This window comes from Somniosus microcephalus, chromosome 12 (genome assembly GCF_052327205.1).
Source record: "Somniosus microcephalus isolate GS21.2 chromosome 12, FLI_Smic_1.0, whole genome shotgun sequence".
NCBI lineage: Eukaryota > Metazoa > Chordata > Chondrichthyes > Squaliformes > Somniosidae > Somniosus > Somniosus microcephalus.
The window spans coordinates 167,790,612-167,915,402 of NC_140998.1; the positions used below are offsets into that span (position 1 = coordinate 167,790,612).

Here is a 124,791-nt window from a genome sequence, read left to right on the forward strand (position 1 = left end):
CCTCCCGGCCCCCCTCCCCTCCCCTCCGGCCCCCCCTCCCCCTCCCCCTCCCGGCCCCCCTCCCCCTCCCCTCGGCCCCCCTCCCTCCTCTGGCCCCCCTCCCCCTCTGGCCCCCCTCCCCTCTGGCCCCTCCCTCCCCTCTGGCCCCCTCCCCTCCCTCTGGCCCCCCTCCTCCCCTCTGGCCCCTCCCTCCCCTCTGGCCCCCCTCCCCTCCCCCTCTGGCCCCCTCCCCTCCCCCTCTGGCCCCCCTCCCTCCCCCTCTGGCCCCCCTCCCCCTCCCCCTCTGGCCCCCCTCCCTCCCCTCTGGCCCCCCTCCCTCCCCTCTGGCCCCCCTCCCCCCTCTGGCCCCCTCCCCCCTCTGGCCCCCCTCCCCCCTCTGGCCCCCTCCCCCTCTGGCCCCCTCCCCCCTCGGCCCCCTCCCCCTCCCCCCCGCCCCCCTCCTCCCCTCCCCCTCCCTCCCTCCGGCCCCTCCCCCTCCCCTCCCGGCCCCCTCCCCTCCCGGCCCCCCTCCCCCTCCCGGCCCCCCTCCCCCTCCCGGCCCCCCCTCCCCCCTCCGGCCCCCCTCCCCCTCCCGGCCCCCCTCCCCCCTCCCCCTCTGGCCCCTCCCCTCGCCCCCTCCCCCTCCCCCTCCGGCCCCCTCCCCCCTCCCCTCGGCCCCCCTCCCCCTCCGGCCCCCTCCCCCCTCCGGCCCCCCTCCCCCTCCGGCCCCCCTCCCCCTCCCGGCCCCCCTCCCCCTCCCCCTCCGGCCTCCCCCTCCCGGCCCCCTCCCCCTCCCGGCCCCCCTCCCCCTCCCGGCCCCCCTCCCCCTCCCCCTCCCCCTCTGGCCCCCTCCCCTCTGGCCCCCCGCCCCCCCTCCCCCCTCCCCCTCTGGCCCCCCTCCCCCTCCCCCTCTGGCCCCCCTCCCCCTCTGGCCCCCCCGCCTCCGCCTCCTCCTCCGCCTCCCTCCCTCCGCCTCCCTCCCTCCGCCTCCCTCCCTCCCCCTCCCCCCGCCTCCCCCCTCCCCCCGCCTCCCCCTCCCCCCGCCTCCCCCTCCCCCGCCTCCCCCTCCCCCCGCCTCCCCCTCCCGCTCCGCCTCCCCCTCCCCCCGCCTCCCCTCCCCCCGCCTCCCCCTCCCCCCGCCTCCCCCTCCCCCCGCCTCCCCTCCCCCCGCCTCCCCCTCCCCCCGCCTCCCCCTCCCCCCGCCTCCCCCTCCCCCGCCTCCCCCTCCCCCGCTCCCCCTCCCCCGCCTCCCCCTCCCCCCGCCTCCCCCTGCCCCCGCCTCCCCTGCCCCGCCTCCCCCTGCCCCCCGCCTCCCCCTGCCCCCGCCTCCCCCTGCCCCGCCTCCCCTGCCCCCGCCTCCCCCTGCCCCCGCCTCCCCCTGCCCCGCCTCCCCCGCCCCGCCTCCCCCCGCCCCGCCTCCCCCGCCCCCGCCTCCCCCCGCCCCCGCCTCCCCCCGCCCCCGCCTCCCCCCGCCCCCGCCTCCCCCGCTCCCCCTCCCCCCGCCTCCCCCTCCCCCCGCCTCCCCCCTCCCCCCGCCTCCCCCTCCCCCCGCCTCCCCCTCCCCCCGCCTCCCCCTCCCCCCGCCTCCCCCTCCCCCCGCCTCCCCCCTCCCCCCCGCCTCCCCCTCCCCCCGCCTCCCCCTCCCCCCGCCTCCCCCTCCCCCGCCTCCCCCTCCCCCCGCCTCCCCCTCCCCCCGCCTCCCCCTCCCCCCGCCTCCCCCTCCCCCCGCCTCCCCCTCCCCCCGCCTCCCCCTCCCCCCGCCTCCCCCTCCCCCCGCCTCCCCCTCCCCCCGCCTCCCCTCCCCGCCTCCCCCCCTCCCCCGCCTCCCCCCCCCTCCCCCCGCCTCCCCCCGCCTCCCCCCCCCTCCCCCCGCCTCCCCCTCCCCCCGCCTCCCCCTCCCCCCGCCTCCCCCTCCCCCCGCCGCCTCCGCCTCCCCCGCCCCCCCCCTCCCCCCGCCTCCGCCTCCGCCGCCCCCTCCCTCCGCCTCCCCCTCCCCCTCCCTCCGCCCCCCCTCCATTAAGACGCTGCTTATATTGCTCGGTGTCAAATTTTGTTTGATAACGCTCCTGTGAAGCGTCTTGGGACGTTTTACTACGTTAAAGGTGCTATAGAAATGCAAGTTGTTTTTGTTGTTGTGTTGTTTATACATTAAGTAGATCTGATTTATCTTTGTACTTCAATTGATGATTTAAAACTGGTATTTAGAATCAAGCTAGAGGGGATGACCTGTTCCTGTGCTGTGAAGTATACAGTGCAGAGATTCGCCAAAAGGAATGTGGGTAGCATTTAGGTCTGTGAAGCTTAAGAACATAAAGAAGCAATGAAGAAAGGCTGCCTCAATCACCGTGTAGAGCCTCTTGTCTCCTCTTTCCCTTTGCCCCAATGTTGGCACCCACACTTTCAACCAGTCCCACTCTCTGGAATTCTCTCACTTAACCCCTCCACCTCCCTCTCCTCCTTCAAGACCTTCCTTAAAAGCAATCTTTTTGTCCAGGCTTTTTAGTCATCCTCTTAAACCTCTGCTCCCTTGGGTCATCTTTTTTTCCTTACACCTCTGTAATGCCTTGGAATGTTTATCTATATTATAGATGCTATGTAACTATTTGCTGTCGTCCTCCATTCTGAAATTCACCGTGACTATTATCATCTCTCTTGCTGTCAGGTTTGTGTGCCTCATTCTGTTATTGACTCGGTTACTGGATCATTTATTTTATGCCTCTGGAGGAATGCACGAATCCTGGTGTGATTTTTGCTTCTCCTTCATCCTACCACACAGCTGATGATGCCAGTTATGCCCCTATTGCCATGTTGGTTGAGGTCAGCTAACTTGCCCAGACTGGGAATTGATCCTGGGATTTCACTGGTCTGCATGGCTCAGTCCCATTCCTGAAGGTACAATCATGCTTATTTAAAAAATAAATAAAAACAGCCTTTCCTATACTCTTCAAAAAGATCCCATGTAAAACTATTACAATTTTTATGACATTATAAAACACTTTCAGTAACCTACAATTAAAAACTTTTTTGTTAACGTTCTGTCCAATGGACTAGAAAAGCACAAGTGTCGAGAAAATGCATAATTTAGTTGCAAATCCTTTAGAGAACAATTCAGGACAAAATCAATGTTAGCCAGTAAAAACTCTTAAGAATTCTCATCTGATTTAGCAGCAGTGCAGGGCGATGGTTTTGTGAGCTCGCTGCGAATGAGATCTTTGGATCAAGAGGGGTTGACAATAGTTAGCAGCACTGTCATATTATATCTTCACAGTATGCTAATCTTCTGTAATATGCAGTTAACTGAAACCAGCCACCACTAAAGCTAAAATCATGTGGTACAATAGTGCCTCAGTTCACATTGTATGGCTTGATGAAGCGTCTTCTGTTTGTCACAAAAACGCCCTCCTCCTCCCATGGACTTGACCCAAGAGCAACACAGTGGAGTTTGCTTTTAAGGACATTGCTTGTCTTGAGGTTCGGGTGACATTCGATGAGCTGTTCAAGCTATTGCTGTCTTTCAAAAGAGGACTTTGAATTATCAGGAGTAGATTATATTGTGATCTGCAAGCTAAATAGAACTGGTGACAACACCAAATGCGTATTCATCATTGGGTTTGCATGAGTTAGCAAATTGTTTTCCTTCCACAACAATGCGTGCAAACATTGTCTTTGAATGATAGTGCATTTCCAAAATCAGCAGATTAATCACATGCAGCTGGAGAAGAGGAAGCTGATGGTGACATATGTCAGTGGTTGGGTCATTGTTTACCTCATCAGAAAATACAGTGTGAAACGGGCTAGTTGGTCTGTCGAGTGCTTTCCTTCCAAAATCCACATACTTTATGATCCAGCAAGGACTCTGCCCAGCCATTCAATCTTTCAAAAGACACACCTACAGATAAGCAAGACGGTAGAATTATGTGGGTTTTTTTCTTTCCCTCCAACTTTGAACTGGCTACAGTAGTGTAGTGTAGTGTAGTCCAAAGATGTGCGGGTTAGGTTGATTAGCTATGATAAATTGACCCTTAGTGTTAGGGGGATTAAATACGTGGGGTTACGGGGATAGGGTGGGATATGTATTGGTGTAGGGGTTACGGGGATCGGGTGGGATATGTGTCGGTGCAGGCTCGATGGGCCGAAATGGCCTCTATCTGCACTGTGGGGTTTCTGTGATTCTGTGATTCTGTGACTGTTACTGGCGTAGTAATCCAGAAGCCTGGACTAATAATTCAGCTGTTCCCCTTTCAGACCCCACACCACAGCCATGAAGGCGTCATAATTGTCGTTGTGACAAAATCACAGATAAATCAGCATTTATCATTCAAACTACAGTCACTTGGAAAGAGGCAGCCTCAGATACCATTTGGAATTATTAAAAAAAAAACCATACTGCTAGATCTTCCGTGCTCCATCTCCATGTGTTGGATTTTTAACATATTGGCCTGGAATGTGCGGTTAGCAGCGAAGCGAAGTGAAGTTGTTTGCTGACTGGCCCCGAAGTATGCTCCGCACAAGGAGCTCGCAGTCCCTGTGTCGAGAACTTTGGGTTTTCCGACCTACAATTCAATTCAACAGAACTTGATGGGTTCAAGCTGCTGTGACATCAACAGGCTGTCTAAGCAGCCAATCAAAAGGCAGAACTCTCACAGCGAACAAGGCAGTGAGTGAGCCCTTAAAATTCGAACTTTTTAAAATAGTTAGAGTGAGCAAAAGAAAGATTGGGGCTCTCACATGGGGGGAAAAGGCAAACCTGAAATAAAGATGGACAAACTTAAAAAAAAAATTACGAACAATTTTTTTGAAAAGTTTCTTAAAATTTTTATTTTTATTAAAATAGACAAATTTCACACTGCACAAAATTAAAATTAGTTTTCCAGACCCTTAACCTTTGTTTAGCAGTAATAATGCTGTCAAAACCCCAGTTACACCTAATCCCTTTGGGTCTAAGTTTTAGTGGGGAATATAACAGCGGTATTACTGCAGAATCAATCACAGAAACCCCACAGTGCAGATAGAGGCCATTTCGGCCCATCGAGCCTGCACTAACACACATCCCACCTGATCCCCGTAACCCCTACACCAACACATATCCCACCCTATCCCCGTAACCCCGTGTATTTAATCCCCCTAACACTAAGGGACAATTTTTATCATGGCCAATCAACCTAACCCGCACATCTTTGGACTGTGGGAGGAAACCGGAGCACCCGGAGGAAACCCACGCAAACACGGGGAGAATGTGCAAACTCCACACAGACAGTCGCCCGAGGCCGGATTCGAACCCGGGTCCCTGGCGCTGTGAGGCAACAGTGCTAACCACTATGCCACCGAGCTAAAGTTTTCGGCAGTTTCAATGATTCACGAGATTTCACTGTTTGCCGGCTCTCTGGGGGTGTGGCACAGCGCAGCTAGTTTCGGAGCTGTATTGACAGACCGTATTTGCGGGATTTCCAGTGTATGTGTCAAATCCCGAAGTCGCGGTCAGTTTCGAAGGCAGAATGGCGCAAATGCTGCCAGTTTGCTGTCATCGCAACCGCAAATTCCAGGCCATTAGTAGATATCGGAAGCAACTGTGGAGTTTTTGTCTTGGTGGCTTTGGGTACCTAGTGTCATTCTATTGGCCTATTTCAAAAGAGGAACATGCCAACTGAAGTACACTGAAAATAAAAACGCATGGATGAACTGGGTTAGGCTGTCGACGTTCAACTGAACTTACAATTATACAGCACAACAGGAGGCCATTCGGCCCGTTGGGTCCTGTGCCGGCTCTTTGAAAGAGCTGTCCAGTTAGTCTCACTCCGCTGCTCTTTCCCCATTGCCCTCCAGATTGTTCCCCTTCTAAGTATTTATCCAGTTCCCTTTTGCAAGTTACTATTGAAGCTGCTTCCACCACCCTTTCAGCTAGTGCGTTCCAGATCATTATAACTCGCTGTGTACAAAAAATTAGAAGGAGGCTATTTGCCCCATTGTGCTTGTGCCAGCTCCTTTGATGGAACCTTTGGGGCTGGTGTGATTAAAAATTGCCTGCAGTACCAGCCCAACAAATGTATTAACACTTTTGAAAAGTCTCCAAAAATGCTTCCTCAAAATTTGTGAATAGAGGTTTGCTGCTCAATGTTATGTTTATCAATCCCATAAAGTTTTTAGTGCAAAAAGCTTTTATTTTGTCCAGGGAATTGAATCAATTACGTGGCAACTTAAATTATGTTGCTTTATATCTTAACTCTTGTTAATGGCTGATTATGTGTACATTTAAAATATCCACTGATACCTCCATGGTTTTTGAGGGCACTTGCATTTATATGGTGCCATTCATGACCACAGGGCATCCTAAAGCAATTCACAGCCAACGGTACTTTTGAAGCGCAGTCACTGTTGTAATGTAGGGAAACGCGGCAGCCAATTTGCGCACAGCAAGCTCCCACAAGCGGCAATGAAATAATGAGTTTTAGTAATGCTGATTGAGGAATAAATATTGGTCAGAACACTGGGGCGAACTTCCCTGCTCCTCTTCGAATAGTGCCGTCGGATCTTTTACATCCACCTGAGTGGGCAGACAGAACCTCTATTTAATGCCTCATCTGAAAAGTGCAGCACTCAGTACTGCACTGGAGTGTCGGCCTGGATTGTGCGCTGAAGTCTCAGGAGTGAGGTTTGAACCCACGGCCTTCTGACTCCGAGGCGAGTGTGCTACCCACTGAACCACAGCTGACACTTACTTGTATCTAGAATCCACCTGATAATGAAATCACACATTTTATCTGCGTATTAAAGACTTCTTATTTCAATCTCTGTGCAGTAGAAGCAAATGCCTTACTTATGCAGTGGTTCGAGCCACTTATTGTCTCTACATCTTGGTTATTCCTATGTTAATTGCTAAATAATAGTTGTATTTAGGGTGAATTATGATTTTGTTTGTATTTTAGCCCAGCTGCCACCCAGTTATCGGCGATTTCTTCCTTGGGAATGAGATTTAGGTTATAGCAAAATTGCATGTGCTCATTAACAAACGCAAATGACTGGATAATTAAAATACATCTCCTCTGATACAGAAAGAAATGTTGTACTCTGTACCCCTTATTTTATACTCTTGCCCACCCCCTTGCATTCTTTAGTGAGAGAAGGGAATGTGGGAGCAAGTCCTGTCCTTTGCTGCTTCACCATACAGTTTATCTTTTGCATGGTGTACTGTGTACTACAGTTTTTTTTCCCTCCCAAAAGCTTTGAACTCCGTGTACAAAACAAACAGGATGTCTTAAAAATATCACTGCACAGTACGGTCTAATGGGACATTTTGGAGCGATTTCAGAAGGAACTCTATATGCTTGGTCGCAAATTCATTTTGACCCCTGATCCAAATCACCATACGGTGCAGTAATCTAATAATTGAAGAGTTCTTTATTGCAACTTTGGAAGCAGCCTGTTTAGGAATAGCAGAAATGGTTACAAAGAAATGTAATCTGTGACTGCTCGCCCCTACAGAATTTGTTTTCAACTGTTTAGTACTGCAGTGAGATTTTCACATGAATGTAAGAAATATGAGGGGTTGCGATATCTTGACTGAAAGCTTGAGATTTCCTTTAGCTGGAGCGTTCATCTCTGCAACTTGGGCTCAGATCCAGGCCAGACTGATGCGATGAAAATACTCTTCTTTCTGATTGCTGGAAGGATCAATTAGAGGCCAGACGTAGCGTGGAAATAAACCAAGGAAAGGATGTGAAGATGTATGCCAATTGCCTCAAAAAATGGGCCTTTGTGGGGGATTTAGTCTCAGCGGGTCAGAAGAAAGGGTTTCTTGGCTGTTTAAGTTAGCTGCCTGACCCTGGTTTGTTTTCCTAAAGCTTATATTTACATATAAAGGGAAGTGAACTATCGTGGTAATTGTTGAGTGGAAATTTTGAAAGATTCCCAGAAGAGAGTATGAAGTCCAGTGTCTTTGGTAACTGAACAACCTAAAGTAATAGTAGGGTAGTGTAGTGGTTATATTACTGGACGAGTAATCCAAGGACCTGGACTAACAATCTGGATAACATGAGTTCAAATCCCAACATGGCTATTTGAGAATTTGAATTCAGTTTCAGAAAATCTGGAAATAAAAAGCTGATATCAGTAAAAGTGACTGCTGTTGGATTGTCGTAAAAACCCAACTGGTTCACTGATGTTCTTTAGGGAAGGAAACCTGCCGTCCTTACCTGGTGTGGCTTGTATTGGACTTCAGTCCCACAGCAGCTGCCCTCTGAAGTGGCCTAGTAAGACACTCAGTTGTATCAAACGGCTACAACGGTTCAAGCAGAGGGCCACAAATGCTGACCTTGCCAGCGACTCCCACATCCTGAGAATGAATAAAGAAAAAAGTAGTAATGAATTTCCTGTTTATAACAACTTGTGCTCGCAGGTACAGTGCTTGCCAAAGCAGGGCATTAACATGCTTTAGAACTGGGGGAAGGAAAGTCCCAGTGTTGGTATTATAAAAAGGGAAAGCGGGTGGTGCCCATAACTAGAGAGCTATTCTGCAGTTTTTATTACAATGTGAATAGCTGAGCTTGTGGGTTTCAGTGAGGTACCTGCCATAGTGAATCTCCCATCACATTAGTTTTTTTAAAATTCGCTTGAGATGTGGGCGTCGCTGGGAAGGCCAACATTTATTGCTCATGAGAAGGTGGCAATTAGGGCACAAAATGTCCTCTGGGTGGGGGACTTCAATGTCCATCACCAAGAGTGGCTCGGTAGCACCACAACTGACCGAGCTGGCCGAGCCCTAAAGGACATAGCTGCCAGACTGGGTCTGCGACAGGTGGTGAGGGAACCACCTGCACACGGACTGCGTCAGTATCTGACGAGTCTCGAATGGTCCTCAACATGAAGACGGGACTTAGTCTCCACAAGGACTGTGCGGTGGTCACTTCCACCAATGCTGTCATGGACAGATGCATCTGCAACATTGCCCTTGAGAAGGTGGTGGTGAGTCGCCTTCTTGAACCGCTGCAGTCCGTGTGGTGAAGGTACTCCCACAGTGCTGTTAGGTAGGGAGTTCCAGGATTTTGACCCAACGACGATCAAGGAACGGCGATATACTTCTAAGTCAGAATGGTGTGTGACTTGGCGGTGGTGGTGTTCCCCATGCGCCTGCTGCCCTTGTCCTTCTAGGTGGCAGAGGTCGTGGATTTGGGAGGTGCTGCTGAAGAAGCCTTGGCGAGTTGCTGCAGTGCATCTTGTAGATGGTACACACTGCAGCCACGGTGCACCGGTGGTGGAGGGAGTGAATGTTTATCGTGGTGGATGGGGTGCCAATCAAGCGGGCTGCTTTATCCTGGATGGTGTCGAGCTTCTTGAGTGTTGTTGGAGCTGCACTCATCCAGGCAAGTGGAGAGTATTCCATCACACTCCTTACTTGTGCCTTGTAGATGGTGGACAGGCTTTGGGGAGTTAGGAAGTGAGACACTCACCACAGAATACCCAGCCTCTGACCTTCTAGTGTAAAACAAACCAAGTTCTCGTAGCTGTAACATGAAGCTTTATAACTGAGGTTGTTAAAACGTTTCTAGACTAAGTGCTCAAACGAGTGCTAGTTTTAACACTAAGCCATTTTAGTTTATTTCAAAACTTCTGCTAAGACATGGTCAACAATTCAGCATAGAACCAAGTTAGCGATCCCTGGTCAAACCCATTACATGAATGCTAGGAAGAAATAATACTTGCTTACAGTTGAAGTATATCCCCATGCTGGGCTCCACAGATTGTCATTGGAGACCCATTGTAGTCTCCGTTTCCACACCACTTCAGTTTTCTCTTTATCTCATCTCAAATAAGATATTCAAGTGTATGGCCGCGAGGTGTCACTAGTACAGAATTTTCCAAGTGGAGCATGCATTCCTACTAGTTAATTGTTCTGCATTCCAAGCATGGGATTTACCACACACCTTCCTGACACTTAAGTTCTTAACTTTTCAGGTCGATGACCTTTCATCAGATTCTCTGGCATAAGGTCATCGACCAGAAACGTTAACCCTACCTATCTCTCGCCACATGCTGCCTGCTGAGTGTTTTCAGCATTTTCTGTTTTTCTTTCAGATTTCCAGCATCGGTAGTATTTTGCTTTTTTTAACTGTTACATAGAATATACAGCACAGCAACAGGCCATTCGGTCCAACGAGTCTGTGCTGGTACCTCAGCTGGTATACCTCACCATAGAATTAACAATAACAAGAACAACTTGTATAGCGCCTTTAACAGTAAAATATCCCAAGGTGCTTCACAGGAGTGTTATCAAACAGAATTTGACACCGAGCCACATGAGATATTAGGACGGGTGACCAAAAGCTTGGTCAAAGAGGTAGTTTTTAAGGAGCGTCTTAAAGTGAGGAGAGAGAGGCGGAGAGGACTAGGGAGTGAATTCCAGAGCTTAGGGCCTAGGCAGCTGAAGGCATGGCTGCCAATGTTGGGATGATGAAAACCGGTGATTATCAAGAGGCCAGAATTGGAGGAGTGCAGGGATTGTGGAGGGTTATTGAGCTGGAGGAGGTTACAGAGATAGGGAGGGGCGAAGTCATGGAGGGATCTGAAAACAAGGATGAGAATTTTGAAATAGAGGCATTGTCGCACCAGGAGCCAGTGTATGTAAGTCAGCGAGCACAGGGCTGACGGGTGAACAGGACTTGGTGTGAGTTAGGATACGGGCAATAGACTTGGATGAGCTCAAGTTCTTAACATTGAAACTTTTTCCTGGAACACCTCCATATTTACTCATTATTCTGAAGCCTAAGTTTGGGGTGTTGCTAAAATGCACGGTTGCTTGCAATGCTCTTTGAAAGACTTGTAATGACTCTGCTTATGGGGTAGAGACACAGCCAAGGTACCTTGTTTGGCTTATTGAGTAAATGCATTGGTACAGATTTTGCTGTGACAATGTTGAGGCTAACAGCGCTCACTGTTATTTATGTGCAAATTGGACAGCAACTTCCGGCGAGCTTGCGTGCAGTATAAACACAAAAAAAAGTTGCTGTCCGAGATGCACTGCTCCTCTGTGAATTGCGCAAAATGGCATCTCACCGTCTGGCTTCCCATTCAAATGTATTGAACGGTGTGAAGTTCCTGTACTGACGTCGTAGATACAGACTAAATTTGGCGCACAAAGCTAAGTCAAGTCATTTCAGTCGAACCACCCTTTTAACGGCGTGTTAAGTCTTAATTACTGCCAAACAACCTCTCTGGCACTGAAAATTAACTAATATATGTAATCCTTCAGATTTTAATAATTGTTGGAGATTTAAAAAAAAGAAACACAATTTTGTTTTTACCTTTTTTCTTTGTCTCTTTTAGCTCTCATTTAATCCAATCTTTCCTTCCCTCTCTTTATTTTGCTTTCTGTAGCTGATTTGACATTGAATTTACTATTCTAACTTACATTTCCTGGTTCAGACTCTGCGCTGCTCATTAACAATTCTTCAATCTGATTGGTTACGGAGATGCACAGTTGCTTGCCCTAGTCACACAGATCCCAGAAGCGCTGTAGAGGGTACCTCACCATTTGGGATGTCCCACTGACAGCAACTTGCTATGCAAAACCCCGTGGAAAGTCTATGAGCAAGTCGAATGAACGGCTGTTTGTTTGCCACTCACAGCAACATCCGACAAAATGTCTGTTGTGGTTCCTGGTTTATACAGATCAGAAGGTTTGAGGTCTATGGTGAGTTAGCTGAACTCAGCTGTGGAAGCAATGGGACACTGCAGTTGGCCTTGTTGCCCCAGGTTAAAATCTGCCAGAGTTCCCATTCCTGATTACGATCTGACTGGAAAGTGCTCATATATGAATGCCATTTGAGTACTGGATTTAAAAAAACATCATTCTTGGACTCTGAGCATTGCTGGCAAGGCCAGCGTTTATTGCCCATCCCTCGTTGCCCTCGAGAAGGTGGTGGTGAGCCGCTACCTTGAACCGCTGCAGTCCGTGTGGTGATGGTACTCCCACAGTGCTGTTAGGTAGGGAGTTCCAGGATTTTAACCCAGTGACAATGAAGGAACGGCGATATATTTCCAAGACAGGATGGTGTGTGACTTGGAGGTGAAGGTGTTCTCATGCACCTGCTGCCCTTGTCCTTCTAGATAGTAGAGGTCATGGGCTTGGGAGGTGCAGTCGAAGATTGGGCTTAGCTCTAACACGCTAGGGCCACAAGTGAGGAATCCAAGTGCAAGTTGGTGTAATTGGGAGAGGAGAAGTAGGGAGAAATGAGGAAACTGAATTAAATGGATATGTGAATGTATGGTGTGTGGTGTATTGTAATTTTGCACACTTAAGACTGCTGTTAAGAGCAGGTTCTATGGATTAACCCTTCGGTTCATGTATTCAAAAGCATTTTCAGCAAACCGAGCTGAAGGTGGTCTGAAGTGATGAGTTCAGTCTGGGAATGCAAAACCGAGTAACTGAGTTATTTGGGTAAGAGTGGGAAGTTTTGGTTGCAACTGACGTTTGCTTTTCTTCACACAGAACTGGCAGGAAGGAGTTGATTTGTGTTCGGGGATATATCGGCACCTGACGGAGTATGTCCCTCCAGTGCATTGCTCGGGATCAGAAGCCAAGTCGCCTGAGGAGGAGCAGGCCTATCAAATATTACTCCAAACCTTGGAGTGGTTTCTGTTTGGAGAAGCCCCAGCAGATGGCTTTGCAAAGCTGGAACAAAGCAATAGTTCTTCACAGCTCTGTGGCCGAGTTTTCAAAGGGGGAGAGACTACGTATTCCTGCCGGTGAGACGTCGTGTAAATTGAGCACAGCATTCTGCTCCTGGTCACTTTTCTTGCTGCTTTTAAATGGCTTTAACCCTCTTGTGGCCGACTATATTCAGATTATTTTTGCTTGTTTCTACTGAATTCGAAGGCAGCTGAAATACTGTTACTTTCTGCAAAAGAGATAAAGGCAAGGAAAGAATTTGCTTTTATACAGCACCTTTCACTATCTCAAAGCACTTCACATCCAATGAAGTACTTTTGAAGTGGAGTCACTGTTGTAATGTAAGGGAAACACGGCAGCCAATTTGCGCACAGCAAATTCCCACAAATAGCAATGTGATCATGACCAGAGAATCTGTCTTTAATGTTGGTTGAAGGATAAATATTGGCCAGGGCACTGGGGAGAACTCTCCTACTCTTCAAATAGTGCCGTGTGATCTTTTACGTTCATCTGAGAGGGCAGACGGGGCCATAGATAGTTACGAACTTCTGTAAGTTTTGAAATGAATATCTGGTTTGGAATACTTACTCATTATCTGAAGCCCTGCTGTATTTTATAGTGTACTGCAGCAGGTTTCAGGAAGAACATGCCTCTTCTGAGTGATTGCGATCAGGGTCATAATTCCATAATTCAAGAAAAGCTGCTGTTTCTCAAATATAAACATGTTGTTGCCAACCAATCCCATCACAGCATACGAAGCATCCACACGTCTGATTTGCCACCTTATCAAAACTTGCTGTTGTTGATCTGTGTTGAAGTGGTGGCGCACTCCCTTTCGAGTCGGAAGGTCGTGGGTTCAATTCCCACTCCAGACACATGAACACATAATCCAGGCTGACACTTCAGTGCCATAAAAACGAACAAACTTGCATTAATGTAGTGCCTTTCACGACCTCGGGACGTCCCAAATCGCTTTGCAACCAATGAAGTACTTTAGAAGTGCAGTCACTGCTGTAATCTAGGAAATCTGGCAACCAATTTACACACAACAAAATCCCACAAACAGCAATGTGATAATGAGCAGATAATCTGTTTGTGATGTTGGTTGAGGGATAAATATTGGCCAGGGCACTGGGGAGAACTCGCCTGCTCTACTTTGAATAGTGCCATAGGATCTTTTACATCTGCCTGAGCGGGCAGATGGGGGCCTCGGTTTAGCGTTTAACTGCGGAGAGGTGGGGGATGGGGATGAGCAGGACACAGCAAGAGGCACCAACTAAATGATAAACATAAGTTGAAGTAACAGCTTCTCCTTTCTTTAAAACCCATACATCTTTTGTTCCCTCGCTTCTATCCCATTCCAGTGGAATGGTCAGCTGTGGTCACTGCCTTCCTCACAACATGTACACAAAACAAGGAGCACGACTCGCCTCCCATACATTTATTTACAGACTCCTAGTCCTGAGGGAGTGCTGCAATGTTGGTGGTGACCACACTTCAAAAGTACTTCCTTGGCTGTAAAGCACTTTAGGGCATCCTGAGGTCGTGAAAGACACTTTTTATAAATGCAGGTTCTGTCTTTCTAACACCTAGCCTCCACTCCGCACCTCTTCACAGCCAGGACTGGGACCTCAACCATACGAGTACCAAGCTGTGATGCAGCAAGCTGTGCCACCACACCACCCAACTGAAACAGCATCCTGTTACTCTGTAGTAGTGAGCATTAACAGTTTGTATGGTGCAAGTATCTAAGCTTGCTTTTTGTGGGTTGCGTGAGTGGTGAGCAAAGGAGTGCCAGGCACCCAGTCGAGGAAATGTACAATTGTGTTGTAACTTGCAGGTTGTAAACATTGTGGGGGAAAGAGGCATTGTTGTAACCTGTTCAATGGCTTTATTTTCCTGTCACATTCCAAAAAGGGGCCTCGCACTTGCTTGTTTCTGAATCTGTGGAAAATTAATTCAAGCGGAGCAATATTTGTTTTTCATGTCAATGAGCCAAAAACATAGGAACAAAAGAAATCAGAGCAGGAGTAGGCCATACGGCCCCTTGAGCCTGCTCCGCCATTCAATAAGATCACGGCTGATCATCGACCTCAACTCCACTTTCTCGCCCGATCTCCATATCCCTTGATTCCTTGATTCCCCTAGAGTCCAAAAATCTATCAATCTCGGCCTTGAATATACTCAAAAACTTAGCATTCACAGCCCTCTGGGGCAGAGAATTCCAAAGATTCATAATCCTCTGAGTGAAGAAATTCCTCCTCATCTCAGTCTTAAATGGCCGACCCCTTATCCTGAGACTACGCCCCCTAGTTCTAGACACTCCAGCCAGGGGAAACATCCTCTCAGCATCTACCCTGTCAATCCCCTTTAGAACTGGGCCATTCTGATTTTCCTGATTTATAGAGTCAGCAGCTTGATGTTTGGGTAGCAGTGGTCATGCTCCAAGCCACTAACTAGTCTGAGCAGGCACCAGAACTGAAGGCATTTCATAATGCATGCTAGTTATGGTACATGGAAGCCTACACCAGTGGTAAAATGATTGCAAATGAACTGAAGAATAAAGATGGTCAAATTGTATGCTTCAAATGATATAGTTGGCTAGAGGGCGCAGGGCAGGAAGTGAGAGAAATATTAAAGTTGTCGACCTTTGACAAGGTGCAAAGGAGATGTACTAGAATGGTACTTGGAATGAGGGACTTCAGTTATGCGGAGAGACTGAAGAAGCTGTGATCGTTTTCCTTAGAGCAGAGAAGGTTAAGGGGCGATTTAATAGAGGTGCTCAAAATTAGGAGGGGTTTTATTATGATAGAGTAACTGGGGCGAAACTATTTCCACTGGCAGGAGGGTCAGTAACCAGAGGACACAGATTTAAGATAATTGGTAAAACCTTCTCTTCTTCTTAGGCAGTCCCTCGGAACCGAGGATGACTTGCTTCCACATTAAAAATGAGTTCTCGGGTGACTGATGAGTCCAATGCGGGGCCTACAGTCTCTGTCACAGGTGGGGCAGACGGTGATTGAAGGGGCGGGTGGGTGGGTGGGGTGCTTGGGTTGACGTGCGCTCCTTGCGCTGCCTGTGCTTGGCTTCCGCTTGCTCCCGGCGAAGAGACTCGAGGTGTTTGGCGCCTTCCCGGATGCTTCTCCTCCACTTTGTGCGGTCTTGGGCCTGGGAGCCAGACAGGAGATGAGAATTATTTCACGCTGCGAGTTCTAATCTGGAATGCACTGTCTGAAAGGGTGCTGGAAGCAGATTTATCAGTAATTTTCAAAAGGGAATAGGATATATAATTGAAAAGGAAACATTTGCAGGGCTATGGGGAAGAGCAGGGGAGTGGGACTAATTGGATAGCTCTTTCAAAGAGCCACCACAGGCACGATGAGCAGAATAGCCTGTGTTGTAAGATTCTATGATTAGAATGTGTCACAAATACGATCAGATCTTAACACTAGGTTTGTACCATTTCTGTTACAGAGACTGTGCAATAGATCCCACTTGTGTACTATGCATGGACTGTTTCCAAAACAGTGTTCACCGAAATCATCGGTACAAGGTATTGTATATCCTGCCTGCTCTGTTTTATTGCTGCATTTAAATTTGATCAATGAGTTTGTGAAAACGTTTAGTAGTATCTTCGCTTGTCAGTAGAAATATTTTTTAACAATTCATTCTTGAGGTGCAGGCTTTTGAGGGTAAGGCTGACATTTATTGGCCATTCCCAGTTTCCCTTGAACCTCTGCAGCCCGTGTGGTGAAGGTACTTCCACAATGCTGTTACTCTGGGAGTTCCAGGATATAGACCCAGTGACGATGAAGGAACTATGCCCAAGTCAGGATGGTGGGGAACTTGGAGGTGATGGTGTTCCTGTGCACCTGGTCCCCTTGTCCTTCTAGGTGGTGGGGGTCATGGATTTGGGTGGCACAAAATTATAAGACTTGCAAGACTTTAATAAAATCTGTCTGAGTGGATATGTATGTATTTGGTTTTGTGCCTGCTACTCTCACCTGCTGAGAGAATTAGCCAGGGAACATAGTGACCAGCCTGGCTGAACCTCCACATACCAGTACTGAAGAAGCCTGTCTGGAGCTCTGACTCCTCCACTAACCATTCATATTTTTTGTGGGAAAGAGTAAAAACTGTACAAATGTATGCTACCATAGCACAGCTTTAGGGATTGGATATGATGCTATTATATAGCTGAGCAGTCTTTTGCTTTGAACAGGTGTCAAAAAAACACAGGGTTTTCTTTTTGCTGTTTTGAGGTAATGAGGTGAAATATTATGCACTGGTGTAAGTTAGTTCTAAATGGTTAAGAATTGGTGCAACCTTATCAGAATGGTAATGTGCTAATAGCACTCAATTCTCTGCTGCCAGACCTTCGGCAATAATTATTCACATCGCCAGGTGGAGATTAGAACGGATGCAGGAAGCGCATTAGTCACGGGACCAGAAAAATATGTTTAGGTGACATTTAAAGGGATGCAGACTGACATAAGAAAACTACTAAGCACTTGGTCCGAGTATAAAACAAGGCTTTAATCAACTGCTTCACAACCATGAGTTCTAGTTACATCACTAGTTCCTGGTTACAAAAACGTCCTGAGCAAGCTGGGCCCATGCCCGAGTATTTATACTTTCCTTGGACGGCGCCACCAGCTGGCCACCCAGTGTTATCTCATGAGTCATTTCTACATGAATGGTAAGATTCATGACATTCTTCCCGCCTGAAAGATTTGGAAGTCCGACAACTTCCTTCTAGCGAATATAACGGACCATGAAGAGCCGCAGTCGTTTTGATTTCTGTTTGTGGCTGGAAGGCACATCTCCTTGGACCGTGTCTTGGTCCCTGGGTTGCTTGGTTCGTACAGGTAGGTTGACGGGGCCTGTGTCGCCTTGATCGACCTGAGGTGGACTGGGGAGATCGTGACTCCGGGTGCAGGTCCCCACAGGCGCAGAGCTGGCTTCACCTTGGTAGCTGATGATTGTCCAGCGTCCTGGCTTCGGGTGGCCATCCCGTGGGGAGTGCTCTGCTCCCTGAGTTGATTCGGCGGAGTAGCCGGCAGATCCCTTGATGTCCCGGGTAGGGCGTCATCCTCAAAGGAGCGCAGAGTATCGCATCATTAATATGGATCCCTCCATCGGTGGGGTCAGTGAGACCGATTGGACAGGGAGCCAGATCTCGGAATGAAACGGTGGACTCCCGGCCATCAGGGTACCGCACGTGTGCGTATGTGGGATTAACGTCTGTTAGTTCCACCTCGTCGACGAGGGGATCATTCTTGGAAGATCGAACGAATCTTCGAAGCAGCATGGGGCCGGGAGCTGCCAATCACGATGGTAGGGATGTCCATTCCTTCCACATTGCCAAGATGCCGCTAGGGCAGGGTCATCATCAGTGAAGGCTTCTAGGGTAGGGTTGTCATCAGCTAGGTTAGAGTCATCATCAGTGAGGGCTTCTGCCCGAGGCCTATCGAAGGAGTCACTAAAAGTGATAGCAGCAGCCTGTGGATGGAAGGGTGGTGGCCCTGTTTCTCACTGCACAGCACCTTACCCATAAGCCAGCATGCCTGCAAGGCCATGGAAGCAGGCTGCAGCTGTCACTAGCTGTGCTGATCCTCTGGTTCACGTCAGCAGCAGATGCCACAGCTCCACTTCTGGCCCTCTGCTGACTTGGACTCTGTGAAGACGGGCAGCGTGGTTGTTGCCTGGTCGGTGCAACAATGCTTGGGGGCATTTTGGCAGGTGTGGCCAATCTGACTTTGCTGGCTGTTGATCACTCTGGCTTGCCTTTCATGCAGTACCACTGAAAACATGACCTACTGTGATTGGGGTGTTTACAAAGAAACATCCCACATAAGTGCAAGTCAGACGTTTACTCATTAAAGAAAGAACTTGTATTTCTACAGCACCTTTCACAACCTCTGGATGTCCCAAAGTGCTTAACAGCCAATTAAATACTTTTGAAGTGTAGTCACTGTTGTAATGTAGGAAACGCAGAAGCCAATTTGCAAACAGCAAGGTCCCACAAACAGCAATGAGATAAATGACCAGATAATCTTTGAGATGTTGCTTCAGGGATAATATTGGCCAGGACACTAGGAGAACTCCCCTGATCTTCAAAATAGTGTCAGGGGATCTTTTACATCCACCTGAGAGGGCAGATGGGGCCGTGGTCATCAAAGGCATGTTTTTTTTTTTTCAAACTTATGTTGTTTAATTCCAGTGTGTAAGTGAACCACACACATACCAGGTGGACCCCTGGTTCTGTGCCCAGTTTGTACTGACTTAACTGATCACGGGCAGAGCAGAAGTGATGAGTGCTAAAATTGGCCCAAGTATGCCATACCAAATTGTATGTGATGTAATTCCATGAAGAGCATTCATTTTCTGAACAGTTGCTATGGTATGGGCATGTTTTCCTTTGTGTGTGCGAGGGAGTCTTAACCTTGCACTTGGGCCATTCACGTACTGTAACCGGTTTTCAGGCCACTGCCTGTGGAGTGCTTGGACAGCTGCTAAGTGCACATGACAGTGGCTGGAGATGTCCCCATTCAATTTTTCTCCCCTGACTGCACAGCTAAGATCGAAAACTATGAGTGGTGTTTGGTATCTTACCATTTTGTGTTGCTTTATGTTGGAGTCTCAGTAAAGACCATGCCATTTTTCTAATAACTTTTTTAAACTGATGTTGCTGCAAATTTATCACATTGTTTGCTTTGTGCTTTGAAGATGAATTCTTCCTATGGAGGAGGGTTTTGTGACTGTGGAGATGTTGAAGCCTGGAAGACTGGGCCCGCTTGTAAAAAGCATGAACATGGTGCGTCAGAGGACACTGCGGTAAGATGTTTTTGCAGCAGCATTTGGTCTTTATTGATTGTAGCTTGTCTGGTGATGGTGACCAGACACAGATTAAGTTTAGGTTTATGCTCTCTCTATATCACCACCCCCCACCCCCCTGCTTCCCTTTAATGTTTTGTCCCCAGTTAATTACATTGGGGCTGTGTAAATCACATTTGTTACCATGGAAATTATATCTAGCCATGCATCAATGTAATCCTTCAAAAGTACATAGGGAATGATTAGTTTGCTAGTATTGCTTTTCAACTCTGGGTTTTCATTCAGATTTAGGTTACACTGCATATAATATTGCTGTAGTTTGAACTTGGATTTGGCATTTATTAATTTGTAAAACTTTTTCATTCAATATCCACATACAGATAGGATATAATATGCTTCTATCTTCACGGATGGCTAAATTTTAAATTTTGATCTGTGTGAATCTGAGTTTTCTGCAGTGAGGAACCTCTTATTACTGCAGGCGGGATACTGGGAGAGTAGCCTGAGAACTTACACTGCAGGGTAAAGGCAGGAAGGTAGTGCAGGAGTCGCCTGCGGTCATCTCCCTCCAAAGCAGGTTTACCGTTTTGGGTACTGTTGGGGGAGATGACTTATCAGGGGAAGGCACCAGCAGCCAGGTTCAGGGCACCATGACTGGCTCTGCTGCACAGAAGGGTGGAAAAAAGAGGGATAGGGCTATAGTGATAGGGGATTCAATTGTAAGGGGGATAGATAGGAGTTTCTGCGGCCGAGACCGAGACTCCAAGATGGTATGTTGCCTCCCTGGTGCAAGGGTCAAGGATGTCTCGGAGCGGGTGCAGAGCATTCTGAAGGGGGAGGGGGATCAGCCAGTTGTCGTGGTACATGTAGGTACCAACGATGTAGGTAAAAAGAGGGAGGAGGTCCTACAAGCTGAATTTAGGGAGTTAGGTGCTAAATTGAAAAGTAGGACCTCAAAGGTAGTAATCTCTGGATTGCTACCAGTGCCACGAGCTAATAAGTTTAGAGAGAGTAAGATAGATAAGCTAAATACGTGGCTTGAGCAGTGGTGCAAGGGAGAGGGATTTAAATTCCTGAGGCATTGGAACCAGTTCTTGGGGAGGAGTGACCTGTACCAAGGGGACGGTCTACACCTGAACTGTGAGGGAGCCGATGTCCTCGGGGTAATATTTTCTAGGGCGGTTCGGGAGGATTTAAACTAATTTGGCAGGGGGATGGGAACCTAGGTAGTGGAAAAGAGGGAAGTCATATGAAGTCAGAAATAGATGGTAGAAAGGTGAGAAGCAATAAGCAAAGGAGAGAAACACAAAGGGCCAAACTAATTCATAATGAGAGTGTGAAAAAAGCAAGCCTGAAGGCTTTGTATCTTAATGCTAGAAGCATTAGGAACAAGGTGGATGAATTAGTTGTGGAAATAGAGGTAAACAAGTATGATTTGATTGGGATTACAGAAACGTGGCTGCAGGGTGGGCAAGGCTGGGAACTTAACATCCAGGGATATACAATATTTAGGAAGGATCGGCAAAAAGGTAGGGGAGGTGGGGTAGCATTGCTGGTAAAGGAGGGGATTAATGCAATGGAAAGGAAGGATATTAACTCGGATGAAACGGAATCTGTATGGGTAGAAATGAGAAATAGCAAGGGGAGGAAAACGTTAGTGGGTGTGATATATAGGCCTCCAAATAGTAATATGGAGGTGAGGGAAGGCATAAAAAGGGAAATTAGAGAAGCGTGCGATAAGAGCACAGCTGTCATCATGGGTGACTTTAATTTACATATTGATTGGACTACCCAAATTAGTAAAAATTCTGAGGAGGAGGAATTCCTGGAATGTTTTCGGGACGGTTATCTGGACCAATATGTCGAGGAGCCGACTCGAGATCAGGCCATTTTAGACTGGGTATTGTGCAATGAGAAGGGACTTATCAGCAATCTTCTTGTACGAGGCCCCTTGGGTCAGAGCGATCATAATATGATCGAGCTCTCAGTCGAGATGGAGAGTGAGGAAATTGAATCAGAGACTAAGGTCCAGAACTTAAATAAAGGGAATTACGAGGGTATGAGACGGGAATTGGGTAAGATTGATTGGGTGGTGTTTCTGGGGGGATTGACAGTGGATAGACAATGGCAAGCATTCAAAGATAGAATGGAAGAATTCCAGAACATGTTTATACCGGTTTGGCATAAAAATAAACCTAAAAAGGTGACTCAACCGTGGATAACGAGGGAAATTAGGGACAGCATAAAATCAAAAAAAAGGGCATATCAACTGGCAAAAAAAAGCACCAGACCGGAAGATTGGGGACAGTACAGGATACAGCAAAAGAGGACAAAGGGATTAATCAGGAAGGGGAAAATAGAATACGAAAGTAAACTTGCAGCAAACATAAAGACAGACTGCAAAAGCTTTTATCGGTATATCAGGAGGAAAAGACTGGTAAAATCCCAAGTCGGTCCCTTGCAGTCCGATTCGGGAGAATATATAATGGAGAATAAGGAAATGACAGACCAATTAAACTCATACTTTGGTTCTGTATTCACAAAGGAGGACACAAATAACCTCCCAGGAATATCGGCAAACATAGGGACTAATGAGAGGGAGGAGCTGACAGAAATTAGTATCTCTAGGGATATGGTGTTGGGTAAGTTGAGGGGACTGAAGGCCGACAAATCCCCGGGGCCTGATAAACTACATCCTAGGGTACTTAAGGAGGTGGCCCTGGAGATAGCAGATGCTCTAAGGATCATCTTCCGGAACTCCATTGACTCGGGAACAGTACCCGTGGATTGGAGGGTAGCTAATGTTACCCCAATATTTAAAAAGGGGGGTAGAGAGAAAGCAGGGAATTATAGACCAGTAAGCCTTACATCGGTTGTGGGCAAAATGCTAGAGTCCATTATTAAGGATAAAATAGCGGAGCACTTGACAAATGGGGAAAGGATCGGACAGAGTCAACATGGATTTACAAAGGGTAAATCGTGTTTGACTAATCTGCTGGAATTTTTTGAGGAAGTAACTGGTAAAATAGATGGGGGAGAGCCAGTGGATGTGGTGTACCTTGACTTCCAGAAAGCCTTCGATAAGGTTCCACACAAAAGATTATCATGCAAAATTAAGGCTCATGGGATTGGGGGCAAAGTATTAACGTGGATAGAGAACTGGCTGGCGGATAGAAAACAGAGAGTTGGAATAAACGGCTCGTTTTCGGAGTGGCAGGCAGTGACCAGCGGGGTGCCGCAAGGATCTGTCCTGGGACCCCAGCTGTTCACAATATATATAAATGATCTGGATCAGGGAATTGGATGCAATATTTCCAAATTCGCTGACGACACTAAACTAGGAGGAGGGGTGGGCTCTGATGAGGATGTCAGGAGGCTACAGTGCGATTTGGACAGGTTGGGGGAATGGGCGGATACGTGGCAGATGCACTATAATGTGGATAAATGCGAGGTTATCCACTTTGGGGGTAAAAACAGGAGGGTAGATTATTATCTAAATGGCAATAGATTGGGAGATGGGGAAGTGCAGAGGGACCTGGGTGTTCTTGTGCACCAGTCACTGAAGGAGAGCATGCAGGTGCAACAGGCGATTAAGAAGGCAAATGGTATGTTGGCCTTCATATCAAGGGGGTTCGAGTATAGGAATAGGGATACCTTACTACAGCTGTACAAGGTGCTGGTGAGACCGCATCTGGAGTATTGTGTACAGTTTTGGTCGCCCCATCTGCGGAAGGATGTTCTTGCCATGGAAAGAGTGCAACGGCGATTCACCAGGCTGATACCTGGAATGGCGGGAATGACCTACGAAGAGAGATTAAATAGTTTGGGCTTGTACTCACTGGAGTTTAGAAGATTGAGAGGGGATCTCATCGAAACATATAAAATTATGGCAGGCCTGGACAGGCTGAATTCAGAGAGAATGTTTCCAATGGCCGGGGAGCACAGAACCAGGGGCCACAGTCTAAAAATAGCAGGCAAATCATTTAAAACAGAGATGAGGAAGAATTTCTTCACTCAAAGAGTGGTGAGCCTGTGGAATTCCCTGCCACAGAGGGCTGTGAAGGCTAATTCAATAAATATTTTCAAGAGAGAATTGGATATATTTCTGAAGGCTAAGGGGATTAAGGGTTACGGAGAAAAGGCGGGGACGGGGTACTGAACTGGTAAGATCAGCTATGATCTCAGACGAAGATCAGCCATGATCTCATTGAATGGCGGAGCAGGCTCGAAGGGCCGAATGGCCTACTCCTGTTCCTATCTCTATGTAACTATGTAACTTGCAAATTTACACTGCAGGTGACATCGCCAATCTTCCTGTGACCTGGTGGCAGTGTGCTCCAAGGGATGCTCACTGACTGCCAAATCGGCCATTGAACATTTGATACAAGTGCATCATGATGTCATCGTGACAGTCATGTGAATTGTGACATCAGCTGGGCGGGGACGTGCTTGGAATCCATAGAGATCGCATTGCTCATAGCGCAGTATTATTATTGGCCAAGTTAGACCAGCGCCAGGTGCTAAGAACAAGGGAATAACGTCTTGCCCACCGTTCTTAAAGGTAAATCTGGCAGATTTACCTTTTATATGACGGCTGGCTGTGTGAGACTTGGGCTGTAGGAGATGGCAGCTGAAGATCAATATAAAAGCAGCTTGAACTGTATTGATCCATTTTCCTGGACACATCTTCAATCTTCTAGCCTTCCTTAGTTGGTTTTGGGCTTGGGCTGATGTGTGGCGCGAATGTTACTTGCCACTTAAGTGCCAGGCAATGACTATCTCCAACAAGAGAGCGTCTAACCACTGCCCCTTGACATTCATAGAAGATAGGAGCAGGAGTAGGCCATTCAGCCCCTCGAGCCTGCTCCGCCATTCAATGCGATCATGGCTGATTCATCCAAATTCAGTACCTGGTCCCTGCTTTCTCCCCATACCCCTTGATCCCTTTAGCCTTAAGAAATATACCCAACTCCTTCTTGAATATATTTAATGTATTGGCATCTACTGCCTTCTGTGGTAGAGAATTCCACAGGTTCACCACTCTCTGGGTGAAGAAATTCCTCCTAATTTCTGTCCTAAATGCCCTACCCCTTATCCTTAGACTGTGACCCCTGGTTCTGGACTCCCCGACCATCGGGAACATCCTTCCTGCATCTAGTCTGTCCAGTCCTATCAGAATGTTATAAGTTTCAATGAGATCCTCCCTCATTCTTCTAAACTCCAGCGAGTACAAGCCCAAATCGACCCAATCTCTCCTCATACGTCATTCCTGCCATCCCAGGTATCAGCCTGGTGAATCTTCGCTGAACTCCTTCCATGGCAAGAACATCCTTCCTCAGATAAGGCGACCAAAACTGCACACAATACTCAAGATGTGGTCTCACCAAGGCCCTGTATAACTGCAGCAAGACATCCTTGTTCCTGTACTCAAACCCTCTCGCTACGAAGGCCAAAATGCCATTTGCCTTCTTAACCGCCTGCTGCACCTGCATGCTTACCTTCAGCGACTGGTGCACAAGGACACCCAGGTCTCGTTGCACTACCCCTTCTCCCAATCTATTGCCATTCAGATAATAATCTGCCTTCCTGTTTTTGCCACCAAAGTGGATAACCTCGCATTTATCCACGTTATATTGCATCTGCCATGCTTTTGCCCAATCACCCAACCTGTCCAAATCATCCTGGAGTTTCTTGACATCCTCCTCACAGCACACACGCCCACCCAGCTTTGTGTCATCTGGAAATTTGGAGATATTACATCTAGTTCCCTTGTCTAGATCATTAATATATATTGTGAATAGCTGGGGCCCAAGGACCGATCCCTGCAGTACCCCACTAGTCACTGCCTGCCACTCGGAAAAGACCCGTTTATTCCAACTCTTTGCTTTCTATCTGCCAACCAGTTCTCTATCCAAGTCAATACCTTGCCCCCAATCCCATGTGCCTTAACTTTACACGCTAATCTCTTGTGCGGGACCTTATCGAAAGCTTTCTGAAAGTCCAAATACACCACATCCACTGGTTCGCCCTTATCTATTTTACCAGTTACATCCTCAAAAAATTCCAGTAGATTAGTCGAGCACGATTTACCTTTTGTAAATCCATGTTGACTTTGTCCGATCCTGTCACTGTTTTCCAAGTGCTCTGCTATTGCATCTTTTATAATGGACTCTAGCATTTTCCCCACTACCGATGTCAGGCTTACCAGTCTGTAATTCCCCGTTTTCTCTCTACCACCTTTTTTGAATAGTGGGGTAACATTAGCTACCCTCCAATCCATGGGTACTGTTCCAGATTCCATCGAATGCTGGAAGATGATCATCAAAGCATCAACTATTTCTAGGGCCACTTCCTTAAGTACCCTAGGATGTAGATTATCAGGCCCTGGGGATTTATCGGCCTTCAATCCCATCAATTTCCCTAACACCATTTCCCTACAAATACTGATTTCTTTCAGTTACTCCCTTTCATCAGACCCTATGCTCCCCGACAGCTCTGGGAGGTTATTTGTGTCCTCCTTTCTGAAGACAGAACCAAAATATGTATTTAATTGGTCTGCCATTTCTTTGTTCCCCATTATAAATTCCCCTGATTCTGATTGCAAGGGACCTACGCTTGACTTCACCAATCTTCTTCTCTTCACATATCTATAAAAGCTTTTACAGTCAGTTTTTATGTTCCCTGAAAGCTTACTCTCATATTCTATTTTCCCTTTCTTAATTAATCCCTTTGTCCTCCTTTGTTGAATCCTAAACTGCTCCCAATCCTCAGGTTTACTGCTTTTTCTGACCAATTTATATGTCCTCTCCTTGGATCTTACGCTATCCCTAATTTCCCTTGTTAGCCACGGTTGAGTCACCTTTTTTTGTTTTATTTTTATGCCAAACTGGGATGAACAAATTCTGTAGTTCATCCATGCGGTCTTTGAATGTTTGCCATTGCCTATCCACCGACATTCAACAGTATTACCATCGCCGAATCCCCCACCATCAACATCCTGGGGGTAACCGTTGATCAGAAACTTAACTGGACCAGCCACACACATACTGTGGCTACAAGAGCACATCAGAGGTTGAGTATTCTGCGGCGAGCGTCTCACTTTCTGACTCCCCGACTCCCCAAAACCTTTCCACCATCTACAAGGCACAAGTCAGGAATACTCTCCACTTGCCTAGATGAGTGCAGCGGGAGAGGCCCGGAGTTCAAAACAGCGTGAGAGCGGGAGAATCCGGACTTCAGAAACAGCGGGAGAAGCCGGAGTTCAGAAACAGCGCGAGAGCGGGAGAAGCCGGAGTTCAGAAACAGCGCGAGAGCGGGAGAAGCCAGAGTTCAGAACAGCGCGAGAGCAGGAGAATCCGGAGTTCAACAACAGCACTGGCGGCGGCAGAGCGGACCCAGGAGGAGCGGCAGCGGCGGTACCAACTCGGCACCGGCAGAATTTTGAAGAGTGACGTCAGAAGTCAAAAAGTGACGTCGGCACAAGGGGAGGGAGCTGATTGGTGAGTGGCTGGTAAGTGTTTATACTTGGCTTTCTTAAAGTTTTAAGTTTATTCCAGCTAGGTTAGTAAATAGTCTGTTAATTAGAGGTATGGCAGGGCAGCTCACAGCCTTGGAATGCACATCCTGTGCCATGTGGAAAGTCCTGGACACCTCCCATGGTCTGGACATCCATATGTGCGGGAAGTGTCACCAGCTACGGCAGCTCGAGCATCGGGTTACGGAACTTGAGCGGCGGCTGCAGTCACTGCTGTGCATCCGCGAGGCTGAGAGCTACGTGGATAGCACGTTTCAGGAGGTGGTCACCCCGCAGCTTAAGAATGTGCAGGCGGAGAGGGAATGGGTGACCGCCAGACAGAAGAGGAGGACCAGGCAGGTAGTGCTGGAGTCCCCTGAGCCCATCTTGCTCACCAACCAGTATTCGGTGCTGAGTACTGGTGAGGGTGATGGTTTCTCTGGGAAGTGCAGCCAGAGCTAAGTCCATGGCACCATGGAAGGCTCGGCTGCACAGGGGTGGTGGGGTCGGGAGGGGAGAGGGAGAGCAATAGTGGTAGGGGATTCAATAGTTAGGGGAGCAGACAGATGTTTCTGCGGCCGCAGACGTGACTCCAGGATGGTGTGTTGCCTCCCTGGTTCCAGGGTCAAGGATGTCACTGAATGGCAGCAGGGCATTCTGAGGGGGGAGTGTTAACAGCCAGAGGTCGTGGTCCATATCGGTACCAATGACCTAGGTAGAAAGAGGGATGAGGTCCTGCAGGCAGAGTTTAGGGAGCTAGGAAAGAGGTTAAAAAGCAGGACCTCAAAGGTAGTAATCTCCGGAGTACTGCCAGTGCCGCGTGCTCGTGAGTACAGGAATAGGAAGATAGAACAGATGAATGCGTGGCTGGAGAGATGGTGCAGGAGGGAGGGCTTTAGATTCGTGAGGAATTTGAACGGTTTCTGGGGGAGGTGGGACCTCTAAAAGCAAGACGGGTTGCGCCTGAACGGGACCAGTATCCTCGCGGGGGGTTTTGAGTGTTGTTGGGGAGGGTTTAAACTAGCTTGGCAGGGGGATGGGAACCTGAGGGTAGAATCAGAAGGGAGAAAAGCTAAGCTGGAAATAGAAGATAGGGGTTCAGGTGAAGGGGTATTTAGGAAGGCAAAGAGAAAGGAGCAGGCAATAGTGCAGGACAACGGCAGGGGTAACGATAACCAGAATGTATCAGGAAGGGGCAGAGCGTACAAGCATAAGAGTGCACCAGAACATAGAGTCCGAGTAAGGAAAAATGTTAAGATAAAATTAAAGGCTCTTTATCTGAATGCATGCAGCATTTGTAACAAGATAGATGAGTTGACTGCACAAATAGAAATAAATGGGTATGATCTGATATCCATTACAGAGACGTGGTTGCAAGGTGACCAAGGCTGAGAACTGAATACTCGGGTATTTGACATTTTGGAAGGATAGGCAAAAAGGAAAAGGAGGTGGGGTAGCTCTGTTAATAAAGGATGAGATCACTGCAGTGATGAGGAATGATATTGGCTCAGAAGCTCAAGATGTAGAATCAGTTTGGGTGGAGGTAAGAAATAGTACGGGTAAGAAGTCACTGGTGGGAGTAGTATATAGGCCCCCTAACAGTAACTATACTGTAGGACAGAGTATAAATCGAGAAATAATGGGGGCTTGTAAGAAAGGTACTGCAATAATCATGGGTAATTTTAATCATCATATAGATTGGACAAATCAAATTGGCAAGGGTAGCCTTGAGGACGAGTTCATAGAGTGTATTCGGGATGGTTTCTTGGAGCAATACATTGAGGAACCAACCAGAGAGCAGTCTATTTTAGATCTGGTAATGTGTAATGAGACAGGATTAATTGATGATCTCATCATAAAGGAAAGAGTGATCATAGCATGGTAGAATTTCAAATTCAGTTTGAGGGTGAGAAACTTGGGTCTGAAACTAGTGTCCTAAACTTAAATAAAGGCAATTACAAGGGTATGAGGACAGAGTTGGCTAAAGTGGACTGGGAAAATAAATTAAAGAGTAAGACGGTAGATTAGCAGTGGCAGACATTTAAGGGGATATTTCATAACTCTCAACAAAGTTTTATTCCTGTGAGAAGGAATGACTCTATGAGAAGGATGAACCATCCGTGGCTAACTAAGGAAGTTAAGGATTGTATCAAATTGAAAGAAAAGGCATACAATGTTGCGAAGATTAGTGGTAGGCCAGAGGATTGGGAAATTTTTAGAAACCAGCAAAAGATGACTAAAAAATAATAAAGAGGGGGAAGATAGAGTATGAGAGTAAACTAGCAAATAATATAAAAACAGACAGTAAGAGCTTCTACAGGTGTATATAAAAAGGAAGAGAGTAGCTAAAGTAAATGTTAGTCCTTTAGTGGATGAGACTGGGGAATTAATCATGGAAAATAGAGAAATGGCAAAGACTCTAAACAATTATTTTGGATCGGTCATCACGGTAGAAGAAACTAAAAACATCCCAATAATAATAGATAATCAAGGGGCTACAGGGAAGGAGGAACTTAAAACAATCTCTATTACTAGAGAAAAAGTACTAGGCAAACTAATGGGGCTAAAGCCCGACAAGTCCCCTGGACCTGATGGCCTGCATCCTAGGGTCTTAAAAGAAGTGGCTGCAGAGATAGTGGATGTAATCTACCAAAATTCCCTGGATTCTGGAGAGATCCCAGCGGATTGGAAAACTGCAAATGTAATGCCACTGTTCAAGAAAGGAGGGAGACAGAAAGCAGGAAACTATAGGCCAGTTAGCCTAACATCTGTCATTGGGAAAATGCTGGAATCCATTATTAAGGAGGTAATAGCAGGACATTTAGAAAATCATAAGACAATCAAGCAGAGTCAACATGGTTTTATGAAAGGGAAATCGTGTTTGACAAATTTGCTAGAGTTCTTTGAGGATGTAATAAACAGGGTGGATAAAGGGGAACCAGTAGATGTACTGTATCTGGATTTCCAGAAGGCATTCGATAAGGTGCCACATAAAAGGTTACTGCACAAGATAAGAGCGCACAGGTTGGGGATAATATATTGGCATGGATAAGGGATTGGCTAACAAACAGAAAACAGAGAGTCAGGATAAATGGGTAATTTTCCGGTTGGTAATCAGTAACTAGTGGGGTGCCACAGGGATTAGTGCTGGGGCCTCAACTATTTGCAAATCTATATTAATGACTTGGATTAAGGGACCGAGTGTACTGTAGCCAAATTTGTTGTTGATACAAAGATAGGTGGGTTAGCAAGTTGTGAGGAGGACACAAAGGGGGAAAAATTCCATATCGCCCCGTTTGGGGCGCAGTTATCGCCTGGGTGCAAAGTTTAGCGCCTGGCGCTAAATATCGTCTCCGACTGCAAACTTGGCTTCTATCGCCCCTGGAGGTGATTGGAGCGCTGAATCAGGCACTACACACCTCTCAAGGCGCTAACGCAGAGGAGTGAGGCGCTACCTCAGCGCGCTGGCGAAGCTCATGTGATGTCAGTCAGCAATGGAACACAGACACACTGATGCTGGCCAGTTCTTAAAGGGGAGGGTAGATCTTGCTCTCCATCCACACCCTGCTCATTGCAGCCTTGAATCTCGACCTGGCGAGACCTGTACATCAATTCTGCTGGAAAGAACAATGGAGAGACCCAGGGAAAGAGTTCAAAGTGCAGCCCCCAAAGTCTCTTCTAAATCGATGCAAGGAAGGTCAAATCAAAATGAACCTGCAAAGTGCTGCTCAGTACCCAAAACTCCTTCACACAGCGTTGAATCTCTCCAGAAGTGTCTGTGTCTCTCTCAGAATGCGTGGTACAAAAATGTCGCCGACAAAAAAAGGCAGGAAGCGGTTGCCTTTAAATAGCGCTCCCCCAGTCCCTTCCCGACTGCAAAATGCTCCCCATAACCTATCATTGCTAGCAGTAAGGCAGGGGGCGCCACTCAATATCCGGTCCGGGGCGTTGCACGCTCAACTGACGTCACGCTCTGCGGACGCAGGAGATCGTGGTGGTAGTGTTTAGCACCGCTGCAAAATGTCCGGTCAATTTCGCGAGCTGTGCAAACATCGCCGCGCCCGGGCGCTAGTTGCTTTGCGCCCTAATGGGAGGTGCAAAGCAACCAAATTTTTCCCCCAAAGAGTCTGCAAAGGGATATAGATAGGTTAAGTGAGCGGGCAAAAATTTGGCAGATGGAGTATAATGTGGGAAAATGTAAGGTTATCCACTTTGGAAGGAAGAATGAAAAAGCAAATTATTATTATTTAAATGGAGTGAGACTACAAAATGCTGTGGTACAAAGGGATCTGGGGGTCCTAGTACATGTAACACAAAAAGTTAGCATGCGGGTGCAACAAATAATTAGGAAGGCTAATGGAATGTTGGCCTTTATTGCAAAGGGTATGGAGTACAAAAGTAGGGAAGTTTTAATGCAACTTTACAGGGCGCTGGTGAGACCGCACCTGGAGTACTGCGTACAGTTTTGGTCTCCATATCTAAGGAAGGATATACTTTTATTGGAGGCAGTGCAGAGAAGGTTCACTAGGTTGATTTCTGGGATGAAGGGGTTGACGTATGACGAAAGATTGAGCAGGTTGGGCCTATACTCAATGGAGTTTAGAAAAATGAGAGGTGATCTTATTGAAACATATAAGATTCTGAGGGGGATTGACAGGGTGGATGCTGAGAGGATGTTTCCCCTAGTGGGGGTATCTGGAACTAGGGGGCATAGTTTCAGAATAAGGGCTCGCCCTTTCAAGACAGAGATGAGGAGGAATTTCTTCTCCGAGGGTCGTGAATCTTTGGAATTCTCTACCCCAGAGAGCTGTGGAGGCGGAGTCATTAAATATATTCAAGGTGGAGATTGACAGACATTTGAACTACAGGGGAGTCAAGGGGTATGGGGAGAGAGCGGGAAAGTGGTGTTGAGGCCAAGATTGGATCAGCCATGATCTTATTGAATGGCGGAGCAGGCTCGAGGGGCCGATTGGCCGACTCCTGCTCCTGTTTCTTACGTAGCTCCAACAACACGCCAGAAACTCAACACCATCCAGGACAAAGCAGCCCACTTGATTGGCACCCCATCCACCACCTTAAACATTCACTCCCTCCAACACTGGTGCACCGTGGCTACAGTGTGTACCATCTACACGATGCACTGCAGCACCTCCCAAACCTGCAACCTCTACCACCTAGAAGGACAAGGGCAGCAGGTGCATGGGAACACCATCACCTCCAAGTTACCCTCCAAGTCACACACCATCCTGACTTGGAAATATTTTGACAATCCTTCGTCACTGGTTCAACATCCTGGAACTCCCACCCTAACAGCACTGTGGGTGTACCTTCACCACACGGACTGCAGTGGTTCAAGAAGGCTGCTCACCACCACCTTCTCAAGGGCAACTGGGGATGGGCAATAAATGCTGGCCTTCCAGCGACGCCACATCAACGAATAAAAAAAAATTGTGTATTGGTACATTGGAAAGCTTGACCTCTGTGAATTACAGATTCTTTATCTGTTTGATAGATTAATGTTATTAGAAAAGTTATGACTTTCTTTGCCCCCTAATGTTGGCATATTTTGTGGTTGATGTTTTAACAGCATTTTGATTTGCTTAATGTCCTTTCCAGTTTCTGACCCACTGTGTGATACTTTGGATCAATTTTTCTCATTTCATCTGGTCATTGGCAGCTGCTGTTTTTAAGATTTATGCTTAATGTCGTGGATTCTTTCCAGTGATTGACACTCATGACATCTGCTTGAGCTGTCTTCTAATGTTACAGTTTCCAGCGGTGTGAAGTTTATTTCGGGCTCAATAAGGAGGATTGAATTGACTTGACTCTGCCATTCACCGAAAAGCTGTCTGACTATAAGAATGTTGAAGTGTTCAAGCTTAGTTTCCTAGGCGTAAGCAGACACTGAATTCCGGATCTCCATTTTCTAATTACACGGCACTCGGGTCCAATTGGAGACATGGATTGCTTGCAAGATTGATCAGAATCATACAATGTAGGTGGAGGCCATTCGGCCCATCATGTCTGTGCCAGCTCTTTGAAAGAGCGATCCAATTAGTACCACTCCTTTGCTCTTTCCCCATAGCTCTGCAAATATTTCCTCTTCATGTATTTATCCAATTCCCCATTGAAAGTTACTATTTAATCTGCTTCCACCACCTTTTAAGGCAGTTCATTCCAGATCATCATCTCGCTGCGTAAAAAAAAAATTCTCCTCCTCTGGTTCTCTTGCCAATTATCTTAAATCTGTGTCATCTGATTACCGACACTCCTGCCAGTGGAAACAGCTTCTCCCTATCTACTCGCATCAAACCCCTTCTTGATTTTTGAACACCTCTATCAAATCTCCCCTTAACCTTCTCTGTACTAAGGAACCCAAGCCCAGCTTCTCGAGTCGCTCCACCTAACAGAAGTCAGTCATCCCTGGAATGATGTTCCAAAGATGTGCTACATTCACGTTCTGCACTGACTCTTGTGTCCGGGGAGAAGGCATCTGGCTGTCCCGGGACTTAAACTATTGCAACATTGATCAACAAATCAGATTCTAAATCTTAAGATGCTTTTATAGTGAACTGGTGCCACTGGGTTCCTGAAACACAAGTCTTGCACAGTTGGTTATTAGCCACATGTAAACCCACCAGGATTCGTTTAACTGGTATCCTGGAAGACCCACTAAAAATGGCTGTTCACGGCTGCTGATTTTAGTGAGCCCTGTCAGTCTTGCATTTGATTTGCAGCCAACCACACACTCGCTGCTTGTGCTGCAGGAACCCGGCTGCAGCAGCACAGGTCTCCAGCAATTGAAAATATATTCAAGAAGGAGTTGGATATATTTCTTACGGCTAAAGGGATCAAGGGGTATGGGGAGAAAGCAGGGACCGGGTACTGAATTTGGATGATCAGCCATGATCGCATTGAATGGCGGAGCAGGCTTGAGGGGCCGAATGGCCTACTCTTATGTTTCTATGAAAAGTGCTATCCAACCTCCTCATGCAAGTACGGTTGCCAACTCTGGTTGGATGTATTCCTGGAGGTTTCAATTGACCTCCTGCCACCAACAACCATGCACAGTCAAACTGCCTTTATCCCCCCCCCCCCCCCATTTCTGATATTTCTATAACTAATAAGCAAAAGTGTTCAAAGAAAATGAAAAAACAATTTTTTTTTAACACCTCTGAGTTTCCTCCTGCAAAAGCTCTCGGCACTGTCCAGGAGATTAATCTGCAATTCTGGAGGGTTGGCAACCCTACTTGCAAGTGTGCTGCTAACTAGGCATTTACATACACTGTGCAGCTTTAGGGACCTGCAGGTGGGATTATTGGTCTTCTACTTTTAGGGCCACAAGAACATCAAAGCTGCAACTGAGTACTGGAAAGCTACTTGCAGTGTGACTGGGGTGCAGGTGTGAGGCAGACTTGGTGGTTGGGTGGGTGCCGTATGGCTGTAATAGTGTGCTGCTGCAGACCCCATCAGTATTTACCCATGGCCTCCAGTTTTGTACAAAAATGGGCCTTGTTTATCTTCCTTAACTCCACTGGCTTGGCTTCTTCTAGGCATTATTACTAAGGTATGAGATTGGCCCAGCCCTCCAGCATCCCTGGATGTGGGCATGGCATTAAAAGTAGTGGCATCAATCAGGGAGCCAACTGAGTACATTCATTTAAAAAATAAACTTTTAAACAAATATAAAGTGAAAATCAAGTGTTTTTGTGAACAATATTCTGGAATAAAGCCATTCAATTATTAAGATTTCTGCTAAGTTATTTTCTCTCTCATGAAAGATGAGTGGGTGGCTCAGTTGTTTCCAGAAGTCTGGCATGTTGCTCAGGGTTACACATTCAGTACTTATAACATAGTAACCACGCCACTGAGGTGCCCCAAATAGAGGTAGTCTTGCCAGCAAATTTGAAAATAATTTTATAGATACAAGAGTTCAGCCACTAAGTTGCTTAAAATGGTCTGTTATCAATCCTAGAAGTAATTAAAAAGAAACGGTTTGCCTACTCCTGGCTTCTAAGGAGGACAGAACTGCCACAACCTCTGCTACCAGGAAATTATGTTTATTTGAAACTTCTAAGACATATTTGCTGAAAAAAAAAACCGTTTAAATTTAATTGAAATGACGCAGAGCTTTCACAGTAATTAGGGTAATTGTTGTTTATCATGGTTTTGAGTAATTGAGAGCAGTAATTTGACTTTAAAGGGCACATGTACTTTTACTTATCTTTATTTTTCATCTTAACCATGTTAGAGGCTGCGGGCTCTGAAATTTGAAGTGCAAGCTTGTTTCTGACCATTTTTTGCACAAGTATTGAAGGCTTATTTTTGTGCGATTCTTTGTATTATTGGGAACTGATGGTGTTGATTTTAAAATTCTCATCCTTGAGTTCAAATTCCATGGCTTCACCTCTCCCCATCTCTGTAATTTCCTCTAGCCATACAACCCTCCGAAATCTCTACGTTCCACCTACACTGGCCTCGTGTGCATCCCCCCACTTCCACCATTGGCGGCTGTGCCTTCAGCCACCTAGGCCTTAAGCTCTGGAATTCCCTCCCCAAATCTCCGCCTTGCTCTCCTTTTTTACGACGCTGCTTAAATCATAGAATAGAATCATAGAATGGTTACAGCACAGGAGGCCATTCAGCCTGTCGAGCCCGTGCCGGCTCTCTGCAAGAGCACTTCAGCTAGTCCCACTCCACCGCCCTTTCCCCATAGCCCTACAAATTTTTTTCCTTCAGGTACTTCTCCAATTCCCTTTTGAAAGCCATGATTGAGTCTGCCTCTTAGTTAGTCTTTATTCGCATGATTATTTATAGTTGTATTAATTCGTTTATCTAGTTGTTAGAGAGAATAAAACACTAATACTCTCGCGTCCCACTGCCTCCTTTTGCTCTGTATCAATTTTTGTTTGATAACGCTCCTGTGAAGTGCCTTGGAACTTTTACTGCGTTAAAGGCGCTATATAATTCCAAGTTGTTTGTTAAAAGAACGACTTAGTTGAGAGGCAGAATAGGAACTGTATTCGATTCATCATAAATATTTGATTCATTTCAGGGAAACATTTTCCTATAACTATTCATGTTTCTATTAAATTTTATTCATATTGCTCAAGCTCTAAGTATACAGTTAAATGACATCTGTCTTTGTTAAGCTATTTCTTAGAAATTACAAGTGTGTTAGCATCTCTTAACATGCTGTAAAATATCATAATCAGTCATATGATGCACTTTGATAACTACCTCATCCTTTAGTAGAGGAAATGCCCTCTAGCTGGTATGCGACGCAGATAAGATTAAGTTGGCGATTGGTGCAGTGAAGGGAGTGCTTCTGAAGTTCAACGCTGTTGGGACGAAGTTGAGGGAAATTTACTCTGCATCTGATGTGTGCTGTACCTGAACTCCTGAGTGCTCGATGAGGTAGCTCCCCAGATCTGTGCCCATCTCTCCTGTTTCAATTTTTCCGGAGTTCCCCAAGGATTTTTCCTTGGTCCCCTTCTCTTCCATATCGACATGCTGCCTCTTGGCGACATCATCTGCAGACATGGGATCAACTGACACCCAGCTCTACTTCACCACCACCTCGGCTGTCCCCTCCATTGCCTTTGCATTATCAGACAACTTACATCTATATAGTGCCTTTAACATCGAAAAATGTCCCATCTATATAGTGCCTTTAACATCGAAAAATGTCCCATCTATATAGTGCCTTTAACATAGAAAAATGTCCCATCTATATAGTGCCTTTAACATAGAAAAATGTCCCACGGTGTAATAAAAAAAAACAGATGCAGCGACAAAGGAGATAGTAGGAGGGGATCATGCTGGGTAGAGTGGTACCTGGCACAGTTTCATTTATTTTGATTAACAGCCAGTAGTCTGGCCTTGTGATTTGGATGGAAGCTTGTTCTGCAGAGTGATTGATAAGTACTACCAGTGAGTGTAGCCTAATGATGGGAGTGAATCATTGTTAGTAGGTTTAAGTTTTTAATTTTTCAGTGTTGGTGTGTGTATGTAGCACTAAATTCTCCTCCCCCCCCCCCCCCCCCCCCTTTTTGTGAGAAATTGACAGTGTTCCAGAGCAATGGCAGTTAAAGTGCAGCTCCGTAATAAACTGGAGACATCTGCTGTAAACAATTGAATCAGATTTTCCTGGAACATTGCCCAAAATAGAGATGTCACGTAAACATTTCCCAGCCCATGCAGATTACATGTTACAATGCACATGCTTTTCAGTCACAATCTTTTTACAAATATCTGACTTGATACAATTTGAATCAGATTTGTATATACCTTTGGATTTAACCAGTCAATGAAATAGTCATCATATTGCACTGAATATATTCCCATTCTTTGCAATTTCATCACGTTAAGCCAGATACATACCCAGAGGAAAATTAATTTAGGAAAATGATGCAACCTAATTTGACTTACAACCACTTCGAAAATATTTGCCACGTTGCTACTTCTTTCACCCTAGCTCTTCTGCTATAGCGCCCAGCCTCATTCAGATAAATTTTCCTCTGTTAGGCCACCTGTCCGTTTGTTCTGAGCATTTATCACTCTTAAACTGAGAAACTCTTCTTTACTCAACGGGTCCTCCAACAGTGCAGCACTCCCTTGGTACTGCACTGGGTGTGTCAGCCTGGATTATGTGCTGAAGTGTCTGGAGTGGGATTTGAACCCGTGACCACCTGGCATGAGTAGGAGAGTTGTGGTACTGGGGCTGGTGGCACCCAATGTTTTCTCTCCCCGATTGGTGAAGCCACCTGCAATATAAACAGCAGACATAACAAAAAGGAAGACTCTGCTGTAAATATTCAGAGCGATGTTCCTTTCTCAAAGCACTGGTGTGCAAGTGGCTGTGCCCTGAAATTAAACGTGCCACAGCATTGTAGATCAGTGAGCACAGGGGCAATGGTGAATGGGACTTGCCAGTCTGCAATTGGACCTACCGGATGAAGCACCTCCCAGGGGTTGGTGCCTTTGATGCCACTGCTGCTGTTCTTTTGTTTGCAGGTAACCTATTAAAGTAAATGGAGTATCAGATATTAATAATGTCCATTAGATTCTGTGCTTGGTTAGCTGCAATCTTCCTAGAATCATACAGCACAGAAGGAGGCCATTTGGCCCATCGTGCCTGTGCTGGCTCTTTGAAAGTGCTTTCCAGTTAGTCCCACTCGCCCTGCTCTTTCCCCATAGCCCTGCAAATTTTTACTTTTTTAAGTGTTTATCCAATTCCCCTTTTTTAAAGTTACTATTGAATCTGCTTCCACCACCCTTTCAGACAGTGCATTCCAGATCACAACAACTCGCTGCGTAAAAAAAATTCTCCTCATCTCCCCTCTGGTTGTTTTGTCAATTACCTTATATCTGTGTCCTCTGGTTACCGACCCACCTGCCAGTGGAAACAGTTTCTCCTTATTTACTCAATCAAACCTCTCCTAATTTTGAGCACCTCTATTAAATCTCCCCTTAACCTTTCTCTAGGGAGAATAATCCCAAACTTGTAGCGAAACTAAATCAAGTCCCCGTTGTGTATAGAGGTGTCTAGGAAGTGGGATATGTATTTTAGCGCACTTGATGAGAGTGCAGGCTGAGAAAGCATGACCGCTCGCCATGTACTGTATGTGAACCCCAGATTCTTAGGATGAACTCCTTACACGACCGTGATGTTTGCTCAATACCTGCAGCAGGGGGAAAAGTAAAGTTGCTGATTGCCTCTTGAAGCTGTAAATAATAGAATGCAGCTGCGACTATGGGTGGGAATCAGGAATCCCTGCCTGGAGTGTGCAGTGCCGATCAGTTGCTCGGAGCAGCAGCTGGATGTAGGAACTGGCAGCAATATCGAAGTGGAGGAACCGGGAGATACACTTAGGACAGGAGAGTGCCCGCTGAAGTTGGTGAGGCGGGCAACAGTGCCAGCGAGAAACTGGAGGGGGGGGGGGTGGTGGGGGCAGCAAAAGTGCTAATGAGAAATTGGAGGGAGGAGTAACAATGGCGGTGTGAAATGGGAGTCGTGGATTGGGGGGGGCAGGAGGAGGTGGAGAGCCACGTTGTCAACATAAACATGAGGGTGTGCAGGGAGAAGAATGCTAGCATGAAATTGGAAAAGGTTGGGATAAGAGATGAGCTCCAACATGATTTTGGAGGCATGGGGCAAAGAGTTCCAGCTTGAATTGAGGGAGAGAGCACAGTGCCAGGGTGTGGTGGTGTTGGGAGTAATGTGTAGTTTTTAAAATCCCACAAGGGCTCTATAATCAACTGAGTGGTCCACGAAGAGAAAATGTTTGGACACCTTTATCTCGGAAATCGATTTGTCATTGGTAGCCTGGTACAAAGTTATAGAAAGAGTGACGAAAGATCATTGACCTGAAACATTAACTCTGTTTCTTTTTCCACGGTTGCTGCCTGACCGGCTGAATATTTTCAGCATTTTCTTTTTTATTATAGAAAGAGTAGTGTGTGTTTGCAACTCCTACACCAATTCTCTTTTTGGAAAGGGGTATAAGAAGGAAAGAGAGAGAGAGTAAGTGACCAGGAATACTGACCTGCTCATATGTACATTCTAAATACTGTATTTGTCTTTCCACAGAATCCTGCAAACCAATTACCTGTGGGTGTGGCTGAACGAGCCCAGCAGCTGTTCACTGTTCTCTTCACGTATATCGTGGATATGTTGATCTGGACCGAGGACAAAGAGCTGCCTCTGGGACTACAACCAAGGTATACAAAGGGAAGTTTCCATTATGTCATCAATATGCTGCACTATGGCAATTGATTAGAAAGTAGATTGATTACGTAGGAGTTGTAAAGTCTCTGCTGCAGAAATTGAGCTTCCAGTTCGATACCGTTTACAATATTCCCAAACGGGACTGACTGCAAATAAAATCTACAATGCAAAAGCTGTTCATTTGGCTGAAACAAGGTATTAAATATGTTCAAAGTGCCGATTATTTACTGGTCTGTTTATTAAATTGCTTCGAGTTTATAATATCCTGAGCTATAGAGAGAAAACAGGAATGTAAATATAACCCAATAAATGCAGTGAAATGGAACTAACCAAGTATATTGTATCAGTACTGAAAATCAGTTTAATTTAAAAGCTGAAAAGTCTCAATGAATAATTAAATTTAATCAAAAACTTTACTACAATATCTGTTGAAAAAGGCTCAGTTTTTAAAAAAAGTTTTGAAGTAGATTTGATATTGGAGGAATTATTATAATTGTTCAATTTTTTTTTTAATGGAATTAATTGACTAACCCAACTGAGAATAAGTTTATTGGTGATTCGGGGAAAGCTGACAATTTTTATTTAGGAATGAATATTGACATTGTGAGTACTTCTAGTCAGTGTTGTCCAATAGAAATCGCTGGCTATGGCGGCACCATTTTACAGGAAACTTTTTTTTTAACCGGCACGGACGGGACCGACGTGGTGCCGGTTCATCAAAAGTTCCGAATAACCGAACGCTATAGTAAAAGATAGGGAGAGCTGACAGCACCGTATAAAGCAACAAACCCTGTTGCTTAGCAACAACTGTAGAACAATGAACACAAGTTTCAAGCGTCTCTGTAGCTTAGCAACAGCTGCAGCCACACCCTTGCACAGCACAGATGGAAGAAGGCAAATAAATATGAAGTAAAACCTACTCCTGAGATTTCCGGTTATTTAGGTGCCGGTAAATCGAAAGTTTCCTGCAGCAAGAAACGCTTTACCACCATTCAGTAACCAAGGAAGTAAAGCAGCCACAGCGATCAAAAACACTTGCACGCTCTGCTTTTTATCTTGCCATTTTACCAACAAACACGTGAAAAGGTTAGAGTTCACATGTATATGCTGTGCGAATGAGTATTGAGATCACATGACCAATGACGGTATTTATTACTCATTGCATTTCTGATTAGTTAATAAACAATGAGCCACATCTGGCTAGTGGCCAACGTATTGGACAACATGTTCCCCTCTCCTAGTTGGGAAGTCTCCACGGCAGCACAGGTGACATTGAGCATACAGTGGGAGTGGGTTCCACAATTGTGGATTGGAACACCAACAAACTGCATCGCAATGTGCCTGCTAATTGCTCTGTCTGGTGGGGAAAATTCAGTGAACTTCCGAAGAAAATGCACCAACGTTGAAGCTTATCCGTAAACTTTTTTTTCCACAAGGGAGAAGACGGACTCTTATTTCTGTGTGCTGTTTAATGATGAGCAGCATTCCTTTGACCATGTCATTTATTCACTCCAGAGGTCATTAGGCTGCTCACAAAGAGAAGCACAGAATTACACCACCTTGATAGATAAAGAGGTAAGTGCCATTAGGTGTTGCGGACTCTTGTAAGTACAACAACTTGCATTTATATAGCGCCTTTAATGTAGTAAAACATCCCGAGGCACTTCACGGGAACGTAGTTAGACAAAAAAAATTACCACCGAGCCAAAAATGGGGAAATTAGGATGGGTGAGCAAAAGCTTGATCAAAGAGGTAGGTTTTAAGGATGGTCTTACAGTAGGATGGAGAGGTTTAGGGAGGGAATGCCAGAGCTCAGGGCCTCGAAGGCTGATGGTTCGGCTGCCAAAGGTAGGGCGTAGGAAGTCGGGGATGCTCAGAGGCCAGAGTTGGAGGAACTCGGAGGGTTGTAGGGCTGGAGAAGATTACGGAGATAGGGAGGGGTAAGGCCATGCAGGGATTTGAACACGAGGATGAGAATTTCAAAGTCGTGGTGTTAATATTGCCACTTCTATATTGCAGCAATCCAAAAGTGACCTTAGCTCTGGATTCGAGTTCTGATCTGAGACCCCTTGTGAGAGGCCATCTCATACCATTTGGGCTTAGAATAGAACTCGTGTGATTTTTGAGCCAGGCCTTACAGAATGCTCAAGTGGTCCCTTATACATCTTGGACACTTTGGCCTAGAAATTCGGTGGGCTGCACCACCAGTTAGCGCCCAAAGAGGGCACTTAGTGGGTTTAGCGCCACTGGCCACGCCTCCCGTGAAATTTAGGGGGGGCGCTAATGGCGGCGTTAGCCGGTAACACTGCGCCACCACCGATGATGTCATCGGGGTGTGCAGCGCCCCGCTACCGCCCCGATCGCCAAATTTGGTAGCGCCCCCCGCTGTAACGCCGGTCGCAATTTCTGACCGGTTCAGGGGGGCCTACCTGCGGCGGTAGAGGCGTGGAGGTGCAGGGCGGCCATTTTTTTTGCTGGCAGCCTGCCAACACCTCTCCGCACCGCCGTCCCCGACCTCCTGAGCGCCCTCCCCGCGTTGTGCCGGCTGTCTCCCAAGAGCCCGGCACTTCTCCTCAATGCCGGGCTCTTTCGCTGGCACTCGTGATTGCCGATCGCGCTGCAGCAGGCCCCTCCCCTTTAAGAAGGGGAGGAAGGCCTGCAGTACCGCAGACACGCTGCGGCACGTTGCGCTGCGATTTTCAATTGCAGCGCCCCAAGAAGGATACGGGGCGCCTCGAGTAGCGCCGCACTTTCATCTGGGATGCTGAAACTGAATTTCCGGCTGGCGTTCGCGACTCCTTCTGGGGCAGTACTTTGGGCGCCCTGGCGAGTTTGGGGTGCCACTGAATTTCTAGGCCTTTGTTAACTTGGGTAGAGTTTTTGTAATGCTTTACAAAAGTGGCACTCTAACCATTATTCTCAAAACATTTAAAATTTACCGGTTGAGAGCAGAATTCTGCACACACGAATAAACGCGTTCAATGTAAACTGTCTGATCTCTAGATTAGTTCATGTGAACTTGCTAATTTTGTTTTAAGCACTTTGGTTAGCGTTTCATTGCAGCACTGACCTTTCTAATTTGCTTGCTTTTCTGTGTTTTTTCTAGGGCCGTAGAGCTGTAAAGCATGGAACATTGCACTCGTGTCAAGAAACAAAGCTAGAGGTCTTTGTAAGTAAGAACAAGTGCTTGCTATGTACATTTAAGAGCTGTAATTGAAGATACAGTTGTGCCACTAGAAATAGCATGACTCAGTGAGCCTGTTGTGGATTATTAAAGCATTATGCACCATTTCTAGGTGGTCAGCTTTTATTATGTGAAGAATATGCATAAGGAAATAATTTTGTTCTGGTCACCTATATTTACCACTAATTTTATCTCAGTTTTTCTGGAGATTTGAGTGAAAGCTGGATAATGTGGGTGGTACTGATATTTTCCTTTCATAATCATTAATAATCTGTCCCTGGTTAGAGTTTCACACTGTGTGGGTTATCTTTGTTGCTTTTTTCTCACACCAGTTCTGTACAGGCCTTATAGTGAGCCACACTTTTTTTATTTTCCCCCTCTCATTTGTTGCAATCTTGATGGCTGCACACAGAAAAAGAATTCTTCCAGTTGTTAAGTCGCTTGAATTATAAATGCTGTGCTTTTAAATAATGTAGTTATAGTTGCTTTTCCAGTCTCAGTACTTCTGCAGAACTTTTTACTTATTTTCAACAAAGTTCCAATGCTTTAAATTCGCAATGCCGCAATTCGGATTAAGGTGCATTTTATTTTTGGTATTGTTGGCTGGCTGCCTGGAGCAGATCTTCTGTCTTCAGCTCCAGTTGATGCTGATGCCCATTTAAAGATTTACATTGAATTTTATGGAGCCCTCTTAATAACCCACACCCATTGTTTACCGCTGTTTCTTCATTTCCAGAAGTGTGAAGAATACTCCAGGCTTAGCGAAGAACAACCCCACTGACCACAAAAATGGTCTTCAACCTTTCACAGAGATATTACATAGAACTTACAGCACAGAAACAGGCCATTCGGCCCAACTGATCTATGCTGCCGATTATGCCCCTCTTCATCTCGCCCTATCAGCGTAACCATCTATTAATTTCTCCCTCCTATGTTTATCCAGCTTCCTCTTAAATGCATCTATGCTATTCGCCTCAACTACTCCTTGTGGGTAGCAAGTTCCACATTCTCGCCACTCTCTGGGTAAAGAAGTTTCTCCTGAATTCCTCATTGAATTTATCAGTGACTGTCTTACATTTATGGCAATTCATTTTCTGTTGTTATTTTATATTTATGGCCCCTAGTTTTGGTTTCCCCCACAAGTGGAAATTCAAAAGGCAACTGGATATATATTTGGCAAAGAAAAAGACTGAGGAATCGGAGATATTCTGTTCAGATTCCTCTAAATCTCCTTTTTACATCACTGAGTAAGAAATTATGCTGTTTGTAGTTGTGCTGAATCTGCCAGGGTGGATTCAGCAACAGCAGAGAACTGCGAGCAAGGTTTTTCAGCGTGCTTAGCTTCTCTTGTCATGAATAATATTTCAAAAGGCCAGGCTGGCAGGAAGGTCCATACAGCTCAGTAATGCTGTAAATACATTGTTGGCCTGTCGAGACAGGCCTCAAAATGGCAGATCCTATCCATGTGCCACAGGCAAGTGCTCTATATAGTTGACACCTCCGCAGTTTTAGTTGGGGGCAATCCTGGTGTTGTGCTGCCTCAAGTGGCAAGAGTGTTGAGTTGTTTATAGTGAATGTTTTCAGCTGATGGTTTTCCCATTGGAGCGAACCCTATAGTGCAAAGGGCTGTAAGGAGGGTGCAAATCTGCCTCCATGGAGATGAAGAATAGAGTACAGTGTACTGTGTTCCTAGGAGACACAGTGGGGGCAGGAAGAGTGCCTGACAAATGCAGAGTTTTTTAATGCAATGTTTTCCTCCTTTATCCACCAATCTTGCGGCTGAATGCACTTCCTGTCGATTTTTACCATTATGAATTCCTATGTCCACATTTAGAATGGAAACTGCCTATGTAAAACCCCACGCTGTAATTACATCCTCCCCCCAGTGGAGGCACTGCAGCACCATTTCAATTTAAATGTAGAATTAATAATGGAAAGCTAAAATAAGAACAGAATGTATTACTTTAAATTAATGACTAAATTACATCCGTGCATCAATTATCTCTAACCTGCATCAGTTCACGACTGCACTTGGTTTTGACTCCCAGGGCTAGAAATTGCTCCCCTCAGTGCCATTCCTTGGTGCCATTAAATGGCGCTAAATGCCGGCCGCCACTTTCGCCAGCTGGTGGCGGTTCCTGCGGCAGCCAGCATTATGGTCCTCGCCTTTGTGCTGCCGGTAACTGGCAGTGCCATGCTGGAAAAAATGGCGACATGGTGACGTCAAATCAGTGTGTAACGCCAATCTAATGTCACCAATGCGAACTTCGACCCTTTCAGTGCTGGGTCCTAAGCCTGGTGTGCAAGCAGGCTGACAGTGGTGATGTCAGCACCTCTTACAGGGACACGCACATCTTTCAGGTAAGTTTGGATTTAAGCTTTTGGACTGGGTTTTTTGATTTTATTGAAGTAGTGGCTTGTTGCAATAGTTGATAACAGTTTTTTTAAGTGTGTAGGGAGTGCTGCTGGACGCTTGTAAGGCCTTGGATGATAAATGAAGGCCGTTGAGAAGACAAAAAAATACTGCAAATACTCAGCAGGTCAGGCAACATCCATGGAGAGAAAAACAGAGTTCATGTCTCAGGTCGAGATGCTGCCTGACCAGCTGAGTATTTCCAGCATTTTATGCTGCCATTTCAGATTTACAGCACCCGCTTGCAGAGGGAGAAGGAAGGCACAGAAGAGGAGGAAGCAGATGGAAGGATGCATCCTAGACAGCCCCTTTCTGGTTGGGATATCCGGGATGGAATCATCTGCCTGTGGTCCCAGTGACCACAACCCCAATTCCCCTTTCAACATGAGTCCCACACCTTACCTTCCATCTGTTACTGACCGTCACAATGTCTTCTTGGCCACGATGCTGAAATAAAAGCCACCGCAAAGCAAATTTTCCAATCCAACTTTATACATCTATCCATCCGAATGACACCAAGACATCAACTCATCAGCATCATATGCATTCTCTTAGTGACTGTCTTGTGTGTGCCTTTGCCTATCCTACTGATGTCACGCAGTGCTACCCCAGTGGCTGGTGGAAGGCTGCTGACTTTCAGTGGGGGACACTGCAAATGGCCTTGCTGGTTGACCTTGAGGAGCCTGGTGGCTGGGAGTGTCAAATCAATCATTATCTTGTTGTTCTTCACTCCCCTCTCCCTCTTCTTGGTCAACCACTGGCTGGGCAGGCTGCATTTCTTGGGTATGTGAAATGAAGAAGGCACAAGGGTGGCGTTGTAGTGATGGGAGGGCGGGATAGCATGAGGTGCATGCCAGAGGAGGATAACATGAGGATACCAGCATCTTTTATCCTTTCAGCCCCACCACTGGCCAAGGGCTCAGTCATGCTCTTGCCAAGAATGGCCTGCACACTCTCTTCCAAGGAAGTGAGGTGAGGCTAGGAATGGGGGATGTGCCTCGTGATTGTTGCAGATTGTTGGTAGGTGAGTGATGGGTGGCGTGGGCGGGGGGGGGTTCGAGCACTGAGCAGTGTATGAGGCTAATGGTGCAGTTGGTAGGAGATAGCTTTTGAAGATGTGGTCTGAGGTCATGAAATTTCTTTGAGCAATGGAGCCAGGTGGTGGGGGTGACGCTGGCAGTGACGGCCTCGGTGATGTGGTCCCACATCGTTCTTTCTGGAGGGCCTCCTGGCCCCTGTGGGTAGAGGATCTGTCTTGCAGTGTTGACCCCCTGCACAAAGCTGGAGTGCTGCAAGTGAGACTCTCGGTGCCCCTTCCCTGGCTTGCTGAGCCATTTGTGTTGGTGCTGAGGCAGTTTTCTCATTTTTTGAGGTTAGGAAGGGAATTCAGCTTTAAGAGCTTAATATTCACATTTGGGACATCTTTTTAATGTTACATTTTTTCTTGAAAGGCAAAAGGGGCTGAAAACTGCATTATTTCACTGCATTTTATTTTTTATTAGTTCTGAGTGTATGGCCCCTTTTCATTGCCCACAATTCCTCGCGAGCTCCACAGCCTCGCTTCCACGGGCTGTGCGAAGCTCGAACGCCGCACCTGGACAGGAACTTCAGGTCGGATGCCTCCACTAACGCCACCAGGACGGCGTTGCACGGAAGGTAAGCGCTGCACCACCAATCTCCAGCCCCCAGACCAATTTAGCCCCGTTAGCGTTGCGGCCATTTTCAGTGGATATTAACTCCTTTCCTGGCGAACACGAATTTTTCTCCCGCAGTGTTCAATGCCGTGAGCTCAACTGGTATCCATTAAAACTCTCTCCATATTTTTGTATCCTGTGTGAAGGGATGATTACTAGTCCTAGCTCTTTCGGGCTACCCCAGATCAGGCGTATTCCCCAGACGTTCACCTTCAACTTAAGTTAGAGATAGCTGAATTCCACAAGACGCTTAAATGGGTCTAAAGGTTCAGGCTATCTCTCCCTAAAGGAAAGGAACGACTGAAGACGGATGTTACCGTCCTCCAGATAGCATTTTTAATAAGTTTAACTAGACTGTAACCTTTCGGATATTATGAGGGTCCGGAATACCCCCCAGAATTCTGCAACTCCTTACAAAAGAGTGTACAAAAATTGGGTTCGTGAGCTTATACAGAATTACTCTGAGACAATTCTAAAAATACAGGCCTAGAAATTCAGTTGCGTTCGCCAGCCGTTAGCGCCATAAGAGGAGTAGATTTCGAGCGCTAGGCACTTAGCGCCCGGGCGCAGACCGATCTGCGCCTACGCCCAACTTCAGTTGACATTTAGCGCCGGCGCAAAGTGTTTGCGCGCGCTCAGCTGCGCGCGCAGCTTATGATGTCATTTCGTCGTGCAACGCCGTTTGTGCGCCCCAAACCGGAACTTCAGTGGCGCCCGCCCAATGTGGGCGTGGCGCTGTTAAGAACTGTGAAGTGGAACGCAGCAGAGGCCCTGCGGGCCTCGGGGAGCGCTAATTAAAGGGCACTTAGACTGAACTATAAAGGCCAGCCATTTTGCTGCAATGACTTTAGTGCTACGGATTTCTGGACAGAGACCAAGGAAGAGACCTTACTGATTTGGGCCAACATAGGAGAGGTATTTTTGGCTTCTGGCCAGAGCGTGGAAATTTGACTCATTGTGATTTCACTGTTTGCAAGTATATTATGGGGGCTGCATGGGGTTCCAACCCTCAGTTCCAGCATTATGTGCGAAGGGCTCGCAGACGCTGTGTGAGAGGGGCAGCCATGCCGAGACGCAGAGGGGCCATCAGGCGTCGGCAACGTAGGCCTTACCCACTCGGAATACCGCCAGCAGGTGTCCTATCTCACCATGACTGCCGCGCATTGTGTTAAGAGGCTGCGCTTCAGAAGGGAGGTGGTTGCAGAGATCTGCCAGCTGCTTCACAGAGATCTGCGTCCACAGCTGATGTGCAGGACGTCTCTGTCGGTGGAAGTGAAGGTCACGGTGGCTCTGAACTTTTATGCAAGCGGCTCCTTCCAAGCCGCTGCTGGGGACATAGTGAACATCTCCCAGTTCGCCGTGCATCGCTGCATCCGGCAGGTCACCGATGCCCTTTTCGCAAGGAGACACCAATTCATCTCCTTCCCCGTGACCCTAGAGAGGCAGGAGCAGCGTGCAGTCGGATTTGCGAGGATCGCCGACTTCCCCATGGTGCAGGGCGCCATTGACTGCACGCATGTGGCTATGCGGGCACCTATCGACAATGCCGAGGATTACCGCAACCGGAAGGGCTACCATTCCCTCAATGTACAGCTGGTGTGTGACCACAGGCAGCGCATCCTAGCTGTCAATGCCCGCTTTCCAGGCAGCAGCCACGATGCATTTATCCTGCGCCAGACTACTGTGGCTGACATGTTCCAGGCACAGCCTCCCCCAAGAGGATGGCTTATCGGGGACAAAGGCTATCCTTTGTGTACATGGCTCATGACCCCGCTCCGCGCGCCCAGGACCCCTGCTGAGGAGGCATACAACGAAAGCCATCAAGCCACAAGGAACATCATAGAGCAAACGATTGGCGTCCTCAAGCAACGGTTCCGCTGCCTGGATCGTTCCGGCGGATCTCTACAGTATTCGCCGGATAGAGTCTCCCAGTTTGTCGTCGTTTGCTGCATGCTGCACAACCGGGCTATCCGCAGGACTCAGGCACTGCCACCTCACGTTGGACCACCACCTCAGGAGGACGAGCAGGAGGACCATGAGGAGGAGGAGTACCAGCCCAGGAGGGAGCCACAAGGTCCAAGGGCCGTCCGTCGGCGGCTTATTGAACGACACTTCTAGGCCCCCTGTCAGGGAATGGCTTGTGGCAATGACGGCACATGAATGCAGCCGCTCCGCAAGCCCTCAGCCGGTTAACGCAGCAACCACTTGAAACATCACACATGGACAAGCTGAATAAATAAAAAGCTTTCTTGAACAAACTCAGGGCCCTTCCCACATGAAACCCAAAAACAGACAAGACCCCCAAAAAACAGTCAAAAACATATCTCACTCCCACAACCTGGGGAGGAATAACAAAACTTGTCCATCCAAATGGCCTTCATCCTCGGCCTTACCAAGACAAACCCCCCCATACAGAACACAAACACCCCCATATAAAAAAACATTTGCCTTCATCTTCGGCCTTACCAAAATAAACCCCCCCCCCCCCCCCCATACAGAACACAAACACCCCCATATAAAAAAACATTTGGCAACACACTCTACTTTGTGTGCTGAGAGGGCGAGTCCTTGTCCAGGCTTTTCCGGCCCCTGGCCGACCTGCTCCGCCTCAACCTGGGCCCTGTGGGTGTTGCAAGGCTGGGGGAAGGCTCCTGAGGGGCACAATGCGTGACGGCAGATGCCCTTGGGGGTCGGCCTAGACGAGCTCCGGCCCTGGAGGGGCCGGCTGCTAACTGCTGCAGCTGTGGCTGGGCAGCATCAGTCTCTCCAGCAGCTCGTCGCAGCTTTGCTGGGGGAGTGGCAGTGGCGGCTGCAGCAATGGGGGCAAGCTGGCTGATGCCAGGCGCTCGCTGGTCGCCAGAGACACTGGCAGTCGGCCGGGCTGGCACTGCAGCAAGCGCAGCAATCTGGTGAAGGCCAGACCGCTGTGCTGCAGCAGCGCGGCGGGTGCCCTGGCGATGCGTGCGTGACACAGCGAGTGTGGCAGCAGTGAGTGCCCATACTGCCCTGGTCTGTGCCCGCATCAGACCAGCCAGTGACTGCACGGCACCACTCGTCAACTCTCCACTCGCTGCCTGTGCTGCCCTGAATTCGGACCAACTCGCGTCCTGTGATGCCCTGAATTCTGCCCGACTCGCGTCCTGTGATGCCCCGAATTGTTCGAGACCCCTGGCCTGTGCTGCCGCGAGTTGGTCGAAACCCCTGGCCTGTGAGGCCCCGAAATCGGCCACACTATGAGCCAGGGACTCAATGGCCTCAGGCAACCGTGCCCCAACCCCCATGAACTCGGTGTGGCGACGATCCGAGTCCGCGGACATTTGATCAAGGAGGCGCACCTCCTGGGCGAGGACCGTCTCCGGACTGGAGGCTGGACTCTCCCTCTGGGGAGAAGGCCGCTGAGCTGGCCGACCCTTCCCGCGTGGCTGGACGCCACTGGGCCCAGCAACTGCACTCCCCTGCAACACTTCCCCCCCCCCTCTGGGGAGAAGGCCGCCAAGCTGCCCGACCCTTCCCGCGTGGCTGGACGCCACTGGGCACAGGAGCTACACCCCCCGCAACACTTCCCCCTGGCTCTCCTCCAGGCAAGACGTGTCCCCTCCATTGCCATCCCCTGGCGCGGATGAGGGTTCCCCCGATGTGCCGCCTTCCTCTTGCTCCTCGTCATCCTCCTCTTCCGAGGGACTGACACTCGCAGCTTCAGGGACCTCCTCCTCACCAGCTGAAAGCAGGAAGGCACAAGAGTAGCTTTAGAGTGAGGACAGGACGTCAGCGAGGGAGGCATGAGTGGTGGCATTATGCGCATTGGTCGGACAGTGGCAAAGGATGTAGATCTGAAGCGCAAGGGGAATGAGAGTGGTCCAAACGGTCATGTCCTTACCATTGGGGCCCAGCACAGGGTCGGCATCTCCAATTGCAACGGGGCCAATCACCCGGGCACCCATGAGTCGACCCACGCGCTCCTCCAGGTCACTGAGCTCCTGGAACTGGGCACGGCCTCCCCCGGTGACAGTCCGGCTCTTCAGATTCTCGGCCAGCTTGGCCTGCAAGAGAAAGGACGGCTTCTAAGTACAGTGTGGTGCCCTGTTGTTGTGTGCACTGCCTCCCATGGTCGAATAGCTTGGCCAGTGTGGTGCCCTGTTGTTGTGTGCACTGCCTCCCATGGTGGAATAGCTTGGCCAGTGTGTAAAGTGCAGAAAGTGCTATTGATGTTCATGCCAGTGCCATAGCTGCTGGAGGAGGGCTGGCCATTAGGCCTTTGAGGTCCCTTTGCCCATAATGTGAGGTGCACATGCAAGGATGAGGAGGACACTGGAAAGGGTACTCACCCTGACCAACCGAGTGAGGTCGTTAAACTTTTTCCGGCATTGGTCACCAGTCCTGGGGACATCGCTGTTGGCTGTGACCCTCTGGCCGATTTCCCTCCAGGCTCTCCTGTACAGCCTCTTGGGAGCCTTCTTGCCACTGTCCGGGAACAAGATATCTCTTCTCCTCTCCAAAGCCCTAACCAGCACCTTTAAATCATGGACAGAGAAGCGCTGCGCTCGCTCACGGGCCCTCTGCATCCTTGCTGGCGCTATTTCTCTCCAACAGCAGTGTTTAGGCCTAGCTGGAGGGCTGCAGTATCCAGGGCGTGGCAGCAGACCAAGTCGACCCTTCCCCCTTTAAGAGCTGGCCGGCGCCAGGGTGTCTGCTGTCAATCAAAACATGACCGCACCTGCGCTGCGCCCGGCCTCGGCGGTATCAGTCTGCACCGCCGGCTTAGCGCCTAAAGATAGGGGTGCAACGCCAGTTTTAGCGCTCGAGCAAACTCCTTGGCCAAAGCTACTGAATATCGGCGAAGTGGCCTCCACTTTCCGGCGGGCACAAACTTCAGCGCCCGCCCGACTTTACCGCCCCAAAAGTGGCTATACTGAATTTCTAGGCCGCATAGTTTTATTTAAGAGCAGACATTCAGTTAACAGCTGTTGAATCAGTCGCAACATTAACAATTCAAAATACTAATGGCTTACTTTTCTTATTTCTCAGAAATCCTTATTCTCAAATCTTTACTTCGTTACTTTTCTACATTTCTTACTTATTTCTAAATCCAGAACATCCACCAAAATCAATTACTTTGATTACCTGAGACTCAAAGTTTAAAAACTTAGAGCGTGCCTGTGAAGTTGAGAAACGCTTGGCCCGTTCAGCGAGTTCTGACTTTCTGTTTGAAAAGCTCTTATTTTTATACCCTTTTTGCAGTGATTTATTCTTTGAAGTTCTCTGCTGATGTCAGCTAATTGTCTTTATTCATTCTCTCTTTTGAATGCTTTCTATCTTACTGTCAATTCAACTATTACATGCATAATTATGCCTCTACCTTTAGGTGTTCCAAAAACCATCATAAAACAATATGACAGCTATGGTTTCTGTTTGATGCCATTCTTACAAAATCTTTCATTCAATTCTTAATATTGGCTTTACTGGTTTTTAGCAGACGTTGAGTCTCCTTACTGCTCCAAGTTCAATACAAACACAATGTAATTGCTTGGTATATATTAAAGACACTTTGACCAGAGTGTTTCATGCATTTCTAGCTATCTCAATTGGTTGCATATTTAATCGTGTTTCCTGTCTTCCAAGTTTAACATAAAAACTATTTGACCAGCAGGTGTTTCTTTTACTTGATGTCATCTTTTCAAAGGCACATGGTTCTTTTAATGTTTGTGTTTCTGTTCAGCGTGTTAGCTTATAACACCTTAAACTGGGTCTTCTCGTTGTGTTGGTTGCAAACTGTAGACCTTTCGGAAGCACCAATGGTTTGCTTCAATCTTTCATTGTTTTAGTATTTTTAACTAATTCCCATTTCAAAGCTTGAGGTTTTTTACAACTTTGTTTAACAACTGATCTTATCTCAGAAGCCTGTTTTCTGTTTACAGCCTGTGCCTCCGAGGCTTTAGATTTTTAAACTCAGTATCTCGTATTAATAATATCAGTACAGGAAACTTTGTGCTATCCGGCACCCACGGGACCGAGCTGCTGCCGTTGCCTAAAAAGTGCCGTACTCTCCAGAGTTAATGTTGAGAGTCTCCGTATTTGACAACAAACACTGTTGCTTAGCAACAGCTTCTAAACACTCGGGTGTGGCCCTAAAGCTCTGTAGCTGAAGCTGTTGCTATAGCTGCAGACCTTGCACAGCTTGACTGTTCAAACAAAGCAAAAAAAACAAACAAAAAGAATAAAAAACGGCGGCTGATTTTTGCCGGTGGCTCCAGATTGCCGGATAGCTCACCTCCGGATAGCACAAAGTTTCCTGTATTCTGCTCATACTATGGTGTATCTTTTTGAAATATGACGTATTCCCTCACATGTGCACATTGAAGTATTCTAATCTAAGTTTACTCTGAATATATCTCTAGTTAATACCGGTTCTCGGTCTCTGCTTCTTTTGGTTACTGTTTTACTTTTATGACTGTTCTTTCAAAGAGGCCACTTAATGTCTGCAGGCTATTTGGTTTGAGGACTGCATCGCAGATGAGTCCAACCTGTCCTCACTGTCTGCACATGCTGACTTTCAGCAGGGCCTCCTAGATGGCAATGGGGATTGGAAAAGAGTGGCTGATTTTCCTTTCCCTTCCCCAAACTCAGGACACTAAACCCAACCGTAGTGTCTACACTGTTAAGCTGGTTGACGACCTCTCATTTAGCACAGATGATGAATTGACACTGGAACCTTCCTAGTCAAAGCTGCTTCTTCTCATTTTTGATTGGATGATCTAGAATTTCTTTATGTAAATTCAGCTGATCTTTGACTCCTATTCATTGAGGACTTTTCATCTTTTTGTCTTTAAAAATATAGAGTTGTTCAAAATTAAATGGGGTTTTGATGGAGTAAATCAGGAGAAACTGTTTCCAGTGGCAGGAGGGTTGGAACCAGAGGACACAGATTTAAGATCATTGGCAAAAGAACCAGAGGGGAGATGAGGAGAATGTGTTTTTTACACAGCAAGTTGTTGTGATCTGGAATGCACTGCCTGAAAGGGTGGTGGAAGAAGAGTCAATAGCAACTTTCAAACGGGAATTGGATCAGTACTTGAAAAGGAACAAAAATTGCAGGGCTATGGGGAAAGAGCAAGGAGTGGAATAGATTGGTTAGCTCCTTCAAAGGCACGAAGGGCTGAATGGTCTCCTGTGCTTTATGATTCTCTGAAAAAACAAAGTGTGCTGTCTGTGCATTCTGACTCTAACTCAAATGTACTTTATTTCTAAAACTCCATGCAGCTCTGTCTTTAGGAATTGTCTGTTAAGCGCTTTGCAAAGCGATGTTGTGTATTTGTCTATTAACAAGGGAACCATAAACAATGAATGATATTGTTGAGCTAAAGCAGAAAATGCTGGAAATACTCAGTAGGTCGGGCAGCATCTGTGGAGAGAGAAACAGAGTTAACGTTTCAGTTCGATTACCTTTTGTAAGTATATGTTGAGGGTGCCTTAGTGAGTAGCCACTGTTCTTCCAACAAACATTAGCACAGATACAAATAATGGATTGTTTAAAACGGCATTTAACCAAACCAAAGGGACTACTGTAATGTGCATCACTAATTTTTCTTCTAGAACATTACAAACAGTGTATTCCAGTCACCCCTTCGTGTTGAGATCCTTCACTCGACTGTTGTATCCCATCAGACGTTTGCTTTACGTCTTCTCTCCTGGCTCAACCAAGTTATCAGTTATTCAGGCAAGTGCAAAGCTTAGTTTTAATATTTTGATTATATAGATATTTTAATTGTACGCACTGCAAAATGGATTAAGTAGAAGTTATTGGCATAACTGAGCTGTTAACATTGTTTCCTCAATCATACAAGCAAACCTCAAATATGCTCTTCAATCACGTGTTTGTGTCAAAGCTGCTCATGATAACTAAGAGTGCCTCAATATCCCCCGCCACATGTAGGGACCAAGACTGGGCAGAGTATTCCAAGTGCGGCTGCACCAAGGCCTTAAAGTACAGTATCCTTAGTTTTATATTGCACTGTCCTAGCGACGCAACCTAAAACCTTATTTGCCTTCCCACTAGCCTCGTCACACTGATTTATGAATTTAGCAGATTTTAGAAAACCCCATCATAGCTTTAAAAAATAGAGGTCCTGTCTCTTTAACCTGATTGAGTTATTTGAGGAAGAGACCACATTTGTAGATGATAGTAATCCAGTAGCTGTTATATACCTTGATAAACTAACAGGTCTAATTCGTGGGGTCTGATGTCTTTGGCTTCTTAAGTATTGGGACCATATGAGTATAACTCCAATCCATTGGAACCACAGTCATTAACTGTATGAGCCAGTGGCTCACATAATGCACTGCCAATTTCCTTCAGCACTCTAGGGTAAATGGCATCAGGTTCAGAAGCCTGATCAGCCTAGAGTGCCATAATCCTTAGGACAAATGTGTATTAAAGGTAAATTTGAGTTTTGAATGGACATGAGCTGTTTTTCTTCTTTTGTGCAGCTGGCTTACGTCAGATTTTCTGTGAGGTGGTACTTAACCAAGAAACAGGCTCTGATCAACCTTGCCTGATCAGCAAATTAATGCTGTCTGATGCCAAACTCTGGAAAGGTGAGTAAATTAATACTCTTGCCTATACCAATTGAGTCAGCAACTCGTCCAATTCCAATTGACTAGGTGCAGGAGACCCACAATTGTTTTTTTTTTCCTGAAGTTTCCCGACATTTCTAAGGATTTTTTGTTTCTCATTTAAAAAAACTGAATGTAAACTTTTTTGTTTTTCCGAGGCACAATAATCAGAACGTGATTAGTATATATTTTTTAACGCAGGATTATATCCAATAATGGGTCCCAGTCCCATCCTTTCTCCATTTAATGAGTAGCTCTGAAACATAATTGTCATTTAAAGGCCCTACACTACTATTGAGTGGGAGATGGCTCCTGCTGCACGCTTGTCTATTAATCCATCAATGTTAACTTGTCATCTCTCAAATGCTCTTTGAAAATAGTTTTTTTAAATATTTAATTTCTAGTATCCTGTCATCAGGCACCTCATTTGGAGAGAGAAATCATCGAGGTCCTATTTCCACATCACAATTATTATAACCTAAAGAGGTCCCCCCACCCCCCCTGCATCCCACTGAAATTTGTATTTTAAATTTAAGAACTCATAAAATAACTTGAGATTCAGCAGTAACTTTCAAAAGGGAATTGGATATATATATACTTGAAAATGAAAAATTTGCAGGGCTATGAGGAAAGAGCAGGGGAGTGGGACTAATTGGCCATCTCTTTCAAAGAGCCGGCACAGGCACGATGGGCTGAATGGCCTCCTTCTGTGCTGTAAGATTCTTTGATTCTAACCTTTACAGTTTGTGCTACAGGAATATGAAGTGTCTCCCAGAGCTTGGCTGCAATTTGGTTGGCAGCTTCTGATTGTTGAAGTGAGGAGTTGGAGCAGCATTTGTTGAAAATGATCAATTTGAAGGTTGCGTTTATCTTCAAATTTTGACAGCATTTTGTGGAAGCATTTAACCTTTTCTCGGGATTTTTAACAGCATTGTTCATAAATCCACTTACAATTGCCGGTTTGTTGAATGCTACTTCGCTTTTGACAGTGCTACAACAGTTCTTCGGTGAGTGCAAAGCTTAGGTTTGCATGAACTAAAAACCTGTGGAATTTGCAGCCACAGCTATGTCCTTCCCTTTTTAAAAAAAAATACTAATGTAACCCTTCCTCGTGGAAGTTTTATGAGCAGCATTCTCTTCATAGCTCCTGAGCCCCACTCCCGAGGGAGATACTAGGAGAGGTGACCAAAAGCTTAGTTAAAGAGGTGGGTTCTAAGGAGAGGGAAGTGGAGAGGTGGAAAGGTGTAAGGAGGGAATTCCAGAGTGTAGGACTTAGTCAGCTGAAGGCACAATCAGCAATAGAGGGGGGATGCATAAGATGCGAAAGGGTTGGGAAGTACAAACTTAAATCGCTTTTTAAAATATATTTTGCTTTTTAACTGACCTGTGCATAATCTGGATTTGAATGGAAGGGCTTCTTCACATTGTCTTGGCCTCCATGAATTCTGCTCTATAAAGGCTACTAAGTGTGAGATGTGCTTTCCATTTTCTCCATGACTTGTTACAGGGAAGAGTCTGATCTTAAAAGCGCTGCCGAGGTCAGAATCCTGTGTGGGGACTTGGGACAACCCTGTGTCCTGCCGTTCTGATGCCCACCACTCACTCGTGAGTTGATTTGCCACATAAAAATGTAAGATGCAGTTGTAAATCATATAGTGGCCATTCTGCCCATGACTACAGGTGGGGATTTGTATTCAGTAGCTGCAAAATGTCAGTGATATTACTACAGGTTGTGCAAAAAATAAAAATATGAAGTGTCTAAATGCTACAGAATTAACCAAGGAACAGTCAGAATAAATATGCAATTTTTTTTAATGCAGGAGCACGAAAAATCTTCCATGAACTCATAGTGTGCAGTTTGCTGATGGAAACCGAATACAAGCGGCTCTTTGCTATTGAATTTGTCACCGTAAGTGCTCGCATTGTCCTGGTTACAACTCAGCAGTGACTTGAGATTTGGAAGCAGGCCTCCCCTACTGTCTGCTCTCAGTTAGAAAGTGATTTTCTAGGGTATAGATTAGAGACCAAAAAAAAAAGTTAAATGGAGAGGAGTAAAATATAAAATTTGGCCGCTGAGCGAAATCAACAGCAAAAGAAACGCACGTTGCTTTGGAAAAATTAATTGGGGGCAATCTTTGGCGCACGGCGCCAATTTTGAAATGATTGTCTTTAAAATTATGAAGGGATTTGATGGGGTAGATGTAGAGATGATGATTCTACTGGGGGAGATGTTGGGCGGGAAGGGAGTCCAAAGCTAAGGGCCATAAATATAAGAATCACTAATAAATCCAATTGGGAATTCAGGAAAAACTACTCTACTCGGCTAGTGGTTAGAATGTGGAACTTGCTACCACATGGAGTAGTTGAGGCGGATAACATGGATGCATTTAAGGAGAAGCTTGATAAGTACATGAGGGAGAAAGGAATAGAAGGATATGCTGATAGGTGGGGGAGTCCAGAACAAGGGGGCATAACCTTAAAATTAGAGCAAAGCCATCCAGGGGTTAGGTCAGGAAGGACGTCTGATTGAATGGCGGAACAGGCTCAAGGAGCTGAATTACCTACTTCTGTTTCCTATGTTCCTACAAGGTTAGATGAAGTAAATAGCAAGAGGAAGCTTGTGTGGAGCATAAACACCGGCATAGATCTGTTGGGCCGAATGGCCTGTTTCTATTTTGTAAATTCTATGTAATGTAATTACAAATTGTCAAACTTATTTCATCAGCCACTGACGTTTTCTACTGTAGTTTGTGGTTGAAAGGGAATGATCGTCTGTTTGTTCCCAATAGCACTACAAGCAACTGCAGCTCGAGTTTGTGGAGGACGATCATGATCGAAACGTTTCTGTGACTGCACAGTCTGTTCAAATATTCACCGTTCCAACACTGGTAAGTGGACCAAGTACAGCGCAGACCTTCTGAAGAATGGGTAGAAAGTGCTATGGGTTAGAGATTCTTAAAGACCGCATTCCCCAAAGAGTACCACCAGTGTAATGCAAGGTTGATATAAGTCACATTCCATAAATTATCTTTGTAATGAAGGGCAGTGTGACATCTGAGCTGCTGATTGAGCAGTCTGGTAATCGGTGATATCACGCCACCATCACAGGGTGGAAATCCTTTTGTTTCTCACTAACCATATACTAGTCAGCCTAGATGAAAAATGTAGCAATGTAAAGGTTCTGGTTTAATTTCTCTTTCGTCGCCACTTCTTGAATGAATGTTACATAAGATTTTTAATTTTTGTTAGGCTCGTCATCTGATTGAAGAACATGATGCGCTAAAAATCATTATCGAAACTATAATCGAGCTGTTGTCTGAGCACATGGATAACGGCAAGCTTCATTTTCAGAGTTACTCCCAGGATAAATTGTTCAGGAAACAAATGGTCTTGTATGACCTTAAGTAAGTGTATCTTCAGACCCCAGATTGGTCACCTTTCTTTTGTGATGGATAGGGTGCCAGTATAATACTTTCAAATCATTTGATTTATTTCATGAAATGTTGCAAGGCAGATTGTTATTACAGGTAGACTATCCTTTATCCGAAAACCTCGGGACCAGCCGTGTTTCGGTTTTCCGAAAATTTCGGATTTCGGAAGGTGGGGCGGGGGTCGGGGTCGGCGGGGGGGTCGGCGTCGGCGGGGGTCCGCAGTCGTGGCTTGTCCGTCGCTGCTAGCCTGGAATGCAATGAAGTTCCGCATTTCCACTAACAGGTCGTCGTGCTCGGTCGGAACAGGGGCCGGCACCGCCGCGGGCTCAGAGCTCTCGTTGCTTTCGAGCCTTTGGAAGAGAGTCAGGTGGTTCGGCGGGGGGTCGTGCGCACGACTTACGCTGACCCTCTGCTCAGCGTAAGTCGGTGGGGGTCGGGGTCGGCGGGGGGGGGGTCCGCGGGGGGTCGTGCGCACGACTTACGCTGACCCTCTGCTCAGCGTAAGTTGTGCGCCACTCTGGTCATGTCGTGCGCACGACTTACGCTGACCGAAAAAACCTTCGGTTTTTAGAGGGTTTCGGTTTTCGGAAGTTCGGATAAAGGGTAGTCTACCTGTACAAGGTAGCTGGTTTACTGGTGCTAAGTTAATATTTAGGACCGTTGTATCTATGTAACAAAATTTCAGTGATGCAGCAAAGTGCCAGCTTCTCATTTCCAATCTGTGCTTTGTACAGGACAAGTTTTTTTGTTAACTCCTTGCTGCACAGGAGAATTCATTGTAGACTATTCTCTCCACGTGTGCAAATATAATCTTTTTATTCACTTAAGTGCTGTATTTTAACTCGTTTGAGCACTCGGTACAACTTTCTAGAAGTGCATTGGTGGTTGTGCTCGACTCTCCAGCTATTTCCGATCATGCAGCTGCTCTCTCAAGTTCTGGTGCGGTGAAGCAATCGCTGAATTGTGCTTCTCCCTCTAACTGAGTTTTATTTGCTGCATTTTGTGAAGGATCTGGATTTAATGAGGTTGAGAAATCAATGCTTAAACAAATCATGAAATATCTGTTTAAACATAAATTAATGCTTTCTGGAACAAAAGCAAGATAGTGCGGATGCTGGAAATCTGAAATAGAAACAGAAAATGCTGGAAACACTCGGCAGGTCAGGCCGCATCTGTGGAGAGAGAAACAGAGTTAACGTTTCAGGTCAATGACCTGATGGTTCTGATGACAGGTTGTCGACCTGAAATGTTGGGGGAAATTTTAGCCCCCAAAAATGAGTGCGTTTGGGTTGGGTGGGAAGTTAAAATGTTTAAAATTTCAAACGGGAACCCAACCTGCCTCGAACCCGCCCACTTCTGGCTTTAACGGAGGTGGGATGAGGGGTGGATGACCAAATCTACTCTCGGGAGGCGGGTTGGTCATTGAAACCTTTTTAAGGAGGCTGCGTGCCTTCATTTTAATGAGGTTTGTATTTTTTTTACTGCTGTCGTCCGGGTTTCCCTGACCTCCGGAAACCCGACAGGTGAAAGGAGGCGAGAAGGGCTGAATCCATAAGGTAAGTGCCTTTGCACCACTGCTTGTGGGTCAGGAACAGCAGGAGTGTTTCCCCCAGGCTCAACAAGCTTACCCTACAAACTCCTATCTTTCTCTTCCCCCCCCCCCCCCCCCCACTCCCACTAAACTTACCTGCTCCTGGGCTACGGCCTCCTCCAGAGCGTTCCTCGCCCAACAGGCAGCCAAGCCTGTCAATCAGGCTGGCTTACAGGCAGGGTACCTCGAAAAAAATATCTTGCACGCCTTTAATTGAAAACTTTTCGGGTTTCCCGACCATTACGCCTCCCCCGCTCCAAAACCACACCCCAGTAAATATCGGGGCCGTTAACTCCGTTTCTCTCTCCACAGATGTTGCCTGACCCACTGAGTATTTCCAGCATTTTCTGTTTTTATTTTATTGTCTGGAGTTCACTTTGAACCCAGACACGGGTTTATATTGGTGTAAGTCCCAATGTAAGCAGACCAGCCTGTGGACATCAGGCTTAGTCTGACCACCCCACCACATTTTAAAAACTGCAAAAATCCTAATGGGTTTTTTAATTCATCCTCCAATTCTCCCCTCATTTTCACATCTTACCCCCTCATTGAGCAAAGGATAGTTCTTGTCTGATCTACTGCATCGTCGGAGATTCAGATCTGTTAAACCGAGGCCCTGTCTGCCCCCTCGGGTGGATGTTAAAGGTCTATTTATAGGTAAAAGCATTATTTTGAAGAGGAGGAGGAGCTCTTCTAGTGTCCTGGCCAATATTTATCCGTCAACCAACATAACAAAAAATAGATGAACCGGCCATTTGTTTTGTTGCTATTTGTGATGCCTTGACATCTGCAAAAGGGTCTGCTTTCACCTTCATAGTAAAAGTGCATGCCTAAACAGTTAATTGCACGTGAATTGCTTTGCAAGATGGGATAGGGCACTATAGAAGCAAGTTCTTCCATTGACCAACCTCAAACTCTGAGGAAGTGACTTATTATCTCAAAGCACTTCATAGAGGCGGTTATTAAATCAAAAGCATGTAAGGTCCATGAATAGGATAGAATCCCAGTGACATCCAAGTCCTAATAGCAGTGCAAAGGAGAGCACGGAGACTAATTCCTCATGTCAGGTGGAGAACTTGAGGAATGATTTGATAAAGTAGGACTTTTCAGGCTTAAAAAAAAGGATCTTTTGGAGGGCACCTTTTAGAATGAAATGATAATGAGATAGAGAAAGTAAAATCGGAAAAATACTTTCAGATGCGTCAGTAAGACTAAAGTGCACAGGTTCAGGATTTTAAAGAGTAAACTTAGTACAGATGTCAGCAAGCATTACCTTTAATTATAGGATGACCAACAACTGAATTAGGTTGCCGGTAATTGTAGTTGAGATCAAGATACTGGACTCCATTAAGAAACGGTTGGATGAAAGTTGTTCTGTCAGTGCTACCACTCTCGCCTTGGAGTCAGAAGGTTGTGGGTTCAAGTCCTACTCCAGAGACTTGAACACAAAATCCAGACTGACACTCCAGTGCTGAGGGAGTGCTGCACTGTCGGAGGTGCCGTCTTTCACGAGATGTCAAACTGAGACCCATCTGCCCTCTCGGGTGGATGGAAAAGATCCCATGGCATTATTTCAAAGAGGAGCAAGGACGTTCTCTCTGGTGTCCTGGCCAATATTTATCCCTCAATCAACATCACAGATTATCTGGTCATAACGTTGTTTGTGGGAGCTTGCTGTGCACGGATTGGCTTTCACATTTCCTACATTACAACAGTGGCTACACTTCATAAAGTACTTCATTGGTTGTAAAGCACTTTGCAATGTCCTGAGGTCATGAAAGGTGCTACAGAAATACACGTTTTTCTTTTTCTGAAGAAAGGATCTATGTCCAAACCTATTTTATGACTCCTGGTGTGTCTGCATTACCTTGCCTGAGTGACCCATCTTCATGTGTAAGAAGCCAAGGGCTGCCTGGCTGCCCTCAGTTGGAATGTGATTTTCTAGAGCACGGATCAAAAAAAAAATTGTTCAGTGGCCAATTATGAAATTATTGTCTTTAAAATTCTGAAAGGGTTTGATAGGGTAGACGTAGAGAAGATGTTTGTGGGGAGTCCAAAACTAGGGGCCATAAATATAAGAGAGTCACTGATAAATCCAATAAGGAATTCAGGAGAAATTTCATAACTTTGATTGACGCTGGGACCTTTCTAGTCCGTGTGGCCTGTGTCATACTATACAGTGCGTTTACCCACCGAGTCACCAGTTGAATCTTGGGGTTATTTTTGCTTTTCATTATTTTTGTGCTCGTCAAATTAGGGATGTCCGTTCTGAGGAGTGAAACATTTCCATTTTGGACACCCAGTACCTGTATCGAGCAGTGTCTGATCAGTTGTGGGCACCAGATTTAGGATGGGAATTGCTTGGTGAAAAAAGACCAGCTAGTTCACCTTTTGCCATCCTACCATTTAGAGTAAATTTCCTTTTGATTTGCCCACAGTGTGTCTTTTTGCTAACATTAAAACTGCACCATTGTGGAGTCCTTCCATTACCACAGGACTCATCATGGGCTTCTGATTGTGATTGCCCATTATGGGCAGTTTGAACTGACAGCTCGAGTCCAGTAGGGACTGGGCTTAGACAGCCTAAACATATTTCCACACAGGACCCTACACCTAACAGAGAGAGGGGGGATTTTTCTACCCATCAGTTTGAACTGGATTCAAACCCAGTTTCTCTAGGTGAAAGGTCAATTCCCCAATCTGTGCCCAAAATCATTCATATATAATAAAAAAATTGAAAGTCAGTGTAGCTTCAAGATGGGTTGAAAACAGTTCAGTTGAAGTGGGCCCAGTTACTTTGCAGGTCCATGCAGTATCTTGCACTGCAGCGTGGCAGAATGTGGGTTTGCCCGATTTCGAGGGGTAAATCATTGACCTGGTCAACTCCGGCTGGTCTTGCACACCATTCTTGAGAGGGCTCTTCTGCAGTGATGTAACCTTCTGACAAATGTCAGCCATGTTACCAAGATATTATGGCTGTCATTCTCGATTTCAGTGTACCATGCATGCATTGTAATAATCCCTGCGGGTTGAAAAGAAAATAATAAATCCACTGGGGAATTCAGAAGAAACTTCTTTACTCAGAGTGGTTAGAATATGGACTCGCTACCACCTAGTACAAAAGCAAAATATTGTGGTGCTGGAAATCTGAAATAATAACAGATAATGCTGGAAATACTCAGCAGGTCAGGCAGTACCTATGCAAAGAGAAACGTTAACTTTGTTTCTCTCTCCACAAATGCTACCTGGCCTGCTGAGTATTTCCAGCATTTTCAGTTTTGATTTTGCTACCACATAGTGGTTGAGGTGAATATCACAGATGCATTTAAGGGGATGCTAGATAAACACAATGGAGAAAGGAATAAAAGGTTATGCTGATGGGATGCGATGAATAGGGACGGGAGGAGGCTCGTGTGGAGCATAAGCACTGGCATGGACAAGTTGGGCCGAATGGCCTGTTTCTGTGCTGTGCATTCTTATGTAATACTATGTAAAAAAAAAAAAAAGTACTCTATTTTTCCCTCCCTATTTAGCATAATTTCTCCTCCACAGTATGTGATTTTACTTCTTTTCCTCCCCTTTGCAGGTATGTTTTGATCAGTAAACCACCTCTGTGGACAGACAGGCAGAGAGAACATTTCCTTGAAGGTTTTAAAACTTTTTTGAGGCTTTTAAAATCTATGCAGGTAAGTAACAGTAAAAATCAAATGTGTCATTCTCTGTGTTGTAAAGTTTAAGAAGTTGTTAATGGCACTGTGAGAAGAAGTGCTTTTCAATGTAAACAGTTCCCTCTAAATAGTTTAGCGAGGTCAGGGGGTAGATGTTAAATGTTTCTCATTCCTGTTGCAAGGAATTTCCTTCCTGCTCCAAAAGTCTGTTAAAAGCTGCAAGAACTTGGTTAGCTGGAGAATGCAGCTAATTATTTTGGGGTGGGTTGGTGGGATTTAAAATTCTCATTCTTGTTTTCAAATCCCTCCTTGGCCTCGCCCCTCCTTATCTCTAACGTCTTCCATCCCTACAACCCTCCGAGATCTCTGCGCTCCTCCAATTCTGGCCTCTTGTGCATCCCTGATTTTAATCGCTCCACCATTGGCAATGTGCCTTCAGCTGCCTGGGCCCTAAGCTTTGGAATTCCCTCCCTAAACCTCTGCCTCTCTACCGCTCTCTCCTACTTTAAGACACTCCTTAAAACCTACCTCACCTGTCCTAATGTTACATGGCTCGGTGCCAAATTTAGTTTAATAACGTTCCTGTGAAGCACCATGGGACGTTTTATTATGTTAAAGACGCTGTATAAATGCAAATTATTGTTTTTCGGGGGCGGGGGGAGGGGAGCAGGAGAAAGATATGGGGCTGGATTTTCATTGGGCCGTGGAGTCGGGATTGGAGGCATGTGGGAGTTTAAAATCCCGAAATCGGGGGCCCCGACCCCTTCCCGCCCCCATGCCAGTTTCAAAGGAGGCGGGTACCTGCCCCGCACTGGGACCCGCTTCCCCAAGGCGGGAAGGGGATTAGTGCTAGTTAACTGCCTGTTAACAGGTAGTTAACAGGCAGTTTTTAGCCTAATCCCTATTTTCATTGTTGAAATTTGGGATTCCCGACGGCGCCAAACCACGCCAAGTTAGCGAGGCGGGCCGTCGGGATGAAGGGCTTGGAGGGGTCGAGATGTCCGGTGTTCAGGTGAGTGATGAGTGCATGAGTGCAGAGGTAAGTGTGTTTGGTCTGTGTAAAGTGTTTAAAGAAGTTCTACTAACCTTTACTTACCTTTACAACCTTCCTTCCTTCAGGTCTCGGGAGTCCCTCATCTCACCGGCACAGAAAGCAGAATGGCCGCCAGCTGTCAAAATCTGCAGTCTCTGCTTTCTGTTCTGGGGAGATCTCTAAATCATCCTGAGAAGAAGGAATTAACCTGGAGTACAGATTGTCAGTGTTTGACAGCTTCAAACAGCTGTCGAACGCAAAGGTCTTGACAGATGAAATATCAATCTGACGTCACCTGTTGCTGGGTGGCCCTTAATTGGCCTGCTGAGCCCGCTGGGCAGGCTCAACCAGGTCAATCAAGTCAAAATCACGTGGGTTGGCTAGAACTCAGTGGAGGCGGGACTACAACCCCGAAAGTTGTAGTCCCACCTCCTACCCGACGACTCAATGAAAATCCAGCCCACGGAGTGTTTGAGCAGTACTGAGGATACGTGTTCTTGAAGCCTTCAACACTAACAACTTATAACTGGCCTAGGCCCGGGAACATTTACCAATAAATGCACATATTAACTTTTTCACATTTTGTTTTAGTGCACAGGATATTTCTGTAACTGAAGCTGATGTAGCAGCACAAAATACTTTTGTTGGAGCCCTGTCACTGAACTCCTCCAGTGTTATGTGCTGACAATGGCCTGAGTTTAGTTTTCCTTCACAGTGTTCTATCTTCTTACCCATCCCTCTTGAAGATTTTGACTTATGCTGGGTTGCCCTTTCTTGAGTGTTGGGAGCCCTCTCTGGTGCATCACTCAAGTGGGTGTTCTTGTGAGCCTATATTAGTGTGTCTTGGCAAGCTATCATGAAGATGGAGGGTAGGGTTGGAGTCAAATGGTGCTCACCTGGTGTCCATAGATACACTTTTTGGAAATAACTCAAGACTGCACTATTAAGGTTCTTAATGATGGTCAAAACACCTTTTCCTTCTTGTACCTTGGTACAGAAGAGGCATTCGCACAATAACTACAATTGGGATTATTTTTAGCATCTGTGAGATCAGCCAACAAAATACTCCCGAGCGAGTAGGCACCTCTGGGATTCAAACCCAGGATCTCCTGATACACTTTTTGGCAGGGGCCACTGAAGTGATACTCAGTGCTCCACTGCTGCCACAGGTGAGATCAGGTACATCTCTCGGCACTCTAGTATTTTCCACAAAAATGACGACTTGTGTTATTTTGTCAATGATCGAGAACAAAAACTGATGGAGTTGATGAATGAAGTGTTCATAAACACAAAGCCTATCGAGTGCAGTTTTAACTCTAACTGATTAAAAATATAAATACAACCACTCATTTACAAGAGCACCAAAATCCTAGTAGTAACCGTTGAATATTTATTGTGACCAGCGCGATTCAAGGTTCGGAGTGGACAAATTGCCATTTCTGCTCGTCAGTGAAACACATCAATTTGCTCTGCTTAGTGATTCTCTTGATTTAATGCAATAACTAGAAGGTTGCATTTTGTTGAAGGGATTGTTTTTTTTTGGAAGGAGTGTTAAACAGTTCATTTTGTGCATTGCTTGCAGAACATGGAGCCAGTGAACCGACAGATTGGGCAGCACCTTGAGATAGAACCTGAATGGGAGCCAGCATTCACTATCCAGATGCTTCTAAAATGCATTCTGTCCATGATTCAGGAATGGTGTGCATCTGATGTAAGTACTGATAGTTAATACTTTTCTTTGAGTAAATCAGCTGTGCAGCTTACCATATATCCCATGGCACAGCAACTGAAAGATAAAGAAATATATCCTGTTCATCTTAACGCTGGACAGGCTCAGTGCTTCTGTATCAACTCTGTGTTGGTCGCTGAACAAATATAGATGAGCAAGATTGCTCAAAAGACATAAAATGCAGGCTCAAAGCTCCATCTCTCGCAGTAAAGCTTAATCAATTAGTAGCAGTGCGCTGAACCCTGAGATTAGATTAAATAGAGGATAATAGACAACTGGCAGTGATTACAAGACAAAAATCTAATCAAGGCGGTCCAGAGAACATAAACTGTAAAACACAGCTCAAACCATAATTATATGGTCCTTGAAATGGGGGGCCTGACTGTAGAGTTTGCCTTGCTCTTTAAACTGGTCTGGTTAGCTGTGCTATTCAAGAAGACCATGTGTAGCAAGTCAGTCATGGTATAAATGGACAGTATCACAGTGGTCGGCTTTATAAGTAGGGTTGGTACTCTGTTCTGCCCTGTGCTGTTCTGTGCCCTCACACGGTGCAAAGTTGACATTGGTGTTCACACACTTACAAAACTGGCTGAGGGACAGAAAGCAGAGAGTAGTAGTGAACTGTTTTTCAGTCTGGAGGGAGGTACACAGTGGTGTTCCCCAGGGGTCACTATTAGGACCACTGCTCTTTTTGATGTATATTAATGACCTGGATTTGGGTATAGGTGACATAATTTCAAAGTTTGCAGATGACACAAAACTAGGAAATGTAGTAAACAGTGACGATGATGGTAACAGACTTCAGGAGGACATAGACTGGTGAAATGGGTAGGCATATGGCAGATGCAATTTAACGCAGAGAAGTGTGAAGTGATACATTTTGGTAAGAAGAATGAGGAGAGACAATAGGAACTAATTGTTCCTGTACCACCATTAAAATTGTACCAGAGAGACCCGGGGGTGTATGTACACAAATCTTTGAAGGTGGCTGGACAAGTTGAGAAGGCTGTTAAAAAGCATACGGGATCCTTGGCTTTATTAATAGAGGAATAGAGTACAAAACCAAGGAAGTTATGCTAAACTTTTAAAAAACACTGGTTAGGCCTCAGCTGGAGTATTGTATTCAATTCTGGGCACCACACTTTAGGAAGGATGTCAAGGTGCAGAAGAGATTGACCAGAATTGTACCAGGGATGAGGGTCTTTAGTTATGTGGAGAGACTGAAGAAGCTGGGATTGTTCTCCTTAGAGCAGAGAAGGCAAAGAGGAGATTTGATAGAGGTGTTCAAAATGTCAGGGGCTTTAAGCCACGTTTTGCAGCCTCTCCACCAGTCTCTGAAGAATGCAACTAAACAAAAGTCTATAGCCCAAGGAGTCAGGCTAAGTCTGGAGTAGGATTTTGCAAGAAGATGGCTACTGTGTTACTTTCACGCCCATCAAAATTATGGGAGTAAATACAGTAGATAGGGAGAAACTGTTTCCAGTGGCAGGAGGGTTGTTAACCAGAGGACACAAAATTAAGGTGATTGGCAAAAGAACCAGAGGCAACAGGAGGAACCTTTTCTTTTTATGCAGCAAGTTGTTGTGATCTGGAATGCACTGCCTGAAAGGGTGGCGGAAGCAGATTCAATAGTAACTTTCAAAAGAGAATTGGATAAATACTTGACGAGAAGAAAATTACAGGGCTATGAGGAAAGGGCAGGGGCCTAGTTGGATAGCTCTACCAAAGAATCAGCAGAGGCACGATGGACCGAATGGCCTCCTGTGCTGTATCATTCTATTAAAGCTAATAATTTCTTGGCCCATATTTTGGTACAAAAGGACAGCATGTTTTGGCATATTGCTTGACTACTTCAGTTGCTTTAGATAAAGATACAAGCTTTACTTTTCTCAGGAATCCACAGTGCTCAGATTTTACCTGAAACCTCGAATTTTCTCACGCTCTCATCTCCATCATCACAAAACTCCCCTGGCCCTTTTCCCCCAATGCATTGACTTCAAGGTCCTCAAATCCTTGTTGTTAAATCCTTCCATAGTCTAGACCCACCTTATCTCCAGGTGTATGCCCCAGACTATGCTCGCTTTGCTACTTATTTTTCCTTCAAAAGTGTTTTTACAAACCATCTCCTCGACGGTCCATTTGGGTCCTCTAATGAATCTTGCTCCTTCTCCCTGTAAAGCAATTTGAGACATTCCCCTACCCCAGGCTCTATAACAATGTGATCATCTTCTATTAAATTAAACTATCACTTGGTAGTGTGGCCCAAACACAACCCAGTAGAGAAAATAATGATGCTTTATTTTAATATCTGGACTTTGTATGGCTAGAAAAGGTGATACTGCTGTTTAGTATGTCAGAGTGTCAGCCATGGCTCAGTGGTAGCACTCTCCCCTCTGAGTCAGAAGATTGTGGGTTCAAGTCTCACTCTGGAGACTGGAGCACAAAATCTAGGCTGACACTCCAGTGCAGTGCTGAGGGAGCGCTGCACTGTCGGAGGTGCCGTCTTTCGGATGAGACATTAAACAGAGATCTTTCAGGTGGACGTAAAATATTCCATGGCACTATTTTGAAGAAGAGCAGGGGAGTTCTCCCCGGTGTCCTGGCCAATATTTATCCCTCAACCAACATCAGTAAAACAGATTACCTGATGCTTGCTGTGCACAAATTGGCTGCTGCGTTTCATGCATTACAACTGTGACTACACTTCAAAAAAAGTACTTCATTGGCTGGTTTGGGATGTCCTGAAGTTGTAAAAGGTGCTATATAAATGCAACTTTCTTTTAGTAAGGAGCCCCCTCTTGAAATGATGAATGTATTTACAGCTGCAGTTCAGTGACTCCCTCTGATTCTACCAGTTTAAAGAATTAGTCTTCTAATAATTGGTTTATTTTCTTCATGAAAGGAATTTGCATTTATTTTCAACGTTAATTGTTTTTTTAAAGAAAATGTTTTATGTATACATGCAGGAGCAAGTTCTTCTTCGAGCTTACAAGGAGTGCCATCGTGTTTTGTCCCAGTGTTCCAATGAGTGCAATCAACGCAATGCACGGAAGCAGCCCTTCACTCTGACCATGTGTGGTCACTCCATCAGCTTGAAACGCTATTTGGTGTCTCGAGAGTCTGTCAGCATCCACCTTCCCCTATCCAGACTCCTTGCAGGTTGGTTTCAGGAAATTGTCTTACTGGCATCATAAAAGAGAATGACTTGAGTGCAAGTTTGAAGTATCCTGGACAATAGTGATGTGGTAGCAGGGAGTGAGGGAAACCATCTCGTTCCCAGAGTTACATGGACTAAAGCACGGTGTACTTCTGTAGAGCACAAACCTTTAACCTGGGCTCTGATCAGTCGTGCGGAAGCTGGCATGAATTTTTTTGCTCGGTTAGTTAATACTCTAGTAAAAGTGAGTTATGTAGATCAGTTTAACAGGACAACCAATACAGTGGCACCAATAATTTTAAGTATTACAGTATGAAATAAAGAATAGATTTGCCTTTCTAATCTAGGCTATATTAACTTAAAAATCCTGCAGCACATCTTCAACACCCAGTCCCAACTAAAGGCTGGAAAAAAACTGAATTTAAGATGGCCACCACAAATCACATGACATCAACTACCAATGAGATTACAGCATATATCCCAAGGCAGGAAACAAACAACCAATCACAATACTTCTTACTAAACATAAAGAATAATCACCACACAGTACAACTAGCTACACACAATAACAAGGCAATAAGTACAAAAGATGGTTATTACTCCAGTGTTGAAACTGTTTGTTCCTATTCTGACCTTCCCCCTTAAGGCAGTTCTTCCTATACCCCCCAACTTCATGCGGTATTCACACGACCACGACATCATCCACCCTCGGCTAATCAGTGTCACTGTCGTTCATTTAACCCGTATATGGACATGCTTCCATTTTGTTTCTCCCTGACTCTCTTCAGCAGTTTTCCAGCAGAGACAACTTAAAGCAAACTGCAGTAGGACAGTTTAGGATTACAGTTACAGCACTAATACAGCAGCCTATCGAGTGCCAAGATGCAAGTGTGTACCATATGGGGCCCTTTTCTGACACTGGGAGTGTTTTCCCCCAATGGGCAGCTACACATCAACTAACGACATACTGACCTGCCAATACCTGATGCCCTGACTTTTGAAAATTGCCAGCTGAAGGTGGTTCCCAGAAATATCTTCCCCTACCCAGTTCTTTCTTTAATGTTAAGTGTGCTATCAATAACCACTTCAGCATTCCCTGGAGCAGGACCCCTGGTTGATTTTCTTTTCCCTAACCCAAAGGCATTTAGGCCAGTTATACCCCACCGCTGTATCTTGGCTGAGAGCTAACTCCGCACAGACCAGAAACTAGACTTGGCACTTCTTAACCTGCGTGGCTCATACTATCTTTACCAACTGGGCTTGGGAAGGAAGTGAAGGAAGACTTAACTCTTGATTTGAAAATGTAACCGAGAATGAACTGAGTGACATTCTAGAACAATTCTTGCACGTTGGGTATAAAACTACAGATCAGCATGGATAGGCTGCTTTTTAAATGCAAGGTCTAGGACCAGTGAGTGCCTTTATGTGTTTTTAATAATAAAATTCATTTATCCTTGGATGTTCTGGGTACATATAGTAAGCAAATGTGTAAGTAATGCACGTAAAAGGAATCTCGGTAACGTTGAGTGCATGGGGGTAATTACAAGGCAGCAACCTAATCCAGGGTTTCAGATGATGCCAAACCAAGATTAGATTACTGCCTTGTAAACGCTCTAGGATAGCTGCTATTTTTGTAATGTGTACTTTTAGTTTTAAGGAGCAGTTTTTATTTTGTTCTCAACAGTTGTTGGCTATGTTCTGTACTAAATCATGGCAACATTCACACTCTTACGTTCAGTACATCATAATAATACCTAGAAATTCACAATATGGGCAGTTTCGTCACTGGGATTTTAGTCAAGTGTAATGGTGGGCATGTGGCATTCATTAAGCCCCTTAAACTGTGGGGAAAATGCACCAGATTCTAGATTTTGCCCCTCCAAACTTGTGTTTGGAGAGAATACTTTCAGCCTTAAAGCTCCTGGTTTTTACAGGCTTGTAACTGCTGGAAGTGGTAGTGCTGGTATTAATTAACCATGTATACTGGGTATTATTGAAACAGTTGTTTGGTCAAACTAAAATCTACATTCGAGTTGACCTGGCAGGTTTTCCTAGGGTACCAAGGTAAACTTATAATTTTGCTGACTTGTGTTGTCCATAACAATTACTCTTTAGATTCTTACACATTACTTTGTATTTTAGGTTTACATGTACACCTAAGCAAGAGTGGAGCAATAGACAAGTTAGAAGAGTTTGTGCCTTCAGTAAGTAAAGGGCAATAAAAAGTTTCCTCTTCTCTATTTAAAATCCTTCTCTTCAAAGTCTGCACGTCCTCCATACTGTACTTTATTTTGCAATGCTATTTATGCTGCATGCCAAGAGATTTGCTACTAGGTTATTGAAAATACATTTTAATTTTACCCAACTTGTTGCTGCACTGGCAGCTTTTGTTTTTAAATGCATCATTTAATTTTTTTTTTGCATTCCAAAGACTTAGCCCATAATGGGAAAGATTTCAAGAGATTTAATATAACAGTGAAATCTCCAGCTTGCTCACATGCAACCCCATTGATGAATGGCCTCCTTCTGTGCTCTGATTCTATGATACATGTCTGATTAAACTTATTACATGTCTGCAAAAGTTCTACATTTAACGATTAAAATTTTGGATTTGGAGTAAGTTTAATTTTGAAAGTCTTGCCTAAAATATAAAGGCCCACAGTTTTTGTCTCTCTTTCCCCGCCCCCCCCCCCCCTTTGTAACTTCACTCTCTATAGAAACTGAACTTGCGCAAGCAAATCTTTGTGCCATGATCTCAAAGTTTCTAGATTTGCATAAAAGATTACATCTAGTATGTTTTGAGAGTTTATATTTACATTTTCCAAATCCTTGCTTTGAGCAAGGAAGGTACAGTATTCATTAAAAGTGGAAAAAATGCAGCCAGCTTAAATCTAGAGGAATTTAAATGTAAGCATCGCTGATGTTACCTCTGTTGGTGTTAGTTGGGCAATTAGAATATCAAAATGGTGTCACATTCAGCAGCTATTATATCTTGAAGCATGTTCTTGGGCTATGCTAACCACATACTAATGTGCCAATTATTACAGTCAGAGTTTCAAGTAGAAAAATTGATGGACTACCCATTGCGCTGCTTAGTGCTGATGTCTCAGGTCTCGGCTGATATGTGGAGAAGAAATGGATTTTCCTTAGTAAATCAGGTATTCTGGAAGTGTTGACTTGATGTTTGCATGTGAGAAAATCTTTATTGACCATTTCTTGTGGTGAGCCCTATTTGCGCAAGAAACTACAAGGCAGTAAGGGCACTGTGAAGTGGCCAAACATGGGTTCATGTTCAATATCCCTCACCCTGCTCTGAACCTGATCACTGCAGTGTTTGAGGAGTTTCCAAATGGAACCCAGTCACTTTGCAGACAAGGAATGGAAAGAACAAAAGAGGGGAGAGTCACCACAATTCAGTCTTGAGGTTAGTTTGAGATGCGCAGTCATGGTAACCTTGAGAATCAGGAGCCCAAAAAGGGCCCCCCTTTTTATAAATAAAAAAAAAAACACCAACCAGCTTATTTCCAAGTGGAACTTATTTAACTTGCAATGATTCTTTTTGATTTTCATTTGGAGGAATTTGAAATTAATACAAAGTCTAACCGGAAACAGATTTTGTGTAGCTCTTTTTTGTTAAGTGAAATCTATTTCAATCTTGAAAAATACTTAGTTACAAAATGGATGTAACCAGATTGTGGATTGGTTCTGACGAAGGGTTATCGGACCTGAAACGTTAACCCTACCTTCCCCTCCCCACAGCTGCTGCCTGACCTGCTGAGTGCTTTTAGCATTTTCTGTTTTTATTTCAGATTTCCAAGGCCCTAAGCTCTGGAATTCCCTACCTAAACCGCGCCGCGCCTCTCTCCTCCTTTAAGACACTCTTTAAAACCTACACCTTTGACCAAGCTTTTGGTATCTGCCCTAATTTATCCTTATGTAGCTCGGTGTCATATTTTGTTTGATAATACTCCTATGAAGCGCCTTGGGATGTTTTACTACGTTAAAGGCGCTATATAAATACAAGTTGTTTTTGAATGAGGCTTATACCTGCATTCATTTACCCTTGGGGTGTTGCTCAAAGGCTATCTGGTAATGGGCCCACTTTTGATGTGATGGTTTGATCTGGTTCCCGTTAACTGACCATATTAATCTACAATCCCCAATCTCTTGATTGATTGGCCTAAAAAAAACTGCTGTTGGCGCCGATACTTTTCCAGGCAGAGATTCGGGGACTGTTTGAGGCAAATTTGGATCAGGGAGTTGTTAAAAGTGGGATGTTTGTGGGTCCAGCCCAAAATGGGCAAATAATCTTATTTAACCCTAAACGGTACATAATGGAATAAAACTTAAAATAGAATCTGGATTTATTAAATCTATTTGATAGTGTAAGGTTAATACAGTAATAAAGTTGCATCGGATTGCTGCACAAGTCATTCATAAAGATGTCTCGTAATTTGATCTTTTACCCGAAATTCCACCGATTTCTGCAGTTGATTAAAATTCATCGGTATCATGTAGTTCTGATGGATTCACTTGATTTGGTTTTCGTTGCTGTTAAAATGTACGCAAGAATTAACCGAGAAAGAGGTGGTAACCGTGATTTTCCTTTATTTTTCTTTAAGGTGTTTTGTTACCGAAATGTAAAATGGAGGGAAGAGATGTTTGACAAAGACATAATCATGTTACAGGTATGGTTCGTCGCATTTAAAACCTAATCGTGAAAATTCACATTTATTCAACAGTAATTGCCAAGTTGAGCAAACACCAGTTCAAAGTAGCTTAGTATTACATTTCAGAAATACATCAATTCAGTCCCAGGGATGTCTGGCACCATTGACGGACTCAATTTTCTTTTCATTTATTGGCTAAACCATTAAATGGGACGGCCAGGCACTGGAGCATTTGACCACACAAAATGGAAAAAGGGATCAGTGTGCCTCCTGACAGAATGGCATTGATGGTTGATGCAAACAGAACATAGAATGATACAGCAAAGGAGGCCATCGGCCCATTGCGCCTGTGCCGGTTCCCCATAGCCCTGCAGTTTTTTCCCCTTCAAGTATTTAGCCAATTCCCTTTTGAAAATTACTATTAGATCATCTTTCACCGCCCTTTCAGGCAGTGAGTCCCAAATTGTAACGGCTCGCCTGCATTGTCTTGGCTGCTTTTTTAAAAATTTGTTCAGAGGATGTGGGTGTCGCTGACTAGGCCAGCATTTATTGCCCATCCCTAGTTGCCCTTGAGAAGGTGGTGAGCCGCCGCCTTGAACTGCTGCAGTCTGTGATACTTCTTTTGTAGCGGTTTGTTACAACTGCGTGGCTTGCTCGGCCAGAGGACAGTTAAGAGTCAAACACATTGCTGTGGGTCTGGAGTCGCATATAGGCCAGACCAGGTAAAGACGGCAGATTTCCTTTGCTAAAGGACATTATTGAACCAGATGGGCTTTTACTTTTTATTCCAGATTAATTTAATTAACAAATTAAATTCCCCAGCTGCTGTGGAGGGATTTTGAACTCATATTTCTCTGGATCATTAGTCCAGGTCTCTGGATCACTAGTCAAGTAACATAACCACTATGCTACCATACCCCTATTGCTAAAGCAGGATACTTGGGCAGGGATGTCGAGTTAATTTCAGAAAAGTTATTTTAATATATTAAAAAACTTTCCCGTTTTCACCATCCTGCTTAATCACATGAGCACTCCACTTTGGTACGATTTTCTTATGGTGGAGCCTGGAATCAACCTGTTTACTTTTATGGGTAAACTACTTATTTTTCTTATGTATGAGTGCTCACATTGCAACCACTTTCCATGCTAGGGATCCTCAGCAGAAACTGTTGTGTTGCAAGAGGATCTTTAGTCTAGGAAGTAATGTGTACGTACCCCTTACCTCTGGTTTTCCTCTATTATATTTAGAATTGGAGTTACAAGGTTTCAAAAGGGAGCCTGGTTTATATTCATTTTAATGGGGAATGTGGGTTAGGTGCTGTGAATGAAGAGGATTTTTTGTTCCATGTTTGCACGCAGGTATTGAAAGCGCGGTTGGAGGCTTCCCGCAGGTGTAAGCCCCCGACCTGCACTTACCTAGCGCGCCGGCCGTTGTGCTGTGGGCCCGCGTGGGATTCCGATCCTGGGCCTGCTCCAACTGCCGGCGTGCAGTGCTTGCGTATCCCAGGGGCGCAGTTAGTTCGAAGCGTCCCCTGGGATCACGTGGGCCATGGAGAGCCAATCGTAGCAGGGAATCTGTATTCATAGATTTGACAGGAAGACCTGTCAAATCTATGAATACAATTCAGCCCCAAAACATCATTAAAACTTCAAATACATTTTTTTTAAATCACATTTTTAAAACAACTATAAATTACATAAAATAACTATTTTAAACAATAATTAAAATTTTTGAAAAAATCAATTACAGTTTCTAACGGGGCTAAAAATAAACTTGCCTTTCTTTAAAGTATTAAAAAATAATAAACCTGTGGGGGAAAAAATGTTTTAATTTAACTTAATTCACCACTTACCTTGTTAAAAGCAGGCCTTGCGACTGCTTTTTACAAGCGTAGCTCCTGGAGACTTACTCTCCCAGAGAAACCTGCAAAAAAAAACGGAAGTTCCAGGCGTACGCGCTGCCTCTCCGGCGCGCATGTTCGACCACTGAACCCCTTCCTTTTAAGGGAACGGAAGTTCCAGTTTCCCACGTATGCGCAGTGCATGCACGAAACTGGCACTTTCGTTGGGCCTACGCGTGAGTACCCAGCGCGTACTCACCCGTGGGGACCCGAAGTTCTGGCCCATATATGTATTTTATTTTTTATTAAATCAGATTGTATAGTGTAAGATTTCTTGCTCATAATCCATGGTGATAATTGCTAAACTTGCAGAGAATCTTGGTTAGACCACACTTAGAGTACTGTGCACAGTTCTGGTCTCCATATTATAAAAAGGATATGGAGGCACTGGAGAAGATACCAGAACTGAGAAGTTATACCTATCCGGAATGAATGAACAGGCTGGGGCTCTTTTCTCTAGAAAAGAGAAGGCTGAGGGGGTGACCTGATAAAGGTTTTTAAAATTATGAAAGGGTTTGACAGGGTAGATGTAGAGAAGATGTTTCCACTTGTGGGGAACACCAAAGCTAGAGGCCATAAATATAAGATGATCACTAATAAACTCAATAGGGAATTCAGAAGAAACTTCTTTATCCAGAGAGAGGTGAGAATGTGGAACTCGCTACCACAAGGAGTGGTTGAAGCGAATAGCATAGATTCATTTAAGGGGAAACTAGATAAACGTGTGAGGGAGAAAGGAATAGAGGGATATGTTGATAGGATGGGAGGAGGCTCGTGAGGCACATGAACATGGCCCAGTTGGGCCGAATGGACTGTGTCTGTGCTATAAACTCTATGTAAAATGGGTGAAGAAAATGGCCCGAGCGCAGACTGTAAAACTGTTAACAAAGCAAGCTTTATCCATTTCTGTGTCATGGAGTGGACACAATGTTGTCGAAACCCTTTGTTAATTATCTTAAGGTTTTGACTCCAGTAAAGGGGATATGCACAGGTATCCCCCTGGGTCTTTGTAATTGGGAGAATTTTTTAAAGGATGCAAGTACATTCCACTAAAAAGTAGTCTTCAAAAACTGCATTTAAAAAAACTACTTTATACATGTAAACACGTTGGCATTTATAGAATTGGATGAGGAATGATTTTGGGGTTGAGTTATATTCATTTAAAGCATCTGTTTGCTTCAGCGTAGTAGACTAAGGAAGTTGTTGAGCTGCTCCTTTTGTATTACATACGGCACAGAAACAGGCCATTTGGCTCGACCAGTTTATGCTCCACACGAGCCTCCTCCCGTCTTTCCTCATCTAAATCTATCAGCGTAACCCTCTATTCCCTTTTTTCTCAGATGCTTGCCTAGCCTCCACTTAAATGCATCTATACTATTCGCTTCAACCACTCCGTGGTAGCGAGTTCCATATTGTCACCACTCTTTGGGTAAAGAAGTTTCTTCTGAATTCCCTATTGAGATTGTGAAAGTGCAGCATAACTTCGGAATCTGTTCCCAGTCTGACTCCAGAACGGGGTTCTCGCACCACTTGGATTTGATGCTATGTGGAATGGAATTCCAGTGCGGCAGGTTTTAAAAAGTGTTCTTGTTGGACTTCCTACCACTTTATAAACTGAGCCAGAGATTATTTGTCAACGTTTTTGAGAAAGCGTAATTCTACCCACTCTCTCAAAATGTGCAATTCGTAACCAGGCAATGTAACGGAATTGCCAGCTGACAAAGGCAATCTGCTCCTACTCTGCAGCTGACATAGTTACTGTTTGTGGCACAGGAGTTAAAATTGCCTTTGTGTTACAGATCGCCGCCTCTATCATGGATCCAAATCGGTTCCTAATGTTTGTACTCAACAGGTTTGAACTGTTTGAAGTCTTTTCTAAGCCTCCAGTTCCAAGAAATAAGGTAAGATCCAAGTGTCCTATTTTATGGCTGTAGATCAGGTCTAGCTTCAGATCAGGTCTTCACAAAGGTGTTAACTTTAGTTTCTTGGTCTTTGTGGCCAAGGATTTTACTAAGTTTGCTTGTTCGATATCCATGTATATCGGTGCTAATCACTGGCCACAATCCCAACCAATATCTTGCTTGAGTATCACTTTCAGGAAAGCTGCGACACACTACATGATAGAATGTGGGTCTGTGCCTGTACAGTAATTTCAGTCATTACCACCAAGTGAAGGCCAGGCATTTCCCAAGCGTATACATTGGCAGCCACAAAGAAGAAACCAAATTATAGGATCATTGCCATTTATAGGGCCCTTTCACTTGCTGTGTGAAAAGTGCAATGACCCAGACCACCTTTAAGCTCTCTTGCTGCTGCCTTTATTTTATGTTTATTCATTCATGGGATGTGGGTGTCACTGGCAAGACTAGCATTTATTGCCCAGCCTTGAAAAGGTGGTGGTGAGCCGCCGCATTGAACCGCTGCAGTTCGTGTGGTGAAGGTGCTCCCACAGTGTTATTAGGTAGGGAGTTCCAGGATTTTGACCCAGTGGCAATGAAGGAACGGCAAAATATTTCCAAATCAGGATGGTGTGTGACTTGGAGGTGGTGGTGTTCCCATGCGCCTGCTGCCCTTGTCCTTCTAGGTGGTAGAGGTCACGGATTTGGGAGGTGCTGCCGAAGAAGCCTTGGTGAGTTGCTGCAGTGCATCTTGTAGATGGTACACACTGCAGCCGCAGTACGCCGGTGGTGGAGGGAGTGAATGTTTAAGGTGGTGAATGGGGTGCCAAACAAGCGGGCTGCTTTGTCCTGGATGGTGTCGAGCTTCTTGAGTGTTGTTGGAGCTGCACTCATCCAGGCAAGTGGAGAGTATTCTATCACACTCCTGACTTTTGCCTTGTAGATGGTGGAAAGGCTTTGGGGAGTCAGGAGGTAAGACACTCGCCACAGAATACCCAGCCTCTGACCTGCTCTTGTTGCCACAGTATTTATGTGGCTGGTCCAGTTAAGTCTCTGGTCAATGGTGACCCCCAGGATGTTGATGGTGGGGGAATTGATGATGGTAATGCTTTTGAATGCCATGGGAATCTAATTAGACTCTTGTTGGAGATGGTCATTGCCTGGCACTTGTGTGGCGCGAATGTTACTTGCCACTTATCAGCCCAAGCCTGGATGTTATCCAAGTCTTGCCGCATGCGGGAATGGACTGCTTCATTATCTGAGGAATTGCGAACGGAACTGAACACTATGCAATCATCAGCGAACATCCTCACTTCTGACTTTATGATGGAGGGAAGGTCATTGGTGAAGCAGCTGAAGATGGTTGGACCTAGGACGCTACAGTGAGGAACTCCTGCAGCTATGCCCCGGTGATGATTTACCTCCAAAAACCATCTTCCTTTGTGCTAGGTATGACGAGGATAGGAAGAAAGCAAAGACTGACTCATAGTTCAGTCAACATCCAGCTGAAAAAGACTGAGTGGATGACCGGCTCAGTTTAAAGGAGGAAGTTGGTTCCAATCTGATCTCCAAAGCAGTAATGCCCCAAATGAGGCATTGCACATTTTTTTTAAACTTTAAGAAAATCACAATTTTCCCATTAGAGTAACTTGGGTAAATAACTCCATCTAAAATAATTGAAGTAAAGCAGTTTTACTTTTTATTCCCTGGTCTGTTTAATGAGATGTATATACATATGTACTTTTTGTATTGCAGGATGTAATTCAACAGACTAATGTCCTAATAGAGGAATTACTGTACCTCATTATTATGGTGGTTGGTAAGGCTTCATTTTATTAATTGAAAGATGGATATAATGTACAGGACTGTACAAGTGCAACAGAAATCTTAATTTAACTGAATCCAATTCCATGAGGTGTAAGACAATGCACAAGTGTTTTTAACTGCGTCAATCAGGGCAAATATAGTTTGTAATGCTTATGTGCCCGATTGAAATGAATGTCCTATTGATGCTTACAATATTTGATTTAAATGCATCCAATGAAAATAAACAAAATAAACCCTAAATCTATGTTTTTCAAACTTTTTTAGAAAAAAATATAGGGGAAAGTAACAGACTCGATAACAAAGGAGAGTAACACAGGAAGGAAAGGGAATGGAGAGAGTAACAAACAAGAGAGCATAGCAATGAAAAACGGAGTAACAGACAGCAATAGGTTAAAATGGAAAAGGGGGAGAGTAACAGACATAGGTAGAGTAACACAGATTATAGAGTAATGGAGAAAGGCCAACAAGTTACATTTATATAGCGCCTTTAATGTAGTAAACCTCCCAAGGCCAAGTGTAGCAGAGGGAAAAAAGGAGTGAGCAGCAATGGGGTAACCACAGACCAGCTCTTTAGGGGGTCTCTCGCACCTCTTGGTGCGGTCCTGTCTCCCCCAAAGTGGGCACACAAGCCACAATGGAGGTAAAGCCTTTCCCAATCCCCAAAATTCTTCATCTGACAAATCGAATCGAATTTTTTTGAGAAGGTCACTACCATGGTGGATAGGAGAATGGCTATATGGACTTCCAACAGGCATTTGATAAGGTTCCCCAAAAAAAGTATCAAAAATAAAAGAGCACGGAATGGGAGTTAACCTTGTGACATGGGTTGGTACAAAAGCAAAATACTGCGGGTGCTGGAAATCTGAAATAAAAACAAATTGCTGGAAATACTCAACCGGTCAGGCAGCATCTGTGGAGAGGGAAACCGAGTTAACGTTCCAGGGCGATGATCTTTCGTCAGAACGGTTGGTAAATGGTTGGGAGGTAGGAGACACGGAGTAGGGATAAAGGGAATGTTCTGTGATTGGCAGGATGTGACCAGTAGTGTTCCCCAGGGACCTGTACTGGGGCCTCCCAGCTTTTCACCATGTACATCAATGACTTGGATAAAGGGATAGGGAGTTGTATATTCAAGTTTGCAGATGGTGCTAAGTGAGGAGGCGCAAAGAGATATAAACAGATTAAGTGAGTGAGTGGGAAAACCAGCGGCAGATGTAGTTCAGTGTGGAGAAGTGTTAGCTCACCCAATTTGGATCCGAGAAACACAACTCAAAGTATTTTAATGAAGAGAGACTAGGAGCTGTGGAGGAGCAGAGAGATTTGGGTATCCCATGTACACAATTCACTAAAACCTAGTACACAAGTATAAAAATCAAGAAAAAAGGCTAATGGAATGTTGCATTTTCTCTCATGTGGCTTGGAATACAAAGGGGAGGAAGTTCTGCTTCAGTTGCACAGAGTCTTGGAAAGACTCCATCTGGGGCACGGTGTTCAGTTTTAGACACCGCACCTCTGGAGGGATATATTGGCCTTGGAGGGGATACAGCGCAGATTCACCCGAATGATACCAGGGCTTAAAGGGTTAAATTAGAAGGACAGTTTGCATAAACTTGGCTTTATTCCCTTAAGTTTAGAAGATCGAGGCGTGATCTGATTGAGGTGTTTAAATTGATAAAGGGATTCAACAGGGTAGATACAAATAAACTATTTCCTCTGGTGGGGGAGTCTTAAAATTAGAACTCGGCTATTTAGGTGTGAAATCAGGAAGCACTTTATCACGCAAATGATCGTGGAAACCTGGAACACTCTCTCCCAAAGGCTGTGAATGCTGGGGGACAAGTCAAATTTTCAAGACTGAGGTGGATAGATTTTTGTGAGGTAAGGGATATGGAGCAAAGGTGGGTAAATGGGGTTGAGGTACAGAGCAGCCATGATCTAACTGAATGACGGAACAGGCTTGAGGGGTTGAATGGCCTCCTCCTGTTTCTGTGTTCCCACACCTGATCACAAGAGACACCGGATCTGCTTACAGCCATGACAGATGACACTGAACCTGAGGGAATATCTGTTGCAGACTAGAAATTTGTAACACATGGAAATGAGTGTAATTTTTTAACTAGCTTTTATTTAGATATAATCTATGGCAACTTCGCTTGAATAACAAACTTCCAAAAATTATTATGGGGGGGGGGAAATATTAACACACAAAATTAGTATATTAATATTCACAGCATGGGTTTCCGGCTGCTGAAAGAATGTGTCTGTTGCTTAACTTATGCAGACAGCATATAGAACTAAATCAGACATGAATGATAATCCTGTGTAGGCAGATTATCTTTTTATTAATTCCAGGCTTTTATCCTTTAACATTTAACTCAGTCTGATGAATTTGCATTTGTTTCTCTCAAGGGGAGAGGTATGTTCCTGGAGTGGGCCATGTGATGAAAGATGATACTACTTTGAGGGAGGTGATCCATTTACTGTGCATTGAGCCAATGCCTCACAGTGAACTGGCAAAATCATTACCTGAAAATGTGAGTATTCCCACTTTGACACAAACACTTCCTCAGTGCATTAGACCCCGAGGCAGGAGAAAGAAAGCACTTGCATTTGTATTGCGCCTTTCACCATCTCAGGGCGTCCCAAGGCACTTTACAGATAATTAATTACTGTTGTAATGTAGGAAATGCAGCAGCCAATTTGCGCACAGCAAGGACCCACATGTGCACGTCTCTCTCCACTTTTAAAAACCGTTTCAAAACCCATCGCTTCAAATAAGCTTTCAGTCACCCCTCCTAACCTTTTCCACCATGGCTCCGTGTCAGTTGTGTGAAGCACTTTGAGATTTTTACTGCATTTACAGATGCTGTATGGATACAAGCTATAGTGACTGGCATGTGATGTGTAGCTAGGTAACCATAAATGTAAACCCTGAGCCAGAGCAGCCTAGGCCCCAAGCTCTGGAATCCCCTCCCGAAACCCCTCCTCAGCTCTTCCCCTCTCCTCCTTTAAGACACCCCTTAAAACCTACCTCCTTCACCACACCTGTCCTAATATCTGCTTATGTGGCTCGGTGTCAAATTTTGTCTGATAACGCTCCTGTGAAGTGCCTTGGGATTGTAGAAGTGCCTTACTTCTTAGCTCTGGGTAATGACTCAATACACTCTTGGATTCGTCAGACGGTCAGGCCTTTTATTTCTCCTGCAAGGGGAATCAGCACCTCTACTCAAGGGGTGAGGCTACTATTCCAATGATACAGCGTAAGCGTTCCATATTTATACAGTGTAACAAACAAGTTTGATTGACATTCCTTTGTTCCTCTATCAGGATACATTTTAGATTAATCATCAGGTATTAATGACATATTGACAGAAGGATCCTGGACACATAAGTCAACCGTTAATCTATAACAGGGCATGAATCGTGTAACCGGAGGTCCTCTTTAATCTTACACAGTGTATTGGGAGGGTAGGTTTGCTTACGGTCGCAAGTTGTCAGGTCACTGGTTACTTCAAAGGAACCCATTGTTTCACTTCTACATTCTCATTAGGTGGGCAGACATCTGTTCTTGGCTGTAATCCAAGTACGTGCAATAGCTCTAGTTACACATCGACTCTTGACCGGTGTCAAGTCTGAAAACTTTTACCCAGCAAGCACCTGAAATTAACCCCTTACAATATGTAGATTTCCTCAGGATGTTTTGCTACGTTAAAGGCGCTATATAAATGCAAATTGTTATACACACAGGAATGCTACAGAATAAGGTTTTATAGTGCCTTTGTCCTACCATTTTCCCAGTTTTAACTTTACCCTTTAAAATACGGCGTTTTCATTTTTACTAAATATCAGCTATGGCTAGTCTAATGATAACTGCTTTAATCAACCCTACCTTCAATGTGAAATACTAAATGTGCTGTTCAAAAGTGTGGTAGGACTGGTTTGGTAGAACATCATGCATCATAAAAAATGTTTTAATTACCATGAGCAATGTTAATGATTAATGTGATAAAAGCATGCAGTAGTAATCAGCCAGTTTTTGAAAAAGAAATCCAAAAATGCTGTATTTATTATGTTAAATTATTTTAACAGGAGAACAATGAAACTGGTTTGGAAAACGTTATACATCAGGTGGCCACTTTCAAGTAAGTCTAGTTTTTCATATGAATTATTGAAGTGTAATTTATTTTTTCAAACATATCATAAGGTCTACTTTTGCTGCAAATGTTTTGTGTTCTTTGAGTGCTGGTGTGTTAATTCAATAGTACATCACTAGGTTTTTACATCAGAAGTACCCTTTTCATTCATCCCTCCTTACTGTTTCATTTAAATTGGAGATTGTGTTTCTTTCGCAAATGGTTTAATTTGATGCTTCCACATGTCTAAGAACTTTTACCACTCCAGTAAATTATGCTCTCTTTTTCCCCAAACACTCAACTTTGACATACTCTGAATTGGCCTTTATCCAATGGAGAAAAAGTCGCCAGGTCATTCTCCTTTTTAAGAGCTTGAGGCTATACAGAGTTGTGACAGTCCTGTAGTTACATCTCTTCCTCTTCCCGGCACCCCACCCCGCTCCAACCACCACCCCTATAACCTATTAGGCTTCATATTATACACCATTCTCCTAACATTACCTGGTTATTTACGAGGAGCAGTTCTGTTGCTGTGAGCACACAAGTTTGTGAAGAATCTTGATCAGCTGTTTCACATCAAATAGGGCACTACTTATAGTCCACTTTTCTTTTCCAAGGTGTGTTTTTTTTTTGCAACCTCTGGAGTTGGGTCTTATTCTTAAGAAGTTTCCAACTTTGCAGTGAACTACATTGCTTCTGATGAGAAGACATTTTATTTTTGCTTTGAAAGCGAGACAATCGAGGGAGGACTGTGGCACTTCCATCAATAACTCATTGGAATCCACTTCCTCAGAATTGGTTGATGCCATCTACAGGTAGACTACCCTTTATCCGAACTTCCGAAAACCGAAACCCTCTCAAAACCAAAGGTTTTTTCGTTCAGCGTCAGTCGTGCACACGACCCCCCCGCCGACCCCAACCCCCGCCGACTTACGCTGAGCGTCAGCGTAAGTCATGCGCGCGGACCCTGCCGGCCCCGACCCCTGCCGGCCCCGACCCCTGCCGGCGCCGACACCCCCGCCGGCCCCGACCCCCCGCCGACCCACCTTCCGAAATTCTCCGAAAACCGAAACACGGCTGGTCCCGAGGTTTTCGGATAAAGGATAGTCTACCTGTATCGGGATTCACACGCCTGGACACTAGTAGTACTTGTGTGGTTTTCTTCCCCGTGGTTTCCAGAATTTCACAGTTTTTCCTAAGTTCAAGTGTATGGCTCTCGGTGAACATTGTGCAAAAAAGAAATTCTTCAAATCTTTATGGTCTCTCAGTAATTGATGCAAAGAGACATGTAATTCCAATTAGTCAACGCAGCTTCAGGCAGGTGAAGAAGAGAGCAGTGTAGGGACCACACTAAGGAACGATCCAGTACCAGTGAGGCAAAATTTCATGATTCAGAAGCCTTGGAAGAAGGTGTTGGGGTCTCTCTTGGCCCTCGCCACCATAAGGGTGTGCAACCATCGAATCTTAGGATCCTGCCTTCATTCTAATAGGTAAGGTATTAAAATTGATGCAGCATCTGCTGGTATGAGCCCATTCACGTCCTCAACAGAGATTAAACTCACTGACTGTACCAACATTGAATATTTTTATTGGTGCCAATTAACTCTGAAGCAAAGGTGAAAATGACTCCTTTTGCCTGAGCCATATGAGTTTATCTCAATTGAAAGCAACTCCTATTGACTCCCACGTACCTTTGCCAAGGAGTTAACTCTTGCTTTGACTCCATCTCTACAGTGCGAGTGTTTTGGCCTCCCATGTGGTGGGACTTGTGCAGTCCCAAACCAGAGCAAAGGTGCTTGCACTGCTGTGGGTTCCGGTCACTGCACCTGCTGGCCCTACGCTCCCTTTTGACCTGTGCAGGTTAAAGAATTCTATAAATCTGATGTACAGGAAACTCTCGATTTACCGGCACCTAAATAACTGGAAATCTCTGTTAACCGGCAAAATTCAGGAGTAGGTTCAGGTAAGTTTTACTTCATATTAGTGGCTGTTCCTGGATCTGTGGACAGGTCCCTGCACCTGTTGCTAAGCAACAGGGAAGCCTGGATTTGTTGCTGTGTACAGAGCTCTCGTACCTTTTACTATACCTCTCTGTAATCAGGACTTTTTGATAAACTGGCACCACGCCGGTCCCGTTGGTGCCGGATAAAAAAGAGTTTCCTGTAGCTAAATCCAAATTCAAAGAGAGGGATGGAAGCTTCCAGTAAAAGCAGTTATTACTATATTTATCTTGGTTATAAAAAGAGGCATATTAATTAATATTTATATAAGAACAGGTTTGCAAGTTACACGGATAGACCGAGAGGAACAAATACTTGTGCTGCTGAATGATGGTCATGTCCTTTGTGGATGGCTAGGGTTGAAGAATATGTTGTCAGGTTAAACTTTGAGGTATGAATTTTAATGTGAAAACCGTTGGGAAAATTTTTAACTACATAATAGTGATTCTGCGAGATGACCAATGTGTTTGGGTAGCACAATGGACTGGCTTTTGGGGGTGGAGGGAGAGCTGTTAATTCTTCAAAGTCAGACGGGGAGACATCACTCCTCAATGTCTTATGCGCCTGATCACTAAACAAGTTGGGAAGGAATTGAAGATTGCACCCATCAGGAGACTGGCTATTGAAAGAAATCTCCCCAGTAAAAGAGTTTTTTTGGCGAGCAACATGTGCTAGCATGTGAACATTCTCAACCCTCATTCTGGGACATTTCTTTCATTTCAGTTCTGGGCAGTGCAGTCTGTTCTGTTTCAGGTCACTCATGTGCTGGCTTATTAAATTACCTGGTTGATGTAGAATGCTCTACTCCTCCCCCTAAAAATGACAGGAGATTAGTGTTTGGAGTCACCGATTGAACTCTTTCATATAACAGACCAGGTCAACCGAGTATCAAAAGGTGTTTTTTTTCTTTTAAATTCCAAATTTAGCATATGAGCAACTAAATGCACAAGTTTATTTGGTTGGAAAGCCAATTCAGATTTGCATCTGGAACGTGCATGTCACTATTTATAGTACTTAGGGACTGTACTGTACACTGAACAGGAATAGGCTGATGACTGCTACGTTCCCTCTAGAAAGCCAGGGTTGTCTGGGCATGGTGTATATGAGCTGAAACCAGAATGTCTGAAGCACTTCAATCTGTTCTTCTACCATTACTACAAGTCACAGCAGACAAAGGTAAATGCTACCTCTCTTGTTAGGTTTTTGCTTGAACTTTGCTAATTGTTACTAATATTCTAATTACTATTACAAATGAGTACTATTTTTGTTCAATTAAGTCGAGTAAACCACATGTCGCTGTACAGGGTTTTGGTGGAGTGAGGGGCTGCTAGCTAACTGGCTGTTGATCTCGAAGTAAGATTCAGTGAGCCAGCTAGGCCCATTTTGTGAGGTATCGAGCAAGTATTGAGCTTTCACATAGTGGAAAGTCAACCCTTGACCAAAGGATAAAATACATTTAATAAGCGACCAAAGTATATCTCAAACAAGCACAATAAAATTAAGATCATTGGCAAAGAAAGCCAGGGGGGGAGATGAGGGGAATTTATTTTACGCAATGAGGTGTTACAATCTGGAATGCACTGCCTTGAAAGGGTGCTGGAAGCAGAAAGGAATTGGATATATAGTTGAAAAGGAAACATTTACAGGGCTCTGGGGATAGAGCAGGCGACTGGGACTGATTGGGTATCACTTTCAAAGAGCCGGCACGATGGGCCAAATGGCCTCCTTATGTGCTGCATCATTCTCTGAATAAAATAGTGTAAATTTTAAAAGGCATTTTTATCTTTATTAAATGTATTTTTTTTTTGTTATGATTGTGATATTTAGTACATTGAAATTAATGGGTGAAGTCTTAATGCCCAGTCTATTAAAACCATTAGTTAGTTCCACCTCAGGTTCTTTCTCCCTCTTGATGTTGTGCTCTTGTGTCTTTTTAACAAATACTTACAAGAATAGAATCGAATTGAAAGTAGAGAAGTTATCAGAATTGAAAAGTATAGAAGTTATGCGAAACTTGTATCACAGAATCACAGAAACCCCACAGTGCAGATAGAGGCCATTTCGGCCCATCGAGCCTGCACCGACACATATCCCACCTGATCCCCGTAACCCCTACACCAACACATATCCCACCCTATCCCCGTACCCCCACGTATTTAATCCCCCTAACACTAAGGGTCAATTTATCATAGCCAATCAACCTCACCCGCACATCTTTGGACTGTGAGAGGAAACCGGAGCACCCGGAGGAAACCCACGCAAACACGGGGAGAATGTGCAAACTCCACACAGACAGTCACCCGAGGCCGGATTCGAACCCGGGTCCCTGGCGCTGTGAGGCAACAGTGCTAACCACTATGCCACCGTATTGAACCTTGGTTAGCCCACACTTGGAGTACTGCGTACAGTTCTGGTTGCCATATTGTACAGAAGGATATAGAGGCACTGGAGAGGGTGCACAAAAGATTTACAAGGATGATACAAGAACTGCAAGGTTATAACTATCAGGCAAGGATGAACATGCTGGGGCTCTTTTCCCTTGAAAAGAGAAGGCTGAGGGGTGGCCTAATAGAGGTCTTTAAAATTATGAAAGATTTTGATAGAGTAAACACTGAGAGAGTGTTTCTGCTTGTGGGGAAGAGCAAAACTAGAGGCCATCAATATAAGATAGTCACCAAAAAATCAAATGGGGAATTCAGAAGAAACTTATTTACCCAGAGTGTGTGGAGCGTGCTACCACAGGGAGTAGTTGAGGCAAATAGTATAGCTGCATTTAAGGGGAGGCTAGATAAGCATATGAGGGGAAAGGGTTATGCTGATAGAGTTAGATGAGGAAAGACAGGAGGAGGCTCGAGTGGAACATAAATGATGGCAAAGATTGGTTAGGCCAAATGGCCTTTTCTGTGCTGTATATTCTATGTAATTTTATGTAGTTACAACAGTGACTCCACTTCGAAAATACTTCATTGGTTGTAAAGTGCTTTGAGATGTCCGGTGGTCGTGAAAGGCGTTATAGAAATGCAAGTCTTTCTTTTTCTTTTAATGCGTGTTCTTGCCATGTCCAGAGGTGGCGCTGTAACCTCTCGCTCAGCCTGTTAAACAGACGCAACTAAAAGACAAAACTTTCCTCTAACTAACTGAGCAATGTCATATAGATTGAGTAATGAGGCTTAAAAATCCAAAGTGAATTAGTGTTTTAGTGTATCATACCCACCAATCAGAGTGTAGCAAATCGAAGAAATTAGGCCTACTTGACCTGTTATTTTTAAATTGGGGCAGGGGGCTATAAAAATGTAATTTTACCGTTTAAGTGCTAAGTTTCTTTTTCTTCCCCTTTTATTAAAGGCTGAGGACGAGCAGAAGAAAAGGAAGAAACAAGCCAACAGCGATGAAGGTAATTCAGATTTTAATTTTGGAATTTTGTATTTTACGGGTGTATTCAGAAGTGAGAGGTGTAGTTTGTAACTTTTCCTTGTGGATTTGCATTCCACATCATAATCTTCATTATCAAGAAGGTTGTTGGAAATACTTCTTTCAAACTCGATGGTTTGGCCACCACTTATGCATCAGGAGGGAGTGATGGGCAAAAGTTGCAGGGTAGCTGTATGATCGGGTAGACCAACATAAAATTACGAAGAGTTATTAATAGATTAAGTGATTGGGCAAAACTGTGGCACATGGATTTCAATATAGGCAAAACTGTGGCACATGGATTTCAATATAGGCAAGTGTGAGGTCATCCACTTTGGACCTAAAAAGGTTAGAGCAGAGTACTTTCTAGATGGTGAAAACCTAGACACAGTGGATGTCCAAAGAGACTTGGGGGTTCATGTGTATAGATCGTTAAAACGTCATGGACAGGTACAGAAAATAATCAAAAAGGCTAATGGAATGCTGGCCTTTATATATGAGATTGATGGATTTTTGTTAACCATAGGTATTAAGGGATATGGGGCAATGGCGGGTATATAGAGTTGGGTCCCAGATCAGCCATGCTCTGATTGAATGGCGGAACAGGCTTGAGGACCTAAATGACCTTCTCCTGTTCCTCAGTGTGCAGCTGCCTGCACTTTGCAGTTCAGGTGAATGTAATATTGCATGGAACAGTAATTAAATAATTTAGTAATGCATGAATCGAATTTTGTAATTCATTCCCACCATCTGCTATTTGCCTTTAATGAAACTTTCAATTGCGCAGTGAATTATTTAAACATAGAAGTTCAAATGCAAGATATAAACCTTCCTGCTGTGGCAAATACACGCCCTGGGTTATGTAAGGTGGTTTGCTAAACGTGGAGTGGGGGGGGGGGGGAATAATTGCCTTGAGCTGCGGCACAAAAAGAACTGCAAGCTACAAAGCAGCCTGTTCTTACCAGAAGTGCTATTGTAAAAAAAAGAAAGACTTGCATTTATATAGCGCTGTTCACGACCACCGGACGTCTCGAAGCGCTTTACAGCCAGTGAAGTACTTTTGGAGTGTAGTCACTGTTGTAATGTGGGGAACGTGGCAGCCAATTTGCGCACAGCAAGTTCCCACAAACAGCAATGTGATAATGACCAGATAATCTGTTTTTGTTATGTTGATTGAGGGATAAATATTGGCCAGGACACCGGGGATAACTCCCCTGCTCTTCTTCGAAATCGTGCCACGGGATCTTTTACATCCACCTGAGAGAGCAGACGGGGCCTCGGCTTAACATCTCATCCGACAGTGCAGCACTCCCTCAGCACTGCACTGGAGCGTCGGCCTAGATTTATGTGCCCAAGTCCCTGATGTGGGAGATAATTTGGAGCAGTGAGGAGTACAATTTTTTTCATAGGAATGAGTCCATTTTAAATCCATTTGGGGCATGCAGTCTTATGCCATTCATGAGTGCCAGGATCCCAACAAAAAAATGCACATAGAAGATCTGTGATTTGCTTTTACACACACACACACACACACACACACACACACACACACACACACACACACACTATGTATTCATCAAACCTCCTCTTAAATATGTCAATGCTTTCTGTTTCGACCACTGCACGTGGTAGTGAGTTCCACATTCTCATCACTCTCGTGTAACCGATTTCCTCCTAAATTCTATATTTGATCTGTTAGTGACTTATCTTATATTTATGTCCCCTTGTTCTGGACTCACCCACAAGTGGAAACAGGGTGTACGTGGACAACCCCTTCATAATTTAAAGACTCTAGCAGGTCTCCTCTTAATCTTCTCCTTTCCAGAGATTAAAAGCCCCAGCCTACTCGACCTTTCCAAATAGTTGCATCCTCTGAGTTTTGGTTACATCCTTGTAAATCTTTTATGCACTTTCTCCAGAGCTTCAATATTCTTTTTGTAGTGTGGAGACCTATGGGGTATGGGATTATTTAATGAGGTTCTCTGAGATCTGAAGTTTTATGCTGCATCTTTTATATGTACCTATTTCATTTGAAGCATGACTGTGTGAAGTTGTGTCCTGGTAGTTTTATCAGCCTGTGTGATGTTTGAGTAGATCAAGCTGTTAACTGACTGCAATGTGTCTTGCAGCTCTTCCACCTCCTGCCCCTCCTCCGTTCTTTTCCACATTTGCAAAGATCGTGAACATTTTGAATTGCGACGTTTTAATGCTAATCCTCAGAGCAGTTATTCAGCGGGCTGTGGATTCCACAGGGCAGTTGTGGAGTGAAGCAATGGTACAGAAGGTAAGAACTTGCACAATATTGATCACCTTCAGTTGGTCGTGAAGAATTAAATTGGATTTACTGCAATTTGTCGTATTTTTTTTTAAAGGCAAAATGCGGCTTCTAACTTGGAACATTTTGAGAAACAAATGAAACACAACTGGGGTCTTATGTATTTCATTTGTGAGGTTTTTTTTATCCATGCTCCTCCTTTTCAATTTAACCCTTCAAATATTAACTTCTAGCTTTGTACAAATTGCTATTGTAGCCTAATTAATAGAGATTTATTGCTATAAATGGCCAACAATCCATTATCATTGTGTCATGCGACTACCAGGATGGTAGAAGGCGATCTAGATGGACCGTGGTCTTTTTTCGTCTAGCAGTCCCTATGTTGCTAATTGCCCTTGATTTTTTTTTTGCCCCATTTAATGTCCCACACCATTCCTTGGTGGGAAAGTGACCAGATGAGGTGCTGTCAGACTTGTGCAAATGCTGCTCTTGACCTGACTTCCCAGAAGTGTGCAGAAATGCCCTCCTTCCTGTGGGAAAGGGCAATCGCCCGCTTGAAGGTGTAGGATCATTCCATCGTGGCATCTAAATAAATCCAGTTCCACCACCCTCCAATAATAACAGAACTTGTTTTCAAAAATCTTGGGGAAAAAAATCAATAATATACCAAAAAGGTACATTTAAGCTGATCTTTTCAGTTTTAATGGTTTCTTTGTCAATGTCATAATTGCATATTCTATGTTACTAACAGCACACAGTTGTGCTTCTCTTCATAAGCCTCAAGTGTCAGTTGTGGCTCAGTGGGTAGCACACTCGCCTGAGTCAGAAGTTTGTGGGTTCAAGTCCCACTCCAGGTACTTGTAGCACATAAATCTAGGCTGACACTCAGTGCAGCACTCCCTCAGCACTGCACTGATCGAAGGGTGCCCTCTTTCGGATGAGACGTTAAATCGAAGCCTCGTCTGCTCTCAGGTGGACGTAAAAGACCCCATGGCACTATTTCGAAGAAGAGCAGGGGAGTTATCCCCGGTGTCCTGGCCAATATTTATCCCTCAATCAACATAACATGGTCATTGTCACATTGCTGTTTGTGGGACCTTGCTGTGTGGAAATTGGCTGCTGCATTTCCCACATTACAACAGTGACTACACACAAAGTACTTCATTGGCTGTAAAGCGCTTTGAGGTGTCCGGTGGCCGTGAAAGGCGCTATAGAAATGCAAGTCTTTCTTTTCTTATACAATAGACCCTTCATCTTATCTGCATGGCTTTACAAGAAGAACAGAGACAGCTAGAGGGAGCAGTTGCAGAGGAAGATGTGGCATTTGACGTTTATCTTAAAGCAACAAGTAAGTACTGTACTGGGGCTCTTTCGAAGAACCACCCAGTTAGTCCCACTCGCCCACTTTTTCCCCATATCCCTGCAATTGTTCTCCTTCAAGTATTTATCCAATTCCCTTTTGAAAGCTACCATTGAATCTGCTTCCACCACCCTATCAGGCAGTTGTTAACTGCTGCAATAATAGTTCAAAATGTTCCGTTGCAGTTGAAAACGTGTTAATTCAAAATCATATTCCATAGATAAATTTCTGGTGGTTATACAGCAACTCCCACTTTGATCTGGTACCACCTTGGAGCGACGCAGAGCCAGTAATATACTGCCTGCTCCCGCACTACTCAGGCCAGACAAAGCAAAGCTCATCATCCAAATATCGGCTCAGTGTTGGTGAGGACCTGACAGGAAAATGGAGTTTTAAAAGGTTTTCAAACCAGTTTCAATTGTGCTGCAGACCATAAATGGAGTCACGCTACCTCCTCAATGCAGTCTCTCACCATTGGTCCGAATTCTATCCCAGAGACATCATTCCTGAGTTACACTAGACACAACAACAGAATATGCTGGAAATACTCAGCAGGCCAGGCAGCATCCGTGGAGAGAAACAGAGTTAAGGTTTCAGGTCGAAGACCTTTCGTCAGAACTGGAAAAAAGCAGGAAATGGAAAGCAAGTTGAGGGGATGAAAGAACAAAAGGGAAGGTCAGTGATAGAATAGAAAGCAGGAGAGATTAAGAGAGATTGAGACATATTCAAGGCGAAGGGAGGTGGTAATGGGACAGGTTAAGGAACAAAGGATGGCTCTAGATGAGGTGTGAATTGTGCTGGCAGAATGAAGGACAGCTGCCATGTGGGAGAGAAGAAAAAATGGCCAAACAAAAAGGGTGGATAAAAAACTATTGATCTGCTTTTGGGCGTCATTCCAAATGAAAATATCATTGTCCGTGATGGTACAAGAAGACCAAGGCCAGTTTACTTGTATTTTTCCAGTTATGCACCTATTTTTCTTAAAATCATTTTTTGTGCTATTTTGAAGGGGTAGGAAGTTCTGCAGTGAATGCCGAGAGCATCCTGTCACTTCTTGAAAAACTGAAACGTGTACATCAATTAGATGCCCAGAAAGACATGATTATCTGGACCCTACAGGTATGGATTGAAAATGGAAACAACAAATAATGTGCTGGATTTCTGTCAATGTTTACCTTTTTTTAAAATTTGAAACTGAGATTGATTGATTTTTGTTAGGCAAGGGTATTGAGGGTTATGGAATCAAGGCGGGGAGATGGAGTTGAGGTACAGATCAGCCATGATCTAATTGAATGGTGGAACAGGCTCGAGGGGCTGAGTGGCCTGCTCCTGTTTCTATGTTCCTTTTATTGAAGAAGGTTGTGTACAATGATCCAGTAGTTAAAATATTAGTGCTAGACTCCTGGATGGTACACTGTGGGCTCGATTTTAGTGCCTTCCCGTAGTCAATGGATGAAAAATCTAGCCCATAAGTTCTTGAACACCCCTTGCACTCCAGGCTTTTCCATGGAAGTAAGTTTGGTAGTCTCAGCCTAACTGTTTGTGGGAGGGATGGACTATCTGAACAGGTGTCCCTTTTCATGATTTAACCCTGCTTCTTGATAAAAGGGTTTGTTAGGGTTGATACAGAGAAGGTATTGCCTCTGGTGGGGGAATCAAGAACCAGGGGGCATCATCTTAAAATTAGAGCTAGGCCATTCAGAAGTGAAATCAGGAAGCACTTTTTCATACAAAGGATGGTGGAAATCTAGAACACTTGCCCCCAAAAGGCTGTGGATGCTGAGTGTCAAGTCTGCAATCAATAGATTTTTGTTGGGTAAGGGTAATTAGGGATATGGAGCAAAGGTGGGTAAATGGGGTCGAGGTACAGATCAGCCATGATCTAATTAAATGGTGGAACAGGCTTGAGGGGTTGAATGGCCTCCTCCTGTTCTTGACCAGAGTTGTTGAAGGTTTGACTGTTGAATCCTTCTAACCAAAACAAAATATAGCTTGGAAGAGAGAAGGGGGGCAAAAAAGATGAGCTTTTAAAATAAAATTTCTTTGCATTATATATTGTCCCAAACTAAAGATGCTTCCTCAGAAATGTTACAGTATATACTACGATGGTTATTGTGTCGAGTCGTGATGCAAATTAATGCGAGTTAGTCTTGCCTCCTAATGAGTGGCAGTAGTGCTGATTGGAGGCTAAAATGTGGGGTGGTTCAGGAGAGCATTGTGTGGGCGCCTGTGTTCCACTGGGAAATGGAGCATAGGTTAGTTGATCTGAAGAGCGAAGACTGCGTGTCCTTAAGTTGGTTTGCTGTCCTTAATTCTTTGATTTCTTGCTACGTAGTTTTTGTTACAAACCCACATCATCTAATATCTGTGTTACTGATGGTTTATTATCCTTGATTATAAAGTCAGTGGAATTATGTTTGGAAAGATGCTGATCTGTAATGATTTGATATCGCCATGTGATCCAGAAGGGATATGATGGGAGATGTTACCTGTGAATTTGGATTGGAGTTATTTTGGATTTCTGATCTTGCTGAAGTATGATGATATGGAGTATCCTACTCTCACTTTCTTCTGGCTTTGAGCTATAGAATGGTCACAAGCATTAATACTGCTGATGTATGTTATGTAATGGAAATCCCACCAAATTAAATGAAAGTACCTTCAAGTAAACTTTAAATCCCTAATTTTAATTTTATATACACTATTTGTGTGATATTATGAAACTGTTGCTCGGGTTTACTCTGGAATAAGTAAGTTATATGGATTATGGTTTCCTGAAATGTATACAGTTCTTTAAAAAATAAATAAATAAATAAATAAAAAAAATCGCTCCAGACCATTTGGGAGTAATGTAACCTAGATGAGAAAATGTCAGACTATAGATAAACATTGGTCGCCCTGGTATCTAAAAGCTGGCAACTGTGGTATGTTGAAGGTAGGCAGGGAATGGAGGAGGGGGAGAAGAGAGAGTGGAGAAGCTGGACCGAATGCTATCGAAATGGCCGAAGAACCTTTGCGGGCACAAACGTAATGTATCTATCTATTTCCAGATGTTTGATGCTGTGAAAAAGCTGAGGGAGAAATCGAGTTCTTGTTCAGCAACAGAAACCAACATCCAAAGGACAAATGAGGTAATGCCTTTTTTTATTTTGTTGTATGTTTTTAAAAAAACTCAGGTGCTGTTCCAGGAATGCAGCAACCTGCGAGATCCCTATCTCGGCTGTGACAGGGAGCTTGCCAAGCTGAAGCCAGGTAGCTTCCCAGATGAAAGGGTCACCCAGACCGCCTTTCACACACCACATGGCAACTGAATGAAGTCATTGGAAGAGACCTGGGAGCTGGGTATCTGCCTGAGCTCACAACTAGTGATTGATGGAATTAAGGCAACCTAATAGGATTTAGGAGTAACTAAGGTGTCAGCCGTGGCTCATTGGTCGAAATTTCACTTCTGAATCAGAAGATTGTTGGTTCAAGTCCCACTCCAGAGCAGTATTGAGGAAGTGCTATACTGTAGGCGGTGCCATCTTTCGGATGAGACCTGTTCTTCCCTCTCAGGTGAATGTAAAAGATCCCATGGCAGTATTCGAAGAAGAGCAGGGGACTTCTTCCTGGTGTCCTGGCCAATATTTATCCCTCAACCAACATCAGAGATTATCTGGTCATTATCACATTGCTGTTTGTGAAATCTTGCTGTGTGCAAATTGGCTGCCGTGTTTCCTTCATTACAACAGTTGGCTGTAAAGCACTTTGGGATGTCCTGAGATTATGAAAGGCACTATATAAAGTTCGTTCGTTCTTGTTTTGCAGACCGTACTGGACAAAGATAAGGCTGAGCGTAAACGGAAAGCAGAGGCGGCCAAACTATATCGGCAGAAGATTATGGCACAGATGTCTGCAATGCAGAAAAATTTCATTGAATCAAACAAGCACCTATATGAGAAGGCGACAGAAGCGCTAAGACAAGGGACGATCATAACTGAGGAGGATAGGTATGTAGCAGGTAGACGCGATGAGGAAGCATCCCAGTCCTCCAGCCTGCTTGGAGACGGTGCATGCTATTGCCTGAAAGGAATGGAAAGGAAAATCGGGCGGGGAGTACAATGGGCGGCCCATCTGATGCCGCTCGTTTTATGCCCTGCCGAAGTTCAAAGTTCCGCCCAATTTCTCCACATCCACCCGATCAAACCCCTTCATAATTTTAAATACCTCTTATCAGGTCTCCTCTTAATCTTTTTTCCAGAGGAAAGAGCCCCAGTCTGCTCAATCTTTCCTGACAGTTGCATCCTCTCAATTCTGGTAACATCCTTGTAAATCTTTTCTGCATTTTCTCCAGTAATTCAATATCATTTTTGTAGTGTGGAGACCAAAACTGCACACACTACTCCAGCTGTGGTCTAACCAAGGTTCCATATAAATTTAACATTATCTCCCTGCCTTTGTACTGTATTCCTCTCAAGATGAACCCCAGTACCTTGTTTGCACTCTTTATGACCTCATCAACTTATTTGTGTTGCTACTTTTAACGATGTATGTATCTGTATCCCTAGATCTCTTTGCTCCTCGATTCTATTTACCTTGTAAAGAATAAGTGGCCTCCTTATTCCTCCTCCTAAAATAAACCACCTCACACATCGCTATGTTGAATTTCATTTGCCATTTAACTGCAATGTTTATGTCTTCCTGTATTTTGGTGCAGTCTTCCACATGATTAGCTATTCCACGTCCCCCTCCCTTTCTCTCCCCCCCCCCCCCCCCCCCCCCAAAATTTGGTATCATCTGCAAATTTCAACACCATACCTCCAATTCTCGAGTCCAAATCATTTCTGAATATGGTAAGCAACAGTTGTTCCAGCACCGATCCCTGTGGGACACCACTTCCCACTTTCTGCCAGTCCAAGAAACTTCCCTTAACTCCCACCCTCTGTTTTCTGTTTTGTAACCATTTTCAATCCATTCTGCTGCCTGGACCTCTTGTAGGAGTTTGTAGAACTTTATATTGTTGCGCCCCATAATTGTTCTTGTAGTGCAAGAACATTTAAAAATAAATGATGGAGCAGTACATTCAGCCCATCAAGTCCACTCCTTCAAATGTCATGAGAGCATGCTATGCAATGCATATTATCCAGCTTAGCTGACTGCCCCAAACACACTGCTCTATTTTTCTGCAACAGTTTGTTCGAGTGCATAACAATATGTCAGCAATTTTATTATTGCAACGTTTTGTAAACTTATGTATAATTCTTGCATGGTGTCCTTCCACATTAATGTTTAATATCAAACACAACAAATGAGTGAAGTTAGAGATGTCAGTAATTGTAGGGATAACTCTCTCTATGAAGTTGTTTTTCTGGTTTAAAAAAAACTTCTCTTCCAAGAGGCAGAGAACACGAGTTTTCCTATTGAATCACTGACTTGGAGCTGAAGCCACGATACTTGATCTGGTGAATTGAAAAGCACATGGAACACGAGGATTACTTGTGTCTAAGTGATAAATCTGCCTTTTAACATCAGTGTGTGGGGTTTGTTTTTTCTTTACAGTATTCCGACGGCCAAGGATTCTGGTGTAGCTTTGGGACCAATGCAAGGTGCAACTGCAGCTGAGAAAATAATATTGACCTGCATCTTGTGTCAGGAAGAGCAGGAAGTGAAAACGGATGAAATGGCCATGGTACTAGCAGCTTGTGTTCAGAGGTCCACAGCCCTGACCAAAAATAGATCTCGAATCATAACCAATCTAGGAGGTAAAACTAGGTCCTGTCTACAAGTAGATTTGCCTTTGTACGTTGTAGTTAACCAGCTTTTAACCTGAAACTCAAAGGCTGTTTCTGATACAGCAATTATGTCTCCCTGCATCCTCTGGGTAGAATCGTCTGTCGACATCAGGTAGTAAATGGGAAGAACCAAAGAGAGGTTTTTCTCAACATTCAGTACTGAAGCAAGCAGCGCCATGTGACGAGTATTGTTTTAACTCTTAAATGGGTTGAAACAGAAAGCAGGAGCAAGAAAAGGACATTGTTCCTTCTAGCTAGTCCTGTTCTGAGGTCACTCCTTTCCCACCCTCCTAAGAACATAAGAATTAGGATCAGGAGTAGGCCATACGGCCCTTGGAGCCTGCTCCGCCATTCAATAAGATCATGGCTGATCTTCGACCTCAATTCACTTTCCCACCAGTTCCCCATATCCCTTAATTCCCCTGGAGCCCAAAAATCTATCTCTCAGCCTTGAATTTTTTTTATTCGTTTTATGGGATGTAGGCGTCGCTGGCAAGGTCAGCATTGCCCATCCCTAATTGCCCTTGAGAAAGGTGGTGGTGAGCCGCCTTCTTGAACCGCTGCAGTCCCTGTGGTGATGGTGCTCCCACAGTGCTGTTAGGGAGGGAGTTCCAGGATTTTGACCCAGCAATGATGAAGGATCGGCGATATACTTCTAAGTCAGGATGGTGTGTGACTTGGAGGGGAACTTGGAGGTGGTGGTGTTCCCATGCGCCTGCTGCCCTTGTCCTTCTAGGTGGAAGAGGTTGCGGGTCGAAGAAGCCTTGGTGAGTTGCTGCAGTGCATCTTGTAGATGGTACACACTGCCGCCACAGTGCGCTAGTGGTGGTGGGAGTGAATGTTTAAGGTGGTAGATGGGGTGCCAATCAAGTGGGCTGCTTTGTCCTAGATGGTGTCGATCCTCTTGAGTGTTGTTGGAGCTGCACTCATTCAGGCAAGTGGAGAGTATTTCATCACACTCCTTACTTGTGCCTTGTAGATGGTGGAAAGGCTTTGCGGGGTCAGGAGGGAGGTGAGACACTCGCCACAGAATACCTAGCCTCTGACCTGCTCTTGTCACAGTATTTATGTGGCTGGTCCAGTTAAGTTTCTGGTCAATGATGGTGGGGGATTCGGCGATGGTAATACTGTTGAATGTCAAGGGGAGGTGGTTAGACTCTCGCTTGTTGGAGATGGTCATTGCCTGGCACTTCTGTGGCGCGAATGTTATCTGCCACTTATCAGCCCAAGCATGAAGGTCGTCCAGGTTTTGTTGCATGGACTGCTTCATTATCTGAGGAGTTGTGAATGGCGCTGAACACTGTAGTCATCGGCGAACATCCCCATTTCTGACCTTATGTTGGAGGGAAGGTCATTGATGAAGCAGCTGAAGATGGTTGGGCCAAGGACACTGCCCTGAGGAACTCCTGCAGTGATGTCCTGAGGCTGTGATGGTTGACCTTAAACCATCTTCCTTTGTGCTAGGTATGACGCCAGCCAGTGGAGCGTTTTCTCCCCTGATTCCCATTGAGGGCTCCTTGATGCCACACTCGGTCAAATGCTGCCTTTATTCCAAGGACAGTCACTCTCCCCTCACCTCCTGAAATTCAGCTCCTTTGTCCATGTTTGGACCAAGGCTGTAATGAAGTCTGGAGCCGAGTGGTCTTGGTGGAACCCAAACTGGGCATCAGTGAGCAGGTTATTGGTGAGTAAGTGCCGCTTGATGGCACTTTCGATGACACCTTCCATCACTTTACTGATGATTGAGAGTAGACTGATGGAGCGGTATTTGGTTGGGTTGGATTTGTCCTGCTTTTTGTGGACAGGACATACCTGGGCAGTTTTCCACATTGTCTGATAGATGCCAGTGTTGTAGCTGTACTGGAACAGCTTGGCTAGAGGCACGGCTAGTTCTGGAGCACGAGTCTTCAGCACGATAGCCGGGATGTTGTCTGGGCCCATAGCCTTTGCTGTATCCAGTGCGCTCAGCCGTTGATATCACGTGGAGTGAATCGAATTGGCTGAAGACTGTCTTCTGTGATGACGGGGACCTCAGGAGTAGGCCGATATGAATCATCCACTCGGCACTTCTGGCTGAAAATGGTTGCAAATGCTTCCGCCTTGTCTTTTGTACTTGCGTGCTGGGCTCCACCATCATTGAGGATGGGGGTATTCATGGAGCCTCCTCCTCCCGTTAGTTGATTAATGGTCCACCACCATTCATGACTGGATGTGGCATCACTGCAGAGGTTTGATCTGATCTGTTGATTGTGGGATCGCTTAGCCCTGTCTATAGCATGCTGCTTCCGCTTTTTAGCATGCATGTAATCCTGTGTTGCAGCTTCCCCAGGTTGGCATCTAATTTTTAGATACGCCTGGTGCTGCTCCTGGCATTCTCTTCTACTGGATTGTTCCCCTGGCTTGATGGTAATGGTAGAGTGAGGGATATACCAGGCCATGAGGCTACAGATTGTGATGGAATACAATTCTGCTGCTGCTGATGGCCCACCATGCCTCATGGATGCCCAGTTTTGAGCTGCTAGATCTGTTCTGAATCTATCCCATTTAGCACGGTGGTAGTGCCACACTACACGATGGAGGGTGTCCTCAGTGTGAAGATGGGACTTTGTCTCCACAATGACGGTAGCAGTGACCACTGCACAAATACTGTCATGGACAGATGCACCTGCGACAGGTAGGTTGGTGAGGACGAGGTCAAGTAGGTTATTCCCTTGTGTTGGTTCTCTCACCACCTGTCGCAGGCCCAGACTGGCAGTTATGTCCTTCATCACTCAGCCAGCTCGGTCAGTAGTGGTGCTACCGAGCCACTCTTGGTGATGGACATTGAAGTCCCCCACCCAGAGTACATTCTATGCCCTTGCTACTCTCAGTGCTTCTTCCAAGTGGTGTTCAACATGGAGGAGTACTGATTCATCAGCTGAGGGAGGGCGGTAGGTGGTAATTAGCAGGAGGTTTCCTTGCCCATGCTTGACCTGAAGCCATGAGACTTCATGGGGTCCGGAGTCAATGTTGAGGACTCCCAGGGCCACTCCTTCCCCACTGTGCCGCTACCCCTGGTGGGTCTGTCTTGTCAGTGGGACAGGACGTAACCAAGGATGGTGTTGGAGGAGTTTGGGACATTGGCTGAAAGTTATGATTCGGAGAGTGAGTATGTCAGGCTGTTGCTTGACTAGTCTGTGGGACAGCTCTCCCAATTTTGGCTCAAGTCCACAGATGTTGGTGAGGAGGACTTTGCAGGGTCAACTGGGCTGGGTGTGGCGTGTCTAGCCGGTGCCGAGGTCGATGCCGTGTGGTCTGTCCAGTTTCATTTTTATTGTTTTTCGTAGCGGTTTGTTACAACTGAGTGGCTTGCTAGGCCATTTCAGAGGGCAGTTAAGAGTCAACCACATTGCTGTGGGTCTGGAGTCACATATAGGCCAGACCAGGTAAGAACGGCAGATTTCCTTCCCTAAAGGGAATTAGTGAACCAGATGGGTTTTTACAACATATCCGATAGTTTCATGGTTGCCATTACTGATGCTAATAATTATGCCAGGTTTATTTAATTAACTGAATTTAAATTCCCCAGCTGCCGTGGTGGGATTTGAACTCACGTCTCTGGATCATTGGTCCAGGCCTCTGGATTAATAGCCCAGTGGCATTACCACTATGCTACCAACAACTCAGCATCCACAGCCCTTTGGGGTAAAGAATTCCAAAGATTCACAACCCTCTGAGTATAGAAATTCCTCCTCTTAGTCTTAAATGGCCAACCCCTTATCCTGAGACTGCCCCGTGATTCTAGACTCTCCTGCCAGAGGAAACAACCTCTCGGCATCTACCCTGTCAATCTGCCTCAGAACCTTATATGTTTCAATGAGATCACCTCTCATTCTTCTAAATTCCAGAGAGTATAGACCCATTCTACACAATCTCTCCTCATAGGACAACCCTCTCATCCCAGGGATCAATCTAGTGAACCTTCATTGCACCACATCTAAGGCAAGTATGTCCTTCCTCTGATGAGACCAAAACTCCATCATAATAAGTAATCCTACACTGTTGATACCAACAATCTATGCTCTAAGTGATGGAATACAGGTTAAACAACACCTGTTTCACTAACCGTGACTTTCTGATTTCGGCTATATGGTCGGGGAAGGACTGTGGGAAGGCCCCATGTGTCCCCGTCATGCTGGGAGAAAGCAGTTGTTGGGAAGTGCTCCAGGCTTCTCGCTTCCATTCACGCAGCCACCTTGAGCACTTGATGTTAATGCTGTGTGCAAAGTGGGAAAGTGTAACGCCGCATACCATTAACATCTTTCACCTTGAGCACAAAACATTGAAAAGGAATGTACATAGTTATGTGTGGGTACAAAATATATATGTACTATTTAGTGAGGGTTACATTGTGGTGATGTTGCATTTGATGATCCTGTTATTACCAGTTGGCCATTGGCGTCGATGGACATTCCCTGACAGAGACAGAAAACACAATAGAATTAGCACCATAAACTTCGAAGTTTCATGGATAATAATTGTGTGTAGGGTAGTTATCCCTGTCGAACATGAAGAAGTCCTAGTTAAATACCTGTTACACAGGCCAAGTACATAGAAACATAGAAGATAGGAGCAGGAGTAGGCCATTCGGCCCCTCGAGCCTGCTCCGCCATTCAATGAGATCATGGCTGATCATCCAAATTCAGTACCCTGTCCCTGCCTTCTCTCCATATCCCTTGATCCCTTTAGCCTTAAGAAATATATCTAACTCCTTCTTGAATATATTTAATGAATTGGCCTCTACTGCCTTCTGTGGTAGAGAATTCCACAGGTTCACCACTCTCTGGGTGAAGAAATTCCTCCTCATCTCTGTCCTAAATGGCTTACCCCTTATCCTTAGACTGTGACCCCTGGTCCTAGACTCCCTGGCCATCGGGAACATCCTTCCTGCATCTAGTCTGTCTAGTCCTGTTAGAATTTTATAAGTTTCAATGAGATCCCCTCTCATTCTTCTAAACTCTAGCGAGTATAAGCCCAATCGACCCAATCTCTCCTCATACGTCATTCCTGCCATCCCAGGTATCAGCCTGGTGAATCTTTGCTGCACTCCCTCCATGGCAAGAACATCCTTCCTCAGATAAGGTGACCAAAACTGCACAAAGTACTCAAGATGTGGTCTCACCAAGGCCCTGTACAACTGCAGCAAGACATCCTTGTTCCTGTACTCAAACCCTCTCGCTACGAAGGCCAACATACCATTTGCCTTCTTAACGGCCTGCTGCACCTGCATGCTTACCTTCAGCGACTGGTGCACAAGGACACCCAGGTCTCGTTGCACTTCCCCTTCTCCCAACCTATTGCCATTCAGATAATAATCTGCTTTCCTGTTTTTGGCACCAAAGTGGATAACCTCGCATTTATCCACATTATATTGCATCTGCCATGCTTCTGCCCAATCACCCAACCTGTCCAAATCATACTGGAGTTTCTCGACATCCTCCTCACAGCACACACGCCCACCCAGCTTTGTGTCGTCTGCAAACTTGGAGATATTACATCTAGTTCCCTCGTCTAGATCATTAATATATATTGTGAATAGCTGGGGTCCAAGGACCGATCCCTGCAGTACTCCACTAGTCACTGCCTGCCACTCAGAAAAAGAGCCGTTTATTCCAACTCTTTGCTTTCTGTCTGCCAACCAGTTCTCTCTCCAAGTCAATACCTTGCCCCCAATCCCATGTGCCTTAACTTTACACGCTAAGTGTTGCCCTTTGTTTGTATTCACACTTTCACAACACAGTGAGCTCTTAAACAATGTGACATTGCATTGAGTTTGCAAGTGTCAGTGTGAATTCTCCAGGTGTAAAAACAACCATGTCATTTGGGACCTGCTGATGTAGCATTCTTCCTGAGGCACATTGTTACATCCGAATGCACACTCAAATCTGTGTGGTCATAGCTAGCTGCTTTTGTTTCCAGACTCTAGAATATTCCATCGAAGAGTAACAAAAGAAACACAAGATTGTAATTGGTACAATGTGCTTACTCCCATCAAGGAGCTATCTGGTGTTCAGTTAAGAATCATAGAATTTCTCCTCAACTCTAATCCTTCTACCAATTACTTTAAATCTATTCCCCCTGGTTGTTGACCCCTCTGCTAAGGGAAATCGATCCTCCTTGTCCACTCTATCTAGGCCCCTCATAATTTTATACTCCTCAATCAAGTCTCCCCTCCGCCTGCTCTGCTCCAAAGAATAACAAACCCCAGCCTACCCAACCTTTCCTCCTAGCCAAAATTCTCCAGTCCTGGCAACATCCTCGTAAATCTCCTCTGTACCCTCGCTAGTGCAACCACATCTTTCCTGTAATGTTGGCCCTCCCCAAATGCATTACCTTACATTTCTCTGGGTTGAATTCCATTTGCCACTTTTCTGCCCACCTGACCAGTCCATTGATATCTTCCTGCAGTCTACAGCTTTCTCCCTCACTATCAACCACACATCCAACATTTGTAACAATATGTAAGCACCGTACATATCACACATCTCAAAGGGAGATACTTTTTTGAGCAGGTTTGTAAAGTTAAGAAAAACACAGACAAACATTTAATTTCATCTGTCAGTTTATCTGGTTTTAACAAAAGTTATACCCTTCTGTTGGTTTCTGAGTGAAGTGACAAGTTTTTTTTGAGCGTTGCTTCTATTATTATTCGATTCTTCTTCTGTGTATGTATGTATTTGCTCAAACCCAGCAACACTGCTTGCCTATTTGGGTCGGACAATGGTGCTTTCAAGACTGAGATCAAGAGATATTTATTGGGTAAGGGTATCGAGCGATTATGGATCCACTTTTTCACACAGGGTAGTAGAAATCTACCTGAAAAGGCTGTGAATGCTGGGGCAAATTGAAATTCTCAAGATAAATCTTTATTGGGTAAGGGTATTGAGGGATATGGAGCAAAGGCTGGAAAATGGAGTTGAGGTTTGCATCAGCCATGACCTAATTTAATTGAATGGTGGAACAGGCTCGAAGGGGGTGAATGGCCTGCTCCCGTTATGTCCCTAGGATGGGTTTTGGGGGGGATATTTCCATAATACACTTTGACTGATGAGTGATTTTATCCAAAAGTTGTTTTAACATTTTGATCATTTCTCTTATTTCCTTTAGATAACTATGACCCTATAATCATGCACCCTGACCTAGGTTGCGGCACTCATGTAGGAAGCTGTGGTCATGTGATGCATGCCACCTGCTGGCAGAAGTAAGTTAATACGTGAGTGTACAGTACAGTGCTCGTTGAAAAATTGTTCTTAACTGGTGCTGAACACGTATTCTGATTTGCTGATGAAGAATAACCACAGTGGTACCCGACTATTGAAACCATTTCCGTCACCCCCTCTCTCGGTCGCCCTCCCCCTCACCACCCCCCCCCCCCCTCCCCCAGTTGCCCTCTTTCCCCCCCCCCCCTCTTTGTCGCCCTCTTTCCCCCCCCCCCTCTCTCTGTCGCCCTCTCCCCCACCCTCTCTGTCTCCCTCTCTCCCCCATCCTCTCTGTCTCACTCTCTTCCCCACCCTCTCTGTCTCCCTCTCTCCCCCCTCTCAGTCGCGCCCCCACCCCCTCTCTCGGTCCTCCCCCCCTCGGTCGCCCTTCCCACCCCCCCCCCCCCCCGTTGCTGCTTCTAATCTCACATTACAATTTTGCCATTTTTATATCTTTCTACCTATATTATTTCACATGATCTTGGGATGTACTTTGCACCAATTCTCTCCATCTTTATCAAGACATTCCTGGTCTAAACATTTAACTCTATCTGACATCCATGGTCCCAAGACTAACAGACTGGGGTTTAGGGTTAGCAAGGTGCAGAATGTAATATATGGTTAGTTACAGATAACTTAAGTTTTAAATGTGTAGCCTGGCCCAGAAGCAGTCTGCAGTTACCTTTTGTACAGACATTGTACTGTTGACCATTGTCAGCTCTTTTACTCTAACTATAAGGCTTAATATAAAATGGAACTTAATATAAACTCTTTTTGTACAAGATGGATTCCTTTACTATTTCTCAATCTTAATCTCTAACCCTTGTACCACGTGCTAGGGTGTTCTGAGGTTGTCGCCTGTTCCATATTTGAATGAGCTACATAGAACATTTCTAATCTGTAAACTAGATAGCAAAAGTTTGATTTTCAAAGTAAATAATTTTCTCATGGAATCTAGGCACCAGCTTGGCAGGGAGTAAGAAAGCTCTGTTGCGGTTTAGTCTTTGGCTGCTGTAGACTTGAAAGAGCCATGATTTGCACCATCTCCACCAGTCTCTGAAGAATGCAACTAACCCAAAATCTACAGGTCAAAGATTCAGGCTAAATCTGAAGTAGGATTTAATAAAAAGATGACTGCTGTGTTACTTTCACACCCATCAGAATTATGGGAGTAAATAGAGTAGACGGAGAAACTGTTTCCAGTGGCAGGAGGGTCAGTAACCAGAGGACACAGAATTAAGATCATTAGCAAAAGAACCAGAGGGGAGACAAGGAGATTTTCTTTTACACAGCGAGTTATGATCTGGAACGCACTACCTGAAAGGGTGGTGGAAGCAGATTCAATAGTAACTTTCGAAAGGGAATTGGATAAATACTTGACTGGATAAAAATTGCAGGTCTATGGGGAGTGGGACTAATTGGAGAGAGCTCTCAAAGAGTTGACACGATGAACCGAATGGTCCCCTGTACTGTATGATTCTATGATCTGGGACTGGGTTAAGGTGGAATACTTCAGAAATCTGGAGGCCTGCAGCATTTTCTGAAGGATGAGATGTGGTTGTGATGATGTGCCTTTAATCATCTGTAACATAATAGCCTCATTCCAGGCGGCATTTGCCATCCGCTCCTAAGCACTAACTCAGGCAGTTACTGAAATTGAAAGTGGTACTGTGCTGATTAAGAGCAGGAGAAATGGGACCTGATCTAGGATCCTTTGATGCATTTCAACCCATTATTTCTCTTCAGTTAGGAATTCTGATTGAAACTGTTTTTAAACATCATAATTTTGTTTTTTCCGTGTCTGCAGATATTTTGAAGCCGTGCAGAACTCAACGCGCAACAGGATTCACGCTGAACTGTCGTTTGATCTGGAGAATGGGGAGTTCCTGTGCCCACTGTGCAAAGCTCTGTGTAACACTGTCATCCCAGTCATTCCACTGCAAGCGCACAATCTAGACAGGTATGCATATCTGGCAATTTAACTGCTCATTGTCTGTATAGAAGATGATAAAATATTTTACATGCTTTAATACTCCACTGTACATACATTCCTCAAGCTGAAAAATTTTGTTAGTTTTCCAACCAAAAGGTAATGGAAAGGTTGTTAGTTTGATGCCCTTCTCATTAATTTTTAACACATTAAACTGTCTCTATGCTTTCCCATTTAATAAATCTTTTGGTCTCTATCTCTGTTTTTCTGTTAATCTTCCACTCTGTCTTCCTCTTTCTCTCCTTTGCTTGTGCTGTGATCTCCTCCTCTTTGCCCCACTCCAGGGACTTGAGCACATAATCTAGCTCGACAGGGTAGATGCTGAGAGGCTGTTTCCCCTGGCTGGAGAGTCTAGAACTAGGGGGGTATCAGACTCAGAATAAGGGGTTGATCATTTTGGACTGCGATGAGAAGTTTCTTCACTCAGAGGGTTGTGAATCTTTGGAATTCTCTACCCCAGAGGGATGTGGATGTTCAGTCTTTGAGTATATTCAAGACTGAGATCAATAGATTTTTGGATACTAAGGGAATCCAGGGATATGGGGATAGTGTGGGAAGGTGGAGTTGAGGTAAAAGATCAGCCATGATCTTATTAAATGGCGGAGCAGGCTCCAAGGGCCGAATGGTCTACTCCTGCTCCTATTTCTTATGTTATGTTATGTTCACTCCAGTACTGAGGGAGTGCTGTATTTCAGATGAGACATTAAACCAACATCTGCCCTCTCGGGTAGGCATAAAAGATCCCATTGTACTTGTTCGAAGAAGAGCAAAGGAGTTCTCCCTGGTGTCCTGGCTGATATTTATCTCTCAACCAACATCACTAAAACAGATTATCTGGTCATTACCTCATTGCTGTTCGTGGGACACAAATTGACTGCCGCATTTCCTTACGTTACAGCAGTGACTACACTTAAAAAGTACTTTATTGGATGTAAAGTCCTTTGGGACATCCTGAGGTCGTGAAAAGTGCTATATAAATGCAAGTCCTTTCCTTACTGATGTTGGGAAAGGCCACCTACAGGCATAACTGGTATTGCAGATAAATGTGGACACTTTTACAATGGGATTATCCTTAGGACCAGGTTGACAATTTTCAATGCTTTTTGAAATGGGTTGTTGTAATCCACCTAGCATTCTTAATTAAATAATAGAAATAGATTGTGTCAAATAGGTTTTAAACTAAAGTGAGAAAATCTCACTGTAAAGGAGTGAGTTGTAAGCACTGGTATGTGAACAACAGAGTATCAAATGAACAGCTTCACAGTTTTAGAATATTAGCATCTTAAATGAAAACTGTTCAAAATGGCATATTAAAATAGTCTAGTTATGCGAGTCCTTTTTATAACTCACCCTATACGTTGTATTACAGCAAAGATACAGAAACTATAGCACAGATGCTGACTTTATCTCGATGGCTGGAAAACGTGTCGGCAAGGATAACTGGACTAAATACGTCAGGCACAAAAGGTGGGTTTATGAGGGGAATGTTACATTTTAGCGTAAAAGGCATTGTTGTTTGAAATGCAATCCAGCTTCAATCTGACATCCAACCAGTTTCTTATCAAAATTGTCCAATGCAATGAGAACACAGCATTCCACCACTTGGTCACACCCAGGGGGAGTTGTGAGGCATCTTCTGGCCATTGTCATGCTGAAATTAACTGCAGGGCTATGGGTAAAGAGCAGGGGAGTGGACTAATTGGATAGCTCTTCCAAAGAGCCGGCACGATGGGCCGAATAGTGGTCTCCTGTGCTGTAAGATTCTATGATTAGGTGGGTCGCATGAAGTGGCATCAGTCAAAACCAGGAAAGACCCGTTGATTTAATTATTGGGATTCAGTGCTATTTGCTGCGAGTGAGCTTTACATGAAATGATGACTTGTAAAGAAGTATCAGTTTAATTGAGAGTTGCAAGTGGTTGATTACCTTACTGAGTTCTGCAATGTTTGGCAATGCCTTCTTTGCCTCTGCCCTTTGTTATCTCGCATGCCGAACAGTCTACTCGTTGGGAAAATACCACTAACTGGCTGTTAGGAGGCATGTGAGAGGACATTACAAGTATCACAGATAATCATAGAATCGTACAGTACTGAAGGAGGCCATTCAGCCCATCATGCCTGTCCCACTCCCCTACTCTTTCCCCATAGCCCTGCAAAGTTTTCCTTTTCAACTCTATATTCAATTCCCTTTTGAAAGTTACTATTGAATCTGTTTCCAACACCCTTTCAGGCAGTGCGTTCCAGATCATAAAAACTTGCTGCGTAAAAAAAAATCCTCCCATCTCCCCTCTGGCTCGTTTGCCAATGATCTTAAATCTGTGCCCTTTGGTTACCGACCCTCCTGCCACTGGAAACAGTTTCTCCTTATTTACTTGATCAAAATCATTCATCATTTTGAACACCTGTGCTGAGTGACCCTAGTGAAACTGGATACGGTTGATGTTTGCTACAAACGAGGCTAGGAGGAACAGAGAACATGGCGAAGAGCTTAGAATCCACAAGTTAAATTTAGAGTCATAGTCATAGAGTCATAGAGTTTTACAGCACAGAAAGAGGCCCTTCGGCCCATCGTGTCTGCGCCGCCCATCCATCCCTGTCCAGTCTAATCCCATTTTCCAGCATTTGGTCCATAGCCTTGTATGCAATGGCATTTCAAGTGCTCATCCAAATGCTTCTTGAATGTTGTGAGGGCTCCTGCCTCTACCACCCTTTCAGGCATTGAGTTCCACATTCCAACCACCCTCTGGGTGAAAAAGTTCCTCCTCAAATCCCCTCTAAATCTCCTGCCCCTTACCCTGAATCTATGCCCCCTTGTTATTGACCCCCCTACTAAGGGGAAAAGTTCCTCTTTATCTACCCTATCTATGCCCCTCATCATTTTGTACACCTCAATCAGGTCCCCCCTCAGCCTTCTTTGCTCCAAGGAAAACAACCCCAGCCTGTCCAGCCTCTCTTCATAGCTGAGGCGCTCCATCCCAGGTAACATCCTGGTGAATCTTCTCTGCACCCTCTCCAAAGCAATCACATCCTTCCTATAGTGAGGCGACCAGAACTGCACACAGTACTCCAGCTGTGGCCTCACCAGCGTTTTGTACAGCTCCATCATAACCTCCCTGCTCTTATATTCTATGCCTCGGCTAATGAAGGCAAGTATCCCATATGCCTTTTTAACCACCTTATCTACCTGTTCCGCTGCCTTCAGGGATCTATGTACATGTACACCAAGGTCCCTCTGACCCTCTGTACTTCCTAGGGTCCTACCACTCATTGTGTAATGACTACTTTTTAAATCGAGATTATTAAGATTTAATACTAAGGGTATTCTACGTTAATGGATGTAAGAGAGAAAAATGGCATTAAAACATGTTCTGCAAATGTTTTGCTTAGTTTTGTAATTTACTGCCCGTATACGGATACTGGAGTTTGGCTCTGAGCTAAGTTGCTGGTTCAGTTGAAGCACCAACATGCTGCTCTACTGCACTTTTTTTGTAAAAATCAAGGTATGCAATGTTGGTATAACGCACAAAGCACTTGTAGGGATGTGGGGGGGCGTCAGAAATCATTGCCTGTTTTTTTTTCCTAGAAGAGGAAAGCAACCTAATTCAAGGGAGCCCAGTCTCCTGGAAGAATCCTGTAGAATTTAGATCCATCCTCAGCTTTGGAGTGCAGTCACCGTACGTAAAGCAACTTTTTTTTTTAGCATTCTCTAATTTGGTATATCTGGCAAAGTTATATTCTGTTAACTAACTTGAGTATTGAAGGCAATGGCATGCTACTTGAAATGCCTTGCTGGAATATCAATGAGCAGTTTCCATGGAGTGGTGAGACACTTGTCCAGATTCCCCACTTTGAGTTCCTACTCTTGGTTCTTTCCGGGGGAGGTGCCTAATGGATGCCTGTCATTTCTTTCCAAGGAAGGATGGAACCAGATTGAGATAAATATCTGGGCCATGCTTCCATCGCCCCTGGTTGTTGCCTCAGAGTGTCATTATCAGAGCATCAGCCCCTGGTATTTGTTGAGTAGGTTCATCTCTGGCAAGGTGGCCTCTACAGTTGACCTCAACATTCCTGGGCTAGAGAAGGGTAAAAATTGCCTAGAGTTTCTGCTTCCGAATGCTGTCTGGTGTCCTGCTATAAGATGCATCGTCGCTGAGTCAATATCCCAGAACTCCCTCCCTAACAGCACTGTGGGAGCACCTTCACCACACAGACTGCAGTGGTTCAAGTAGAAGGCCCACCACCACCGTCTCAAGGGCAACTGGGAAAGGGCAATAGATGCCGGCCTTGCTAGTGATGCCCACAGCCCGAGAATGAATATTAAAAATTTTGCAATCTGTGTTTGTGAGGATTGGATCCGTCCCAACTGCAGTGAGAAATGACACAAAAGGATGAGGTTATTGGAGGGATTCGAGCACCTGTGGAGCTGAACCCCAGCATACGTCACTGCCCATAGGAGACAAAATTGGGAGTAAAATAGTCATTGAAGTAGAATTAGGATAATAGTAAAATATAGTTGATTATTTTTTTAAATCCTTGCTTTCTGTTTTTGTCCATGTACAGAATCAAATATTCGAAAACCATTGTGGAAATGCTGCTGCTGTTCGCTACAGCTGTGTACCGAGTGGGGTTGAAGGTTGCCCCCAATGAAGCTGATGCGAGAGTGCCAGTGATGGCGTGGAGTGCTTGTGCCTTTACAATTCAGTCCATAGGTATGCAATATCCAGTTACACTTTTCAGTTTCTGGGTTAATACTGTCTTAAAATTGCTGGGAGTTTTACTTGATTTTAATGGGATTATTGGGCATGCTAACCCCTTGTATATTTTAATATTTCCTTCATCCACCTACCCTGAAATTGATAGACTTTTGTTAGGTAAGTGTATGAAGGGATATGGAACCAAGGCGGGTAGATGGGGTTAAGATACAGATCAGCCATGATCTAATTGAATGGCAGAACAGGCTCGAGGGGCTGAATGGCCTCCTCCTGTTCCTATGCCCTGAGTGCTTTAGTTATGAGGAGCAGGTGTGCAGCTGCCAGAGACCATCCAGGCAAGACTCCCGCCTTCAATTGTTTTTTTTCTCTTGCCCAACTCCCATGTTGAGATGCTGCAGCCTTTGCTCACTTACCTCCTCCCTGCTCATTGCAGCTCAGATTGGGATCCGGGAAGAGTAGGACTGGAACTTGCATCTCTCCTGGTTCTGTAGCAGTGAGCGCAAATTCATAAAATCATACAGCTCAGAAGGAGGCCATTCTGCCCATCGTGTCTGTGCCAGCTCTTTGAGCTATCCAATTAGTCCCACTCTCCTCATCTCCCCTCTGCAGCTAATACTAAGTGCTCCTCAGACAGCACAAGAAGCAGAAACATATGAAGGAAATTTTTGAAGTCCTGCAATAGCCTGGTAGATCAAACCATTGATCCACTCTGGAGATATATTTGGATCCCAGGCTCTGCTGCCATTTACATTGAGCTTTCCTTGGAAGCTAGACATCACTAAACAGGCACTATGCCTAGGCCAACATATGAGTAGGGACATTGAACTAGGTTTTGATATAGGCCAGATTTTAACACCCCCTACAGTCTATCCACAATGGAACACTATTTGAATTCATGCAATTGTTCTCTCTCTCTTTCTCCCCAACAAATAGGGCCACCCACAACCTCTTCAGCCTCACCTTCAGACCTCGGACTTAGACGCTATAAATAGATGGAAATTTTCAAAAATATCAAACTTCGTCATAAAGTGTTGTAAATAAACTTACTCAAAGGAAAGCCATAAGTGGAACGTAGGAACAGGAGTAGGCTATTCAGCCCCTCGAGCCTGTTCCACCATTCAATTAGATGATGCCAGATCTGTATATTAACTCCATCTACCCGCCTTGGTTCCATGACACTTAATACCTTCACCCAACAAAAACCTATCAATCTCAGATTTGAAATGTTCAGCTTTTTGAGGGAGTGTGTTCCAGATTTCCACTGCACTGTGTGAAGAAGTGCTTCCTGACATCACCCCAAATGACTTAGCTCTAATGTTAAGGTTATGCCCCTTGTTCTGGACTCCCACACCAGAGGAAATAGTTTCTATCTATCCCAGCAATTCCTTATTGGTAGACTATATTGGAAAATGGTTGACAAGTTTATATCAATATACATTGATCAATATATGATTGTAAACAAATCAATTATTCCCACTTTTAACACTACTTTCCCCCTCCTGCAGAGCATCTACTTAATGATGAGGACAAAGTTTTGTTCGGATCGCTGCCAGACAGACAGGTAGAATGGCTACTCTCTGCTATAATTACTGAAGTTCTCTTTTTAAAATTACGTTGAGTAAAGCTCTTGTGGGCATGTGCACAATGGTGAACATGGACTTGGTCAATGCTGAGGTTGTCTTAGAATCAGAAATTTTACAGCACGGAAGGAGGCCATTTGGCCCATCTAGTCAGAAGAGGTCTCTAAAAGAACAATCCATTTAGTCCCATTCCCCTGCTGTTTCTCCATACCCTTTTTAAATTTGTATTTTTCAAATATCTATCCATTTCCCTTCTTGGGGATTTTCCCATCCTTTCCCTTCATTCTTTTGATCTTAAATTTACGCTGTATAATTTTGAGCGCCTCTATCAAATCTCCTCTTGCCCTTTTTTCTAATAGAAAGAGCCCCGTTTCTCCAGTCTGTCTTCATCCCTGGTATCCTCTTAATGAGTCCATTTTGAATCCTTTCCCTGGCCTTGACAATTTTGTTAAAGCAAGGTACCCAGAACTGAACACAATATTCTGTTAAACAATTAACTGTGGTCGAACCAATGGTTTGTGTAGGTTTGGAATCACCTCTTTGCTTTTGTACTCTATGCTCCAATTTATAAAATTCAGCATCCCTTGTGTTTTTTAAAAATCAGATTTATTGACATGGCATCCCGTTTTTAAAGATCTACGTCTCTGTTCATCTACTCGTTTTACCATTTAGCATATATACCCTCTCATTCTTTCTCCCAAAATGGAACACCTGATATTTGTCTCCATTAAATTTCATCTACTAACCTGTGTCACTCTGGGCCTCTTCAGTTAATCACACTCTGTATTAAAAAAGAGTAGTGGTCCCAACACTGACCACTGAAGGCTAACACTTTTTATAGTCCATCATGCCTCCGCAAGATCCTGCAAATCCATTGGCAGGATAAGTGCACCAACGTCGGTGTTCTTGCTCAGGCCAACATCCCCAGCATCGAAGCTTTGACCACGCTCGATCAGCTCCGATGGACGGGCCACATCGTCCGCATGCCCGATACGAGACTCCCAAAACAAGCGCTCTACTCTGAGCTCCGACACGGCAAAAGAGCCCCAGGTGGGCAGAGGAAACGCTTCAAGGACACCCTCAAAGCCTCCTTGAAAAATTGCAACATCCCCACCGACACCTGGGAATCCTTGGCCCAAGACTGCACAAAGTGGAGGAGAAGCATCCGGGAAGCCGCCGAACACCTTGAGTCTCTTTGCTGGGAGCAAGCAGAAGCCAAGCGCAGGCATCACAAGGAGCGCACGTCAACCCAAACACCCCACCCACCCGCCCCTTCAACCACCGTCTGCCCCACCTGTGACAAAGACTGTAGGTCCTGCATTGGACTCAGCAGTCACCTGAAAACTCATTTTTAGTGTGGAAGCAAGCCATCCTCGGTTCCGAGGGACTGCCTAAGAAGAAGTCATTCACCAGTCCTAAAAAGATCCATTAACTATTTCTCTCTGTTCTTTATTCTTTAACCAACTTGCTATCTATGCACCTTATCCAATAGGGCACCCACAACCTTTCCTTTATCAATTGCCTTTTACAAATCCATGTTGGCTGTCCTTAATCAAACCATGTTTTTCTGGTGAGTTTTTATGTTATCCCATCTTATTGTTAGGGAATGGATGTTATTACTTATACATTTATAAGTAATTCCACAAGATAATAGGATTCAAAGGTATGTGTTGACTTTCATAGGAATTAAGCATACAGTGAGAGCTATTACTAATAAGTACACATCACATTGACGATACAAGACCAGAGAATTCACCGCGTCACAGGTTTTGAGCTCGAGAGGGATGGGCTGGCCAAGTCTTGTCGAAATCTGAAGTATCTAGTTTAACACCTCTCTTTTTATAGCTTTCTTTCACTCTCACTACGTGAGGATCAGCATGTTTCAAAGTATTACCTCATCCAATTAGCTTGACTTCAGTTTTAACGAGAACAACTCCCCAAGCCTTTACCTTGACTGAACTGTCAATCAGGTCATTCAACTGGAGACAGTTACAGGGGCTGAAGACTTTCCTACAGATGAGTTATCACTTGCCTTGCGCAAATGTGTCCTTGGAGTTGCTTGCCCTAGGCGGACAGCTGCTAGGTCAAAGAAAGCTTGTAGTTGAATACTTATCAGATAACGTCTCCATCTGCTAACTTTTAAATCCCACTGAAAATGAAACTGATTATTTCCAGCCTTCTAACAAACTCGCTTAGCAGACGAAAGCAAGAAATTAATATAAAATAAGTCTATTAACCTATTATTAAGTCTGTTACATTATGACCTCTACTGTTGGGCTGACTGGTCTATCATTAACCAGGTTTATCTCTGGTATTCCTTCAGTCCTCTGGTATAAGATGCTTAGAAGATTGTGGTCAGAGCCTCTGATCTCTAGCTTATATTTGCCATTAGGACCCAGTGCCTTTAGTTCCACCATTTTGTTTCAGTAGTGCTTCCTTATCTATAGTTATCTAATTGCTCCATCTCCTCCTCCTGTACTCTACCACTGTCACACTCTGCTATGAAAACTGAGGCAAAGTACTCACTTACTATTTCTTCCATTCCTTCAGCCTCCATAAGAAGATTTGGCTTTGCATCTTTAATCTACTCCTAGAGTAAGCTGGGCTTTTTATTCCCTAGGTCTGTATCTTCACAAAATGATGTGTTGCTGATGAAGAGCAGATTCTGAACAGTGACCGGTTATTTCTAATTGTAGGGTTTTAGCCTGAAAGCAGTTCTGCAGTTTGCTGCTTCTCAGAGAGTGGTGGCATCACCCAAAGTTATCCAGAAGCACCTGACCCGCTTACTGTCGGGTAAGTACGGGCATTTACTGGGCAGCTAAACATGCAGAATCTTTAGTTGCAACATGAACTGAATATAGTTTTGAAGCACTAGTTGGTAACTCCCTTGGTAATAAGTAGAGTTGAAACAAACCAACTGAAAGGGAAATCTGAAAAAAACTCACACTCTGCTTATGATTTTAGCATGACTTCTTTACATATCCTCTCATTGTGAAAGGGCAGGATCTGTTTTGCATATAGACTTATTTACAATCTCATCATTTTCAGTGTGTAACGGTGATACTAATGCAAATCACCACGGTAACCTCTTCCTATGTTGAATAAATTCATTTCATAGAAATTAACTGCTCAATGTAAAATGGTGGGGAGGGGTTTGGATGAAGCGGTGGGTTTGATTCCAGGCTGGACAGAGGGGATAAAGGTGCCCCCTCTCTGTCTCTGAGCGATCCATGTGAAATGAGCTTTTGACCAAGTTCTTCAGGTCCTTAAAGAAAAACCTGCATTTATACAGAGCCTTTCATGACATCAGGCCGTTTCATAGTGCTTCACAGACAATGAAGTACTTTTGAAGTGTAATGTAGGAAACACGGCAGTCAATTTGCACACAGCAAGTTCCCACAAGCAGCAACGGGATAATGACCAGATAATCTGTTTTGGTGATGTTGGTTGAGGGATAAATATTGACCAGAACACCAGGGAAGAACTCCCCTGCTCCTCTTCCAATAGTGCTATGGGATCTTTTACTTCCACCTGAGAGGGCAGACAGTTTAATGTCTCATACAAATGACGGATGAGACACTCAGTCAGCAGTCTTATGGTTGATGTCGGCAGCCAGCACCAGCCATCCCCTGTGGCTTCTGAGTGAAAAGTCACACCAGAGCAGCAAAGGGTGCTGCTCCAAGGTTGTGGTTTGTTATGTTATTGGAGTTGAGGAAGCTTTGTTGTGCAGTTTGCTGTACTGCAGGTTTTGGATGCTAACATTGACTGCTAATATCCCTCACTTTTCTGAGCAGGAGATTTTCTGTTTGTGAGCCTCAGTTGCATCCAGAGCAACATTGGTGGATGTCTGTGAGCAGTTTTCCTTCTCTCTGACATGGGTCACACTCACTCACACTCACACTCACTCACTCACACACTCACTCACTCACTCACTCACTCACTCACTCACTCACTCACTCAATCTATCGTTGTTGTACGTGACGTAGTGTCCGATATAGTTCAATATTGTATATACTTCCCTGAGGTCCACTCTTACTCGTTGTCTTACCAGACTGAAAAGCCTGTGTTTTCCATCTTTGCTGATAACGAGACCTCAGTTGGTGCCTTTGGGTCAGAGGTTGACCGTCCAAGCTCCAGTTTAGGATTTGAACACCTAACCTAGGCTGAAACTCCCGTGTCATTCAGAGGGGGTGCTGCATCGTCTGAGGTGCTTCATGAGACATTAAACCAAGGCCTCATCTGCTTATTCAAGATCCCATGACACTGTTTGAAGAGGAGGGGGTTCTCTCGGTGTTGTGGCCAACAATTTAACTGGCTGTTTATATCATTGCTGTTTGAGAGGCCTTGCCGTGTGCGAATTGGCTGTTGTGTTCGTCTACATAACAGCAACTGCACTTCAAAAGTAATTAATTGGATATGAAGTTGTCTGGGATGTTCTGAGGGTGTGGTAAGGTGCTATATACCTGGATGCAATCATGTCCACTAACTTCCATGATAGCTTATGTTGATTCAGAAGGTGTGTGTGTGTGAATGTTTTCAGTTGTGCTGAGCCTTTATGATCATTTGAGTTATCGTATTGAAAGTAACTCCAAATAATTCAGTTACACTAGTTCAAGATCATTCTGATAATCAACCACTCACTATGGCCAACAAAAACATTTTAAAATAATATGACTTGTGTTTTGTATCCTAGTTTTTGTGCCCCACCTGGATGTTGAAGACGCTTGGCCAATTCTGGATATTGACTTCTTCCACCTCATGGTATGTTTATGGGTCTTTATTCTTTGCAGTATTTGAGAAGATTATTTAAACTAATAGATTTTTCTATTTTAATATCCGGGTTGTACTGTAGATTTCCTGAATGTGAATCATGCCAGGATGCACTTCTTCACATCAAGGGTAGTGGAAATCTCCCCCCACAAAAAGCTGTTGAGCCTGGGGGGTCAATTGAAAATGTCAAGACTGAGATCAGTAGATTTTTGTTAGGTATGGGGATATGGAGCAAAGGTAGGTAAATGGAATTAAGATATAGATCAGCCATGATCTAATTGAATGGTGGAACAGGCTTGAGCGGCTGAATGGCCTTCTCCTATTCCTAATGCGTGGAGCTTTGAGAAATAACAGTTTCTTTAATCATCTCCTGGGAACTGAAGCCTATGCCTTGTGCCTGCCATATCTGATGGAGCATGACCAGGGTTAACAATTACCCTTTACTTGTGATATCCGCCACCAGAGATCACATGGGTTGCCCAGCATGTTCTCTGAAAGACAGTAAATACCACATGGTCAGCTCAATGAATATTGGCTAAAACTAGCATCAGATTTAGTTACAAGTAGGGTGATACAGCAACAATAAGATGAGCTGCGAACCTAAGAGTACAGTACTTTAAACAATCCGAAAATAGAATCAGTCTGGAGCCTGTTTCTTAGTTCGTTACGTGACGAGGCTTTGGATGAAGTAGATTTTGGTGGGTCTTCACAATGTGACAATGTTCATGGGTGTTTGGAAAGTTCTGCCCATTTCATGCAGCCCAGATAGATGTCTGTTCAGAACTGATCTAAAGTTCAGCTGCTGTAGCAGTGACTTATAACAAAGACACAAGTCTTTCATCTCAAGTGTTGAAGGAGGAGAGCTATGTTGATAATTCAACCACCATAGGTAATAATTTATTTTCCCCAGTCTAGACTTGTCCTTGCCACCAGGCAACTTTTGACCTAATTAATTTAGGAACGCAGGCAGTGGATCCAACAGAGGAGGTCAGGTCATTCTCATTGAATACGTGAATAGATATGGTCAGTTGCATCTATGAGCCAAACTTTCCCCCTCCCCTCCCAAAATCCTGGCTACAGAGACAAAGGGATTCCTTTAAAGATGTAAGTGGCTGAAGCCCATTTTTAAACTGCATTTACTGCCCACTTGTCACACTGTAAATATGTGATTGATGATGAGTTTGTCTTGTGCCTGTTGTATTGCAGTTTAATTCTTCAGTATTGTTGCATCTGATTTGTTTTTTTCAGGTAAGCCTAGTTTTAGCATTTCCTTCATTGTACTGGGAAGACACTGTGGAGCTGCAGCCCTCAGACATCAGCTGTGCGTTCAACAACCTCTACCTCTTCCACCTGGTTACCATGGCGCACATTGTACAGATACTTTTTACCTCAACAACAGGTGAGCACTCGAAGACTGGTAGCAAGTCAATATTTTGGTATGCACAAAAATATTGTAATAAAGAATTATCTCAACATCTATCCCCTTACCCACACAATGAGGAAAACATTACAGGGCTATGGGGAAAGAGCAGGGGAGTGGAACTAATTGGGTAGCTCTTTCAAAGAGCCAGCACAGGCACGATGGGCCAAATGGCCTCATTCTGTGCTGTATGATTCTATGAATGAGTTTCTCCGGCTTCCAAGAAATACTGAGCTGAGTTAAAGGAGCATTTGAGGAAAGGCTCATATCCCATTTCTTATGAACCTTATCATAGCCATCTCCCTATTGGCTGCCTAAGAACGAAAGGTGAAGCTTGGCAATGTTTGATATTTTCCAGATCTCGGAGGTCTGTTCTGAGCACAGTAGCAGCCATTAACGTTCATATTTTGAAGCACTGCAACTCTCGTAAGTGCCATGGGTTTGGTGCCTTATGAAAAGTCTAGTGTTGATAATTATACCATTGGATTCAGGGGACAAGAGGGGAGTTTTGGTTGTTTGATTAGCAGTCAGTGCTGAAGTTAGGGAAGTATTGGAATCTTCTTTCCTCATCTACTTAGGCAAGTGATTGTAAAAGATCCCATTCAGTGTTTGAAGAGGAGGGACTTCTCCCAGCGTCATAGCCAACACTCCTTCCTCAACCAGCACCATCAAAAACCAGATTAACGTGTCATTTATCTCATTGCTTGGTGGCAAGTCTACAGACTGGGTTAAATAAATTAATAGTGTTATCTTTGAGCGCCTAGCATTTTGAAAACCTCTAAAACAAGTCCTGTGGTTTTAGTTGGCCCAACGCACGGGGTAGCTGTTTGCGACCCGAAATACATTTATATTTTTACTAGCTGGAGTGCCTGGCGGTGCCGAGGGTTTTTTGAGGGCATGTTGTTATGAAAAGTAGAAATAATTTTTATATATATATAAATGAGTTTGTCTGTCGGGGAGGGAGCGAGGGAGGGAGAGCGAGGGAGGGAGGGAGAGGGAGGGAGAGCGAGGGAGAGCGAGGGAGGGAGGGAGAGCGAGGGAGGGAGGGAGAGCGAGGGAGAGCGAGGGAGGGAGGGAGAGCGAGGGAGAGGGAGGGAGGGAGGGAGAGGGAGGGAGAGGGAGGGAGAGGGAGGGAGGGAGGGAGAGAGAGCGAGGGAGGGAGGGAGGGAGAGCGAGGGAGGGAGGGGGAGCGAGGGAGGGAGGGGGAGCGAGGGAGGGAGGGGGAGGGAGGGAGAGCGAGGGAGGGAGGGAGAGCGAGGGAGGGAGGGCGGGAGAGCGAGGGAGGGAGGGAGAGCGAGGGAGGGAGGGCGAGAGGGAGGGAGGGAGAGCGAGGGAGGGAGGGAGAGCGAGGAGGGAGGGAGGGAGAGGGAGGGAGGGAGAGCGAGGGAGGGAGGGAGAGGGAGAGGGAGGGAGAGAGAGCGAGGGGGGGAGGGAGAGGGAGAGAGAGCGAGGGAGGGAGGGAGAGAGGGAGGGAGGGAGAGCGAGGGAGGGAGAGGGAGGGAGCGAGGGGGGGCGAGGGGGGAGAGGGAGGGAGGGGGAGCGAGGGAGGGAGAGCGAGGGAGGGGGAGGGGAGAGGGAGGGAGGGAGAGCGAGGGAGGGAGGGGGAGAGGGAGGGAGGGAGAGCGAGGGAGGGAGGGGGAGAGGGAGGGAGGGAGAGCGAGGGAGGGAGGGGGAGGGGAGAGCGAGGGAGGGAGAGCGAGGGAGGGAGGGAGGGGAGAGGGAGGGAGGGAGAGCGAGGGAGGGAGGGGGAGGGGAGAGCGAGGGAGGGAGCGAGCGAGGGAGGGAGCGAGCGAGGGAGGGAGGGAGCGAGCGAGGGAGGGAGCGCGAGGGAGAGAGCGGAGGGAGGGAGCGCGAGGGAGGGAGCGCGAGGGAGGGAGGGAGGGAGAGAGCGGGAGGGAGGGAGGGAGAGAGCGGGAGGGAGCGAGCGGGAGGGAGCGAGCGGGAGGGAGGGAGCGAGAGGGAGAGCGAGGGAGGGAGGGAGAGGGAGGGAGGGAGGGCGAGAGGGAGGGAGAGGGAGGGAGAGCGAGGGAGGGAGGGAGAGCGAGGGAGGGAGGGAGAGCGAGGGAGGGAGGGCGAGGGAGAGGGAGGGAGGGAGAGGGAGGGAGGGGGAGGGAGGGAGGGAGAGCGAGGGAGGGAGGGAGAGCGAGGGAGGGAGGGAGGGAGGGCGAGGGAGGGAGAGCGAGGGAGGGAGGGAGGGCGAGGGAGGGAGGGAGAGCGAGGGAGGGAGAGCGAGGGAGGGAGGGAGAGCGAGGGAGGGAGGGAGGGAGAGCGAGGGAGGGAGGGAGGGAGAGCGAGGGAGGGAGGGAGAGAGGGAGGGAGGGAGGGAGAGAGAGCGAGGGAGGGAGGGAGAGAGGGAGGGAGAGAGGGAGGGAGAGAGAGGGAGGGAGGGAGAGCGAGGGAGGGAGGGAGGGGGAGGGAGGGGGAGCGAGGGAGGGAGGGGGAGAGGGAGGGAGGGAGAGCGAGGGAGGGAAGGGAGAGCGAGGGAGGGAGGGCGAGGGAGAGAGGGAGGGAGAGGGAGGGAGGGAGGGCGAGGGAGGGAGGGAGAGGGAGGGAGGGAGAGCGAGGGAGGGAGAGCGAGGGAGGGAGGGAGGGAGAGCGAGGGAGGGAGGGAGGGAGAGCGAGGGAGGGAGGGAGAGAGAGCGAGGGAGAGAGGGAGGGAGGGAGAGCGAGGGAGGGAGAGGGAGGGAGGGGGAGCGAGGGGGGGGGCGAGGAGGGGGAGCGAGGGAGGGAGAGCGAGGGGAGGGAGCGAGGGAGGGAGAGCGAGGGAGGGAGGGGGAGCGAGGGAGGGAGGGGGAGAGGGAGGGAGGGAGAGCGAGGGAGGGAGGGAGGGAGGGGAGAGGGAGGGAGAGCGAGGGAGGGAAGGGAGGGAGAGCGAGGGAGGGAGGGCGAGGGAGAGAGGGAGGGAGAGGGAGGGAGGGAGGGCGAGGGAGGGAGGGCGAGGGAGGGAGGAGAGGGCGAGGGAGGGAGAGCGAGGGAGGGAGAGCGAGGGAGGGAGAGCGAGGAGGAGGGAGAGCGAGGGAGGGAGGGAGGGAGAGCGAGGGAGGGAGGGAGAGCGAGGGAGGGAGAGGAGAGCGAGGGAGAGAGGGAGGGAGGGAGAGCGAGGGAGGGAGGGAGAGCGAGGGAGGGAGGGAGGGAGAGCGAGGGAGGGAGAGAGAGCGAGGGAGAGAGGGAGGGAGGGAGAGCGAGGGAGGGAGGGAGAGGGAGGGAGGAGGGGAGCGAGGGGGAGGCGAGGAGGGGGAGCGAGGGAGGGAGAGCGAGGGAGGGAGGGGAGAGCGAGGGAGGGAGGGGAGAGGGAGGGAGGGAGAGCGAGGGAGGGAGGGGGAGGGGAGAGCGAGGGAGGGAGGGGGAGGGGAGAGCGAGGGAGGGAGCGAGGGAGGGAGGGAGGGAGGGAGCGGGAGGGAGGGAGCGCGAGGGAGGGAGCGCGAGGGAGCGCGAGGGAGGGAGGGAGAGAGCGCGAGGGAGAGCGCGAGGGAGGGAGGGAGAGAGCGGGAGGGAGAGAGCGGGAGGGAGAGAGCGAGGGAGGGAGGGCGAGGGAGGGAGGGAGAGCGAGGGAGGGAGAGCGAGGGAGGGAGGGAGAGCGAGGGAGGGAGGGAGAGAGAGCGAGAG

The 124,791-nt window shown here is 45.4% G+C and overlaps 1 protein-coding gene across 1 annotated transcript; it reads left to right on the forward strand.

Moving 5' to 3' along the window:
• The first annotated feature begins 8,314 nt into the window (after positions 1-8,314).
• On the forward strand, positions 8,315-121,334 carry ubr1 (ubiquitin protein ligase E3 component n-recognin 1). The gene is made up of 39 exons (XM_086002354.1): positions 8,315-8,371; positions 12,461-12,717; positions 16,115-16,193; positions 19,370-19,477; positions 39,583-39,713; positions 41,157-41,295; positions 42,827-42,889; positions 54,602-54,725; positions 55,496-55,603; positions 57,442-57,530; positions 58,411-58,509; positions 58,871-59,025; positions 64,230-64,329; positions 66,927-67,055; positions 70,040-70,232; positions 72,373-72,434; positions 73,278-73,388; positions 74,853-74,918; positions 78,601-78,702; positions 80,455-80,518; positions 82,936-83,060; positions 84,616-84,668; positions 87,733-87,835; positions 90,005-90,053; positions 92,200-92,354; positions 93,591-93,693; positions 94,715-94,824; positions 96,756-96,836; positions 97,513-97,694; positions 99,244-99,446; positions 106,623-106,716; positions 108,522-108,674; positions 110,074-110,171; positions 112,287-112,377; positions 113,264-113,412; positions 114,921-114,976; positions 117,692-117,788; positions 119,689-119,756; positions 121,014-121,334. The coding sequence occupies exons 1-39, from the start codon at positions 8,315-8,317 to the stop codon at positions 121,317-121,319; spliced, it is 4,512 nt and encodes a 1,503-aa protein (XP_085858480.1). The 3' UTR covers positions 121,320-121,334.
• The last annotated feature ends 3,457 nt before the right edge of the window (positions 121,335-124,791 follow it).

Bases quoted from the DNA above. Each gene is read 5' to 3' on its own strand.
- ubr1 (XM_086002354.1), top strand. From the start codon at position 8,315: ATGAATAAAGAAAAAAGTAGTAATGAATTTCCTGTTTATAACAACTTG. The intron at 19,478-39,582 runs GTAAGATGTTTT...GTCTTTCCACAG, and splicing joins GTGCGTCAGAGGACACTGCG to AATCCTGCAAACCAATTACC. The intron at 94,825-96,755 runs GTATGGATTGAA...ATCTATTTCCAG, and splicing joins TGATTATCTGGACCCTACAG to ATGTTTGATGCTGTGAAAAA.